Raw genomic sequence first — 144,179 nt, forward strand, 5'->3', positions numbered from 1 at the left:
TATGCTCCCGATCGGTATCCAGCCACGACTCTTGAGCCACCAAACCACCAAAGCAAGGTCCCACCACTAGCCCTCTTCCGGTCATTTGCTGCCATGATCACTTTGGAGCTTGAACCATAAAGGTAAGGGTCTCCGCGTCACCGCACAATCATCTTACTGCCGCTCCACACTAAGTCGGAGGGTCAACAAGCTTATCGGCGAGTCACCAAGACTTTATGGTGTCGGCGTACCTCTTAGTATAAGTTAGAATCACTCCTTGATCCCCTCTCAAAGTCGTAGCAATAGTTGCAACTCTTTCTAGGCCTAAGCACTAATCACTCTCTAATCTTATGCTTAATTGCCTTTGATGATCACTTTAAACACTTTGGTAGCTTTAATGTCTTCTCAATTGTATATGAGGTTCATTGGACTCCAGCAGCATACACACCCTCAAATGATTGAGTGAAGGAGTATTTATAGCCTCAAACCCGCCAATTAGCTGTTGCCCAAACGGCTTAGAAAAAATATGAACACCAGATGATCCGGTGATAATAGTAGTATTAACACTGGATCATCCGGTGAGTATAGAAGAAGAAACTAGCCATTAAAATCTACTCAGAATAATCTGTGAACACCAGATTATCCTGTGATGACTCTCTGAATACCAAACACATGCACCATCCTATGTGCATATGTTCATTTTAGAGCCCTGTGCAAATAATAGTCCGGTGTGTTCATTTTGTGAACACCGGATAATCCAGTGAGACATTAGACTCCGCTCTAAACTTTCTATAAATATTGGACTATTTTACTTTGTGAGCACCGGACTATTTGGTGTAGCACCAGATTATTTTTGTTGCGAGCGGCACCAGCAAGCAGTGATCAGCAACAGGCCTAGTCATGAACTGCTCCACACACGAGAAAATAGTGGTTCTGGACAGGGTGGAGGTGGGCAAAGGGGCATCAATTGTGGTGGACACAGACGAGGACAAGGAGAGGGTGGCCACAACAGCCTCATGCAGAGCATTGACGGCAGCCACATGACAAGACTTGGGATGGCCAACAACCATAGGCCACATGCGAGAAGGGGACGGGGGCAGCGCACTTGCATATGAGTTTAGGGTGTGTTTGGTTGGGGGAGATGCTGGATGTGAGATGACCATTCAGTTTTTTTTAGGTGTGATTGATTGCTTGTATATCATGTTGCTCCCTTGGACCTTATACGCAGGCTGAAGGGAAGCAAGCTGAGCAGATGCAAGAGTATTGAAAAGAAGAGTGTTTGATTAGTTATATCTGTCTGGACAGACTATGCTGAGTTTTGTTTGGTTGATTGAATTTGAGGTCGCACAAGTAGATGCAAGAGCTGAGATTATGATTGGTTGCTAGTATGAAGGTGATTTTGTGATACTGATAAGTGAGCCCACTTATATGAGCGGATGCAATAGCTTGCATCCGCCCAGCCAGGCTATGGAGGAAAGCTTGAATCGAGCTTCCCTCTGGGCCAGGCTACGAGCATATATTTTTATCCGTCAGGCCAGACTGTAACAATACATGCGAGCAAACAAACACGCTTTTTTCTAAGATTATACGCATCTGTGGAGCCTAGATCCATTCGTTCTGCCAACCAATCACCCCCTTAGTGTTTGGTTTGAGGAAGTTGGATAGGATGACTATCTAGAGGGAATATTTTTCTCAGATACTAGATGAGTTTATCCAACAAAAACTGCTGGACAGAGTTATTTATATTCTGAATAAGTTTTATTCTTACTAATGTGTCATATTCTGGTTGGTTAGAGTAAATATATTTTTTTGTTAGCACAATTTAAATAATATTACCTCCTAAACCGTTAATCTGATATGCGATACAATTGTACAATTGTATTAACTACAATTAAATCAACAAAATAAGATTTCACATGATTATATTTTGTTAAAAAAATTAAATATATGATAAGTGAGTTCCATAAAATTTTGGTTAACCATATCTAAATCCATTCAACCAAATAAGAAATTAAATCTTCCTATTCATACTTTCAAATAAAAAAAAATTGATGTTCCATGCAAAAAGACATAGATGACCATACCATATTTAATTTTATTCTCTGACCAAACACACAATTATGGCACAGGACGCATCTGACTCGATTTTTTGAGCCGATCTTGCTGCAGCACGTTTGGCACGCCAAAGTGAACAGTGTGACGCTATTAAATACTGCGTTTGATTCTGGACGCTGTTAAACAGATCGTCCTTACTATTTATAAAAATGTTCCATACATTTACTATTTTTCAAATTCCGAGTTACTTATTATTATGAAAAAATCCGGGTTATGCTCCGAATAATAATTTTATTTGTTAAAATATTTAGTTAAGTAATATATAATACATATCATCAAAGTACTTTAACAATATTATATGCTTATAACTATCTGTAAATACATTTTTGAAAAAATCAAAATTCAAGTTTGAATAGTAAAAGTCAAAGGCGACATAAAAAAACAAAGAGAGCAGTGATTACTCATGAGAGATTTATATAAGTGACAACACATCTCGCCAGAGGGTATCACGGACGAAAATGAGAGTCATAAGATGCAGCGATCAAATAACCTCTATATGTGGCCATACATACAGTACTTATTGTATGTTCAACCCTGTTTCGTAGGTGATCTGTATCTGTTGTGGAAAAATCCCCCAAGAAAAAGTGCATTCTTGCTATGGCTCGGATGCATCGGGGATGGAGCTTTCATTACAGTATCTGACCATCAAGCAGTTGCTCATTGCCTTTCAAGAATGGCGCTGCTATGCTTGAATCAATTCTCTTTTAGCATAACATATCATTCATGTGAGTCCTTCCAAACATATTGGTCCATTCAAGAGGTCAGTAAAGCATATATCAAAACTAGGAAACGATCCGAATTAACAAACTCTTTGGACCATTGTTAATTACCATAAGCAAACGGGTGTGTTCTGCATGCATGATGTCGTTACAAGCTCGATCTGGTTGTGAGTTGCAAGAAGGTTATTAGTTCATCTTCCCTCCCAATTCAAGTGGATTGCATTCGATTCTCTTCCTCCAAACAAGCCTTTTTAGCACATTTTTATTTCCTCCTCGGAGGCTGACGAATAGAGATCTTCGTAATGCTCATGCAGAGATCGCATGGCATCCAGCTGGCCCTTTTCTGCAGTATTGCAGTTAGCAAATGTAAAGTCCATGTTCAGCCTGCCATGCTCAAGAGTTCCCTAGCTTAGCATTTTAGACACTTAGTCCATTTTCCAAAGAGTGATTTGGGATACAAATCCTTAGAATTTCGTATAAATTCGAACTAAATCCTGAAAATTCTCGGAGCATTCGCTCTCTTCTAGCATGCTCCTGAAGACGTCTTTTTCGTAAATAAGTTATGTGAAACACAGAGGTGCCTTCGATTCTTCCAATTGACAGAGGACTGCTACAAACTGACGGTGTGCCGTCTTTTTTGGTCCCTCGTAATCGAAAGACCTTACAGTTTTACTTGAACAAGTGAATAGACATGAATCTTGACCATAAGATCTCAGTTGCATGTTATGCGCTATATCGGCTCTTATTTTCATGTATGCATATATACAAACGGTATTAGGAGAATAAAAACCATCTTAGGACACTTCCATGTTTTGAAAACGTTTATTGTTGAACAAGAAAGACTGAGGCGTAAGTTTGAATTTCTAATTGGCTTGACAAGTGAGTTAAAATAATTGGATTGACCGGTGAATTCAAGGTCTTCTTTTGAGGAAAAATGGAATGCCATCATGCTTATAAAGACAAACTTTTCTACAAGGTTTTTTTTAACATTCAGGATCTAGTGGTGTTGTAACTGTGACAATATGTAATATAATGTTTTTTTGTGATTGACAATATGTAACGTTTACAGGGATAGATCTAATCATTTATTTAGTTGTTCACATTTGCATTCCCTTCGTGGTTGATGAGCACATAGCTAGGCCTGTAAAACTTGCTGCTTTGTATTAAGAACTGAAATGCAACGCAATGCCATGATTGAAATCAAAAGTACTAGTATTGTACCACAGTAAAGGATAACAGATACCAAGTTAGAGCGTCATAGAACTCACAAACAATGAGCATATTGTAGGATCCAGAATAGTGTAGAAATCAGTGACATTTTAAAGAGGGATAAATTAGGACCTTTAAAATCTAGTTGGCTCTAAAAGTTTCATAAGATAAACCTATATCAAATTTTATCTAAATGTATTTTAGGTTTATCTAGTGTGTCTACTCTACCGCTAAAAAGAGCTCTGCAACTTATAGTTAATCCTAGCAAACTACTTAGGAAGATAAATACACAAAGGTAGGTTGCAAATTTGTAAATACAAAAATGTAAATAAGGTAGAAAGAGCAAACTCAGTATAAGAGATTTTTATCTCGTGGTATCGATGACATGATCGCCGCCCCTAGTCCATGCTAGAGCTCCACCAAAGATATGCTCCCGGTTGGCACCCGGCCACGGCTCTAGAGCCACCAAGGCAAGACCTCAAGTCGGATGAGCCACCAAGCCAAGGTCTCACCACTAGCCCTCTTTCGGTCACTTGCTATCATGATTATTTCGGAGCTTGAGCCACAAAGGCAAGAGTCTCCGCGTCCCCGTACAATCGCCTTGCTGCTGCTCCACACCAAGTCGGAGGGTCAACAAGATTGCCGGCGAGTCACCAAGACTCTATGGTGTCGGCGTACCCCTTGGTATGAGTTAGAATCACTTCTTGATCCCCTCTAAAAGTCGTAGCACCAGCTGCAACTCTCTTTAGGCCTAAGCATTAATCACTCTCTAATCTTGTTCTTAATTGCCTTGGATGATCACTTTAAACACTTTGGTAGCTTGGATATCTTCTCAATTGTCTATAAGTGAAGGGGTATTTATAGCCTCAAACCTGCTAATTAGCCGTTGCCCTAACGGTTCAGAAAAACTATGAACACCGAATGATCTAACAATAGTACTAACATAGGATCATTCGGTGAGTATAGAAGAAAAAACTAGCCATTAGAACCCACTCAGACTCATCTATGAACACCGAATTATCCTATGATGACTCATCTATGAACCTCACAGGGGTCAGCTGGTTGAGCCTCACTTGGCTAGCCTAGGACTACACATGACTGAGTGGTGGTAATATCGACGCACCTCGGAGGTCACTTTTGAGGATCTCTCGCTCGATCATGAACCTAAGCTCACACTCGGCCACCTCTTCCCGCCTGCGCTGGTCGATGAAGTGGTGAGCAAACGTAGTCGGGGGCTCTAAGAGAGCAGGTTGCCCAAATGTCTCTGGCCACACTCTATCTACAAGCATGGTAAAGAGCTCAGAGCGAGGAGGTGGTTCGATCAATTCTAGGACCCTATGACTACAACAGTGACACAAGCTCATAAGAGAAGTTGAAAGCTTCATTCATACAAGATTCAGGCCAAAATTACAATTCAAGGTTTACTCCTCTTCATCGGCTTCCTCGATGGTCTCCACCCGGAAGATGGACCCCACGTAATCTGCCAGCCCTTTGCACTCCTCTTCCAGCCTCTCTGCTCCTATGGGACATGTTGTCGCAATCTCCTCCTGGACAGTCTCGAGTTGAAGTTGAGGTCGCGGTTGCGGTAGGACTTGAGTATGTATGCCACTGTAGCCTTTGCCACATTCACCAAGTCCTCCAACGTCCTCTCTAGCAGAATGCCCCGGAGCTAGGAAAACCTCTCCATTAGGACGTGGATGGCAAAAGCCTAGCCCTCAGAAGTCCTTTCATCCTTCGGGTTGGAGGCGTCTAGCTCAACGCTCCTCAGGGGCCTCCGAATATCCTTAAAGGCTTCCTCAAGAATACTGCGGGTCTTTCATTCCTTCTCCTTAAGCTCAGCATGTTCAGCAGTGAGCACATCTTTTTTCCATTGGAGCTTGGTGTTTTCCTGTTGAAGCTAGAGTCACGCTTTCTTCTCCTCGGCCACCCGCTTCTCCAGCTCGACGCACCAGCTGTCTACCGCCTCCTACTTAGTAATCAGCTTGTGGATGGAGGTGAGGAAGCGATCGACTAGGGAGAGTAGGTCAGAGGTCAGAACGGGCTCTGTGATAAGCTCTACGCGCCCGAAAGTCACAACCAATGCTCCTGGCGTTGGAGCTGCGCCTGGCTGGGGGCCGGGAATGCCTTGTTGAGGCGCTGATGGATTAGGCACGACCAAGGCCAGAGGCGGGGTTAAGGACCTGTAGCCACCACGGGTCACAAAGTTAAGGAAGAGCTCGAGGGATCCACTTCTAACCAAAGAACTTATTGCGTCAGTGGAGGAGTGAGCACAAGTCTTGTCCTCGTAAAGCCATTGAGCTGGGAACTCAAGGCCGCCGATGAGCCACCAGAGATCGGTGTCGCATGGACGCATTTAGAACCCAAGTCTTTCACCGGTCTCTTCCCCACATGTGCGAACACTTGGCCGACGGTAGCCTGATCGCCCTCAATCTGATCGGGGCGAGGCTGATCGGAGCAAGGCTGGTTGGAGCTATGCCAGTCGAGGCAATACTATTTGGCCCTTTACTGACCGGTGCTACTCCCAGAACCACTGTCCATGGTTGATACCTGGCTCTAAGTAGTTTGGTCACCTTTGTGACCAGCCGACCGGGTTGATGGCCGACCAAAGCAGCACTAGGCAGCAGAGAGGATATGCGGCCAGCAAGATCAACTTCCCAGGCGATCTCCGTGACCTCGTCTATGATCAGGTGTAAGACATCAACCTCGGGAAGACCCTATGGCAATGCAAATCGTGAGACTCTGACCCAAGAGAAGTCTTGGAGGTGGAAATTTCGAGAAAAGGCCAAATATACTAATCTGACCTGAGCCCTCCTCGATGAAGGGAGGTCACATAGTGGTGGAGCGTCTCGCGGAGGGCCATTCTTCCTCGGGGCAGCCACCATTAGGAATTTGACCTGCTAATCGATGGCCTCTTCAGGGAGATCTGAATAAAAGAGATACCTAAGATACCACATGATTAGCAACAAGTGCCATGAAAATAGTTGTGGCATTACCTAAGGAGCTCTCCCGGGTGTCGTCCTCACTCCTGGAGTATAGGTAGGCCTGGTGTGCTCTCCTCTACAAGGGGCACAACTGACACTTGATGAAGTCACAAACGATGTCCGATCCTGATAGCCTGGCGTACGTGACTTGCTTAACCCGAGCAGTGAGGCTCAGGAGCTCTGGAGTTGCCATAGGGGCACTCCCCCAGTTTTTGGTGACTTGCGTCAGCCTGGCTGATAAGCAGATGTTGTCCAAGGAATCTTTTGTCTGGATGTAGAACCACTAGTCCCTCCAGCCTGACCATGATGACCTAAGGCTCATCTCGAGGTAGAAGCCCACGACGCCATTGCAGAATCAAAACTCGCAGCTCCCGGTGGCTGGCCCAATCTGTAACCTGGCTGTATAAATGAATCTAAAAAGATCAAGGCACGACTAGACCCCTATGAAATTCTCACACATGTGAGCAAAAATGTTGTGCATGATGATAGAATTAGGGTTAAGGTGGAGGTGGAAGATGTCGTAGAACGTGATAACGGTGGTGAAGAATTCAGATTAGGATGGTATGAGGTTGGATATGAAGAAGGAGGCGAACATAGTGATCTCCCCCTGGCAGGGAGCAGGTGCATCTTCCTCAAGACGGCAACCCGAAGATAGGAGATGGCGAGTAGAATGTTCTCGCGCATCTGTCTTATCTTCGCCGCAGTGCACTTGGACTTGGGGAAGTCAGGTTCTTTACTGAAGCATGGCGCCATTGGAATGTGGCAAAGGTTGTGGCGAGAGCACGGGCGGCGACGAAGAAGTGGGGCTCTGAGCACACGGGTTGGGGGGCTTGGAGAATGATAAAAGGTTCTGCAGAGAGCCATCGACGCCCCCATTTATAGGACAACTACAGTATTTCAACCACTGTGGGGTTCGGCTAGTTCGAAATTCAAAAAGCCACGCAGGAGAAGCAAAAATTCCCTTGGGTTCAGTGGCTATCATTGTCTCTCTCTCCCAAGTTCCCCTTTTTTTCTCCCATGATATCTCTCTATACTTTTAACCTCTCCTCAGGATGCGGTTTCTTGGGCCTACCATGAGGGAAGACTGTGTCGATGACTACTCATGGGGTGAACTCTTGTTCACCTGGGGCCCAAGTGGTGCGGCCAGGTCTGGCCACGACCATGTGGTGAACTGCACAACTAACCACATCAGCGAGGAGCTTGTGGGCTACTGTCGGTGTATAGAATAAGGGAGTCCCCTGCCAGGGGGAGTCTGCACAAGGGAATGCCAACTGGCGGTAGATATTTTTTCAAAGACCGTGGCCCTATCACGCGACTATGCAAGGCTTTCGCGACCAGCCCTCTGGTCACGGAGGTAAGCCCTACGACCAACCTCACTGGTCACATGGCAAATATTTCATCTTAACCAATCAAGTCACATTAAATGCTATCTACTCAAGTGTTTTCCTTTCCCAAGTACCCCTTCTAGCGAATGAAGTCTTGGTCGGCGCAGATGGGTAGTGTCCTATCCTGTAGCATTAAATGCTATGGGATGACGTTACAGATAGGCGTGGCGTTGCACGGCATATGGGACAACATCGTAGGTGGGCATGCGGTGTGGGGTGACGAGACAGGGTAGGCCCGTCTACCAGTGTAGGGTTTGCATACCTACCCTAGTTAGGGGTAGTTGGTTTCATCAGGGTTAGACAGGTCACATCGTTGACACGGTTTGTTTATACATACACCACTCCTACTATATAAATAGGGGAGAACTGAGCTTGTAAGAAGAGAGGAACACATCTGTAAACAGTTTTATACTATCCATATAAGAATACACATGACGTAGGGTTGTTATCCCACAGTAGACATGAACCTTGATAACCATGGTGTTCTTGAGTTCATACACACGCACACCGAACATGTCGATCACGCACCTATCATCTGGTATACCCCAGAAGTATTGTTAGGGATTAACTTTCGACAGATGGCATTCTGATGTGTCCTCTCTCCCTTTTGTACGTTGTGGCTGCACCAGGGGGAGGGAGCTCCAGCCTAAGCTAGGGAAGCTCCAACCCATGCCATGGGAGCGCCAACCTGGCAGGGCAGTACCTGACACAATTCGACGAGGGTCATTGTTGCTAGCGTCACTAACAAGCGGTGATTGACAACGGGCCTAGTCACGAGCTCCTCCATGCACGTGATGATGGCGGTTCCAGACACCATTGAGGAGGGTGGAGGTGAGCAAACGGGCTGCGATTGTGGTGGACACAGGTGAGGACAGGGAGAGGGCAGCCATGGCAGCCTCATGCAGAGCATCAACGACAGCCACATGACAGGACTTGGGATGGCTGACGACCACAGGCCACATGCGAGAAGGGGACGGGGGCGACGCTGGCTGCAGGTGAGAAAGGAATGGGACGGTGCACTTGCATACGAGTTTAGGGTGTGTTTGGTTGGGGGAGATGCTGGATATGAGATGACCATTCAGTTTTTTTTAGGTGTGATTGGTTGCTTATATATCATGTTACTTGCATGGATCGTATACGCAGGCTGAGCAGATGCAAGAGTATTGAAGAAAAGAGTGTTTGGTTGGTTGTATCTATCTGGACAGACTGAGATGAGTTTTTATTTTGTTGATTGAATTCAAGGTCGTACGAGTAGATGCAAAAGCTGAGATTATGATTGGTTCCTCGTATGAAAGTGATTTTGTGATACTGATAAGTGAGCCCACTTGCATGAGCGGATGCAATAGCTTGCATCCGCCCAGCCAGGCTGTCGAGCTTCCCTCCTGAGCCAGGCTATGAGCATACATTTGCATCTTTCGAGTTAGGCTGAAGCAGCGTATGTGGACAACCAAACACGTTTTTTTTTCTGAGATTATACGCATCTGTGGAGATTGGATCTATTCGTTTAATCAACCAATGACCCTCTTAGTGTTTGGTTTGAGGAAGTTGGATCAAATGGCTATCTAGAGGAAATATTTTTCTCAGATACTGGATGAGTTTATCCAATAAAAACTACTGGACAGAGTCATTTATATTCTGAATGAGTTTTATCCCTACTAATATATCATATTCTGGTTGGTTAGAGTACATGTATTTTTTTAGCACGATTTCAATGATATTACCTCCTAAACTGTTAATATGATATGTGATACGATTGTACCATTGTATTAATTATAATTAAATCAACAAAACAAGATCTCATATAATTATATTTTATTGAAAAACTAAATATATGACAAGTGAGTTCCATAAATTTTTAGTTAACCCTATCCAAATTCGTTCAATCAAACAAAAAATTAAATCATCCTATTCATACTTTCAAATAAAAAGTTAGATGTTCCATACAATAAAACAAAGATAACCATACCATATTTAATTTTATCCTCTAATCAAACACACAATTATGGCACAGGACGCATCTGACTCGATTTGTTGAGCCGATCTGGTTGCACCACGTTTGGCACGCCAACGTGAACAGCGTGACGCTATTAAATAATACTGCGTCTGATTCTGGACGCTGTTAAACAGATCGTCCTGACTATTTATAAAAATGTTCCATACATTTACTATTTTTCAAATTCCGGAGTTACTTATTATTATGAAAAAAATCCGGGTTATGCTCCGATTAATAATTTTATTTGTTAAAATATTTAGTTAAGTAATATATAATACATATCATCAAAGTACTTTAACAATATTATATGCTTATAACTATCTGTAAGTATATTTTTGGAAAAATCAAAATTCAAGTTTGAATAGTAAAAGTCAAAGGCGACATAAAAAAACAAAGAGAGCAGTGATTACTTATGAGAGATTTATATAAGTGACAACACATCTCACCTGAGGGTATCACAGATGAAAATGAGAAACATAAGATGCAGCGATCAAAGAACCTCTATATGTGACTATACATACAGTACATATTGTATGTTCAATCCTGTTCCGTGGGTGATCTGTATCTGTTCGTGGAAAATTCCCCCAAGAAAAAGTGCTTTCTTGATAGGGCTCGTATGCATCCGGGATGGAGCTTTCATTACAGTATCTGACCATCAAGCAGTTGCTCATTGCCTTTCAAGAATGGCGCTGCTATGCTTGAATCAATTCTCTTTTAGCATAACATATCATTCATGTCAGTCCTTCCAAACATATTGGTCCATTCAAGAGGTTAGTAAAGCATATATCAAAACTAGGAAACGATCCGAATTAACAAACTCTTTGGACCATTGTTAATTACCATAAGCAAACGAGTTTGTTCTGCATGCATGATGTCGTTACAAGCTCGATCTGGTTGTGAGTTGCAAGAAGGTTATTAGTTCATCTTCCCTCCCAATTCAAGTGGATTGCATCTGATTCTCTTCCTCCAAACAAGCCTTTTTAGCACATTTTTATTTCCTCCTCGGTGGCTGACGAAGAGAGATCTTCGTAATGCTCATGCAGAGATCGCATGGCATCCAGCTGGCCCTTTTCTGCAGTATTGCAGTTGGCAAATGTAAAGTCCATGTTCAGCCTGCCATGCTCAAGAGTTCCCTAGCTTAGCATTTTAGACACTTAGTCCATTTTCCAAAGAGTGATTTGGGATACAAATCCTTAGAATTTAGTATAAATTCGAACTAAATCCTGAAAATTCTTGGAGCATTCACTCTCTTCTAGCATGCCCCTGAAGAAGTCTTTTTCGTAAATAAGTTATGTGAAACACCAAGGGGCCTTCGATTCTTCCAATTGACAGAGGACTGCTACAAACTGACAGTGTGCCGTCTTTTTTGGTCCCTCATAATCGAAAGACCTTACAGTTTTACTTGAACAAGTGAATAGACATGAATCTTGACCATAAGATCTCAGTTGCATGTTATGCGCTATATCGGCTCTTATTTTCATGTATGCATAATATACACACGGTATTAGGAGAATAAAACCATCTTAGGACACTTCCATGTTTTGAAAACGTTTATTGTTGAACAAGAAAGACTGAGGGGTAAGTCTGAATTTCTAATTGGATTGACAAGTGAGTTAAAATAATTGGATTGACCAGTGAATTCAAGGTCTTCTTTTGAGGAAAAATGGAATGCCATCATGCTTATAAAGACAAACTTTTCTACAAGGTTTTTTTTTAACATTCAGGATCTAGTGGTGTTGTAACTGTGACAATATGTAATATAATGTTTTTTTGTGATTGACAATATGTAACGTTTACAGGGATAGATCTAATCATTTATTTAGTTGTTCACATTTGCATTCCCTTCGTGGTTGATGAGCACAATAGCTAGGCCTGTAAAACTTGCTGCTTTGTATTAAGAACTGAAATGCAACGCAATGCCATGATTGAAATCAAAAGTACTAGTATTGTACCACAGTAAAGGATAACAGATACCAAGTTAGAGCGTCATAGAACTCACAAACAATGAGCATATTGCAGGATCGATCTAGAACGGTGTAGAGATCGGTGACATTTTAAAGAGGGGTAAATTAGAATATTTAAAATCTAGTTGGCTCTAAAAGTTTCATAAGATAAACATATATCAAATTCTATCTAAATGTATTTTAGGTTTATCTAGTGTGTCTATTCTACCGCTAAAAAGAGTTCTACAACCTATAGTTAATCCTACCAAACTACTTAGGAAGATAAATACGCAAAGGTAGATTGCAAGTATGTAAATACGGAAACGTAAATAAGGTAGAGAGAGCAAACTTGGTATAAGAGATTTTATCTCGTGGTATCGATGACATGATTGCCGCCCCTAGTCCACGCTAGAGCTCCATCAAGGATATGCTCCCGGTCGGCACCCGGCCACGACTCTTGAGCCACCAAGCTACCAAGACAAGATCTCAAGTCGGATGAGCCACCAAGGCAAGGTCTCATCACTAGCCCTCTTCCGGTCAGTTGCTGCCATGATTACTTCAGAGCTTGAGTCACAAAGGCAAGAGTCTCCGCGTCCCCGCACAATCTCCTTGCTGCCGCTTCACACCAAGTTGGAGGGTTCACAAGGTTGCCGGCGAGTCACCAAGACTCCTTGGTGTCGACGTACCCCTTGGTATAAGTTAGAATCACTCCTTGATCCCCTCTAAAAGTCATAGCACCAGCTGCAACTCTCTTTAGGCCTAAGCATTAATCACTCTCTAATCTTGTACTTAATTACCTTAGATGATCACTTTAAACACTTTGTTAGCTTGGATATCTCCTCAATTGTATATGAGTTAGATGATCACTTTAAACACTTTGTTAGCTTGGATATCTCCTCAATTGTATATGAGTGAAGGGGTATTTATAGCCTCAAACCTGCCAATTAGCCGTTGCCCTAACGGCTCAGAAAAACTATAAACACCAAATGATCCGGTGATAACAATAGTACTAACACAGAATTATCCGGTGAGTATAGAAGAAGAAACTAGCCATTAGAATTCACTCAGACTCATCTGTGAACACCGGATTATCCTATGATGACTCTCTAAATACCAAACATATGCACCATCCTATGTGCATATGTCCATTTTGGAGCCCTCTGCAAATAATAGTTCAGTGTGTTCATTTTGTGAACATCGGATAATCTGGTGAGACAATAGACTCTGCTCTAAACTTTCTGTGAACATTGGACTGTTTTACTTTGTGAGCACCAGACTATTCGGTGTAGCACCAGGCTATTTTTGTTGTGAGCACCGTATTATCCATTGCGGCAAATTTTAGTATAACAATATTATGTAATTTGGTTATAGCTTTTTCTCTAAACTTCGATTTTGATGATCTTGGGCTCTATGAAAAGCTTGTGAAGAGCTCTATATGATTATACAAAAATCTATCATATTTGATCACATCAAAATTTATAGAATAAGTCCAATTCATTCATCTCTTTGTCCCGGTTTCTTTGTGTAAAATGCTCTGGTAAAACTATCCAGTGTGTATAGCTACAACACTAGAACATCAGGTGAGTTGATCTACAATCTTCAATCGCTTCAACCTTATCTGGAAGAAATGATCCAGTATAAGCATCTGGTGTGTACACTACGAGCACTGGACCATCTGGTGAGAGCAAATTCTATGGGACTTCTTCCAATTCCATCAATCTTTGTTTCGGCTGTGGTAGCTTCTTCATGTACTACATTCATGAGACCTACTAAGGTATATACTTGACAAACATGTTAGTCTGATTGACTATGTTGTCATTAATCACCAAAATTACATACATGTCCTAAGATGTTCCGCTACAATCTCCCTAAGGACATATTTGCTACAAACGACGATTAGAGAGGATGTGAATAGGCACATCACAAATTTCTTTGATGACCTCTTTCTATTTTGTCACATAACGCACCTCAAAATCAAGATCAGAAGCAAAAACTTAAGAAAGACATGCTACAACATAAGATTCTCAAACAAAACTTGGGTCTCATGGATCTAGATAAACACTAGGTTTTGTCAAAACTCATTCTACGGTTCATAGCCACAAAACGATTGCAACTAGAAAAAGAACACTTTCCTCCAAAATAAAGATCAACAGAAAAAGAAATTCTACAAGTTGATGGTCTAGAGGCAAGGGAATTCAAGACCAATTTTGAGAGTGAATTTTATGCCTCTAGTAACAAGGAAAATAACTTTATAAGGTTGAAAAATTTCAGAGAGTTTGACTCAAGCCCAAACAGAGAGTTTGACTCGGAGTTTAACCCAGAGACTCCGGGCCACTGACCAGAATCCGGAGTATCCGGGACAACCCGGAGACTCTGGGTTTAGCACTTAGGTTCTACCCGAGCACCCTACCCGGAGCCTTACCCGGAGATTTCGGTAACCCGGAGACTCTAGGTCAGCCCAGACATTCCAGGTGCAAACAATCATTAAAACTTTCCCGGTGTCCGTTAGGTGATTGTGTCTCTCATATTTGGTGTAAAAAAGTCATTTGAGCATTGCGACATCTTCAAGTCAACCTAAACGCATCTCTCTTGATAGAACAACATTCCTAAACTCAAGTTCGAAAATAAAAACAATTTAAACCTAATGAGTAACTACATGCCGCTTCTCTTTTCTTTTTGAGGGACACCAACATTGTTTAACTTCTCCAATGGGACTAAACTTGTTCATAACCCAATAAACACATTAGTCCCTTAATATTTTGTCATCAATTATCTAAAACCCACAAGGGGCCCAGATGCACTTTCAAGGGTCCGACGGCAGACGTGTGTTAGGTGTCGGATGGTCCAGCACTACTGGAATGCTAGGCACTAGAAGATACAGAGCGATCCAGACCTTCCGAGTGAAGCGGTGCCACTATTGCAACAATGTGAAGCACTGACATGGCTGGGTGATCAGCATAGTCGCCAATGAGGAAGTCCATGGAGGAGCTAGTAGGCACGACCGGTTGACTTGTGACATGATTAGCAAAAGGAAACAACGATTCACCAAAAACAACATGTTGTGATATGATGATTCATCGTGTGGAGAGGTCAAGGCAGCGATACCCCTTATGGGAGGTAGGGTAGCCTAAGAAGACACACATGATTGATCGAGGAGCGAGTTTGTGAGGGGTTGTGGAGGACAAGTTTGGATAACAAATACACCCGAACACGCGGAGATGACTATATGTGGGAGAAGTACGATAAAGTTTTTCAAAGGGAGTAAAGTGGTCTATGGCGGAGGATGGACGGCGGTTGAGGAGGTATGTCACCATACCGAGTGCCTCAGCCCAATAGGAAGATGGTATACTGGCATGCAACAAAAGTGTGAAGGTTACATTGTTAAGAGTGCGTAGAACGCATTCTGCCTTGTCATTTTGTTGCGAGGTATATCAACAAGAGAGGTGAAGAAGGATGTCGTGGTTAGAGAAGAATTGAGAGGAGGTGTTATTCACAAACTCCTTGCCATTGCCAGCTTGTATGGATTTCAAAGGAAGGCCAACTTGTGTGGTGACATAGTTGAAGAAGTTAACGATGTGCTGATGGACTTGGGATTTGTTTGTGAGAGGGTAAGTCCAACAAAAATGGGAGAAATCATCTATAATCACCAGGTAATATTGGAAACCAGAGTTGCTAACAATGAGATATGTCCATACATCGCAATGAATTAATTCAAAAGGAACTGAGGTATGTGAACCAGAATTTGTAAATGATAAGTGCACGTGCTTGTCGAGCTGGCAGGCATGGCAAATGGTATGGCCTACTTTATTACAATAAATGGAGGATGATTTATTTAAAGTGTCTAGAGCGGCGGAACCGGGATGACCGAGGCGCTAGTGCCAAATCAAGGATGAAGTGGCGAGGTTGGCTTGAGCTGCAGTGGTGGTGGCGGTCAGAAAGGAGTAGAGATTGCCCGAACTATTGCAGCGAAGAATCACGCATCTGGTTTGAAGATCCTTGACACGGAAACTGAAAGGATCAAATTCAATTCAGTAAAGATTGTCACTAGTAAATTGTTGAGTTACGAACAATTGAAGGGACAATCAGAACATTGCTCAATAAAAAGTTAGATGAAGGTGTATGAAGAACAGAATGACCATGACTAGTAACAGAGATTTGAGAACCGTTGCCAACTGTGATGGTGGACTATGGAGAGGAAGAGAGAAGGGAGAGAACTATACCGTCATGGGATGACATGTGGGATGTGGCACCTGTGTCGAGAATCTAGTTGCTGGGACCCTGGACGATGAGCTAGTTCATGGAGGCAATCAAGCCGGTCTGATCCCACGTTGGCACAGACGGCTAGGGGACATGGGACTGTGCAAATGCCATGTGAGCCTGTGGTGCCTGGGGTAGGCACCAAGGAGGCCGGGCACTGGACGCCAAGTTGTCACTGCGGGATGAATGGCCCATGGGTTGAAGCATACCCATGGTCCTGCAGGCTGAGGCGAGGGCGGGCGCGTGTGGACGTCTGGCCGCCGTTGTACTACCGGTCACAACGGTTCTCACAGAGGAGGATGGGGAGACTTGAGACACCGAACTGCAACACCCGCCCGTGCCACAGAACAACACGGGTGCTGATGTGAGGAGCGCTGTGTCAGAGATGACCTTGGACTCGTTTGCCATGCATAGTTCCTTGAGAACAAGCATAGAATGAGCTTTGGTGAAGGTCGAGAATGGTGTGTCGTTGGCGATGCTATCGACCACACTTGAGTAGCATGGGTTGAGGCCACACAACATGTTGAGGACGAGTTATGGCTCAGAGACGGCGTGTCTGATGATGCGCAAGGAGTTGGCTAGTGTCTTGAGGCATTGGCAATACTCTGAAATGGTGAGATCACCCTGCACAAAGGAATGGAACTGGTTGCTAAGGAAGATTGTGCGTGGCTCTTTGTTGTTGTTGAAGAGGCTCTCGATGGCAATCCAAAGGTTGCAGACGCACTGGTTGGGTTCCATGGTGACGTCGAGGACGTTATCATCGGCGGAGCCATAGATCCACTCGAGGACAGAGTAATCGGCTTGAACCTAGATGGGATTGGTGGGAACAACCGGTGCAGAATCGTCAATGTGGTGGAGCGGATCGAACTTGCCGTAGAGGGAGGTAAAGAAGTGATGAACCCATGGCTCCTTCAAATACGATCAATACCACAAATAATTCTCAAACCATACAAGGTCTAATTACAAGAGCACGTGCACAACAATTAGACCACAAGGTGAACTTTTTTCTCGCTATTCATACTTCCTTGGATGAATTACTACTAAATTCTTATGATATTTTATTATTTAGGAACATGAGAGAAGCATCGTAATCTTACCTTGACATCACCCCTCGAAGGTCAAGTCTACTCGGACTCGAGGTTGAGATCTAGTCGTGGTCGTGATCGAAGTTGTTGTTGTGGTCGTAGTCAAGTCTCAGGATAGCACATCAGTAAAACGAGTATAACTCTCTCATACGAAGTCTGTTTTAGGCGATCTTAGATATTCTGGAAAGCTTATGATAAGCCATTTTCAATAGATATGAGTTCGATCAAATATTTCTTATAGTTTAATCAGAGTCAAAGAAATAAGATGTTGCACCACCATGTTGGACCTAGTTGGGTCTTGTAATCGTGTCGGGGTCGGAGTCCAGGTTGTGTACACATTTTTTCATGGCTGCATAACCCTAGGTCGATATCCTCATGTCCTCCTATAAATATACAATAGCTGTCATAGTTTAGATTCGGATTTAGCTTAGATTTCTATTTTAGACAATTTCATCGTTTATCGGTTTGTTAAACTCCAACTCGAGTACTTCATTGGTAATAAGCAATATTCATATTGCATCTACCTGTTCTTGCTTATGTTCTCGATTCGTTGGTAGAAAAAGCCTTCTTAGTGAGGTCAACCATGTCTTAGCATGGATGATAATTACGAAGTAGTGGTGTAGTGGTTGCGATGGTTCTTGATCTGTTTTGATCGGAGCCTTTGGATCATCAACGTCGAAGTTCCACAAAGCGACTTATCATATTACTTACGGAAGACTGGGCATCCCCGCATCAAGAAGGAAGCCCACTTGTTGTAGTTCGAAGTGTTGAGGTTGAGGACGACCGGGAGGTGCATTTGCATGGAGATGGTCATGTAGGGGCTCGCCATGATTGGCGCGACGGCGTTGGTGGATGCGTCGAAGGAGCCGGGTGCGGACATGACGCAATGTGGGTGTTAGAGACCCACGACACGTACCAGCATGCTGGGAAGCAGGAGCGCGTCGCGTGAGACGACGGCGTTGGGCAGCGAAGAGAGTGCGCATCGTTTGAGGCGGCGACGCTGGCAACGGGAGGGAGGGAGGTCATAACAAGTAATCAAACTGATATCATGTAGAGAGATGGAAGATGGCATAAGACACCACACTCGCCGAGAGGCTAGGTGCATCTCTATTGTAGCCAAGATGACAAATAATCAAGCAACAATCATGTACAATGATTCTTAATTAGAGATCCTTAATTAGAGGAGGTAGAAAAGGAAATTTATAACTGTACAAGATATTGCTGCTAATAGTAAGGCGTTTGGCAAATTTAGCGGCTCACTTATGTGCCAAATATGCCTCGCCAATTAGGAGTAATAATGTTTGGCTTTCTCAAGCCCCTACCTTCTTGCTACAATATTTACAGTTCAATTGTAATCTTGTTGATTAATGAAGGGAAGTCGCTCTTGATCTTAAAAAAAACCCGTTGACGAAGGCTATTTTGACGAATAAATTCTCCTAAGGAAACAATCATGAATATTAAGGTTTTTTTTGTTTAAGCTTTTACAAGTTATTATTTCTCCAAAAATCTGCTTTTAGTATATGCATATCCAGACTTTGCTTCTGACTTCTTAAATTTTTATAGTATTAAGACTGTTTTTACTTCTAAAAATCATAGTAAAAAGCCAATAAAAATATATTATTTATTTCAGAGAGGCAGCGGTTAACCTAAGCCCAAACAAATATCATAGTAAAAAACCAATAAAAACATATTATTTATTTCAGCTTCTAAGAGGCAGCGGTTAACCTAAGCCCAAACAAATATGCCTAAATCACTCCCACTCTCGCAAAAATACGACGCCTAAGTGCGGCAAAAACCAGTAGACTCTGCTCGCCCAATCGCTCGAATCACCGCAACCCCTTTGCACTCATGGAATCCGATGGCGACGAGGCGCCGCCGCACGCGTGCGGCGTGGGCCACCGCGCGTCGCACTCGCTGCCGACCTCGGCGGGCGGCCGCGTCTGCCTCTCCTGCGCCGCCGCTCTCCTCTCCTCCGCCGCCTCCGCGCCGTCGCACCACGTCGCACACGCGCTCGCCACCCTCTCCCTCGCGCTCGCCGACCCGGCCTTCCTCGCGCCGCTCCGCGCGGCGCACCCGCGCCTCCTCGCGGCCCCGCTCGCCGAGGCGCTCGCGGGCGCCGCCGCCCGCCGCGACGCCGCGCTCGCCGTGCAGGCGTGCGACCTCGCGGCCGACCTCGCCGCTGCCGTGGGCGCCCCCGCCGCCTCAGAGCTCGTCGCCCGCCTCGCCCGCGTCCTCTCTTCCGGCTCCCTCGTCAAGCACCTCCACACGGTACGTGCGCCGCCCCGGCCAATCACATTTTCGTGCTACGCTTGTTGTCTCCGAAAATTCGAGCGTTAGAATTTAGAAATGGTTCTGAACGTGAGGACATTGTGAGAAGATAGGTTTTAGAAGTCTGATTCTACGCTGAGTAGGTTGGTCAAATGTCACTGCACGTAAAAGTGCTTGCCTGCATGTGGATACACATGATGGCATTTCAAGGTTGCTCAGCAAAGCTTGATGGCCTATTTTGGTTTTCTTTTTGGGCATTTTGATGTTGCTCTTGAGGTGCCTTTCTTTCTTATCCTTTTGTTTTTACTGCCTTAGACATCTTTGCAGCTTAACATCATGAAAATGTACACTTGCATGTATGCTCTAAATTACTGAACATGGATGGAACGTTTTTCGATCTAAAGTTTGTGAACTCGCCCAGTCTTAATCTGAATTTTAGAAGATGCGACGTGTGGGCGATGCCTTTTATCCTTTGTTCTCATGCAGTAGCGTTGCGCAACATGCAACTATACTTGTGACCGAAGATTGTAACTTGGAATAAGTAGGGCTAGCTTTCTAGTTGATGCAGTTCATCAGTCGAACAATTATGTTGTGGTGCTGAAGTCACCACATGTTTTAGTGGCTTCTTATTATGTCGACAGAAGATTTATTAGAGCTATTGCACTAGATATGGAAGTTGATGCTGAAGAAGAGTTATGGGAAATTGCCAGCCTTCACATAACTGACACATTCTACATTCTCTTATTTTTCGTTACTCCTGACAGGATAATCTTGTTTCCTATAATTACTTACATTGTCATGTTTCAATGCTTTGTGCAAAGGCACTGTTCAGATTATCTCAATTTCAATAATGTGTTGATTTTCTATGAATGCGATATATATATATATATATATATATATATATATATATATATATATGCTATTCGCACTGCGCACATCCCCCAGTTACAACCCGAAACACTGTGAGTTACAACTTGTTAGGTAGACTAGTTACAACTTTACGTCCAGGAATGTATAATTGCAACACGAGAAGCTAACAGTGTGAGTTACAACTTGTTATTCGCACTGCGCACATCCCCCAGTTACAACTCGAAACACTATGAGTTACAACTTGTTAGGTAGACCAGTTACAACTTCACGTCCATAAATGCATAATTGCAACACGAGAAGCTAACACTGTGAGTTACAACTTATTATTCGCATTGCGCACATCTCCCAGTTACAACCCGAAACACTGTGAGTTATAACCCAAAACACTGTGAGTTATAATCCGAAACACTGTGAGTTACAACTTGTGGGTGTGCGCAGACATGAACTACAGTGAGCATAACTGTAGAATATACATACAATATATATATATATAGGAAAATCAACATACTTGCGCTGCACCGCTGCGGTCGCCTGAGCTAGCATCTTCCCGTTGATGCCTTCCGTGAGTCAACAAATCAAGAGAGCCAATCTGTTGATGCCACGTACACATTCAAACTCACCCACCAGAGTTTATTCGAATCATTAAAATGCAATATCTCTAGGACCACAAATCTGATTTTTGATCCGTTTGAAGCATATTGTTGGAAAAAATACACTTAACAAAATGAGATCCATGAAAGCTATATTTTGATGAAGTTTTATGATCGTTATACAGTTGCAACATGGTAGACATTCAGTTGCGCTTTGTGTTATTCTACGGTTACAACTTAGGTTGTAGTTGTGATTCAGACACAATCGAGTTATAATATGCTGAACATCATAGTTACAACATTGTTCAGTATGGTAGACACTCTAGTTACAACATTGTTCAGCATTATAGACACTCTAGTTACAACATTTTCGAGTGAGTACTAATTACAATATGGTAGACACTCTAATTACAATATGGTGAACAATCTAGTTACAACATGGTGAACAATCTAGTTAAGATATGTATTGTCGAGTATGGACTAATTACAACATAGTATACACTCTAATTACAATATATTGAACAATGTAGTTATAACATTATAGTTGCGCTTTGTGTTATACTGCAATTACAACTTAGGTTGTAGTTGTGATTCGGAGACAGTCGAGTTACAACATGCTGAACAACATAGTTACAACATGGTAGACACTCTAGTTACGATGATATAGTTACAACATATTAGACACTCTAGTGACGACAATGTATTGTCGAGTGAGTACTAGTTATAACACGGTAGACACTCTAGTTACAACATGGTAGACACTCTAGTTACAACATGGTAGACACTCTAATTGCAACATGGTAATCGAGTGTGGACTAGTCATAACATGTTAGACACTCTAGTTACAACATACTGAACAATATAGCATTTCGTGACTATGAGTTCTATCAATTACGACAAGAAACGCTTCTAAGATACAATCATATCCATCACGAATTACGATTAGTTACAAGTGGGTTCTCCACAAAGTTTTCGATACTTGCGATAATTTTTTTCATAATTACGATTGTTGTTACTATATAGTTGAGATCGTTTATACTACTGAATTACAATCAGGTATTATTCACTGAAATTTCATAGAATCACGATCCTATTCGCTACAAGTTGCTACCAATTACAATGAGTATTTCTGGTTACTATCATATACAACACGAATTATTATCATTATGGTTAGGTTACCTAATAAGGTCTACTACGAGTAACGATCAATTATTATTTAGTTACAACTAATTATCACGCTTTGTTGCAATAGTTATAACTAAGAATAGTTGTGATAATCGGATAATGACTAATTTGAACGTCAGTTGTGACCTGTAACAATGCTGAGTTACGATGGTTATCACTGAAAATAACGTTAAAAATCACTGCAGTTACGATGAGATTGGTCAAACGATTACGACTAGTTTTAAACATGTCAGTTACGACAGGTTAGTAACTATTATTGATGCGATGGTAACGACAATTAGGTTGTCAAAGCTCCAAAATTACTATTCCTGCTGATTGTAATCAATTGCAACTTCCTCTGCTATTCGATTACTACCATCTTCTCTGTTATCTCTCTCAAATGGGTACGGCTCTGGGTACGCCCGAGATTTGCGGGATACATGTTGGCAATAGGTGGGAAGCTAGGTTGGTTGGTGGGCAGGGTGTCCTGGCTAGGTTGGTTGGCGCTCAAGGAGATGAACTGGCTCCATGAGTTGGCTAGGCGCAACATGAACTATAGTTGAGCCTATGCACATTACACACACACACACACACACACACACACACACACACACACACACACACACACATGAATTGAGCTACAAACTGAGAGAACAATCAATTAAGTCATGTCAATGTTATCTTCTTAGTTTGATTGTACCAAACTTATATATAGAATAATCTGTGACAGGGTTATACCACTAAATAGATTAGCAATAGTTAATAGGATGCTTAACACACCATTTGAATTAAACATACTACTCGTGGCAGGGAAAAGCTTAACCAAGCGCAGAATCATTATAATTGATTAGTGTCCCTCCGGGAGATGTGTTCAAAGGTTGCCCCAGAAGTAACACCTACAATTAGGTTTCAGGGTGTGGTTGGAGGATGATCAGCTTGCTTGCCCTGTTACAGTAATTGTGGTATTGGACTATTGCAATTTGTTCGTTTAAAGTGGCCTGCAGTCCTTTTATCTCATCATTTGACCGAGGCAGACTGGATCTATTAAAGATGTGAGGCACCGTGGTACTTCTCTTGTAACTTTTGCTGAAGTAGTGGTGACAATATTGTTGTAATTTTCTTGAACTGATTTATCTCCTCATGTCTGAATATTTCTTATATGTCAGTGCAGGTACATTGTTTGGGGCTCTTGCTAAACTCTACCAAAGATGCTGCAGCATATATAGGAGATAAGCTTTCTCTTTTCTTTAACCTTGTCAATGATCTCCGACTACCAAGGTGAAGACAACTGAATTCTGATGTTTATTTCTTACCTTCCAAACACCTCATCTGGCAGCATCCTTAACTTCCTCTATACAGCGATGAAATTCGTGGAGAGATACTCTTCGTGCTATACAAACTCTCTATATTAAATGCCACCCCGTGGGACAATGTATGTGATAATGGAGATGTGGACCTTTCAGCAATTGGAAGAAGCTTGCTTCAACTATCACTTGAAGTCCTACTCAAAACTCAAAATGATGCTGTTCGCTTGAATTGTGTTGGTTAGTATATTTCTTCTCTTTGTTTAATACAAACAATAGTGTTTTAAGAAATGGACGGATTATACTAGCTATATATTGTTGACTAAAAAAATGCAGTATTAGCAATTCATTTTCTCGAATAATTGTTAGCCTGTTCTAGTGCTATATGCAAGTTGATACTCCATCCAGAAAAAAAGATACCTGATGTTTGAACTTTCATGTTATCCAACAAACAACTCTGACTAGTAGTTTTTGTCACAATTTATACATAAAGGTTGCTAAGTTCCTTGTGCCTAATCTACACATTGTTTCGTATGAATATTCTAAATATAGAAGCCACAATTAGTCAAAGATTATAAAGTTATATGCAAGCTTCACATAGTTTGATAAACTTGAGAGTGGTGCAAAAAGACAACATGCATACATATATTGATGAATGCACCATTTCTGAAGTTATTTAAGACAGGTACAAATGAACTGAGCAAGATTCAATACTTCAGAGTTCCTTTAGTTTAAGAGTTGGTTGAGGGAGGAAAAGAATTCACAATGTTGATTGAGTACCTTCAAATTGTTTTCAGCAATGAAATTCCTTGCAGTAATAAGAAATTTAACTTCATATTATTTGCACTAATGAATTTCGGGTTTGCCTTCAGATCTCCTGTTATTCTAAAAGAAAAAGAATTTCGGGTTTGCTTTTTCTATAATTATGAAATGACTAGCTCGTTCTCCAATTGTTAGTGACGTTCCTTTTTTTGGACTTCTGCAGCATTGCTCCTTACTTTAGCAAAGAAGGGGCCCTTTGACATTTTGCTGCTTAGTGATCCGAGTTCAATCAACTGTGTAGAAGGAGAAGAGTCCACGCAGAGAGATTATATGTCCCTAAATGCTTCTCTTGTTCTATTTGCTGAGGCTATCAAAGGATCTCTGCTATCTACTGACCTAGAAGTTCAGACAGGGACATTGGATTTGATCTTTCATTTCCTGTCATCTGATGCAAATATTTGTGGTCTACTTCAAACTTTGATCGATGAAAATGTTGCTGATTATGTATTTGAGGTTCTCAGGTTATCAGGTACGAGAGGTAACCTTTTTGCAGTCATGAACTACTTTCTGAAAGCTTCTATGCATTACAAACCATGAAGATTTACCAAGTTGAACTTCTGTTATACATTCTTCAGGAAATAATGATCTACTGGTCATTTCCTCTATTCAAGTACTATCACTTTTAGCCAGGTCAGAGGAGAAATTCAAAGAAAAGCTTGCCATTGGACTTTCTACTCTGCTTCCAGTTCTTCACTATGTTGCAGAGATACCATTTCACCCTGTCCAATCTCATGTTTTACGACTTGTTTGGATTTGCATGGTCAATTGTTCTGGTATTCTCTCACTGCCCCAAGAAGAACAGATAGCCTGTACTTTGACTGCAATTTTGAGAAGAAACGGCAATGGCGAACTTGGCATGAGTTCTGAAACCTTTATTCTGGTTTGCTCAATATTAATTGAGATTCTGAAGTCACCTCATGCTCATGATATTGAGAAATTACCACCATTTATTGAAGAGGCATCAAAATACGCGATATCTTCAACAATATTGCACGAGTATGATTCTATGCTCCTCGTTCCGCATTCCCTTCTTCTTCTGAAAGAAGCACTTATATTCTGCTTTGAAGGGAGCAAAGATCATATTTCTGGCAAGAAGGATCTTGAGGATAGCATCATTGAAACTTGTGGAACAATTTTATTGCATTGGCTTGAAAGTGCTGTTGTTGATGGTAATGATGAAGAAACATTGGCAGGGATCCTTCAGATTTTCCAAATTATTTTGTCAAGGACATCTGACAATAAGCCATTCAAGTTTGCTGAGTTGCTTGCGTCATCATCATGGTTTAGCTTGTCATTTGGATTCATGGGCTTATTTCCTACTGATCATGTAAAATCAGCAGTATATCTGGTCACTTGTTCAATTGTTGACAGAGTTTTGGGTTGTAATTATGGGGAAGCAATTAGAGATGCATACATTTTTCTGCCATCAGACCCTACAGAATTGATGTATTTGCTTGGGCAATGTAGCTCAGAAGACTTCAACTTGGCATCATGCCAATGTGCTATTCTTGTTATACTGTATGCCTGTTCATTCTACAATGAAAGGTACTAATTTGCTGCTGCTTTCAATTCACCATTTATAAGAAAAGAATGTTAATATAATGATTTTTTGGACTAATCAGGCTTGCTGCTGACAACCAAATTCTGGCTTCTGTTGAGCAATATATCCTCCTCAATGGTGGGACCTTCCCTCACGAAATTAATGGTTCTGTTATGCTGACGCTTCTGGTCCATCTTTATGCCTTTGTCAGAGGCATTTCTTATCGCTGCAGCATTCCACATAGCCCAGAAGCCGAGAAAACTCTATTCCGTGTAATGACACGTAGGGAGTGGGATTTGCTTGTGATCCGAGTTCATCCAGTGGCAGTAAAATGGCTCTTTCAGAAGGAAGAACTTATGGAACCACTCGCCTTGCAGATGCTTAATTTTTGTAAAACTTTTTGTGAAGATGAAACTGTCATGCTTTCAAACAGCAGTCAGTTGTTGGACATACAAATGGTTGCAGAGCTGGTACTTTCTGGAGAAACCAGCATCTCGCTTTTGCTGGTGTCCTTACTGAACCAGATTGTAAAGGAAGGTACAGAAGATGAGGTCTTCTCAGTGGTCAATGTTATTACTGAAATCCTCATGATCTTTCCTTGTACGTCGGATCAGTTTATATCATGTGGTTTTGTCTATGCTCTCCGTGGTATATATAGCTCATCGTACCCATCAAGGATCAAAACAGTTTGTTCCTGTTTGATCTTTAGCATTTTATATTCAGCAAGAGCACTGACATTCTCTCAGGAAGATGAATGGCTTGCTCTTACTGTGAAGGTACTCTTGTTCTGCTTATATGAGTTGAAACTTGTAATTTACGACGCAGAGCTTACTTTAGTTAAATTTACGCATATACTCTTTGGCTGATTACTAATAGCTCTATAGGGTCACTATCTTACAAATGCATATCAGACAAGAAATCTTTGCTTTTTTAACTGTTGTCCTGAAACTTGTAAATACTGCTAAAAAAAGAAAGTCAAGTATAGTACAGGAGATTTAAACATAGCCTGAGTTAGGATTTCCGAATCTTAGGGATCCCACGTCCTTAACCCTTAGTCTCAGTTTGGGTCAAATCCAAATTCCAAAAAGAAAAAAATTGCTAGCAACTATATCAATTTATTTTGTTGCTAATAAGATAATTTGTCTAATTTAGAAACCACTTTTTTGCAGTTATTAGAGTTTTTCAGTTCTGGTATTGATTATGCATCTAGTGACCAAGAACACAAGATATTGATTGGGATATTGTGCCTTATTTTGCATCATTCAGCAAACAAAGTTCTTGTTGAGCCAGCAAAAGCCATAATCTTGAACAATTCTTTGGTTTCTTTGATGGATGCTATAGTACATGAGGCTTATGCGAAAGGCCCATCTTTATTTCAACACAATCAGGAGACAGCCTTTGGGGAATTCCTGATTCTTATACTTCTGTTGGTGTTTTTCTCTCTAAGAAGGTATGAAGATGGTATTTGCATGCTTCATTTTATTTACTTTGCCTATGCACTGATGGTATTCTGTTTTCTCAGTTTGAATGCCATTCTAGAGGTACGTATTGACTGGCAGGACTTCCTTCAGCATTCAAATGATGCCCAGTCTTTCTCTGTTCTTGGCATTCCATGCCATGATTTATGTTGTCTCATGCACTTCGGCCCATCTTCTATCAAACTTATTGCTTCACAATGCCTGTTGGAATTGCTCACAAGAATTTCAGATCAAAGAATCTGTCTTAATGCTGAGTTAAGATGCTCTGTGAAATATCTGAAGTCCATTATTGCAGTGATAGAGGGTTTGGTCTTCAGTGAAGACAGTAAAGTTGCTGGAAATTGTGGTGCCTGTCTCTCTGTGATTTTAGGTTGGGAGAAATTTGGAAGCCAAGAGAAGACGGCAGTCAGAGAATCTAAATGGTTTAGGCTAATAATGGAGGAATTTGCAGTTGCCTTGACTGCTCCTGGTCTGACGTCCAAATCTTTCACTAATCAGCAGAAGTTTGCAGCAAATATAGCTGTTTCATTGCTCAAACTGACCCAAGTGCCAGATTGGCTGACATCATTGTTTGATAGTCATTTGATATCTGGTATTGTTGCTAGTCTTTCTGCTCGGAATGTTACTGCAGAAATTGTCAATCTCTTCAGTGAGCTCATGGCTAAGAAATATCTTAGTCAAGAACACATTGTCATTCTACATAACTTGTTCCAGGTTAGTACCAACTCCCTTTATAATCCTACAAAGTACGGCGCATAACATCGCATAATCATTCAATCAGTTTGGCAGGATTATATCTTTTTATTAGTTTATTTTTTTAATTCACCTGATGTGGTGTGATTTAGTTTAATATTGCTAAAGACCTGTGTACAGCCTGCATTTTGTTCTTAGAAGGGAACTGATGCTGGCTTCATACTAAATCTGAAACATGTGGTTGATCAAAGAGCCGGTTCCCTCCAGGTTAACTTTGTATATCACGGTGCAGGTGTGCAGAAGACAGGTGTATGAGGGAAGTTCGAAGGCGCAATTGTCAGAGCAAATGGTTGAGAAGGTCGTAAGAAACACTGACGACGTGCTTGCATTGCTCTTTGGCCTGATGCCGAATCAGTATGCAGACTCGGGCGCAGTTCAAGGGGAGCAGCAGAAACTCCTGCGTGAGATTGATTTGTTCTTCCAGGAGTCAAGCCGGAGAGAACAGCATTAAGGTCAATGATATTCCAAGTTCCCCCCCTCGGTACTGTCTGCAGATGTTGTTAAGCGAAGTTCATGACTTCAAGCTCTATGATTCTAGGAACTAAGTCAATGATATTCCAAAAAAGGGGCCAGCAATCCCTGTTCCTGAGAAGTTGCATGTGTCTTGGTGTAGGAAAGAAATGTACATGTGAATAGCATAATATAGGATTTGTTCCATTCCACTCTGACCTGACATAACAATCATCAATCCAATTTGTAAGCCATATTCTTAGATGCATGCAATGCAAGGACAATTTCACCACAGGTGATGATCCAGGTTCACTGGCATAATTTGGAAATGCATAGTCTGGAATGAACCAGCTCAACCCGGGGCGTGGTCCGATCCTGGCTTCGCCCTGTGAGCCGATTCCATAGTGCTCTTAAATTTTCGATTCTTTATAAATAAATATATATAAATATATATATAACAGTAGGAATTGGTGATAAGGTTGCCTTTTTTTGGCAGGCTCATCAGAGCACGCACGCTTCGAAGGCCACGCGCCCCTCCTCCCCCCCCCCCCCCCCCCCCAAAACCCCATCGTTCCGTTCGTCCCTTCCCCTCCGCCTCCCGAACGAGAGGAAAGCCACAGGTCCTCCAATCGAAATGAAGCCCCAGCAAAACCCCGACCCCCCCGCGCCGCCGTGGACGAGCCCTCGCCCGGATATGCGACCGCCGTGGTCGCTCCTCAGCCCTTCCTTCTCCCGCAGAGCGTTCCCCGCCGTCTCCGAGCAACCCTGCGTACGCCCTTCGCCCCGCCCTGTGCTGATTAGTGCGCGTGTCGCTTGTACTTTTCTCCCTTCTCCCTTTCTTGGCTGAGACGCGTGTGTCCCTGACGCGATTTGGCGGTGCGTGCGCTGCATTCTGGTGTTTAGGTCACGCTCCACGAGTGGTGGCTGGCGAGGGTGGAAGGGGACGAGCGGAAGATCGCCGTCGCCGGGTTCTTTGAAAGGTGAGTGGTTCTCGACTCTCGAGAGGAAGAAAAAAAGAGGCATCGTTGTGGCTGGTATCTTTATTTCACTGGAGGTCCGAGCTTCATTGGGTGAGAATCGGTGCGAAATAGTTCCAAAAAAATAAATAAAATCCTGGGTTGAGTGATCTTGTTGTTGCGGGGCACTGAGGTTAGGAAATTGTCGACCTGGGTACACATTAAAATAGAATTTGGAAAGTTGGATACCTAGATTGAGTTGATGCCATGTACACAAGAAAGATAGGAAAATGCGAGTAATTTTTCTCGGATTTCACTTTTCATGTTTATGCTGTTTGTCGGTTCTTTTCATCCTTGTAGACTTGAAGGAGATCAACATTTCCTGTGAGTGAAGCACGGTTAAGCTTTTAGTAAATCAACCATGCTTCTCATGCATTTAAGCACACTTAAGCTCTTCCGAAGTTGCCTATTTTTCTTCTTCAAAGTGCGAGGATTTGACTTCTTTTAATAAAAGTTACCGGTTGCTCACTTCTGACAGGAACCAAACAATCCAGGCATTCTCTTCTGCACCCATCGCAAAGCGCCATGAGGCTTGTACTCTTGAAACTGAAGATGGGATTGTCGTGTTCATTCATGGTTCACTGAACACTTCGCGAATGCTTGCCAATGAATTTCCAATTGAGGTAAGCACATCTTGTTTTGTGTTTCTTGTTTCACAGACGCATCCGGTTGGTCAGTTTTTCAAGGAACTACTGTACCATAGTCCTGTTGCTGTCATGTTCCACCAACCTGTATTGTGATGCTGCTTCTGCATTTATATGGAAAGTTGACAGAAAGTTATTCTAGATTGAAGCAATATCTACTTTCTAGAAATGTTAACTTCCAGAAGTTTTGTCCAGTTGATAACTTTGCTCAAATTCAGGTCCAAAAAGATCTTCAAGTGATGCTTTTAATCTATATGAATGAATTGGCCTTCACTGCAAACCATGCATGCAGGTCTGCGAAAAATTCATAATTGGATTTCCACACTGGTGGGACAGGTGCAATGAGCGTTATCCCAGGACAACACGCTCATGCACAGGATTTCAACCAAGCTCTTCTAACACTACCAATTCACAAGTGGATTCAACTCAGTTTTACTTGGAGAAACTTCAGCTAGGGAAATTTGTTGATTCACTTGCATCTTCTTTGATGAGCAACACTCTTAACAATGCTAAAAGTTTCTCAGACAATGATGATGATGCCTTCCGAAACTCTTCCTGTTTACCAAATGGAGCACCAAGATTTGAGGAATACACTTATGATGGTGATATTTCAACAAATGAAGAGGCTTTTGCTTCAAATGATGATTGTGAAAGGTACACAAATGTGTCTATGGAGATGGATAATGTGGAAACAAACTTGATTGCAGGCATCACTTTAAGAGAAAGAAGTCATGGTGACATTGAGACTAATGTATCTTTAGCTCCCATGGTGGAATGTACTAATAATGAGGGTAACGAATGGGCAGACAATACTCCACCCATAAGTACATGTAAGAGCAGATTGTTAAGATGCTGCTCATATTTTCTCCTACAAATATTTCATTTAGTTGATGTTTCTAAGAGAGTGGATTCTCTTAATTTAGGCTGTCAAAAAACTCCAGTGGCTTCATTGAAGAGTCAAGGTTGCTGGAAAAGAGCTCGGCGCATATCATTGAATGAGAATTCAGTTCAGTCAAATGTGCAATCTCGGGAGAAGGTAAGTTCTAACTTCTAAATCCTATTCCTCAAAAAGTTTTGATGAATCAATCATTGTTTGAACTTCATTTTGTTAATGTAGTTAAACATGCTGGTACATAAAAAGTCAGGCTATGTTGGATAGCTATTTCACAAAAGTATAAAGACATAACTGTGACAAGTATAACAGTTATACTGACCCAATACTTCACTAGATCTTAAACTAACAACATTATGATATATAATCAACAACTCAACATAATGGATCATCTTTATTGAGCCACTTCAAAACTTTAGCTCAACTACTGTAATAGGATTCCATGAAAGCTTATCATAGCTTGTTTTTGGTGTGGCGTTCCCCTTCTTATGTTTCTTGATTAATCATTTACAAATGGCACAGTCTATGTAGCATTACTGCATTAGTAGGATGGAGCAGATTCAGCTAATATCTTTATTATTTAATTCTCTGGCTTCAGATTTTGTTCACTTTATGTGTACATCTTTATGTAGCAACATGTTTATCAAAGTATTAACCTCATTTAGGAATTGCTTAGATTGGTATACACCTCACATATAAGATCTCTAGAACTACCGATTATCGTCCACATAATCTAGAACCATGCAAACTAAGAGGCATCATGCACTGTTTTATATGTTCGTGACTTTGTGATGCCAGGTTCATATTTATCACATTTCAGCTTGTGATCCTAGTTATGCTACTCATTATATGCATATATAATGGAGTTAATTGCTCTGTGCCTTGGAAAGCAGCCTGTAGGCCCATCAAAGGGGCAAAGATCTGCGCATGAAAAGTTGCAGGGTGCTACTAGATCTCCAATTACCATAAGCTCAGTTCCATATGTAAGTGTACAAGTTATTTCTTATCCTTTTCGTTGTTAAAAACTTCAAAAAATCCATTGATTGCAGGCTTTACTGAATAACCTTTTGCACTTGTGATTTGCTGACGGGATAGAGATCTATAATTATTTTGCTTCCGATCAAGCTGTTACAGAAGTGTCATTATGTTTGAAGTACATATTTTGTGATTTTGTGACATTTATTGGAAGTTAAAACTTTCATTGTGATCTTATGTTGGAACTATATATCTTATCTCAGTAGCATGGGATATTTTGATATTTATATCTATACTTATTGCAATGTTCATGAATCACTTTAGGCCCACCAATCTCCGCTAACTCGTGGTAGGGCTACGTCGTTGTCAATGTCCATACCTGAATCTTTGAAACTGAGAAAAACCAGATCAGGTACGTCTTTGGTTGTTCAACTGTGCTGTTTCAAATCATATATTCATTACCACTAAAGAAATGGAAGCTCTATTTCAGGTCGTGTGATGGTACCCAGATTGGATGCCGGATGCCAACGGATTGTCTACGACTGTGTTAGTAAAAAATCTCTTTCCATGTTTTATGATCCTGTCCAAGATTACCTAATATGTGATATCTTCGACTTGACCAAATTAACTTTTCCATTCCACTAAAAGACTGAACAAAAGCACATTTACCATTGCGAAGGTGTGCAGGGAGTTATATGACTATAATAGAAATTATCTTCACAGCTACAAGTATAAAATCTGGTGATTCACTATCCTATGATAAACCCCTGTGACTTAGCTGGAAGAAGTAATGTGCACTTGTTAAGTAGAAGTGTAAAACCTTAGTTATTTAGTTAAGTTCCCTGTCCTATGATTTATTTTTCAAACTTTAGTAGGATATAGATGCATCCTTTAATTTTTTTAATCAGCAGAGGATAAGTTTGTTATTGTGATGGTATTTTTCTACGTGAGACAATCTCAAGGCAGGTTCAAAGAAGTGGTGAATTGTCAAGAACATAAGCCATGCAGCATCCAACCTGTTCTCTGAGTCTGTGCAATGTGTTTTCGCGAGCCCTTTCCTGTGCTTAGTAATTCCCATCACTCATCAGATGTCTTCTTTTTTGTAGGATGGTTCTATTTCTGGTGTCATTGGCCTAGATTCGCCACCGCCAGCCAAAGGTCTGTTCGAATCGCTTATTGTTGTATAATTGTATTCTATTGTCTTCAAGAGTTTACATTTCATATTTCTCGAGAACCGTTTTAAAGAAAATCGAGTAATGCCCTGTCAAGTTTTGATGTCATGTAACATGTGTCCTTTGCTTGCAGGAAGCGTGGTAAAGACTTATGTAAGGAGGAAGAAAAAGGATCATTGAGCATCGAGCATCTTTCGGACGTAAATCACTGCTAATCTGTGTGAAAATATAACAACTTGTTGGCAGAATCTTGTGGTCGATGTACCGTGTAATTCGTGAGAAGAAGGATGTGATGGCACACTGTATGCACATCCAGGAGTTTATTTTAATTAGCTCTCGGTAGATCCTGTGTATAAGCTATGTCTGCTGATCCTAGTCTTTGTTATGGATTGTCGAAGATTAAACATGAGTACTGGTGCCAGTGCCACCGCTTGCTGCACCTCTTACCTATGGTCGCATGGGCAGGGGCAATGCCTGCACCAGTTTGTAGCCACACCTAGGTGGCTTTGACGAACCAGCGTGGTTGCAATTTATTGGCACATCAAGGCGAAGGGGTTCAGAGGCTTGGGTGTCACACCATGGTGAGCAAGGGGAAGCAAAGCGAGAGGAGCTGATGGTGGCACAAAGCCTTGCGCTAATGTTCGTCATATAACCAAAATGTCAAAATTAGACATTGTTAAGGGTAGTTTGATACAAACTAGAAACCAAGCACGACATACAACCATATACCCTCTATCCTCGCTCATGCACCTTTCAGACATACAACCATATACCCTCTATCCTTGCTCATGCACCTTTCACTTTTGACTTCCAAGTGCCGTTCGTTCAAGGTTTTAAGGACTTGTTTGGTTTAAGGCTTTATGCTTAAACTAGTCCTAGCTACCAAGTAATCTAAAGCCCCATTTGGAGCGTATGAATTTCACAAAAGTTCTACATGAATCTCACATGAAATAGTTCAATTTTCATAGGAATTGGGAAAAATTCTCCTAAAAACCGAACGGACCCTCGCGTCGCTCACCAGGGTGACAAGGGGTGACCCATCCACCCAGCACCAATGGTTGCATCACACTGTCGGCGGTGGAGCCAAGTGGCCTCCGTCGTAGGCTTCTCCCCCTCCCTTTCTCCCTTCCCTCTCCCTCCAAATACCTCTCAGATTTGGTGGTCTTCGTCATCTTCGGCAGCTTGCTGGCCATCACACACATGCGACCTCTCCTAGGCTCGTCGCTCCAGGGGTTGTGGAGCGTGTACGTGGCGGTGGTTTGGTGTGTCATGCAGTTGCCTTGGTTGCAGACATGTTTGGTGGTTGTCGTAGTCATGGGCGGCGCACTCGCCCGTAGGCCCTAGGTTGTTGGGATCTGTGCGGTGGCACCACATTCGTCGCGAGGGCCATTGAGATCTGCGGTAGTCAATTCTCTTCTCACGGCACTTGCTCCGTTTCGGCCTCCCCATTGCCTCAGCGGTTCCTCCCATTGTCAGATTTGTCTCTTTCTCTAGATCTTGCCCGTGGGGAGCTACGCGATCAGGTGGTAGCTTCATGAGCGGCATGTGTGTGAGGAGTCGACAACCGCTTCATTTGCATGATTGGTGGGGAGTGAGGGTTCTGGGCGAAAGCCTTGTCCGGCAGAAGCCGGAGCCAGTGATGCCCTTGGGTGCCGCTCCCATTCTTAGAGGTGTCGTCATGGTGTCCTTCCCCACTATCGGGATTCTCCAAGTGGGAACCCAATTCTGGCTTTCCAGACGCGTGACAATGAAGTCATCAACGCCGTGTCCTCCTTGGAGATGTCACTTTGGAGGTTATTCCCCATGTTTGAGTGGTTGTCGGCTTAAGTCCAGTGTTGGTGTGTTCGGCGGTGACATGGCCCACATCAGGTCTAATTTAGTTAGGTAGTTGGTCATACGGTGCTCTGGATCTAGTTTAGTTAGGTGGTTTATCCGTAGTGCTTGGGGTATAGTAGTGTACCTAGTGAACCAAATACTCTAGGTAGTGATCCAAGTAGCAAAGATGGAGATGCACTTTTAGTAGATAATGATATTCTAGAGGAGAACCAAGTAATGTATGATAGAGAGAATCTTGTTATGGCAATAGGTGTCAAATTCCCTTCAATGCAAGAATTTAGGTTGGCTGTTAGGTAGTATGCCATAAATGAGGAATTTCAGTTTGCAATCGAGAAATCAGACAAGACTAGGTACAGGGTTCACTGCAAGGAAGAAGGTTACCCTTGGAAACTTGTTGGCCGCCTTATGGCAGATAAAAAATAGTTAGAGTCACAATGTTGCTTGAGGACCATACATGTGCCTCCACCAGAAGAATTAAAACTAGAATGGCCTCTAATGGGTGGGTGGCTGATAAGGCACTTAATCTTCTTAGGAAGTCTCCTAATATGGGTGCTAAAGAACTCCAAAAGGAGCTGCAGGATAGGCACAATGTCACAATTTCTTATGACAGTGTGGAGATGAAAGGAGAAGGCCATTGAATATCTATATGGGAGATGGGAAGAGAGATTTATGATGTTGTACAACTTTAAGGTTGAGGTAGAATTGAGGTCTCTGGAAGTGTTGTGGAGATTGATACTAAGATAGTTGATGGCAATGTGTATTTTAACATATTCTTTTGTGCTTTTAGGCCATGCATTGATGGATTTGTGCATGGTTGTAGACCTTATATTAGCATAGACTCTACTGCCCTGAATGGAAAGTGGAACATGCATTTAGCTGCAGCTACATGTTTAGATGGATATAATTGGATATTTCCAATTGCTTTTGGTTTCATTAGATCTGAGAATGAGGATAACTAGATATGATTCGTGTCAAATCTGAAGAAGGTCATTGGAAATCCTCCCAAATTAGCAGTGTGCACAGATGCTTGCAAGGGTCTTGAGAATGCAGTGATGTTTGTGTTTCCTCAAGTAGAGCAGAGGGAGTGTTTTAGGCATCTCATGCAATGCATTTGGGCATATGCAATTTGCAGCTAGGTCATATAGAACAGATATATTTAAGCATCATTAAATATGGAGATGCAACTATGGATGAGGTGACTTTATGATACTGACATTAAATGTGAGTACATCAATAACAATCTTGCGAAGTGTTTTAACAGTTGGGTTAAAGGAATCAAAGATATACCACCAATTGATCTAGCAAATAAGGTAAGGGAAATGATTATGGAGTTGTTTGAGAAAAGGAGAAAGATTGTACATAAACTTGGAGGGAAGGTCTTGCCTGCATATTACAATAGTTGATTGCAAGGACTAGAAGCTTAGGTCACCTGAGGGTTATTAAAACTGCAGATTGGAGTGGTGAAGATTGGGACAATGCTGCCATAGAGAGTTAGACATGTGGTCAAGACAAAGAGCTAGGAATATACCTGTCTTGAGTAGCAGTATACAGGCAAGCCACACATTCATACTTTAGCCTTTTGGGGAACTCTAAGGAATGTCAATATTAAGGATTATGTCCATGAATATTACTCAATTGCCAAGTTCATAGATGCATACCAAGGTGAGATAGAATCTTTGACTGATAAGTCCCAAAGGTCCAAAGTCCACCTTGGTTTTGAGTTAGGGGCTCCACTGACAAAGAGAACAATTGGCAGGCAAAGGAAACTAAGGATGAAAGGCTTCCTTGAAAAAGTTGGTACAAGAAAGAGGAATCTTGACAAGTGCAAGAAATGTGGACTGATGGGGCACAGACAAGCAGGATGTACATCCAATGGAATAAAAAAGGCAAGTTCATTTCAATTATGTAGTGTTTGTCATATAAGTTACAATTGAATTATGTAATATTTTTTATACATCATAGGAAATACTATTCAAGGAAGAATGCAGCCAAGGGCATTTCAACTCCAAAGAAGAGACCTAGGGTCGAGGTGTCTGGACCACTGACTAAAGGCCCAGGAGTGAGGACTAGGAGGTGAATTGTAACATTTTCTTCCAAGTTTGCATGCAGTTTTAATGCCCCTCACTAACCTCATTGCCTCTAATTTTTCAGACAACTTGCTATGCTGTTTGGTATCGACTCTCCTAACTCCAACAATTGAGCAGGGGCAGCAACTCTAGCAACACCTACAACTTCACCCAGGGAAGAACTCACAGCAAGATCACTACAAGGAGTAAGAAGATTACTCCAATTAAAATATGAACTATGTCAGTTGTAACTTTATTTGTGTCGGCTTTGAACTATGCCAGTTGGAACTTCATCAATTTGTTCTTAACTATTGAAAGGATCGGTGACATCATAGGGGGTGAATTAGGATACTTAAAACTAATTGGCTCCAAAAACTTCACAACATAAATCTATATTAATTTCTATCTAAATATGCTCTAGATTCATCTAGTGTGTCTACTCTACTGTTCTAAAAGGTTTGCAACCTATAGCCAACCCTAGCAAACTACTCTAAGAAAGTAAACATGCAAATGATTGCAAGAAGTAAATACAAAAATGTAAATATGGTAGAGGGAGAAAACTTGTCACAAGGGATTTTATCCTGTTATATCGATGGCATAAACGTCACCTCTAGTCCATATTGGAGTAGCCACCTAGGCTATAGCTCTTGAACGACACCCGATCAAGGTTCTTGAGGGCCTTAAGTAGGTTGAGCCGTCAAACCACCAAGGCAAGACCTCACCACAAGTCTCTCTTTCGATCACTTGCCACTGTCTTCACTTCGGAGCTTGAGCCACCAAGAAAAAGGTCTCTGCGTCCTCTTACTAGAGTTTTGTCATCGCTCCACATCAAGTCAGAGGGTCAACAAGCTTGATCCACCAAGATCCAAGGTGTTGACAAGTCACCAAGACTCCAAGGAATCGGCGTACCACTTGGTACAAGTTAGGATCACTCATTGATCATCTCTCTAGACAGCAACTGATGAGGACACACCCGATCTTTCAAAAGGTAATATGATAAATCGATTGGTGGAGTTTCGATGTTGATAATCCAAAGGCTCCGATCAGAACAAATCAAGAACCCTCGTAACTACTACACCACTACTCCATGGTTATCAATTGTGCCAAGACACGATTGACCTCGTCAAGAAGGTTTTTCCTTCTAGCGAATCGAGAACACAAGTAAGAACAGGTAGATGTAATTTGAATATTGCTAATTACCAATGAAGCACTCGAGTTTGGGGTTCAACAAACCGATAAACGGCGAAACTATATTAAACAGAATAATCTAAGCTAAACACAAACCTAAGCTACGACGGCTATTGTGTATATATAGGGGAATATGAGGGGATCAACCTAGGGTTGTGCAGCCGTGGAAAGAGGCGTGCACAACCTGGAATCTGACTCCAACATGATTACAAAACCCAGTAGGGTTCAAAACGGTGACGTAATACCTTATTCCTTTGATTCTGACTAAACTATAAGGAATATTTGGTTGAGCTGATATCCATTGGAAAGGGATCATCGTAAGCTTTACAGAATGTCCAAGATTGCCTAAAACGGACTTCGTATGAGAGAGTATGACCGTTTTACTGACGTGTTGTCCTGAAACTCGACTTCGACCATGACCACGACTTCGACCACAACCACGACTTCGACCATGACCACGACCACGACTAGAGCTCAGCCTTGAGTCCAAGTAGACTTGGCCTTCGAGTGATGACGTCCAGGAGGGGTTGTGATGCTTCTCCTATATTCCTAAAAATAACACAAAACTTAATAGTACCCTATTCTTTTACGAAGAAAATATAAACAATAAGGGGCGAATTCACTTTGTGTGTATCCGAGGGAGCCATGCCCTTATCACCCTCCCCTTTCTTTACAACAAACCATCCTCGGTTTGCGTATAGCATTATTTTGCCCATAAATTTCTACACAAAATAAAATACGTAAGAAACTCTCGTTATGCAATATCATAAGTTCTTTATCAAACAATTCTAATTCTCTTTGAAACGATTGTACCTGATCATCATTGGTCATAGTAAACATCATTGGTACAATGTAGTCATGTATCACTTCTTTCTCCCTTTCTTTAAAAGAAGTGATACTTTCTTGCTCCCCTTCTTTAGAAGAAGTGCCATTGTATGGTAACCTAGTAACAATTTATATCTTCTATACAAAAAAAGGTGAAGCAATGGTTATAGTGCATGGTAGCATCCAATAACACTCCCATTCCTGTGAACTGCTTAGTGGATTGCAGATAGGACTAGAAAACCTTGACATGACATTAATATTGCAATTGCAGTTCTCTAAATATTCACTTTGTGGCACAATAATAGGAGGTTTCAGATTTGAATAAATATAAACTCAATGCACCATATACTCTAATTTGTCATTGTACTTGCCAATAACATGAAAAATATTATGTGACAAGCATGGCAAGTTAAAATTAAGTTTTAATTGCTCCTCTAAACTATTCAGATCTTCTTTCTCACTAGCAATGAATTGAACATGTTTAATTTCAAAATAAGTACTCATTTGTAAAACAGAATTAACATGTTCATGCATAAGTTGTGGTTATGATATAAGTAAAGCATTACTACACAACTTTTCTTTATCACAAGGAACAACAAGCAAATCATCATGTGACAAAGGTAAATCAGCAATAGTATCCACTAATGATTGCTCTACAATAGCATGGGTAGTGGGCAATTTCAGCACATCAAAATATTCCTCACATAGTGTGAGTGTAACACCTTTTTCATTACCTTTGTTCTCTATCTCAGCTGATATAGGTGCATTAGCATTTGTACCTTGTTGTAACAAGCATGGTGCGACAACTTTCTCCTCTTTCTCCTTGCTCTTCTTCTCATTTTCCTTCTCTGGTTTGTTCGCATTTTCTGTGGGAGGAGATGTAGCAGTGGTGGTGTGGCTCTCAAGCAACTTCTTCTTCTCTTCATCCATTGCTCGGTTGATTTTCTTATTCTTCAAAAGGTTAGTGACAACAGAAGGCAAAGAGCTAGATATATCCTCAATTGAAACTAATGCATCTGTACACTTCAAGTCATCGCATGGCAGTTCATTATCATAAATTTCAGCAAGATCAGATTTAGTGGTAAACATAACACAGGCTTGCTGATTTTCAGTCGGGGAAACAGAATTAAATGATGACTTGATGGTCATGCCCTTCTCTCCCCCTTGAAGCAAAGCCGCCCTCGGCTTTGAACAAGTATGAAGCACTTATTTCCTCCTGTTCACAACAATGGTTTTGTTGTCCTTGTTCTCCTAACAATTTTCATCTACAGATCTATTGTCTTGGTTTAAGTGCTGCACTTTCTTATGTAAGTTGTCGGTGTATCAAGTAAAGGGGTACCCCAGCTAACAGGCCCCACGAAGGATGCAAACAGCCAGGAGAACATCTCCTAAAAACTCTAATCGGTCGATGAGCTACCCCGACCAGTGCAAAGCCTCCAGCGACCAATCTCGCTACACCTTCACATAAACCCACGACCAGCCCCCCTGGTCGCGGGACTGGATTGGACACTCGCCCGAACATTTCTGTTCACCAGGCACTGGCTCCGACGGATAAGGTCGTAGGCGGTGCAGGGGGCGTTGTCCCATCCTGTAGCATCAAAGGCTGCGGAGTGAGACTCTACAGGCTGGCGTAGTGCCGCATGATAGATGGGATGTTGTCAGCCATCCGGCAGGGCAAGTGGACTGAGATGGCGCAGAGAGGCAAGTGGACGGGAACGGCGCAGAGGCAAGTGGATAGGGACAACGCGGAGAGGCAAGTAGACGGGGACGGTGCAAAAGGACACTATTCTGTCCTGTCGCATTAAATGCAGCAGGAAAAGGCTCTACGGGTTAAGCAAAGACGGTGCGCAGTAGCACGATATATAACGCTGTCAGAGCAAGTTGCATGCCTGGTACTCCATAAAGATGATTTGAGTTAGACATTAGAATAAGTAGAGGCCATCTGTGTAGAGCCTGCATGTAAGTTCTCCCTCTCCCTACTATATAAAGGGATGAGGACCCCGTTGTAACCAAGTGAGATCAATTCTGGCAAACTTCTAGAACACTGTTGTAACCAAGTGAGATCAATTCAGGCAAACTGCTAGAACACCGTTGTAACCAAGTGAGATCTACTATAACACAAAACACAGGACGTAGGGTTGTTATCCTGCGGGAGACCCGAACCTGTATAACCCATGGTGTCTTCGAATCCTTCATCTACACACAGACACACTCAATCCCTGAAACGTCATTCACGCACCCACCGTCTGACATACCCTGAAATCATCGTCAAGGATTTACCCTCGACACAAGTCATGTTTAAAAGAGGGTGAAATAAATCTTTTACGTATAGTAACCTTTAAAACATCCCATGTAGTATGTTTTAATTTATCGATGCATACTCTATTCCACCAGATGATGGCAAAACCTTTGAATTCAGTAGTGGCATGCCTAACTCTATGCACTTCAGGAACTAAATGTTCATTAAATTTCTGTTCCACCGTCATCTCCCAATTTAGATATTTTTCAGCATCATAAGCACCCGTAAAAGATGGTATGTTAAACTTGACTTTAGCAAATGGATCATCATTAACACGTGCATTAAGTTGCTCAAAATTGTTACCTCTCAGACCTTGATGGTTGAAGTTCAATCGATTCCTTGGTCGTGCATTAAATACGTCGTGGTTGCGCATCTCATTATCACCGACAACCTTATGTTCATGGGCCGCAACTCGAGGATACACATGCCCTTTGTTCGGTGGGTTGACCAACCGATCAAAGTGTGTATTGAGCATTGCAATACTATCATTTAGTCATTGCAACGTAGCATTTGTTTTCACAAGCTTCCTGTCGATGGAGTTATTAATAGTTTGTCAATGATCATCCAACACCATTATGAGCTCTTCCTTCAAAACACACTCTTTCGCATCCGATATTTCTCTTGCTATGGTTAGTAGCAATCAAGAGACAACAAAAACTAGGTGGTGGAGTTTGAAGTAGAATCACTCACTCTCAAGCATCTTACCACGCTTTTGCAAGTGTTCTTACCATACACAACAGTTGGCACAACCGGTGGCTGGTTTGTGATACCTTATCGGGTGTGAGTGAGGTAGTTGCAAGGGAAGATACTATTCTGATCGAGAGAATGTGTAGCTTAGATATGCAATATTTAGTAGCAAGGAATGCCAATTAATAAAATCAGATTAGCAAAGCTGAATAAAAGTTCGCAGTACTTATTACAGTTGCTGACCCGATCACGTTCCTAGAACTAACTCAAGCAAGCCGGAAACTATAACAGACACCAGCACAATGAAACAAAAATCGCAATGCAAACTGATTCCCTTTTTTTGAATTCTCTCTCTTCTTTTTTTTTTGCACTCTTTGCTTCTTCTCTTTTTTTCTATGCTTCTTGCTTTCTTTTCTTTTCTTTTTCTTTTTTGAATGTGACACAAACTCAAAACTTTTCTACTACCTTTTCTAAGACCAGTGAGGTATGTGGGTCAAACTTTTTTTTGAGAGTAGGGGTATAAAAGTAATAAAAAGATACTCTCTCTCTGAACTCTGGCTACCTCTATTTCGGCTATGGTGGTCGGATCTGAGAAGGTGGGCGGAGTGACTGGTCGGACAATGAGTGGATGGTCGGAGTGACTGGTCGGACCCTGAGTGGTTGGTCGGAGTGACTGGTGGATGGGTGGTCAGAGTGACTAGTCGGGACCCGAGGGGTGGTCGGAGTGACTGGTCGGGACCCTGAGTGAGACACAAACTTGGCTATAGCAGACTAGGCAAGCCGAGTAACTCGACGACTAAATTAGCAAAGACTCAACGCTAGAAACTAGAACATGATGACTCGACTAACAACAAGACACCGATGATGGACTCAAACTCAACAGCGCGAAAACTGAAAACAAAATTGCGAAAGGTACAAAGTGGTTTGGACAACGAAAAACTAAGATCTAAATCTTTTTTTTGGGTAATTTTCTGGACTCTGGGTAAAGGAACTCGACGAAATAAAAGGGATAACTCAGATTACCTAACGAGCAACCGAGGCTCTGATACCAGATGATGAGGCCTCGTCCGATCTTCCGAAAGGTAATATGATAAATTGATTGGTGGAGTTTTGACATTGATGATCCAAAGGCTCCGATCAGAACAGATCAAGAATCCTAGCAACTACTACACCACTATTACGTGATTATCAACCGTGCCAAGACGCGATTGACCTCACCAAAAAGGCTTTTTCTGCAAGCGAATCGAGAACACAAGTAAAGGTAGATGCAATCTAAATATTGCTAATTACCAATGAAGCACTCGAGTTTGGGGTTCAACAAACCGATAAACCGCAAAACTGTATTAAACAGAATAATCTAAGCTAAACCCAAACCTAAGCTACGACGGCTACTGTGTATATATAGGGGGACATGAGCGGGTCAACCTAGGGTTGTGCAGCCGTGGAAAGAGGCGTGCACAACCTAGACTCGGACTCTGACACGATTACAAAACCCGGTAGGGTTCAAAACAGTGACGCAACACCTTATTCCTTTGACTTTGACTAAACTATAAGGAATATTTGGTTGAGCTGATATCCATTGGAAAGGGATCGTTGTAAGCTTTACAGAGTGTCCAAGATTGACTAAAACAGACTTCGTATGAGAGAGTATACCCGTTTTACTAACGTGCTGTCCTGGAACTCAACTTCGACCATGACCACGACTTCGACCACGATCACGACTTCGACTATGACCATGACCATGACCATGACTAAAGCTCAGCCTTGAGTCCAAGTAGACTTGGCCTTCGAGTGATGATGTCTAGGAGGACTTGTGATGGTTCTCCCGTATTCCTAAAAATAACACAAAACTTAGTAGTACTCTATTCTTTTACGAAGAAAATATAAACAATAAGGGGTGAATTCACCTTGTGTGTATCCGAGGGAGCCGTGCCCTTATCAGCAACACCTAGTAACAACTCTCTCTAGGCCTATTAGCACTAATCACTTCCTAATCATGTGCTTAATTGCCTTGGATGATCACTTTAAACACTTTGGTGGCTTGGATGTCTTCTCAAGTATCTATGAGCTTCCCTAGACTTCAGCACACTCAAATGACCGAGTGGGGGGAGGGTATTTATAGCCTCAAACCTGGCACTAGTCGTTGCTCCAACGGTCACAAAAGACAATGAACACCGAATGATCCGGTGTTAACACTAGTACAAACATCGAACCATCAATGTGTATAACAGTAGAAAACTAACCATTGGAGCCACAATCAAAACCTTTGTGAACACCGAATATTCTGATGTAACTTTCAACTCCATCACTAGACTATCCAGTGTGTAGACTTGAGCCGATCGAGCCACATCTTCTTCACTATTCATTGTCCTATGTGTAGATCTTTAGGACATCGGACCATCCGACGTGCACTTCCACACCAAACTAGCCGTTGAGACCTTTTCCTAGAAAATGCTCCGGTGTGTGTATTCTTTCTGAGCACCTAACCATCTGGTGTGTGCAAATCTTCTGCACCAAAATATTCTTTCTGGATAATGCTTCGGTGTGTATATCTTGCCGAGCACCGGACCATCCGGTGTATTCAACTCTATCTTTTGAGAATATTCTGGTGTGTACTAGGCTCAAACACCGGACCATCCAGTGTAGACCAAGGTTCAATTTACCGACCGGAGCTTGGTTACCGAGCTCCGGCGGTAACCGAAAATGCGCGATAACCGCGGTTACCGGTCAAAAATTCAAAAAAATTCAGAGAAAATTCATTTGGCAAAATTTGAATTTTGGAAAAAAAATTGCGATTTTAGCTGTTCGGTAACCGCTCGGTTTTGGTCGGTTACCGAGCGATTTTCTTGCATTTTTGAATTGGTCGGTTACCGAGCGGTTTGGGTCGGTAACCGCTCGGTTTTCTCGATTTATCGAGCGGTTTTATCGAATTTCAGCGCAATTCAACAAAAAACCCAAAAAAGGGCTCAACCTTGTAAAATCAATAACTAATTCATTTGAGCTTCAAATCAAGTGAAACAAATTTTGTTGGCTTCCTTGTAACATGATCTACATGATAAAAGTATTTATACTCATAAAAAAGTTCAAAATTTTTTGTGAGAAATTGTATTTGTTAAACCAAGTTAAATGCATAGTTTACTCTTTGCTAATCCAAAAATCATGAAACTAATTTTCTTAGTCTTCTTACATGATCCTATGTCTTTTAAAAATACATGAACTCATTAATTAGCTATTGTAACATGCATGATTGTGTAAATATGTTACGACTAGATTAATTCATAACTGACCCATCACACCTTAAAAATTAGTGAAACTACTTTCATTAGCTTATTTATACTATGATTTACGTAGAAAAAATAATAGTAGACATGAAAAAGTTAATTACAGTGTTGTTTCTTAACATATTCACTTTATGCTTGTGAACTTTGTAAAAATCATAGAGAATTTAATAAAACTCTAAATAAAGTGAAATCAATTTTAAAGATTATCTTATAATACGTTTTATACAAGAAAAATATGTGTTTGCATGTTACACTTTTCCTTAACGTGAGTTAATAACTGAGCCGCACGTTTCAATTTTTTTCATTTTTTCAAACTTTCTCCCTATAGAATATGATGCAAACGACATTATTTTTGAAAACTTTTTTCACATAAGGTCTTAGAATTGTGTCTAGTTTGTTTTAAGATTTGTTTTTGAATTTTTTGAATTTTTTTTATTTTTTCGAATTTTTTAAATTCAAATTTCGGTTACCGTTCGGTTTCTGAAACCGGACCGGATCGAGAAGGTCGGTAACCGTGATTTTTGGGCGGTTACCAACGGTTTTTTGAACCCTGGTGTAGACATCAACATTCTTCTTAGCAAAAAAAACTCCGGTGTGTACACTTCTCCTTAACATTGGACCATCCGGTGTGTTGAACTGCAGAACCACTTCATATTTAGAATGCTCCGATGTGTGCACTATACTGAACACCAGACCATCGGGTGAGGTCATTTTTTCTAGGACTTCGCTAATTTAATTAATCTTTATCCTGACTTCGGTGGCTTTGTCATGTATAGCATCTATGAGACCTACTAAAGTATATATTTGATAAACATGTTAACCTCATTGACTATATTATTATTAATCATCAAAATCACATACATACCCTAAGAGGGCCATGTTCACTACAACAATACTTTTAGAATGTCAGTTGTAATTTGTGTAGGCTCAGAATTTTCTCAGTTGGAACTTCATTTGTTTGTTATGAATTATGTTTGCAGAATGTTAGTGTGAACTATGTGAGTTGTAATTTGTGTTGGCTATGAACTATGTCAGTTTCAAGAATTATTCAGTTATATTGTGAACTTTAGTTTGTGTTAGATGTGTTTCAGCTTGTTTCAGGGCAGTAGCCCCATTTTGTTTCAAAAGTGCTATTTACCCATGTCAGTTCAAACAGCTTGTTTCAGTTCAATACAACAAACATTGACATATATATTCGCCATATTACATAATTGGCAAACATTACATTGTCTACTTAACAAACACAACACAACAAAACACAGTATCTACTTTACAAACACAACACAACAAACATAGTCTGAACAACAACTAATAACATAAGAATCAACCCAATTGCAAGCAATCTATCCAACTTCACTTCAGTTTCTCGAATTGCACATGCAATCAACGCCAACTTGGAGTTCACTTCAGCAAGAGCGTTCTTGAGGCATTCTACTTGTTGTTTCAGCTCCACAATTGACACAATGTTGCTGCTCTCCACTCCAACAATGCCCTTGCGCACAAGGTAATCACGGTAATCATCCAACCACGTGAAGAATGTGCATCCATCTTGAACCTATGAAGCACAACCACAAAATCAACACACATAAGTCAAAACCAAACCAAAAGCACACACATTTTCAAAGCATTTGAGGAAGCACTTATCAGGATTCCTATATGTCCTCGAGGTTAGCTCCAAGATCTTCCCCAAACTGCATCTTGGGCAGCCGATTAGCGGCAACCCACTGCTACTGTGTCCCCCGTTCGATCAGAGCTGACCCCAACGACATCACCGCCTTCAAGTTCACTGAGTATGAGAGGACAGAGAGAAGGGAAATAGATCGGGATGGAGTGGATGAATGCGAGTTCACTGGGAAATAGAAAGGGAAATAGAGCAAGGGTAAAACGGTCACATCATGTTGCCTAAACAGTAAGAAATGAGTCGAAATGGTAAATCTCCGAACAGAAAATGCATTCTAGTGGTATAAGATCAAAGAAAATAAATTATGTGGCAATTCTTCCAAACACCAATATAACAGTGGCAAAAATCCAATCCCTAAATTTTGCTAGCGCACATAGGCGAGCCGTGGGGTCCATCAGGCAGCGACACACGAAAACAACCTCGTAAACCCCCCGGCCGCCTGACGCCATCTGTCCCCCGCCTGCCCGCCCCACGACCGCTCCGCTGCTTTTCCTCCTCCCCCACGCCCAGCCGCGGCCACCCGCCTCGTGCACCGCTCCGATCACTCCGTCACTCGCTGACCTCGCACTCCGCCCTCGCAGCAGCAGCAGCCTCCCTCCTTCTACGCCCAACACCTCACTTCCCACTCCCAGTCGCGGCGAAGCCCCCCAACCCGTCCCGGTCCCGGCCGGAGAGGCGGCGCAGCACCCCCCCGCCCCCACGTCGGAAGCAGGTCCAAGGAGCACGCACGCGCGGCGCCGAGCGCCGCATCTGGAGGACGCTGCGTGCGTATGCCTCGTTTACTTTCGGTCTTGGCTGTTTTGCCCGGGGTTTGAGGCGGGGGTGGGGGCGGGGGATAAGGTGCAATATGATTTGTATCCTGGAGCCTGCATGTTTTTATATTCAATAACTAGATGGAACAGAAACATTTTACGAGGAGCACATAATAATGTTTGGATCCCCACAAGGGTCAAATTACAAATATCAAAATCAGGAATATTGTTTTTGACTTGTTATTTGCCATTGACATTTTTCATAATTGTTTTATAAACAGGTTCTCCTGTAATTTTCTCCAGTAACTGAATATACAAATTGCAATGCACAGTGAACTTCTAGTTTTTTTAGTAGTTGGTTCTTGAAATTATATACCAAATTAGATAGTAGCAACTTCTATGAGTATTTTTGGAACTTTTTGTGTTGATTGGTCTTTGCTGTATATCATGCATGCAGGTTCATAACTAATTCTTGATTAGATTACCATTCGGGAGTAACTGCATTAGTTTGTATGCTAAGAAAACAAGTTTGTAGATAGGATCTCAAACAAGTTCCTCTGTCACCAGTGGTCCCAACGAGTGTTCAACTCCAGCGACCTTTAGGAAGTTCCTGCTAGGCAACCTTACCAATTTGATTGGATCTTCTTTCATGGGAAACATCGTAAACACTGTTAAGAGGCTCTCAAGCAATAATGCTGGTGCTATTCCCTTCCAGAGGTGTTCAAGACTAGACGAATCTGCTTCTGCTACAAAGGGTGGTATTAATGGATGTGAGGATTTTTATGAGGTGGGTAATGAGGAAATGCAACTGACTACAAGCAGTACATCAAGATCAGGATGTCTTGGTGATATCAATTTCTTTACTCTACCTATGGGTCATACAGAACCATCTGGTAATGATGAGGCCAAGAGAAAGAGAGACACTCAGAATGAAACTTTCCACACAGATGCAAGAGAACTTGTCTTTGTTGATCATTCTGAAGAAAGTGGTTTGATTTACAGTCATACTGCTGATCATATGTTTCACAGCTTGGAAGATGGAAGTACTGGAACTCCTAGAAGCCTAACGCTTGATGTTTCTAAAGATTTTTTAAGCAAAGTATCTCCTGAAGAAAACTGTTCCAGAAAACCTGATCTATCAGACGATTTGGAAAATAGTCCAGCCATAGATACACATAAGAGCAAAAGTTGAGACTGCACAGGGTTTCTCCTGCAGATAGTTTGTTCGATCGCAATGTTTCTGGTGACTTGGTTGATGGTGTTTTTGGTTGCAAAAGCAGTCTGGAAGCTTTATTAGAGGGACTAAGACACGGGAAAAGAACACAGCATAAATCGCTGAATGATGACATGGTACCAGTTGAAGCTATAACAGTTTGTGCTACTTTAGATGTCAGAGGTTTGGAAAGTACCCCTAAGGCTTCATTGAAGGGATGAGGAAAACGGAAAAGAACTACTACTAAAGCATCAAATCAGATGTTGGTGCCAAAAGAAAATATTGGAACTTTAGTTCCTTCAGATGTGATTTGTCTGGAAATTGTGAGTTTTAAACTCTGCACCTAAAAGGCACAATATTCCACTATTGTTTCAACTCAATCTTCTGAAATTCTTACAACCGGTAAAATGACGTGAACAGAGCGCTATGTTCCTCTCCTTTTTATTTTAAGGTTAGGGTTGAGCTATGTGACCTTAATTACATGGCATCTTAAATTATTTTTGTGATGTTCATTTGCTTAAATGAATGGTGCTTTTTCGTAAAAACGCCATAGCACAGAGGTAAAATATTTGAGAACTAACAAGAACATGCCATCGTAACAACTACCAAAAAAATAATTGCCAGATGTTACAAACAGCCCATCCCAAGCTCAATCATCAGATTTTGCCTTTAGGGCTGGCTGGCTGGCCCACTTCAACCTGCTTTTTTTTCTGCCTGGCCTAAGAGTGTCAAGGTGAACCTGGCATTGTGAAGGTTGATAACATTTCTTGATGTTTAGTTAGCACCTTCTAATGTTAATCACATTCGACATTTTGTATTTTATGCATACTATACATGAGGCTACTTAGGATTATCCACACTCGCAGTTCATAGCTCATCGAAGGATCAAATTCTTCGAGTAAGTTGTTGCAGGGTACTCCTAGATATTATCAAATAATCAACAGTCCAACTTCATATGTTAGTGCAGAAACTTTAATCATCCTTTATTCATTCTGTCATGGTTTTTTTCTCATTATCAGGAGTAGCCCAAGTGGCTTTTGGCTTGTTCATGACTTCTGATGTTTGTCATGTATGCAGTATGCTTCTTGAAATGGATTCAGTATAGATAGATAATCAGCTACATTGCACCATATGATATTCAGTACTTAAAGTGACTTGGTATTTCATGAAATGTGCTCGTATATGAACTATGGATTTATACTGAATTTGATCCATTAACCAGAAAAACAGCCTACAAGTCCATTGGTGGAGCAAAGTTGCAGAGATAAAATTTTGCAATGTAGTCCTAGATCAAGAATGACCAAAACTCCTCTTTCATATGTAAGTATAGAAAATATATATTATCCCTTTGGTATGAAAAAGGCTCTATTGAGTAATTGATTTTGAGTCCTGCTTGCACATTTGTTAATTGTTTATCTGTGATGGAAGAGTGCACCAATAACAGATTGGCCGGCATGCCTTCTTCAATCATCCTATAGCTTGTCATTTAGGAAGAAAGTTTCTAAGCTGTTCAAAAGTGAGTTCTTTATGTTTTTGCTGAAACTGGCATGCCTATGTGCTATTCCAAAACAAAACTGGGCAGGAATTTCAAGTTAAACTTGATTCTATTAGGAAGTGATGTTAAGCCAGTTTCATTTAGTTATTTGTTTTCATATAACCATATTTGATTTGCTATTTCTAATTTGGGGGCAGACTTGATTATATTAGAAACAGACATTACAACAGTTTTAGTTAATCCCTGTTTTGATCTAACCATAACGATTTGATATGCATGATCTTTCTTTTGGAATGTTTAAGGTGCATCAATTTCCACTTACTCGCAGTAAGGCTAAGAAATTGTCTATTTCCACACCTGTTCCTCTCAAAATGAAACAAAGCAGATCAGATGAAGTGTTTTGCCTTTGAACTTCTGCTTCTGCAAAGCTCAAAACATTTTCCTGTTTTGACCCAAGCAAGGGAAATTCTTTTCAGGTAGGCTGATAGTTCCGCTGCTGGATCCAGGAAGCCAAAACATTATCTATGGCCCGGTTAGTGACACAATTACTGTCCATTTCTGTCATCAGACAATGATGCCCAGGATTAGCACATGAGTGATATGTGATTGCTAAAATTAGTGAAGTTTTATATTGGTTGTATGCCTCATTAAACTTAGTTTTGCTGTAAATCCAAAAAATTGTGTGGCTTTTACTCGTGCTAACTATGGTATGCTAAATTATACTAGCAGCCACGAGCCATCATTGTTTATGTGATTGATACTCCAAATCTAGCGCCGGCACAGCAGCTTACTGATCATTGTTCACCACCAGTGTTGCTACTGTCCTGCCGATAGTCCTGGTTGAAGTACTCAATGTTGTATGGGACGGTGTTCACATGCTAAAAGTCTTAGAAGGCCTTCAGAAGAACATTCTACGTTTCCTATGGTGGTTAAGAATTTGGACTAGGCTCTTGATTTGGATTTGCTTCTTCTGTACTGTTTGGTGCCAGTACTCAGTTAATGGAATAATCAAATAGTTCACCCCAAAATATAGGATTTAAGTCAAAATTTGAACCTTCAAAGTTCTAACCTTTTTTTTCAGAAAAAACTGCTATCTTATTATGTCTTCATTAAAAATAAAGTTATTTTTAGTGCCCACTGTCATTTTTTTTTTAAAAAAATCACCTTGGGATATATATTTCTTGAAACAACCTCGAGTGAAGAATCAAAATCTGGGCCTAACCAAGACTCTACTTGAAATAGTATATAGGTGAGTGGCGTACAAATTTCATATGGAAGCCTTTTGATTTCGAGTTTTTTTTTTAGCTCAAGACAAGTTATTGATTTGCTCACAAATTTGAAAACCAAGTTGTTGGTGCCCACGGTTATTTTTTCTCAAAAAGGTAAGTCACTTTTGGGTTTATATTTCTTGAAACAACCTCGAGTACAGAATCGAAGTCGGCCTAATCAAGACTTTCCTTGAAATAGTATATAGGTGCGTACAAAGTTCATATGGAAGCCTTTTATTTTTGAGTTATTTTTTAGCTCAATACAAATTATATAGGCATTCTCATAATTCTGAACCACACTGCTTGATCCCTTTGCACGAGTTATGCTTGATGCAGCGTATTGTTCTTGCGAGCGAGATAAGCTTTTAGCAAGTTCAGGCATACCTTGAACTTTTATCGCGGCTGGTATATTTCTCACTGAATCCATATCACAGGATGGTTGCATCTGCGGGATAACCAACTCGGGAGTGCGAGGTCCTCTAGGTTTGTTCAGATATCTCGTATTCTCATGTCCGTACTCCAAGCCCTCGTTTTCAGTATTTGATGCCATATATACTCGTCCTGCAGGGAGCAACTTGGAGCCTCCTTCTAAGAGGAGGAAAAGGTCTTGGCGTTTGTCACCAGACCACTACAGATTGCTCACATTCTAGCAGAGGATTTGATGAAATGCTGCTGCTTGGATGCTTGTAATTATCTAACTAACTGCAGTAGATGGATCATATGTATGTAATGTTGTCTGGCATTTTGCTGGTGTCACTACTCACTAGCTGGGTTCAAAATTCGTTGGAGGTCCGAAATGTGTCGCGTCCCTCAGCGATTTCGTGGTTTTTGCAAAATTCGGTGAGAATTAAGCCAAATTCACTTGGTCAAACTGGTTTGACTGTGGCAAAAACAGCCGATTCGGTCGAGTGAAAACCGATCGAATTCTACCAAAACTGAATGCATTTTTTGTATTTTGTTTGTGGTAAAAAACCGTTAGATTTCCTAGGAAAATTATTTGAATTTTATCAGTTTTATTGAATTTTTAGTATAGTTTAAGAAAAACCATAAAATAGCTTAACCTTGTAAAATTGATAATTAATTCATTTGAGTTTTAAATTAAGTGAAATAAATTTTGTTGGTTTCTTTATAACATGATCTATATGATAAAAGTTGTATATTTTCTATTAGAATAATTATTTACTAAATATAGTTAAATGAATAGTTAATTATTTGCTAATACAAAAATTATAAAACCATTTTTTTAGTCTACTTACATGATCCTCTATCTTTTAAAAATATAGAAATCATGAAATAGCTATTATAATATGCAAGATTGAGTAAATGTGTTGTAACTAGATTAATTTGTAACTAATCAATCACACCACCAAAATTAGTGAAACTACTTTTATTAGTTTACTTAAACAATGCTTTGTGTAGAAAAAATAATGGTATATATGAAAAAGCTAATTACAATATTTTTCTTAACATGTTCACTTTATGCTTGTGAACTTTGTAAAAATTATGAAGACATTAATAAAACTCTAAATGAAGTGAAACTAATGTGGGCAATGGTGACATCATAAGAGGAGAGAGGGTGAATTAGGATACTTAAAAATTATTCGGCTTTAAAAACTTCACAAGGTATATTTATCTTAATTTCTATCTATATGTGCTCTAGGTTTATCTAGTGTATCTACTCAACCGCTCAAAATGATTGCAACCTACTCTAGTAAGATAAATTACAAATATGTAAATGAGAAAAGGTAAATAAGGTAGAGAGACAAACTCGGCACAAATAATTTTTATACCGTGGTATCGATGGCATGAATATCACCCCTAGTCCACATTAGAGCTCTACAAAAGATATGCTCCCGGTCGGCACGACTTTTCCGATCACGGCTCTTGAACTATTAAGTCACCAAGACAAAGTCTCAAGAATGATGAGCCACCAAGCCACCAAAGTAAGGTCTCACAACTAGTCTCTCTTCCGATCATTTGCCTCCGTGATCACTTCGGAGCTTGAGCCACTAAGGCAAGGGTCTCCGTGTCTTCGTAGACGTGTCTTACCGTCGCTTCACACCAAAGTCGGAGGGTCAACAAGCTTGAGCCACCAAGGCCTAAGATGCCAGCGAGTCAGCAAGACTCCAAGACACCGACGTACCACTCAGTACAATCTAGGATCACTCTTTGACCCCTTCTTCAAGCTGCAGTACCTAGCTACAACTCACTTTAGGCCTATAAACACTAAACACTTCTCTAATCTTGTGTTTAATCATCTTGGATAATCACTTTAAGCATTTTGGTAGTTTGGATGTCCTCTCAAGTGTGTATGAGCTTCCTCTAGACTCCAGAAGCATGCAACATATTTAAATGACTGAATGAAGGGATATTTATAGCCTCAAACCCGTCAACTAGCCGTTTTCCCAAAAGGTCAGAAAAGCTGTTAATACTGAATGATCCGGTGAGAACAGTAGTACTAACATCAGATCATCCGGTGAGTACAAACTCAGAAACTAGCCGTTGGAATTCCACTCACTACCTCTTTGAACACCGGACATTCCGATGTGCATTCAGATCCATCACCGGACATTTCGGTGAGTTATCTTGAGCTAGACCGCACCACTTCTTCTCTGTGTAAAATACCCAGGTGCATTGATCTTCAGAGCATCGGACCGTCCGATGGGTTGTTCTTCATTCTTTAACATTTGCAGTCGCCTTTGTAAGAAATGCTCTGGTGCTATAATCCGGTGAGCATAAACTAAGCATCAGTCCTTCCGGTGGGTTGATCTTCAGTTTTTGCACTTACATTCTTCTCTGCAAGAAATGCTCCGGTACTATCTAGTGTAGATCACCGAACTATCCGGTGAGGTCCTAAATCTTCTCCCCTTTGTCAGAAATACTTCGATGAGTTCAACATACAGAGTACTGAACTTTCCGGTGAGGCTAACAGTCTCTAAACACAAAGCTCCAGTGAGTGCAAACTTCTACGCAACAAACTATCCGATGAGGTCAATTCTCCTAGGACTTCTCCAATTCAATCAAACTTTGTCCCGACTATGGTGGCTTCTTGATGTATTGTATCTATGAGACCTACTAATATTTATTCTTGACAAACATGTTAGTCCTAATGACTATATTATCATTAATCACCAAAATCACAATTATGGCCTAATAGGGCTATTTTCGCTACAATCTCTCACATTTTGGTAATTGTTGACAACACAACCAAAACAAGTGGCAAATAATAAATGATACTAATTGTAAAGAGTATAAAGCCTTACCACATTGGTTGGATGCATATTCTTACCATTTAGTCCCCCTATATTATGGCTCTCCTTTTCTCCATTGCTACTATCTTTCTTGATCAACCCATGCAAGAGTTTCTCCCCCTTTGTCAACCTAGGTGCCTCATATTGCTTCTTATATCTTCTTCTTCTCTCCCTTTGTCAACTTCAGCATTCCTAGACATCTTGTATCTTGCTTCTTACTTTGGTTATCAGACTTCTCCCCATTTGTTAACAATATCAAAAAGGGTTGTAAACATATGTTGAACTCGAGGAATAGCGTTAGAGCACATGGGAGAGGGCTTCATAAATCATAATCCATATGAAATGATACCAATTGTAAAGGTAGGATGCATTGATATCAATTGAAAGAGACAAATAAGGATCATAATTCACGAAGATCACATGATATAATCTAAACTCCCACTTTATGTGTGCATACATATAATAAAACCACTTGTGAATACCACTTATAGGAATGTAGCAATATATGCACATCTAGACAATAAGTACATGTATGAAGTTTAAGTCATATCATGCACTGAAGTAGCTTAAATATAGAAATAAATTTACAATGATACCAATTGAAGTCTTTAAGCATTGCATACCTCTAGTGACGTGTTGATTTTTTCACGAGACTACAAAAGATACATCTAGCAACACATGTTAGTCTCAAAATCATAACCTATAGGATATACTCCTCCTAAATTTGTGCATACATAGTGTTGAATACTTGCGAGACATATACACTTGTTATTAATAACACTGGAAAGGGTACCTATGGATTGGTTCATGGCACATAAAAGATACCAATTGTGAAACTATTATTATGAAAAGAACCTACAGCTAATAAACCATGTAGGTTGCTCATAAGAAAGAGAGAAACAAAAGTAATCTACCATATGAAAACCTACACTAGGTATTGCAATAAATTAAAATAAGCACATACAATCCTAGACAAGGAAAATGAGCTACAACAATTGAAAGATTTTGCATCTAGCTCTATCGGTGTAAAGAACAGTGGGGTCCCCTCGCAGGTGGACCCATGTTGGTAAAATATCAGCAGGTGATGTATACCACGTTTGTCCGGAACCGTGGTTACCTCGCGCGACTAGTCAGCGACCGCGTGACCAGCCAATGACCACGCAACCAGGCTCTCCGACTAAGCTCCATGACCAGTCACCAGGTCGCAGGAGCAAACCCCGTGACCAGTCTCCTTTGGTCGCGGGGCAGGTATGTGTCTAAACAGTCTAATCATAGCAAATATTTTTTCACTCGAGTATTTCCCTTCCCCAGGTCCTCTTTCTAGTCAACCAAGGTGTGACCGGTGCAGAGCTACCATGTCCCGTCCCGTAGCATTAAACACTACGGGATGGCCTGACAGGCATGTCAAGAGGTTTTTTTGCAGGTGCGTAGGCGGCGCGTGGGGACGGGACAGGGCAGTCCAGGCGACCGGGATGACGCAGGCAGTGGAGCGATGGGACAGGCTCTATAGCGCCGTAGAGCAAGTGGGATACGTTTCCTCTTAGTAATGATGGTCCTAGGTGGGAAGCTCTAGCTAGGCCTAGGTCTATGTCTTGACTCACGTGGAGTACCAGGCTTGTAAAAAAGGAGGAGGAAGGCGAAGAAGGCTTGTAACCAATTGAGACCACAAGAAAATAATACACAGGATGTACGGTTATTACCCTAAGGAGGGCCTGAACCTAGATAATCCTCGGTGTTTTTGAGTTGCACATACACAAACAAATTCAGGAGACACTCCCCGAACAAAGATCACGCACCCGTCGTCCGATACGCCCCGGAATCATTGTCAGGGATTTTTCCCCAACAAGCACCATTAACTTTTTACCTTTGATAGGGATTTGGGTATATGATGATCATGATCTTCATCAAAACGTCCAATCTTATACACTTGGCTTCTTTGCTTGAACCTTCACTTCATTTTATGAGCCAAGTCTCCAAATCCTATAGCCAACTCGGGCTTCAAGTCTTCTTTGAAACCCAAACTGATTGGGGCCCCTTCATGTTGGTGATGACTTCCTTAGGCACACAAATGGGTTGGTTTCACTCCTAATTCTTTCTTCCAACCATATTTGTAACCACCTTACCATTGTTTTTCTTCTTGAGCTTATAGTGGTTGCTCTTGATCTTATTCTTGTAGTTTGTCTTGGTGTAAATGTTGGAGGTCTTATTGGAGAGGTTCATTGCTTTCTTTTTCTTCTTGATCTCTTTCATTACTTGCTTGCATTAGAAGGATTTGTAGTCTTCTTGATGACATTTGAAGCATGTCACGGTAGACTTCTCTGCAAGCTTCTTCACCATAGTAGCATGATTATCTTGAGGAGGTTGGACATTATTCTTGCCCTTTAATTTTGCTAAGTCCTTCTTTAGATTTTCCACTTCTTACTTGAGCTCATCATTTTCTTGTGCAATAAGTTCATTAGATGGTTCTATAAAAATATTCTCGATACATATCTCATTGCAAAGGGGTGAGCTAGATTAATAAATTAAATCATCACAAAAAGTGCAAACATCTACCTTAGGATTGAAACTAAATAGAGAGGTAGATTGCTACAAAGAGACCTTAGTTTGAGATTTAATGCACTCAAATTTAGCCATAAGCTCATCATACTCATTGTTTAGCAAATTGAATTTTTCAATAATTGCTTATAATTAGAAACAAAGGTAGTATGAATGTCATTAAGTGCATTAAATTTCTTAAGCTTTTTTTATTGTTTCTTAAGGGATCTTTGTTACTCATTGATCAAATGAGGAGGGAGAATCTTCATCAGATTCATCATCACTTATATCGTTACCCATACCTTTGGCCATAAGATACTTGTGAGATGGCTTGCATATCGACTTGCGTGATGATGACCTTGAGGAAGAGCTCTTCTTGGAGGGGAGGATAGTGAAGCTTTCATCACTTGAGCTTGAATCTTCATCTTCACTCACCCCTCTTCCCATCTTGCAAATGATTTGGCTCTTCCCCTTGTCTCCCTCTTGTTCTTGACTTTCTTCTCCTTCTTGATATGATCAATTGTGTTAACCAAATCTTTAATGGAGATAGGATGATCAATTTTGGCATTGATCATCTTCATATTCTTTTCTATCTTTGAGAAGAGTTTGGCCATCTTGAGATCAATTTCATCATCACTTGATGTGCTTTGATCATCCTCTTCAATGCTCTCTTCATCTTGATCACCATCATCTTCATTTGAGCTTGACTCTTGTTCTTGCTTTCTCATCTTCGCCTTCATATGTGAGCATTGAGCTTTCTTGCTTGTGATGGAAAGATTCTTAGCGTTGGATGAGGTAGGAGCTTCCACCTCCATATTCATTGTCATCTCATGGGCGGTGATCTTGCCGAGCACTTGACTTGGAATCATCTTTTTGATGTCATTGTTGTCGGAGATGATGGGGACTATCAACTTGTACTTTGGAAGAAGAGCTTGAAGTATTCTTCTTACCACTTGATCATTGTCAATTGGCGTCAAACCTAGCCTATTGATCTAATTGACAAAAATATTCAAACGTGAGTACATGTCATTAGCACTTTCATGGGAAAATTGTTTGATGCTATTAAACTTAGTAACAAGCACATGATTTTTCTTATTGCGCACATCTTTTGTGTCTTCATGTATTTCAATGAGACTAGTCCAAATATCATGTGCATTGGTGAGATAATAAACACAATTAAATGCATCAACATTTAAAGATGATAAAATGATACTCTTCGTCAATGCATCTAATTGCCTCTCCTTATTGTTGATGCGAGATCTCATTCCTTCCTTGGTGACTCTCAAAGTATCTAGACCCTTGACTTGCAAATAACAAGATATTAGAATTTTCCAATGAGAAAAATTTGTGCTATCGAAAAGTGGAGCACTATAGGTATCCATCATAACCCTAGACGTCATAACTCTAGGATGTTAAGCCTATCAAGAGCACGAGGCTTTGATACAAATTGTAGAGAACAATAACGTCCTAAGAGAGGGTGGTGAATTAGGACACTTAGAAACTATTCGGCTGCAAAAACTTCACAAGATAAACATATCTCAATTTTTATCTAAATGTGCTCTAGATTTATCTAGTGTGTCTACTCTACTGCTCAAGAGGATTGCAACCTACTCTAGCAAGGTAAATTGCAAGTATATAAATGCGGAAACATAAATAAGGTAAAGAGACAAACTCGGCATAAGGAATTTTTATCCTGTGGTATCGATGGCATGAATATCATCCTAGTCCATGTTGGAGCTCCACAAAGGATATGCTCCCGATCGGCACGACTCTTCTAGTCACGTCTCTTGAGTTACCAAGTCACAAAGATAAGCTCTCAAGTACGATGAGCCACCAAGACACCAAGGAAAAGTCTCACCATTAGCCTCTCTTCCGGTCACTTGCCGCCATAATCACTTTGGAGCTTGAGCCACCAAGGCAATGGTCTCCGTGTCTTCGTACATTTGTCTTGCTGCCGCTCCACACCAAGTTTGAGGGTCAACAAGTGAAAGTGCATCTAGGCCCCCTAAGTGGGTTTTGGCTTATTGATGACAAAATGATTAAGGGACTAATAAGTTTATTGAAGCTATGAACATGTTTTAGTCTCATTGGTGAAGTTATACGACATTGACGTCCCTCAAAAAGAAAAAAGAAGAGGTTTGTAGTACTCAATAGGATTTAATTTGATTTTATCTTTGAAATTGAGTCTAGAAAAGCCGTACTATCAAGAGGGATGCAATTGTTAGTTTTGATGGTGTCTCAATGCTCAAAGTAACCTATTAGAACCAAATGTTGAGAGACACATTCACCCACGGACACCGGGAAATAGGCAAAGTGTTCTAAGTCCGAAGTCTCCGGTGTTTACCGGATACTCCGGTACTCAATGTTTTAGGCCGGAGTCTCCGAGTGAGACTCTGCCAGAGAGTCTTGGTTCCGATTTAATTTTAATTGTCCGGAGTCTCCGGTGTTCACCGGATACTCTGGTGCTTGGTGAATTTTGGTCGTAGTCTCCGAGAAAGTCTCCGGCAGAGAGCCTTGGTTAGAATTTATTTTAAAATGACTGGAGTCTCCAGTGTTCACCGGATACTCCAGTAGTTGGAGTTTTCGACCGGAGTCTCCGAGTGAGACTCTGCCAGAGAGTCTCGGTTAGCATTTATTTTTAATTGTCCAGAGTCTCCGGTTTTCACCGGATACTCCGGTACCTGGAGATGCCAGAGAGTCCGACAAGTCTCCGGGCCTTTTCTTTGTGGCGACTAAGTGCCACCCAGAGTGTCCGGTGTTCACCGGATACTCTGGGCAGTTCAACAAAACTGTAACGGCTAGTTCTGACACTGTTCTGAGTCCGTTTTGGAATTATGGCTGGAGACTCCAGTGTTCACCGGATACTCCAGGTTAGATCAACTAGAACAGTAACGACTAGTTTTTGAGGGACAGCTATATATACCTCCACACCTCTTTGCATTGAATGCTTGCTGTTGCTGCTGAGCTACTCTTTGACAAAGCCTCCTAAGAGCATTCAAGAGCCCCTCCAAACCTCTCTAGTGATTAGATTGCTCCAAAATTGAGAGATTGAGTTTGGAAGAGTGATTTGAGTTGTTGAGCTAAAATCCAACCTTTGAGCATTGAGTTCGTCGTCAAGCATTCACTTGTGATCTTTTTCTCTTGGAGCCTCGTGCTCCTAGACGGCAAGGCATCGCTCGTAGAGCACCCAAGAGTTGTGGAGTGCAATGAAAAGTTTGTAATCACCGTCGATTTGAGTAAGAAAACCTAGCTTGATCTTTGTGGTCGCTAGGAGAGGAAGGGTTGAAAAAGATCCAGCTCTTTGTGAGCTCCTGAACAGAGACGTAGGCGCTTCTTAGTGAGGTGGCCAAACTTCGGGATAAATTCTTGTCTCCTTATTTTTGTGCAAGCTTTACTAATCGTTGTAGTTTTGGAATTTTTCCCAAATTCTATTATTTGTGAGTATCTTACTGTAGGGTATTGTTGTTTAAGTATTTTACTCCTAGTAGAACTTGTGGTATCTCTTAGATTCTAGTAAACTTGCTTAGTTTCATTTCGATTTCAAAATCCTGTATAACCCGGATAATCCGGACAAGACCGGATAGTCCGGTTACCCGGAGTATCCGACCTTCACTGGAGTATCCGGGTTCTGTTAATCCGCTGCTGAGTTTTAAATTTCAGAAACGCCTATTCACCCCCTCTAGGCGACTTTAAGTACATTCAATTTGTATCATAGCCTAACCTCCTACAAGGCTTCACTACTTGGAGGAATTTGAGATGTCAACATCCGGAAGCCCGAAGAGTCTAAAAGATGACCCATCGAAGAACGACGAAGGTAATTGTAAGGGAAAGGGAAGTGAAATACCTTTCAATTATGATTGTTTAAATTCTTCTAGCAATTACATCTCCGTACCATCCGGGCGTGCACTATTCTTTGATGGTACACATTATGCCGCTTGGAGGCTCAAAATGAAAATACATCTAATATCTCTTCATTCAAGTATTTGGAAGATTGTTTGCATAGGTTGTGACTTGCCGGATGAAGATCGAGAGCTCACTTCCAATGAAGAGCAAAATATGCATCGCAATGCTTAAGCTACAAGTGTTTTGCTTAGTGCCTTGAGTCCAGAGGAGTTCAACAAAGTAGATGGGCTTGAGGAGGCTAAGAAAATTTGGGACACTCTCCAAGTTACACATGAAGGCACTACAAGCATAAGAGAGTCCAAGATAGAGTTACTACAGGGCAAGCTAGGAAGATTCGTCATGGAAGACCATGAAACTCCCCAAGACATGTATGATAGGATGATGGTGCTTGTAAACAAGCTAAGAGGGCTTGGGAGTGAAGACATTGATGATCACAAAGTGGTGAAAAGATTGCTTAGAGCTTTTGCTCCTATAAATCCCACTTTGGTGGCACTTCTTCGAGAAAGAAGAGATTACAAAAGGCTCACACCGAGTGATATGCTCGGGAGGATACTTGCCCATGAGCTCATGGAGGAAGAGGCCAATGAAGTGAAGATTCATCCCAATCAAAGCTCAACCTCCAAGAACAAGGAGGTTGCATTCAAGGCAAGTAAAAGCAAACAAATTCAAGAATCAAGCTCAAGTGAAGAAGAGAGCTCCGAAGATGAAGAGATGGCCTTGTTTGTGAAGAGATTCAAGAAATTTATGAGGAAGAGTGGCTATTCCAAATACAAGAGCGATATACCAAAGAAGAGAACATCTAGGAGGGCATGCTATGAATGTGACGAAATTGGCCATTTCATAGCCGCTTGTCCCAACAAGAAGAAGGAAAAAGACAAGGATGAAAATAAGAACAAGCCATTCAAGAAGGACAAGTACAAGACTCACAAGAAGAAATATTCGGGTCAAGCACACATTGGAGAGGAGTGGAATTTAAATTCCGACTCTGACTCCAATGATGAAGGGATTGCCACCATCGCCATCCGTGAGCCTACACCAAGAAAATCACTCTTAATGAGTGATGATGATGATGACTCCCCCAAGTGCTTCATGGCTAAAGGCTGCAAGGTAAAATCTCAATCCAAGCTCCTAGATAGTGATAGTGATTATGATAGTGATTGTGATAGTTTGTTTAAAGGTTTAAGCAAAAATGTCATGTTTAAGATAAAAGAGCTAATGGATATAATACATAGTCATGAGGAGACCCTTGAGAGACAAGAGGACTTGCTCATCCTTCAAAAGGAGAGAAACTTCGTGGAGTGCAGCTCCACCTTTGATAAAAGATGACCCAAAACAACAAAAAGATCACTCAGCACGTGGTGTTGACAAACTTCGTGGAGTGCACCTCAACAGCTTTAGTCTTGTCTGTTCTTTGTAACCCATGTACATTCTTCTTCTGGATGAAGAAGAGAGGATTATACTTGTTTAGGTTTGGCTAAAGAAGAGAGGATTGGACTTGTTCATGAGAAAATCGGAATGTTTATGTATAGTTTATTTCTATCTCTCTTTCATTTTGATAACGAATTTATGTCTTCCTATACCTAATCCTTGAATGGAAACCCTGTTGTATAGTAAGAATTGAGAAGCATGCGCTGCTCAAATGTTGGCGTTAATAAGTTGATGTGTTAAGGACAATTTCCAAATGGTTTTCAATAGGGGTGCGGGAGCCAGCAAGGAGGAGTCTGGCGGCGGAGTGGTATGCTTGGCATGAGCACACGGAGGGGCCTGATGAGGAAGTTGCAGGAGTGTTCCTTACGGGCGTGTGGCCCCACCGCTTATCCAATGGTAGCTTCAACTTGAAAGGACAATGATATTACATACAGTAGGGTGAATAGACGTTCTTACAAAAATTCGTTCTTTTTTATCGTTGTCTAAACTTACAGTGGAAAATAAAGTAACGGATTTTTCACAAATAAAAATTCTAAATATGCTAGGCTTAACTAGTGAGCAATCACTTTGAATAAGTGTGAAAGTTACAATTCTTGGGTGACAAAAAATATTCAATTCTAGCAAAAGATATGCAAGAAAACTCTAATTAAAAAACCATAAAAATACTGTTCACCAGAGTATTCGGGTCAACCCGAATTATCCAGGTTGAGAGTAGATTGTACAGTATCCGGAGTCTCCGGTTAAATCTGGAACCTCCGGTTTTTGTACAAAATGTGCTCAAACTGAAATTAAACTACGGCTAAAGAGTTATAGCTCAAACCAAATGAAGTCGTGTGTTCAAAGCGATAATTCTAAGTAGATCCACGGGGGACCTACAATCAAATACACACGAACAAGTAGATCGAGCAAAATACATAAATATTGAGCAAGAACACGAGAACAACAAACTGAAGTGGAGACACAAAGATTTGTTTCCTGAAGTTTGGATTCACCACCATGAATCCTATGTCTCCGTTGAGTAAGCTCCAATGAGCCAGATCTCTCTCAACCGCTTTTCTCGATCCACTAACTTTATCTCTTCCCTTGCGGATGCGAGATAGACCTTCATAAACTTTCCCGCGGCTCACCACAAGCGCGGGAGCTCGCCGGGCAACGCCTAGCCGTCTATGAGGCTTCACCTCCAAGAGTAACAAATGCTTCACGAACTTCTTGCCGATGAACTCAAGTGCTCAAGATGGGATTTACGCTCACTTACACTCAATCTTCTAATCTCTCAACCCAACTCACTTCTCTTTTCAAATCACACACTAAAATAGAGTGGGAGGGAGTTCTTTTTGGCTTTGGCTTTGAGTATTTCGTGGGGAGAACCAGTAGCAACCAAAGGAGGGGTGAGGGGGTATAAATACCTAACCCCCAAAACTAGCCATTACAGTACTTTTTTTTATACCGATTTGGAGTCTCTGGGTCAACCCGGAGTCTCCGGGTAAACTAAAAAGGTCCAAACCAAGATCCCAACTTGGAACCTCACCTGGAGCATCCGGAACCCGGAGTATCCGTGTCAACTTAGAGTATCCGGGTAAACCAAAATGGCTCTAATAGACCACTCGGTTTGGAACCTCACCCGGAGATTCCGGACAATCCAGAGTATCTGGGTCAACCTGGAATGTCCGAGTTCAGCACAGCTGACTCTCTGAAAACGGCGATAACTTTTGATCATGAAGTGCGATTTCGACGATTTTGAACTCTACGGAAAGCTTATTGAGAGGGCTACACACCCCAACTAAATTCATAACCTCAAACATATTGTATCAAACTAGGAGCACTCCGAAACCAAATTCAGACACTTTCACACTTTCCACATCGAAATCCTTAACCTAACTCTCACTTTGGATTGGTTAGAAAACTCTTGAGCACTGAGATACGACAATTAGTTCTATTTTACATCACTCTTAATAGTGCGGTATACCTATATTCAATTTCAAAGATAAAACTCGTTTGAACCAATTTGAGCATTTGACTACTTTCAAGTACCGCTTCTTTCCTTCTAACTTAGAGGGTTACCAACTTTTATATTATCATCACTCCATCTCTTCTTGATTCTTCATGTGATTGATGTGAATCACCAGTAGCTTCACTTGACCTCACACGGTATAGGTGCAAAGCCTTCACTCTCTCTTCACCACCGCATTGATCCTTCAATGCCAAGTCATTTACTTACCCTTCACCACCGGATGGTTCATCGCAATCGAGTCTTACTTGCCCTTCACCGTCTTGCAATAGAAAATCACTATGTATTCGACATCTTCAATAAGTTCACTTTATCATATATAGAGTCCAATCTTGTTCTTCACTCTTGGCATATAAAATATCTTAACTTAACTTATGCCTTCTTATGGATCCTAACTCCAACTCATTCTTAAGCACAAAGCATATGGGTTAGTCTATAAGACTTAATTGACAATTTCAAACCTTTAGTTACTTGATCTCCATAAGTAACTTAGCATTCATGATTCAAGCTACTTCTTTAAGCTTTCCCTTATTCTTATGAGCATCACTAAGATCTCAATGATTTTGATGCAATTCTTTGAATTCATAGCATTTCTCAATGAATCCATGTTTCATTACTTATTCATCTCCTATGGAATAACCTAATAACAATTCTTAACATAATTATTAATCCATAGATATTGTCATTGACTTATCCAAGCATCACTCAGAGCACATTCATCTTGATGCATATCCCTTCTCCATGCATCACCTATGGAACAACCTACTAATAATTCTCACCACCATTGTTAGTCCATAGGTATTGTCATTAATTACCAAAACTATACAAAAGGGCTAGATACACTTTCACAACTACATGCCTGCTCCGTGCTGCAATCCTTTCTCGGTGAAGAAGAACAATCCATCTCGCTAGCTGGTTCACTGACCACCTAGAAGATCGCGAGCAGCCCCTGCACGAGGGATTGATTTCACGTGATCTGACTCTCCCGTTTGCGAGCCATGTTGTTCAGCCGAACTTGCTTCAGTGGGCCAGTTTGCTTCAACCGTTTAATGAGCGCCGCACTATTGCTTGGATGACGGATGGAGCGGTGACTACATTCCTGTGATTTCATGGGGGTAAAGTCAGCCGATTCACTAGGGGTGTGTTTGATTCACAGTATCAGAGTCGATGAGATCACCATTTTCAAGATTTTAGACTTATCCTAGTGTTTGGCTGATGAATCCAGAGTAAATAGGGTCATCTAACATGTAAAGAATATTCCTCCTAATGCTACGAGCTCAACCCCGAAAAATAGCCAGATGAGGCCGCTGCTTCCCGCTGCCCATCCCGTGACTCTTACCCCTCGTGTTCCTATCACCTCTTGCTACTCGTCAGTCGTCACCCACCTCCTCGCATCCTGTGTCTCTGAAGTAGTCGTGCCACCGACCGCCTCCCTCTTCGGCCTGCGCCACATAAAAAGGGGGAGCTGGCACCTCATGGGCTAAGATTCTCGTGTGGTTTAGCCTACTCCACACAACCAAAACCATAACATGATCACAAGGGTGCAAGAGCGAGGTGAAGGCCGCTGCCGGACTTCTCCGATCATCTTCGTGAAGCTCTCCATCACGCTGATCACACCTACAACCACTATGTCACGTTAGCGACAACATCACCGACGATCTACACGGCTCCGATTCTCATCACCAAGCACGGCCATGCCTACTTCACCAATTCACATCTCGGATCACTAATGGTGTCTCCAAACGCGGGTACACATTCATGCTTCCACAATTACGGGTGCTTGATCAAGAGCTAGGCCATCATGTTGATTAGCTAAGGTTTAGGCCCAACAATCGGTATTTGGGCCGCTCTAGTCTCTGATCAAGTCCTTTTAGACCTAATTAGATCAAGTTCATGTTCGGATGACGCCTTTTGATGATCAATTAGTCATGTATGATCAAGTTTAAGTTTAATTAATGTGTATTAGGCTCAGGTCACAATAATTAGGCTCATATTAATCAAGGCTTAGCATTGTTGTTGTCAATTAAGCATGATTAGGCCCTAATTGCTTCTGTTTAAGGATGAATTGATGTGGATTAGCCTAATTAGCATTAGTTTAGACTAAAATGCTCATGAATAAGGAGTTTTAAGGCTCAGATTAGATGTATTTTATTCATATATGTGTGTGTTCTTGTATGGTTTTGCGCTCAGTTTGGAGAGTTTGAACTCGGGTAAGCATGATAGAAGGAGAAATCCCAAATTCCCCCCAAAAGCTGAAATCCTTGAAACCCTAAATCCCCTTTTGGCCCCAAATCCCTAACCCAAGGAACTCAACCAAACATATGCGGGATTTGATGTTTATGTACCTTTTTTGTGCACTATTGTCACTGCCGGAGCCGCCGTGTTCTTCCTCTCTGATGGGATCCCCTTCTTGTTTGCTTTCATTATTGCGTGTGTGGCCCTATCCATCCTTGTGTGCTTCCGGTGGACAAAACTACATCTTCCTCGCGTGCTCGTCAACATCTTCACTGGAGCCCCCCTCTTCCGCCGTGCGCGTCAGGCACTGCCGCAGACCCACCGATAGCGTCGCGCGTGAACTTGGCCGCACTCGTGCACCGACGGGTAGACCTTTGGCAACGCCTCTATAGATTCCCTCCGCCTCTCCTTTTCTCTCCCTCTCGCCGGCGGCGTTGTGTCACCGGATCTCTCTCGCATGGTCACCGCTCTCTGGTGCATAGTGAAGTCAGAAAGGGAAAGGGGGAAATGAATTAGGTTTAGGGTTATGAGGGCACCGTGATTTTGTTCTGAGCAAAATCATCAGCTGACCGTTCCATCGTGATGGACGGTTAGGATGCATCATGGGTGCACACGGGCCTCTAGGTCAAGCTAGGCCGAGTGATCCTATTGTGCCATTTTCTTTAAGTTTGGGCTTTTACATTTTCTAAGGACTTATCCAGTGAATTTTTAATGTTTAACCACTTATGCTTTGGATCATGGCCCAAAATTAATGATGATTAATGCACAAAATAATGATTAATTCTCTGGACTAATTGGAACCAACGAAAAGATTTTTTTCGGAGAATTTTACAATCAATTTATGTAGGTTCATAATTACTTTTTAGCCAAAGTTGACTATAATTATGCGTCATTTTATGCCCAATGGTGATGTGGATAAGAGTTTTAATTCTTTGCATGATTTTGATCATACCAATATAGGGTTGTTTTTGTGCAAATTATTTTCTTATGATAAATTTCTAATCTGACCCAATTTTTCTCTCCAGCTCTTAATGCTTCATCTGTTGCCGCCATAATTGACGACATAGAACAACTTACAGGGAATAACTTTCACGCTTGGAAAGCTAAGGTAACTGTTGTCCTTGGAGTTTTGGACCATGCCTATGCAGTTAGGGTTGACGCTCTCACTGCTCTTGCCATTCGCGTGGAGAATTACGATGAACTAAAGAAAACTTATAACGCACTTTGTAAGAAGTGAGAGCGGTCCAACCGCATATCACTAATGATTATGAGGAACTCGATCTCAGAAGCTATTAGGGGAGCAATCCTAACCTTAGGAAAGCTATGATGTACTTGGCATCCGTGGAGGAGAAATTCAAAGGCACCTCCAAGGTTTATGCCAGTACATTAATTCAGAAGCTCCTCAACACTAAGTACAATTATTGGTCTGGTAGCATAAGAGAATACATCATGATGATGACAGACATGGCCGCCAAACTCAAGAGCATGAAAATAGAAATTTCTGATGGTTTCCTTTTCCATTTCATTATGATCTCTCTCCTTCCTGAATTTTCTCCCTTTAAGATTAACTACAATACTTAGAAGGAGTGACTTGATCGCGATGTGTGTCCAAGAGGAAGAGAGGCTGAGGGCTGAAAAGAAAGATTTTGTTAATCACGTTAGCAACCCCCCCCCCCCCCAAAAGGAAATTCCAAGGATATTTCAACTCTAAGAAGAAATTGCATTTCATCGCTAAGTAGAACAAGACATCACAGAGGGTGCCCAAGGAAATCCCTTGTGCACGTTACCAACTTCTTACAGGGATTCCTTATCGTGAGAATGTTAGAAAAGGGGGAGTGAAGTCTTAGAGTGGCTAATGAGAGGGAAGTTGAAGTTGAAGTTGTCGGATCTCTTTCATTAGTTCTTGATAGTATCTTCACTCTTAAATTGAATAATATAGTTTATGTTCCTACCATGAGGAATCTCATTTCAGTTTCGGTGTTAGATGATGATGGGTTTCAATGTAATTTTGGAGATAATAAGTGCATTTTTAAGTTTAATTCAAATATTATTGGTCTTGTCATCTGACAAGACAAACTTTATATGTTTCCTCTTAATGAATCATCTGTGTTTATGAATATCTGTGATGTAAGCTATAAGAGAAAGAGAAGTACAATTAATGAGATTTCTTCGAAACTGTGGCATTGTCATTTAGACCACATTTCGAGGAGGAGCATGGAGCGTCTCATTAAGGAAGAGATTTTCCAACCCTTAGACTTTTCTAACTCTGATCACTGCATAGATTATATTAAAGGAAAATACGTTAAGCAAATAAAAAAAGGAGCCACTCAAAGCACATGATTATTAAAATTAATTCACAGAGATATATGTGGTTATTTTCCTGTAACATCGGTGGATGGTTTTGATTCTTCATTACCTTTACTGATGATTTCTCTCATTACAACTATATCTACCCCATTAAAGATCTATCTGAGTCTCTTAAAAAATTCAAGATTTTTAAGATTGAAGTAGAAAATCAGCACAACCTAAAGATTAAAGTAGTAGGATCATATCGCGGGGGAGAGTATTATGGGAGATATGCCCTTTACAGGCAAATCTCTATTCCCTTTGCTAGATTCCTTCAGAAAAATAGCATAGTAGTCTAATATTCTACACCTGATGAACCTCAACATAATGGAGTAGCTGAGTGATGCAACCACATGCTTATGGACATGGTGCGAAGTATGCTTAGCTATTCTAGTTTACCAGTTAGATTGTGGATGAAGGCACTTAAGACAGCCACGTACATTCTCAATCGGGTTCCCAGTAAATCAGTTCCAAAAATATCTTACAAATTATGGACTAAGAGAAAGCCCTCTTTGAAGTATTTACGTATGTGGGGTTGTGCAGCTGAAGCTAAAGTTTTTAATCCACATATTGAAAAATTAGATCCTAAGACAGTTAGTTGTCACTTTATTGGGTATCTCGAGAGATCAAAAGGGTATCGATTTTACTGTCTAGACAGGATCATTAAGTTTGTAGAAACAAAATACATTGTATTTCTTGAGAATGGGGATCTAGAGCCCAAGAAAATTGATCTCGAGAAAAAGCAGGTTTATGTTCCTGCACCGTTGATCCAAGAGCCCTACATGATTGTGCCTCAGAAACTAACGTCAGTGCACCCCCTATTGAGATCTCTAAAATTCCTAATGCTACACCTAACGATAAGCCTTAGCAGTCCCCTGCAGTACCCAGTCTTGGCCCTGCAGTGCCTAATGGACCGATAAGGAGATCACAGCATGACAAGAGATCTGTCATCTCGAATGATTACGTTGTCTATATGAATAAAGATATTAATGATATAAGAAAGGAAGAAGATCCCAACTCGTATAAAGAGGTCATGATAAGTGAGCATTCACCTGAGTGGTTTAATGCCATGAAGGACGAATTAAAGTTTATAAGCGATAATGATGTGTGGGACCTAGTAGAAATCCCTAACGGAGCCAAAACAGTAGGGGTGAAGGATCCTGGTGAAGCTACTTACATTCTTGGCATTGAGATTCACTGAGATCGGTCCAAAGGAGTATTAGGTTTCTCTCAAAATGCATAGGTTGACAGAGTACTGAAGAAATATAATATGCATAAATGTTATGCCACGCCTTCTCCTATTATTAAGGGTGATATGTTTGGGATATCTTAATGTTTAAGGAACCAATATGAAGTTGATCAGATGAAGTCAGTTCCTTATGCTTCAGCTATCGGAAGCATTATGTATGCTCAAGTATGTACACGTCCTGACTTAGCTTTTGTGACTGGGATACTTGGTAGATATTAGTTAAATTCAGGATTGGACCATTGAAAAGCTGTTAAGAAAGTCCTTCGCTATTTGCAAGGCACTAAGAATTACATGCTCATATTTAGAAAATCTGATAATCTCAAAGTTGTTGGTTATTCGGATGCAGACTTTGCAGGGTGTGTGGGTACTAAGAATTACATGCTCATATTTAGAAAATCTGATAATCTCAAGTTATATCTTCACTCTTGTTGGAGTTGCTATCTCATAGAAAAGCTCCAAATAGACACATATGGCATCGTCAACGATGCAAACTGAGTTTGTAGCATATTATGAGGCTACCGGGCAGGCTGTATGGCTAAAGAATTTTATTCCGAGATTAAGAGTGGTAGACAACATTTTAAAGCCACTTACGCTGTATTGCGATAATCAACTCACAATTTTCTATATAAGTAACAACAAGTCGAGTGGTGCTACCAAACAGATCGATATTAAGTATCATGTTATGAAAGATATAATTCAGATCAAAGAATAAGTCTCAAGCATATAAATAGTAAGTCAATGCTTGTAAATCCGCTCACTAAAGGCTTACCTCCTCATATTTTCTCGATCATGTTGCCTGCATGGGGTTATTAGAAAGCCTATGATTATGGATTAAGAGGACCATTAAGTATAACAAATTTTCATTTCGAGATGGAATGATATACTATAGGTATTTGAGTTTTAGCAGTATTTCATTAGCCGTTGTAACACTTTGTCTTGGTGGGCTATTCTATTAAAAGTGGATTTATGATGCTAGCGTTACGATCAAGGGGAAGAATATTAGATTAATTTTGACTCTAACGACCACATATGCTAACTAACTGCTAAGTCCAAGGGGGTCACGTCGTCCCCATCCCGCGCTTTGATCAGAAGCGTAACCAACCATTGGTTACGGTCCCGTCTCGCCCTACACCACATAAAAAGAGGGAGCCGACACCTCACAGGCTAAGATTCTCGTGAGGAGCCTATCCCACACAACCCAAATCCTAACACGATCACAAGGGTGCAGTAGTGAGACGAAGGTCGTCGCCAGACTTCTCCGATCATCTTCGTGAAGCTCTGCATCACGCCAGTCACACCTACGACCGCTACGTCACTCCGATGACAACATTACCGACGATTTGCATGGCTCCGATTCTCATCACCAAGCACAGCCACACCTACTTCATCAATCCACATCTCAGATTACTAATGGTTCTTCGGACACAGGTACACATTCATGTTTTCGCAATTATAGGTGTTTGATATAGAGCTAGACTATCGTATTGATTAGCTACGGTTTAGACCCAATAAGATCTTGTGATTGAAGCAATCATTGAGTCCGAAGACGTCAACAAGCTGTTCGTAGACCTGTATTAGATCACGAAGCCCTCCGCAATTCTTGCGTCGAATGCTAGCTCCATCAAGGTTCACGTTACCGATCGCCGGTCGGTAACCGAGCTCTAGCGGTTACTGAAAATTCGTGATAACCATGATAACCGCTCGAAATTTGAATAAAATTAGGACAAAATTCGTTTGATAAAATTTAAAATTTGGGAAAAAATTCGTGAATTTAGCCTCTCGATAACCGGTCGAATTGGACCGGTTACCGAGCGATTTTCTCGATTTATCGAGCGGTTTTCTCGAATTTTCCACATTATCGGTAACCGCTCAATTTTGTCGGTAACCGCTCAGTTTTCTCGATTTATCGAGCGGGTTTCTCGATTTTCAGTGAAGTTCAACAACAAATCCAAAAATTATCTCAATCTTGTAAAATCAATAATTAATTCATCTGAGCTTCAAATCAAGTGAAACAAATTTTGTTGGTTTCCTTGTGACATAATCTGCATGATAAAAGTATTTATACTCATAAAAAAGTTCAAAATTTTCTGTGAGAAATTGTATTTGTTAAACCAAGTTAAATGCATAGTTTACTCTTTGCTAATCCAAAAATCATGAAACTAATTTTGTTAGTCTTCTTACATGATCCTATGTCTTTTAAAAATACATGAACTCATGACTTAGTTATTGTAACATGCATGATTGTGTAAATGTGTTGTAACTAGATTAATTTATAACTGACCCATCACACCTCAAAAATTAGTGAAACCACTTTTATTAGCTTATTTATACTATGATTTACGTAGGAAAAATAATAGTAGACATGAAAAAGTTAATTACATTGTTGTTTCTTAACATATTCACTTTATGCTTGTGAACTTTGTAAAAATCATAGAAAAATTAATAAAACTCTAAATAAAATGAAATCAATTTTACAGATTCTCTTAAAATACGTTTTACACAAGAAAAATATGTATTTGCATGTTACATTTTTCCTTAATATGAGTTAATATGTTACGCTTTAATTTTTTTTCTTTTTTTCAAACTTCCTCCCTATAGAATATGATGTAAACGATATTATTTTTGAAAAGTTTTTTCCCAAAAGGTCTTAGAATTGTGTCTATTTTTTTTAAGATGCTTTTTTTTTAAAAAAAATTATTCTTTTTTATTTTTTTCGAATTTTTTGAATTTAAATTCGGTTACCGTTCAATTTCTGAAACCGGACCGAACCGAGAAGATCGGTGACCGTGATTTTTGGACGGTTACCGTCGCATTTGTGAACCGTGCTTAGGTGACACGCTCGTGGGCCTGTCGGGGCTGCCGGAGCCGTTGATGCCGGAACGAAGGTGTCACCGGTAGTACTTTTGATTGGTTTTTGATGCCTTTCGATCATTGTATTATCAGAGGTGTAAATGTGTAATTCTTAAGTTCTTTGGGTTTTTTTTGGCGAAGAGTAATTCTTTAGTTCCTTGATCATGAAATCAGGTAGTTTGCAAAAATTTGCATGTCCTAATTCTTTAGTTCTTTCGTTTTCTCATTTCGTTTTTATATGTGAAAATTCTATCAATTACACATTCGGAAAATCTGGTTATATACCATCGAAAGACTAGTAGCTGTTCATTATGTTATTCACCCTTCCAAGGATCAACCAGGAATTGGCAACTGGAAACTGGGAAGGATTCACACAGCGCACAGGTACATAACTGAAGCCTGAACTGCTATTCTGAACAGCACTGAAAGTTCGTTAAGCTATAACGTGATCCTCGGCATTAGGAGTCAATGCAGAGGATTTACAATCCTCTACATTAAGAGGATCTTGACCATTTGATCCGTGATAAACGCTCTGGATCAATTACTATAGTAACCATTGCACTAGCTTAAGATGTGTTTGGTAGAGTTTTTCTGATCCAAATTCTCTTTAGGAAGTAATTCTCTAAGATAAGTAATTTTGTGATTGAAAATTATTCTCTAATAATTTTTTGAATAAACTATGTGAAAAAATGATTCTCTAGTGATTTCAGATAATCACTCATAGAAAAATACTCTGAAAACTAAAAACTGTCATTTGATAAAATTCCCACTAATTTGAATTTGAAAGCTGGTTTATGAGCTCTGCCAAATAAATCTTTATTGTAGTCTTTTAGGTTACTAGTGCAACATGAGCGTCCCAATTTTACTAGCTCAGGCGATGAAACAAACCTCCTGCATTGACTTATTGTGGTCAGATGCAAGCCCAACACAATCTGATTGCAATTGAATGGCATGTACAAGAGAAAAATTTCAGCACTCACTGCAAGGCCAACAGCTCCTACACCAAATGAACTTGATTTGAATAGGGGTATGTTCACCACTTATTATTAAAGAGATCATCACAACAACTCATCGTATCTTAATCTAATAACTAAATAAAAAACTAAATAGTATGTTCACTATTATCCCTCCAATTAAAAAAAATAGACCATCAATCCAACCAACCAATAGAAAATAAAATCATCATATCTGAAAACCATAAATGAGCATATCCTAGCCAAATTTGCTTGGGCTGCACAGATCTCAATGCGGTCTTAATGGTTATTTAGACGCACCGGTGTATAAAAAAAAAACCCAAAACTCTCTTTTGGAATCCCCCTTCTCTGTTTCGAACTCCCCTAAAAGGGGAACGGCTGCCAGCCGGCGACAACTACCACGCCGTCTTTCCTCCGCCTAGTCGCTGCCGACGTCGGCGCAGGCGCCACCTCCTCCTCGCCGCCCTCGTCCTCTCATCTTCTTGCTCCGCCCCTCCGACGACTACATCCCGCTGGGCCACCGCTCGCGTAAATGGCGCACCATCCACCGCCGAGGGCCGCCGGCGAAGCGCCCCGGACCCCGCTGGAGCAGCGCTCCGCCCCCTGCGTCACCTACGTGCAGAAATGCGTAGGCCCCTTGACCCCTTCTCTCTCTCGCTCGCTCTTCTAAACCCTAATCCCTGCCCTTTCTTCTTTGCGCGCTGTGCGGTCCGGTGGGCTCACGTATTACCTTGTGGCATCGCTCAGGTCGTGCTTGTGGACTGGTGGCTGGAGAGGGTGGAGGGCGAGGATGGCAAGATCCGCGTCGCCGGGTTCACTGACACGGCTCAGACGAGGCATTTCCTTCTCCCATTTCCCCCTTTCTTGATTTCTTTAGCCTTACATCCTTTTCGAAAAATGTGATCTTTTTCTTGCCCCCACTCTGCGAAGTTCAATGTATTGGCAAAAAGGAAAAACAATTTTGCTTGCTGCTTCATGATTGGTCTCAAGCTGCCGTTGCCCATTCTGCAAACAGGCAAGGCGCGTCTTCCTCAAAGGGAAACAAGAGAAGAGCAGTTCGAGTGTTCAAGTCTGCCGCCATTTCGAGGCGGTATGATTACTTTACAATTGAGACCGCAGATGGTAACCTGATAAAGATCGGGCGTCTCTTGAACATTCCCCAAACACGGGATAATGGATTTCCTCAGGAGGTAATTGCCTTTTTTTCCCCCTTCTATGGATCGGTCTTCAGCGAAAGGTGTTTTGGAAAAAAAGATGCTATGTTGACAAACCAATGAACTACTACTATGATCTGTTCAACTATCCTGTGCAACAGTTCACTAGATTATTTTTTCCTGTAAAGCAAGGAAAATTGTTCCAATTTTGCATCGTATAAATAGCTTCACTTGATCCATCTTGCTTGTTCCCGCTAATTTAATTTCCTGGAGGTACCTTAACAGATGGCCTATCAAATGTATCATCTATCACGTTGAATTTATGCAGGTATGTGAATGCTTCGAGTTGGGCTTTCCAGTTGAATGGGAGAAGCTTGCTAATCCAAACATGGAGCAGATGAATGGACAAGCAGGATCGCCATCGAAATCTACTGCTAATGCACCAAGTAGTTCAGTTGAATGTTGTATGGAGAAGTTGTTGTGTGGCAGCATTATCAATTCAATAGGATACACTTTTGCGGAGAGTGATTTCAACTCATCCAGAATGTCTACCAGCAATACAGATGGACATCTTATCCAAAGGCTTTCAAATTTATCGAATGGTAATACAGGTAACAGAGATAGTTTAATGGGCAAAATGGCTGCTTCCAAGGGATTAGGCGATGGCAGAATGGATATTTGTACGAGTGTTACATCCTCTGACTTAAAAGAACGTGGAACTCCCAAACGCGGCAAAGCTTCAGTGGATCTGGGGACAGCAAATGCATTAGAAGTATCAAGTCAAGGGATGACTCCACAGTTTGGGGCTGTTCGAGGTTCAGAAGATAATACAGTCAGGAGATTACGGAGTGGCAAAGTCTTTGGAGTGCCAAGTAGTGCTCCAGCGAATAGGGGCTACATGGAGAAAAGAATGAAGCACGAAGCATCCAACGGAAAGATGGTATCAAATGAAGGGGTCACAACCACTGCAGATCTGACTTCTCATGGAAATGTAGGTTCTATTAACTAAGTTAATCTAATTCAAATTATTTAAGATAAAATTAAGAGCCTTTGATACTCACGACGACCTTGTATTGCTTTACTCTAGTGATGCCATGTGTAGCATTCTACTTGTATTATCTATATTATATGCACATTGACCACCCATTGTTGCATTCAAGGGATGAAAAGTTGTTATCAACATAACTATAGATAAAACATGCATTATTTTTGTCGGTGTAATAGGTAAAGTGGTGCCCCATCCGGCAGGACTCACGCTGTCGGGACAGTCCACCCGCTGGTTTACGCGGCTCGCTTAGCCACCGTGATTTCCGCGACGTAATCCAAGGCCAGAGCCACCCAGAAATAGGAGGACCGCGTTCGACGAGAGTAGAAAATGGGCAAGTGGCCCTGTCAGTCGCCTTCCCCTCGTAGGGAGACGTCGGACTCCTCCATCCTCTCGCCAGGGCCACGAGACTGTCGGCTCTCTCCCTGGTCGTGTCAAGCTGCCCATCGGTGAGCGGCTCCCTGTTACGGGACGAGGTGTAACGTTTTGCCCGGTTGCGAGAGGTGCGCTGGCTGGACAAGTTTGGATCGGTTCTAGTCAAAAAATATGACGGCTTGATCAACCCGGAAGAGTTCCTGTAGATCTACACTACCATGGTTCAAGTCGCAGACGACGACGAGAAGGTCATGGTGAACTACTTCCCGATCGTCATGATCGGTTCGTCTTGGTCAAAGCTCATGAACCTTCCTCGCGGGTTAGTTTATTTATAGAAATATTTATGCGACCAGTTTGTGGTCGAGTTCGTGGTCATCGCGTTTCAGAGAAGGGTCAGAGACCAGAAGATGGTCGAAAAGCTGGCCACTAAGGAGGTGCGCACAGGCGGCTGAGGCCCGAGAGTGTCAGACCAGCGCGCTCTTCCAAAGGACTAGCTGGAAAGAGAAGAACAAGCGCAAGAAGGGCAGAGGCTACTACTCGATCTACCGTATCGATGCACACGACCTGACCAAATGCAAGGTTGTGTGAGGCATCATCGACAAAGAGCTTGGGGGCCGCAAACCCGGGCGCAACGACGATGGTGAAGACAGGGCTAACCCTAACCAATCGGCTTTGGGTTTCCAGTAGGTCGAGCACATGGTCCACTATATCTTTAGGGGTCCTGCGATGTATTCCTCAAATAGGGAATACAAATCGGTGATCCGCGAGGTATGCGCAAGCATGTCGGGTCCGAGTCTGCGACTAAAGTGGTTGGAGATACTCCTCACCTTCAGCCAGACGGACCACTTCGTATGCGTCAAGCGCCCTGGATGTTACACCATCGTGATCAAGCCCACAATGCACAATATCCGTATAGGGCACCTGTGGTCGATGGAGGGAGCTTCATCAACCTCCTCTTCATCGACGCGCTAGATGCTCTGCAAATCCTAAGGAGTGCGTTGAAACCATCTTCCTTCTTCGGGATCACCCCTAGCTCTTCGGTCAAGCCATTGGGGTAGATCTAGTTACCTGTTACTTTCGGTTCGCCGAACAACTTCAGGTCCAAGAGGATCCTGTTCGACATAATGGACTTTGGGATCGCTTACAACACGATCCTAGGACGACCAGCGTTGGCCCAGTTCATAGCCATCACCCACTATGTATACCAGGCAATCAAGATCTCTTGTTCCAAGGGAGCCATCATCATTTTGGGCAACCAAAAGACAGCCCTGCACTGCGACAAGGAGCCTCTACATGGTCGAGCTAACTTCCGGGTTGCAGCCCTGGAATGTCGGGCCCAGTAGGTAGTATGTCTAAACGATGTCGACTCATCCAGAACGGTTCAAATCGGGACCGGCCTGAACCTAAAATAGGAAATTGCGCTTTTCACTTTCCTCCAGACAAACACGGATATCTTTGAGTCTGTCTGATATGCAAGGAGTCCCCAGGGACGTGATTAAGCACAAGTTATCAGTGCCATCCGACGCGTGACCAGTAAAGCAAAAGACACGTCAGTTTGCACCCGACCAAAAGTAAGCACTTCGTGGGGAGATTGACAAGCTCCTAGAAGTAGGCTTCATCCAAGAGGTGTAGTACTAGAGTGGCTGGCTAACCCCGTCATGGTCCGAAAACCCGATGGTAAGTGGATGATGTACATCGACTTCATCGACCTCAACAAGGTGTGCCTGAAAAATCTCTTCCCTCTGTCCCGGATCGACCAGTTTGTTGACTCAACCGTCGGTAGCGATCTGCTAAGTTTCTTAAATGCCCGTTCAGGATACCATTAGATTAGCATGTATATGGTAGATGAGGAGAAAACTGCTTTTATAATGCCCTTCAGGGTCTTTTGCTATGTAAAAATGCCTTTTCGTCTAAAAAACGTCGGTGCCACTTCCCAACGATGCATTCTACTCATCCTTCGATCACAACTCAGTAGAAATGTTGAGGCGTATGTTGATGATGTGGTCATAAAGAGTAGGACCAGGAATAATCTGGTCGTGGACCTTCAGGAAATGTTCGACAACTTTTCGAACTACCGCATGAAGCTGAACTAGAGAAATGCACGTTCGGAGTCCTATTAGGGAAGTTGCTCGGTTTTCTCGTATCCAGTTGGGAATAGAAGCAAACCCTAACAAAATCAGAGCCATTGACCAGATGAAATCCCTGACCAGGTTAAAGAAAGTCGAAAAACTGACACGGTGTGTGGCGGCTTTGAGCAGGTTCATCTCGTTTTTCAAGCTCTTGAAGAAAAGTGGGTGCTTCCTGTAGACGCCAGAAGCGGAGGCGGCATTCAAGATCACAAAAGGTACCTCTCTTATCCTTCTGTACTAATCGCTCCTCGACTTGACGAGGCTCCTACTTTATGTTGCTACCCCATAGGTTACGAGTGCGGTCCTGGTTGTCGAGCGTGAAGGTGTTCAGCGATCAGTTTACTACGTCAGTGAAGTCCTACACGATATGAAAGCTCGGTATCCATAGGCACAGAAGTTGTTGTACGCTATGCTGATGGACTCTCATAAGCTCATACACTACTTTTGAGCCCACAAAATTAAGTAGTCTCACTCCTGATCAGGGAAATTCTCCACAACAGGGATGCACAAGAGAAACAGCGAAGTGGGCAGTAGAGATTGGGGAGTTCGATATTCAATTTGTCCTCCGAACGGCCTTCAAGTCCCAGGCGCTGGTCGATTTTGTGGCTAAGTGGTCGTCCTTTGAGCCCGAGTAGGAACAACGACCAGAGGCGGAAGAGTATTGGACTATACACTTCGTCGGGTCGTTCAAGCTGAAAGGAGCGGAGGCTAGGTGGTCTTGACCTCACCAACCGGTGACACCCTCAGGTACGTAGTTTGATTATATTTTCCTGCCACTAACAATATTGCAGAATATGAGGACCTCTTGTCCGGAATGAGAGCATCCTCCACACTTGGTATAAAACGCCTGCTAGTGAAAGGGGGTATTATACCGGTGGCTTCAAGGGGTATTCATGTTTGGCATATGCCAGCTCTGACCGAAATCTTTGGAGACGACTCTGTATTACAATTTGGTGGAGGAACTTTAGGACACTCTTGGGGAATGCACCTGGTGCAGTAGCTAATCGGGTGGCTCTAGAAGCCTGTGTACAAGCTCGTAACGAAGGGTGCGATCTTGCTCACTATTGGTCGTAAAGCAAGTGCATAATGAGTTTCAATGCTCTGACCTGACAATGGTGGCGTACCTCGTTGAAGTGAGAAGCTGGAGCGACGCTTTATTGGTTTTGAGGTCAAGCATGTCCTGCGCAGGGACAACTTCCTCGACGATGAATTGTCCCGTCTAGCTTTTTCCTGTGATCCTGTCCCGACTAGAGTCTTTGAAGAAAGACTCATAGGACCATCCACTGCAGTCTCGGGCTAAAGTGAAGGGGATGCTTCGCTTGAAAATAGAGCACCTGAGGTAACACCTTTGGAGGCAACGCCTCCTTTGGTGTAGTCCTTTATGTGGTCGCCTAGCTTGATCCGGGTACGACCTGGTTAGATCAAATCTGGGCATACCTTCATAATTGAGCGATCCCTGACAATGTTGCATCAACAGAAAAGGTCATGCGACAAAACTGTATATACTCTCTAGTAAAGGGACGCCTCTACCACAGGAAAAGGGGAGCGTCCTGCTCTTTGAAATCCACGGAGGCATATATAGTAGCCATGCTTCATACTGCATTCTGGTCGAAAAAGTGTTCCGATAAGGATTTTATTGGCTGGCCCTCTAGGATGCTTGCGAGCTGGTGAAACGGTGTGCATGTCAGTACCATGGTCGACAGATCAACCTACCAACCCAAGTACTGTAAACTACACCACTTTTCTGCTCTTTCGCTGTTTGGGAGCTCGATATTGTGAAACCGTTCCCCAAGGCCACTGGTGGTTTTGAATTCCTGTTTGTGGCAGTCGATAAATTCACTAAGTTGATTGAAGTCGAGCCAGTCAAGAAGATCATCGCCGCGGCAGCGATCAATATGGGGTTGGTGATGCGGTTTGGTATTAAAAATCGCATAATTACGGATAACGAGACTCAGTTTGTCACTGTCGCTTTTAAAGACTATTATGAAGAGATTGGGATCAAAGTATGCTACGCGTCGGTGGCACATCTCCAAAGTAGTAGGCAGGTCGAAATGACAAATGAGATGATACTACAATGAGTCAAAACCCTAAGTCTTTGATCGGCTACAGAGCTATTCGAGACGTGTGGATGAACTCCCCACAGTACTCTACTCGTTGTGAACGACCCCCAACATAGCCACGGTCAAAACTTTGTTCTTCCTGATCTTTGGTGCTGAAGCAATATTCCCCTCCGAGATCTCCCTCCAATCTCCTCGAGTAACCAGCTACTCGGACGACGATCAGGTGGCTCGACGGGAGGACGACATAAAGTTGATCGAAGAGTTCTGCGACCGCGCTCTGATTCGAGCAACCTGGTACTAGCAAAGCCTCAGGCGCTACCATGACCGCCGAGTGCGGGAGCGAACCCTGGTTATAGGTGACCTCGTCCTAATAAAAATCCAAAATAAGGCAGGCTCGCGTCGTGCATTTGCCTCAGCCTTGCCGTATTGCACTTGGACTTGGGAAAAATGGGCTCGCTGCCGGTGCGTGCCATCGGATGTTTGCATCGGTGGCAAGAACGGTGGTCGAGATGAAGCACTATGGGGGGTAGAAGCTTGGAGATGAAGGACTCTATGTGCGGAAGTTTGGGGGCTAAGGGAGGCAGTTGAAAGGTTCGTGAAGGACCTCAGCGCTCCAATTTAAAGGGTCGCCGCGGTATCTCAATTGTTGCGGGATCCGATCCGTTCAAATTTCGAAAAGCCACGCTTAGGGAATCGAATTTCCCTCGACTCTAGCGTCGTTTCGTTTTCTCCCTCCCATGTTCTCTCTCTATCTATCTAGACATTTAACCTCTCATTGGGATGTGATTTCCTAAGTCGACCACTAAGGTCACTCCTAATGTCTTGTTTTTTATGTGATGTCTAAGAGGAGAGATAGAGTAAGAAATTGATGTTAGCTCTCTCATCTTTAAATTGCTTGCCACATCATCTTTTTTCTTAGATGCACATCTAATTAATGTCTAAGAAATCAGCATTGGGAGTGGCATAAGGCGGGCCTCGTCGGCGACCACTCCCCAGGGCGGACATGTGGTCACCTGGGTCCCAAGTGGCGCGATCAAACCCGACCACGACCACACGTCGCACAGCAACCACGACCACTCAACCCACCACATCCACGATGAAGCTTGTGGGCTACTGTCGGTGTAATAAGTAAGGGAGTGCCCCACCTGGTGGGTCCCACACTGTCATGTGTCAACCAGCGGGCGAATACCCTCAAGACCATGGTCTCACCTTACGACCAGTCCCCTAGTCGAGGACGAAACCCTGCGACTAGCCCCTGCTGGTCGCAGGGTAGGTATTCATCTAACCTGCTAAATTACATTTAATGTCACCCACTCAAGTGTTTTCTTTCCCCCATGCACTCTCTTTCGGCGAGCAAGATCGTGGGTAGGTGTGGTGGCGTGATGACTCGTACCGTAGCATTAAAGTATTTAATGTTATGGGATGGTCTCGCAGACTAGCGTGATGGTGTTCCTACTTTAATGCTACGGGACGGCCTCGTAGACGAGCGTGACGACGTTCGGTGATGGGACGGGGCATGCAGGACGACCAGAGCAGGGCGTCCGTGCCTATTCTTTATCATGGTGAGTTAGGAGTAGTTAGCTTCATCAGGTGTAGATCTGCAACAAAGTTTGGCACGGTTTGTTTGTATATGCACATTTTCTCATGTTATATAAAGGGTTGCCCGGCTTGTAGAGTAGAGAGAAAAACATTATGTAACAAGTTTATCTAATCTATAAAAAAATATACATAACGTGTGGTTATTATCCCATGTGAGGTCTAAACCTGAATAAAATCTTTGTGTTCTTGAGTTCATTAGATTCAACCCCCAGAAACGTTGATCAACGCATCCATCGATCGGTATATCCGAATTCATTGTCAGAGATTATCCTCCTACAATTTTAGATCGCGTACTCACCGTTCAACTTCGTTTCCATTGTGATTGTAATAGTTGACACACAATAGTAGAGTGGCATAATGGTATGCCCGCTCCAATTGCGTTTACATTGTATTGAATACCTCCTGACATATGAAGCTTTGATGGTATCCCTTACTGAAATGTTGTCTAGCAATCATGTGACTTGTTGAATCCTTGAAGGGCTTTTACCTTGTGGAGTCCATTTGATAAATCTCATGAGATGTCACTAATTGTAGGGTTGCTCAGTTGCCGGGATTGTTGCTGAAGAAATCACATGATTCATGTAGGAAAGGTCAGTTTGATAATTTGCACAAGTTTCCACTTGCTTTTTGACAATCAGCATCTTGTTGCCATTACATCATAGGGATCTGTATCAGTTCAGTGGTTTAGGAGTTAAATGCTATCTTTATTTCTTATATACCGTTTTGAACCAAGAGAAAAGGCTACATATAAACCTTTGGGGAAAAAACATCACTTATTCGTTCTGGGAAAAAAAAAACTGTTGACAGGAAGAGAAAGGCCAGCAAAGACGGGAAGAGGAAGGCAAACAAACAGAAGAGCCGCAAGAAACGAGTCCAAAAAAACTGTTCTGGAACTGGGTGTGAAACTCACGATAAGGTTGTTGTATCTAGATTTTGTAAGTAAGTTGCTAGCTAATTTGTGTAGATGTATCGTACCATGTGCTATATGTGTTGTATTGCATGTTCCAGCGTTAGCTTCCACACATTGGCAGATGGTGCCGCTACTTTCGGTATCTCTTAATACCTCTTTACTATCCCGTAATATATAAGTCCCAGCTATTTCTAGTACTGAACCATTTTGTTATCTCTTGGTACTGAGCCACTGGTTTCTGTATCTCTCGCCTCTTACTACCCCTTAATATAACTCCCAACTATTTCTAGTATTGAAACACTTTCAAGAAATACAAGGGCCGAAAAATAGAGCTTCTCATGCGAGTAGTGATGTCAGCAAATGCTATCGTTATATTCCATCTGTGACTGAGTTTTGATGCACAAAGGTTGCTTTCGTACCATAGGCAGCGTTGCAATTTGCCATGAAGTGGGTCGGGACCATTCTTCACTTGTCATTGTCACAGTCCAGTGATATTTTGGCAACCTAAAACTTTTTACAGTCGGTACATCGGCAGTTTTCTCGAAATTTTACCAAGCACCGCATCAAAAGTTTATTCAGGTCCACATGTAGACACTGCACTATTATTAGTGCTGTAAAATTTGCAATGTACAGGTAAAACATTATTCAAAACTAGCAAAATCGATTTCTCAGATGATATCATCAGCGATTGTGCTGCTGCCAAGTTCCTTTCCTTGGTGGCATTCTGTTTCCAGTATGGCCCTACTGACCAGCTGAAACCACTCGAACGGCCAAGACGGAGGCATGACCAGGGCTCTGAAGACCCTTTTGTATACTTGCACCAGCTATTACACTCAATTAACAAAAGTTTCGTGCCCACAATTCCTAATTTCTTACCCTCGTCAACTATTACAAATACATCCACAGATCAAAAGAATGTGCCCATAATCCCTAATTTCTTACCCTCATAAAAAACCTGCTTTAACAAGTTTTTAGTCTGTCGAAAAGACATCTGGCTCACTGGCTACAATGGACTCGGTTTCACGGTACAGGCATTTTCTCAGCAGGTGGAAGTGCTTTGGCAATGTCTTTCTCAGACAGCACCATAGAAACATATCCTCGTGTCCCCTCCTAGAACCTTTTGACCTAGGTAGCCCTTGTACAAATCCCAGAATTCATTGCTGCGTGATAATTAACACAAAAAGATTAGAAAGAGATAAAATTGATGTGGGTTTCAGCTAAAAAAACTTATAGATGTGGGTTCGTAAGAATTTCTGGGAGCTGAATGCTGTTGTGTAGATTAGTACCTGACTTGTGGTAGCGTAAACAAGGTAAACAACTTCGCATCTCTCTGAATGTCAAGTACCACTAGTTTCAAGCGTGACAAAGACAAAGCTTCCATGTCAATTAATTTCTTGATCCTGCACAGGAAAAGAACTATAAGGTTCAACAGAAAGAAGCAAAATTACTATAGGGAGCATGCCACTTTTGTTGCTACTAGACAAACAAAGATGGTAATATATTAAATTACTCTGTGTATATCCTAGAACAGAAGACAACCTTTTTCTCCACTAGGCTATTTATAGTGAGGATTACATAAACCTTACTACGGAGTTCACTGTAGTAAACATCCAAACAATCTAGGATCTCTTAAACATAAAGAGAAGTAACAATTACAAGTCTCAGTGGAACATGCTACACAATGAATATGCATTTGTTTTAGACATAGACAATTCATCTAGCTAGAGGAGAAATGCTTAATTTTTCATGTTTCAGTTTTTGTAAGAAGATTGTGATCTTGTGTTGCCAAGATTCGAGCAGTCAATAAACAGCAAAATGCATAAGCTTCTGCCAAGTAGAAAAGGGAAGTTATGCCAATGAAAAGCTGAAGCTGTTGTCTGAGCCTTGAAAGGCTTTCTTCTTGATGCAATTACAGTAAAGCAGTAAAGCTTGTTTGGCAGAATCTATAACAAGACAGCGACAAATATGTTCATGAAGTTCGAAGGAATTGAATACAAACTTTCAACAAGCATAACGGGATAAGGCAAAAAGATGGAATGGGCCAAGTGGAATGGCGATCTCAAGGCTAATAGTGGCAAATGGAGGCAAAACCAGTGACCCCCCCCCCCCCTTTTCTTCTGCAAAATACCACTATTCTTGTTGGTTTCCATAGAATTCTAATATTTAGGAGGGGCTGATAATAAAGGGTTTTTTAATCCTGGACCAAACTATGGTTGTGGACCTAGAAAACAGACGATAGTTCAATCCAAGCTTAGAAAACAGACGATAGCAAATTGCACGGGCAAGCCAGATCACATTTGCTGTCAGCCTGTCAACCACAACTATATGACATGCAAGACAGACTGATGCAATGCTTCTGTGCAGAGGAGAGCGCAGGCGAAAGGAATAAGACTTAAGAGTATTCACAGTCAGTGCAGAGGCAAGCACAGGCAAAAGGATAAGACTTAAGTGTAGTCACAGTCAAGCTTGGCAAGTGCCAGGTGATGATAAATATGTCGACCAGCTGTCATTATTATTTTGGTTGGAGGGCAGAACACCACTAATCTAGTTTCATTCAGTTGCTTAGTCTCAACTCTAAAATAGCAAATTAAACCAGGTTCAGTCATAATGTTTTAACCACAACATGCTCAAGTCAGCCATTGCTTCAAAGACAAATTACAATGTTCCATGAAATATCATAGTTTCTTAAAGCTGAGCTAAGTAGAAAAGGTGAAACAAATAGCAGTTTCCCTTAGTGCACATTGCAAAAATGTTTTGAGAACAGGGAAGTACTTGTGTTTGCAACCCAACAATCTAGTAGTTGTCCTTTATGTGTGAACAAGATGCTACAAGCATCCCTTATTAAAAAATCAAACTTTGGATCTACAACTCAAAATAGGTCTTGCACTCACAATCTAAATAAGCTCCATTTGTATGTGGATTAAACACAATGACAAAATAATAAAATAGATGAAAGCTTGAACAGTCATGATTGCATACCTGCTTGGTGTACCACAAGCAATATTAACTCAAGGATTAACCATCGCCACCTGCATGGAAAAAATAGAATCGAGAAAAGTAAAGCAAAAACAATAGGAAGCTAAAGAACAATTGGACTACTGGTTGCATAAAACAGCAAACAGTCCGATAATCGGATTTATCATTTCGTATTGCCCAAAACTGTTACATGGAAAAAGCACTCCAAGGGGTTTCAGTGAAATGCTGGATCCAGAGAAAATGAAGTGCAAGGTAATACAAAAAAAACTGCCTGGTTTGCAACAAAATGTGATGAACTATGATTGATGTTTGTGTTTTTATCCATAACAGAGTGATGTCTGCAGATAGTCAGCAGTCAGTAGAAAAATAGTTTTTTGGCTAAAAGCCTAAAACTATGTTTTTTATCTATCAATACAGAATTGTGAAGGTTAGACAAAGAACTTCTAGTATAATTGCCGAAGCTACATTATAGTCAAACATTCTACACAAGACATATTTACTGTAACACGGTTGAGGGGCAAAATTAGCAATTCAGAAATTGCAATTATAACACGGAGAGTGGATTCCCTGTGATTTTGGGTAACACACTAGTAAATCAAGCATAAAGTGCACTAATACTAAGCCCAACAAACTTCCCACTGATGAGAAAATACAGACCTGCTCCTCCACCTTCAAGTGTTTAGTGAAGAGCTTTACTGGGCGGGCATTCTTTTAGCAAACATCTTCAAGCCCCTACAAACCAAATGCTGTTATTAACAAAACAATACCCTAGTTCGTTATTGAAAATCTGAATATAGAAATGAAAGAAGAAGCTCCTGTTAACTCTCTACAGTAATTCGAAACGGTCACGACGAAAAATGCTGTTTTTCCGCTTCAACAACTACCTAAGAAGCTCCAGCGATCTCAGAGCAGCCGAGCTGATAACCAGGAGCGCTGAACTGCCCACGCCAATCGCCCCCTCGATGAGCTTCCCCTCGCAGAGCTCTTCCATCCACGACGCGCCGAACGCCCCCTTCACATGGTCACCGAAGCTCTCCACGTCCTGGCTGGCTCCCTCCGGGAGCTGCACCATGGATCCCTCTGCACACAGAACACAAGCAGAGCAGGCCTTGGTGTGCCGTCTTCAAAGTCACATACCTGAGTAGGAGTCGAGCTCGAGGGGGGAGAGGCGCATCTTGGCGGCGCGCTCGAAGCTGCGGAGGAGGAACTTGAGCTGCCGCGCCGGCGGCATTGCGGCCGAAAGGAAGACCCCTCCCGAGGCGGGCTCATCTCCGGTGGCAGCGGTCTGGTCCGGCTCGGCGGGTTTCTTGGCGTGCGGGGTGGGTGGCTGCGGCTTCTTCTCCTTATGCTCATGCTTCTTCTTCTTGGCCTTCGCCGGCGCTGACTTAAGAATCAGGGCTTTCTTGGCGAGGGCTTTCGAAGGCCCGTGCGGCTTCTTGCGCTTGCGTCCGGCGGCCGCGGCTGTCGGCGCCGGCGCCATTTTTTATGGAAATCCTCTGATTTCAGAGCGGTGAGGTGAACAGTAAAATACGGGCTGGCTTAAAAGTGGCATCAAATATTGTAGCGACGAAATTGTAGCAATTCCGTGGATTTGCTATTCCGTTTTTACTGCTTATGTTAAACTGTAGTATTAATCTGATCTATCCAACTACGACCTAACGGTCCACATCGATTTAAAATCATTGGCTTCACCAGTTGGTTAAGTCAAGAATCTCTTTCTGCCATTTTTAGGTTTAGGTTTGATGCAGTTGCTAAGTTTTAGCTTCGGCGCTTGTGCGTTTTTTTTTATTTTTAAATAAAAAATTGCAAATATACATGATTATTTAGAAAAATTGCAAAATTAGATTCATGTTGTCCTCTAACAAGTGATAGGTTGATATGGCCTGTCGGCGTGGACAGGCCATGCAACCTGTGCCCGCTGGAAGGATTGATTCAAAGGTTAGGTTTTAGAATTGGTGCTGATGATTCGGAGGCCGTCGATTTGATTCGCAAAGTTAATTGTTTATGATGAACAAAAAATTCGCTATACACGATTGTAAATTTTACAATACAAGTGGTATTGTATGGACCGGAGATCCAGAGAGGTGCTACCTAGAGCAACAAATATATCCTCCTCTCCCTTCACTGACCTTCTTGCATGCTATATTGTTTGCTTTATGATAAGCTCATCAAGAGTTTTTTTTACAAATTATTAAACTTTCACTACTGATTTTGACCACACAATCTCTTGAAAAGGTTCATTAGATTTTTGTTCTTGAACTATCTGAAAAAGTTAGCCCCTAAATACCTCATGCACCACATGCTCTACAAATTTTGCCAGATGATCCCATTATGCGGTCAGCCAAACCATACTGTAGGTCCATGATTAACTTCAGAATTCCTGCATGACGATCATGGATGATGCAAACAGTCGGTTGATCCCCACAACTAATATCCTAACACGATGCAAGAATCAATACCAGTTGTCTGCATTCTCACTCTCCACAAAGACGAATGCCACTAGAAGTACTTGGTTGTTTCCATCAACTCCAATTACAATCAGTATCTGATTCCTGTACTTGCCGGTAAGGAAGCTCCCGTCAATGCAAAGGGCTAGGACGATAATGTTAGAAATGTTGAATACATGCTCTGAAGGTAAAGCATGCGTGTTTTAGAACTTTCTTATCATATTCCTTCACCGACAGGTAGTGATCAATATCATAGTAAATCTCTAAGTTCTTCTTAGCAATGGTGCGAAGCAGACGTGGGAGTTTATCGTACGATGTTTTGTATGTCCTAAACCTCATCTCAATTGACTTCCTTTCACCCTAAAAGGCTTATCGTAACTAATGGTGTATCATTACCTCTCCTTAATTGCTTTAATTATAGATCTGAGTTTAAAGTTTAGGTTGTCCATAATCTGAGCATGCACAATAATGGACGTCTTCTAATATTCAACCCACTTTCCCTTAAAGTTGTTTACCTGCTACAGGATTGAAAGGATAATAATGTCGCCTAGAGGAGGTGAATAGGTGTATTTCTAAAAATTCGTCCCTTTTTTACTGTTGGCTCAAACTTGCAGTGGAAAATAAACTAACGAATTTTTCACAAGTGAAAATCCTAAATATAATAGGCTCAACTAGTGTACAATCACCCTAAATAAGTGTGAAAGTTATAATCCTATGGTGAAAATTATTCAATTATAGCGAAAGATATGCAAGAAAATATTAATTGAAAAATCCTGAAAATACAGTTCACCGGAGTATCCGGGTCAACCTGGAGTATCCAGGTTGAGAGCAGAATGTATAGTATCCAGAGTCTCCGGGTTAAATTTGGAACCTCCGAGTTCTGTACAGAATGTGCTCAAAACTGAAATTAAAGTACGGCTAAAGAGTTCTAGCTCAAACCAAATGAAGTTGTGTGCTCCAAGTGATAATTCCAAGTAAATCCATGAAAAACCTACAATAAATTTCACACGAACAAGTAGATCAAACAATATGCACAAATATTGGGTAAGAACTCAAAAATAAACAAACCAAAGTAGAGACACAAAGATTTGTTTCCCGAAATTCGGATTCACCACCATGAATCCTACATCTCCGTTGAGAAACATCCAAGGAGCCGGGTCTCTTTCAACTATTTTTCTCGATCCACTAGCTTTATCTCTTTTCTTGTGGAGGCGAGATAGACCTTTACAAACTTTCTCGTGGCTCACCACAAGCACGGGAGCTCGCTGGGCAATGCCTAGCTGTCTAAGAGGCTTCACCTCCAAAAGTAACAAATGTTTCATGAACTTCTTACCGATAAACTCAAGTGCTCAAGATGAGATTTATGCTCACTTGCACTCAATCTTCTAATGCATTTTCATTGTACCTAAACTTATTTAAGTACAATTTAGTCTCCAAACTCATTGGGTCCGAAGAGATTAGAAAAACTCACCACATAGAGTAAGCTCTTCCATAAAATTGTGCATATTGATATGATAAGGAAATAATAACAATTAAAGTTTATACTAATAGATAGATACCAATTGAAAATATATACCGAATGAAGGTATATACTAATTAAAATCAAATGAAAGTTCTATGCACCTTTCATACAATAAAAGTACTTGAGAGAGGCTTACTCTAAATGTAGGATCAAAGGAAGCAAACATACTATAGATTTTAACATTTAGATCAAACAAGCATGCTCGTCATTTTTAAGATTAGATAAAGATATAATTTAGACAAAAATAGCATATATGACTTGAAGATACTAAATGAAGAACATATATCAAAAAATTGTCCAAATTACATTTAAGACCAACAGATCAATAAATGATCATTCACAAAGTTCAACAAATGAAAAAAGTGAAAATTGAGCATATAAAGACATGAATAAATTCCAAACATACTCAAAAACTTATCTCAAACGAGTACATTGAACATGATACAAACATTGAGACAACAAGCTTCTATGAACTCCAAGAGGAAAGTTTCCTTGAAGAAACTAATATTTCTAACATAGAAGTTAGATGAAATCCTTCACAAAGAAAGAAGTCACAAAGAAGCAAAAATTAAAACAAAGATAATCAACAAGGATTACTACCTATTCTAAGATAATAATGGTATATAGAGATTTCATAAGGGTAATTTTAACAAGGCATGGATCAGCTTTCTTTCAAGAAGCATGAGAAGAAGTATTTTAGAAATTAAACACCATGCTTCAAACACATTCTTTACAAAGTCAATTATTACAAGTAAACACATAAAAATCATAGTTGATTTGATCCGAATGAGAAATAATTCAAATTAAAATCTTGAGATTAAAAAAATCACTAGAGAAGTACCAAGAATCTCAAGTTTCAATTTAAGATCAAATCTGGATTAATTAATGGATTCTTGCAAAATTGAGCTTTATATGATCTTGACATGCCACATAAAAACTAGATAAGCAATGATATCAATTCTAAGTGGTATTGCTCAAATATTCATACTTTATGAGTATTTAAGATGCACAAAGTATAATACTCTCTCATAATATGATAATTCATTAATATCTCCAAAAGAGCCAAACTAGAATTCAATAAGATGACTAAGATCAAATAAGGCTCTAAAACCACAATCAACATATGAATGTGCAATGCATTCTACACATACTAGTTATATGACTTACACATACTAGTTAACAAGGAAAGCTAGATGCAATAGAAACAAATTCATAGCACACTTAGTAAGCAATCAAGACACGTATGGATATGAAATATAGACATAACAAGATTGCAATAAAAGGTCTACACATGCTAGGATGAACATAAGCTCTAAAACAAGTAGATACAAAACCTACACATACAAAGAGCTATGAACTTTCATAATCCAGATTTTCCGGATACAACCTGGAACTTCTGGGTTCTGAAACACTCAGATATTCTGACCTAGTCCGGAGTATCTGAGTTCTGGAACATTTCAGGAAATGTGTATTTAACATATAGAATATGAATTTAAGGCATTATGATAGAATGTTACCTTCATAGAATGGCATTGGATAGATAGTAAATATAATTTTATATTATTTGGCTCTTTGATCAATTAGATAAATCTTCAAATAATTTAGCCAAGTCTCCAATGTCAACTCTCTTTAGCATCATTGAGGATGTTCATTTTACCAAGAGACTAAACGCAAACTTCATTTGAAGAAATATTAATCTCAAAGCACAAAATATAGGATGAGCTCCCTATATATATGTGCATCCAAATACTTGAATTACTTGAAACATGCACTTAATTCATTCAAGAGTTTAGGGGAATTTACCCTATATTTTGAGTTAAGGCACGAAAGAAATTTATAATAAAAATGCTTATGTCAAGAATGAACTTACAACCATGAGATTATGTAGATTAAGTTCATCTTCCATAGTCATCACCAAGTTCAAATACTCCAGTATTTCTTTTACCTTATATAGCTCATAAAGACACAAAAGGTAAAATTCACAAGAGATTGTAACTTGAGATTTTAGCAATTACCATCCCTTTTCAAATATCTTTTTGAACATCATTGATGAAGTGGTCTCTTGGACACTTGATGAGCTTTTGACGAAGCACTTGAGGTGGAGGTCCAATTTTAACTTCTTTCTTCATCTCAATATACCTCCAACCTTCTGCAGATTTCGGAACTTCTGAATTTAGCCCGGAATGTTCGGTTTACAAAGACCGGAACTTCCAAATTCAATCCGAAATATCCGGATTATCCAAAAAGCTAAGATGCTTAGGGTTTTCATGAGTCTTGATATTTTTCTTGATGATCACCACCAAGTATTCATTACGTGCATCATTCATAAGACTTTGCTCTAGAGAGCATTATTAAATACATCACTTTATAAGAATGTAGACATTTAAGCAAAAACTACCTAGCCAACTTTAAGTGTTCACAATCAAAAAAGATTGTAAACGACTCACACTTACACAAGGTTAAGGAGGCTAGATATTTTAAAGTGGGTACTTGTTACCGAGATGTCATTGGTTCTTGATGTTGGATCAATAATCTTCATACTTGGTGCCATTTCCACAAAAGATGAGAAATATAGCCTGAAATGAGACTTGACATGAGATTTGCAATAAAATTCTTCTCAAGTAAGCCAAGTCTTCAATGCATCCCAAATACCTACTTATCACATTAATCACTTTATGGTACCCAAACCATGTTGGGTCCTTTAAGATTAGTCACGAAAGACTTAGGCACCCAAATGGCTTTTGCATTAGCATAAGGTGAACTAATCACCTTAGCAACACAAGTGCCGCTCTTAGCCTTATTAAGTAAATATTGATCATGATAGGAAAAGTTAGGCTTAGGAATGTTACTCTTGGGACAATTCTTACCAATATATCCCATAGCCCGACAAGTGTAGCAAATGCGGTGCATGTCCTTGCAAGATGCCTTCTCATCTTGCTTCTTGCTTGCTTCCTTACCGATGAGCCTCTTCCTTAATGACATAAGGCCTTCATTCTTCATGTAGGGGTATGATGTAATTTCGTGTCACTTCTCATCGCATCCATAGCACTTCCTCTTGCTTCTTCTTGTTTTCTTCTTTAGAAGTGTTGTCTTGTCATCAACTTTGCTAGGATAACTTGAATCAAAGTGTCCCAAATTGGTGCACTCGAAGCACTTGATGTGAGCAAACTTCGTTTTATTTTATTTTTTCTTGTTCCTCTTCCTTTCTTCTTTCTTAAAAGGGCAGTCTCTTACATGGTGACCCTCCTTCTTGCACTCAAAGCAAGTGACGAGAGCCTTGTTCTTCCTTTGTTCTTGCCCCTTGACCTTGACATTGTTGGACTTTGCTTCAAGTCCATGATCCTTGTGCTTCTTATTTTTACCTACATGATTCAAGTCACATGTAGTGCTTGGAAAAATGTTTGCTTGAGAACAACAAGGGTTAGCACAAGGCAATTTAATATGAATTAGTGAGCATGTGAACTTGTACATGTAAGGTTGGTAGGATTTTACCATTGTTACCATAACCTTATGAGCTTTTTTTAGCATGGCATGTGAGTCCACAAGATTTTCATGAGAGCACATAAGCTCATCATGATTTTCTTGTAAAGCCACATGTTTGCTAGTGAGATCTTCAAGTTGAGCCTTTAGCTCAACATTTTCTTTCTCTAAAGATGCTATGCAAGAAATAGAGTTAGAAGCACAAGCAAAATTAATAGGAGAAATAGTGGATTTATCTTTAGATAAAATATTGCAATTAGGACATGATTTTTCTAAATCACTAGAGGCATAACATCTAATTTATCAGTCAAAGAAATATGCTTAACTTTAAGATCCACATAAAGATTAGATAAAGAATTATGAGATTCTTGAAGTTTTTCATATTTCACATTTAAGACCTTAAGCTCTTCAATTTTCTTAATGAGAAATTCCTCTGGTCTCTCAAGGCTTTCCTCATGGTCTTGTATTATGTGAATGAGTTTGATCATTTAAGACATATCCTTTTTGCTCAAAAGATCAAACCCGAGCTCATCACTATCACTAGCACTAGAACTAGCATTAGTATTATTAATCTCACTTACCGATTTCTTTTTACCTTTTGCCATAAGGCACAATAGAGAATCAGTGTGAGGGGATGAGCACCTTGGAGAAGTGGATGCTTCACTTCCAAGTTGAGGACAATCATGCTATAATGTCCATGTTGGTGATAAATGTAGCAAGCTTGACTTGTTCTTGATCTTCTCCTAGATGAAGTTTTCTTGTTGATATTTGTTGTAGCTTCTCTACCTAAGCTTTGTCTCCTATAGACTTCTATTTCCTTCAAAGTGTTAGTCTCACAAGTACTAGTGGAAATAGATGCATCGCTATGAGAACAAGTAACCATATCATCAAGATGAATAGCTATTTTTGCACTAGATGATATGCAAGAGTTGACAACACAAGTAGATATAGAAGTTTTATCGTAAGTGTTGTTAAAGTCCAAAGGAGTAATTGGACAATTGCTAACCTCACTCACCATATTATTACCTTACTCGGATTTGTCGATTGGCGAGACGGTTTGCGCGGCAAGACCACTTTGGTCGATGGAGTGAATCATTTGAGGCTCTTCATGATGTGTTGATGAAGTTGAGCGATCCTTAAATGATGTCTCCAAAAGAAGTTCTCTTCATCACATTTAGACTTATCATATCTTTCTTTGAGAGTAGTCCAAATGAGATGAGCGTCCTCAGGCGGCATGATCGATTTAACAACATCTATGCTCATAGCATCAAATAAGACATTAGTAGTTCAAGCATTGAGATGTATGCATTTCTCTTCCTCTTCAGTGATAGAAAAATATCAATAGAAGGATAAGGAAGGATAAATACTTATATCTACAACTCGCTCTATATGAGGACCCATGGTCCTAAAAATATCAAGCATACGAGTACTCCAATCAAAATAATTAAAATCATCTAATAAAAGTGACTCTACGTGCACTAATCCGCTAGTCGACATATTTACTCTCTAGACAGTAAAGCCCAAAAAGAGAGACTTGGCTCTGATACCAATTCAAAGGACAATGATATCGCATGTAGGAGATGAATAGTCATTTTTTCCAAAAATTCGTCCCCTTTTTACTGTTGGTCTAAACTTGCAGTGGAAAATAAACTAATAGATTTTTCACAAGTAAAAATCCTAAATATGCTAGGCTCAACTAGTACACAATCACTCTAAATAAGTGTAAAAGTTACAATCCTAGAGTGGCAAAAATTATTCAATTCTAGTAAAAGATATGCAAGAAAATATTAATTGAAAAATCCTGAAAATACTGTTCACCGGAGTATCCGGGTCAACCCGGAGTATCTAGGTTAAGAACAGATTGTACAGTATCCGGAGTCTTCAGGTTAAATTCGGAACCCTCAGCCCTTAGCAGTTGCCTGGCTCCGGAGGTAATCCGTCCGGAGCCTGGCGACGGCATGTTGGAGGCGTAGTCGAATGCTAGTTGGGAGAGGTAGTCCTCGATAGCCTCGGCTCTTAGCCATTGCCCGGTCCTGGAGATAATCCGTCAGGAGCCTGGCGACGGCATATCCCCGACTCAGTTGTCGTTACTGGATATAGTACCATTGGTAGTAGGGTTGGTAGTGATGGTGCAGGGTTAATGAGTCGGGGATTTGTCTAGGAGTTTGCCCCAGGCCTCAGAACCCTGCGTCGTCCTTCGCTGACTCCTTCTGCGACTAGGTATCTTTCTTGCCTTCCGAGGTATTTCTCCCGGAAGGTCATGAGGGTGCGGCAGTCGTTGGTGTTGTGGCCGCGCCCTAATCCGTGCAGAATGCACCCGTGTGCCTCCGGGGGCACTGGAGCTTAGAGTTGCCATTAGGGTCGCTGTTGAAGGCGGTATGTCTCGGAGCCTGTAGTTTCCCCAGGTTCTCCTTCCCCTTTGGGAGACCGTCAAGGTTGTCCGATGAACCGGCTTTTGGAGCCGAAGTGGTTCTGACTATTCCTCCTCGAACGAGGTGGGCTTGGGTTCCCTGCGCGCGGTTGGCATTACGAGGGCAGCGTCGGAGGTGCTGGCGGGGTCAGCGCACCCCGGAGCCCTGCGTCTCCTTGGAACCCTCTTTCGCATGAGGGGTCAAGGAGGACGCTGGGTGGACAGACTTTCTAAAGATATTGGCTCGCTCGGGGTATCCCAGGTGTTGTCGAAGGGGATACTTTGGGACCAAGATCAGACGGGAACACTCTTGGGTTAGACCGTCCAGAACCACTAGAAGGCGGCCTGCTTGGTTGTGGCTTCGGCCGCATCCTCTCCTGAGGCGGCGAGGTCTTCGTTGTGCAGAGGCTGGAAGGCCTCAACGCCATCTGGAGTTCTTGTACCGATCCAGAGTTCTGGGTTAGCCAAGGTCGGAGGAACACCGTCCCACACGACAGTGGGGCTGGAGCATGCATACGGTGTGCATGGCTGAGACAGCCATGCATATGGTTGCATGCTTACAATGGTGGGTATGGCGGTTTTGGCTAGCACTTTGATGGTTTTTCTGGTGGATTCCTACCTCTCTTAGCACTTCTGTGTTCGAGTTCCCACGGACGGCGCGTTGTTGGAGCAAGAGTTTGTCTTGCCATAGCAAGTACAGCGAGAGTTTCTTCTAAGGAGGAGACTTAAGCTTGGAGACAAAATTTAAGAGGAAGGAACACCACGAATGTATTGATGGTATACAAAATGGATCTATCAGGAAGGAGTATCACAGTGTGACTTGGTATTTTTTTCACCTCTGTGTCTTTCTGTCGTCTAGCTCGTCCCTTAGTCCAGGCGACCATGACCCCCTATTTATAGGGCCGTGCGTAGCTTGGCGTATAAGTTATCACAATGTACAAATATCTAGGATCTAACTGAATTACTGAGTCTTAGCTCGGATAATTACTTTCTACCCTACCTAGGAGATAAATATCCACCGTGATAATTATCTTGGTGCCTGCCCCCTAAAGTGCAGCGAGCCAATCGCCAATTGCGGCCCGGCGCAGCTCCATCAGGGGTGTCAGGATAGCCTCCATTACGCTGGGGTGTCAGAGCGGCGTCCACAGCCTAGCCGTTTAATGCCGATCACTTCCTTGGAGGCAAAGTATGACCGGTGCTCCCCTTCCGGCAGATCTTTCCTAAGACCTGCTGCTGACTCACCCTGTAGCCTCCGGGAGGCCGGCCCGAGCAGCTGGAGACAGGGGCCATGGGAAGCATGGCTTCGGGAAGTGAAGGCTTTGGGAGGCATGACTCCGGAAGGCCGGGGCTTCGGGAGGTCGAGGCTTCGGGGGACCGAGGCTTCGGGAGACCGAGGTCTCGGGGGGCCGGGCTTTGGGAGGCTGAGCCTTCGGGAGGTCGGGCCGGTTAAACCAAGGGAAGGCTTCGCAGGTACGAAGAGGTACCGCGAAGGAGCCCGATGACTTCAGAGGTCGAGCCTTTAGCTGAGGGTTCAGAGATCAAGGTTTCAGAAGGACATGTATAGTAATCTTTAACTATTATTCTTATATTGGTTTATTTTTTCCTAACAGTAGCCTCGTCGAATTCGGCAAGGAGGTAGAAATCGACACCTCCAACCTCAGTTCTACCAAAGCCTGAGAGTCGCAACCTTCCTGTCACAATCTTGTGTAACGCATCTTTAGATCTTGTTTTTAGGTAAATAAACATTTTAGATCTTCACCTTTGGCTCTACCGCTCCTGCATTTTGGTTAAGCACGCACCCCTGTGTGCTTCAGATGATCGCTCAGCGCATGTAGTCACGCAATGGTTTTCCTCTGCTCTCCTTCCTCGTTTCCATAAAATTCAAGTCAACCTAGCGCCTACCATAAGAAAAATATGTAAAATAACCCGTGACATATTTGGAACCGCAAAGCAAGTTCATAGGCATACGATGCTATTGAGCTATTCACTCAGCCCCATTGATCATGGCTGTACGATGAGTTCCCCGGGAGAAAAAGTTGGTACACACCTTCGTGGTAGAGTTCCAACAGTTAACTTGCTTTGGCCCGAACACGCCCCCTGTGGGCTGTGGCTCTGTTGTGTCTAGACCTACACGGTTCGAGTTTGATCTAACTGCAACACCGTGACCGCCAAGCACAACCGATCTTACCGCTTGAACACGGAAATTCCACTAGTGTACGTGGACGTATGAATTATCATGATTATTTATCTGTGTTGAGATTTATGTTAGATAGGTGAAAAATATCATAACGTAGATTTATGTTGAGTAGGTGAAAAAAAATGATGATGTAAATGAGAGAATCAATAAATAGATGAGCATTAGATTGAAGGGATGGACGGTCGAGATACCATTAGAGAGCATCTAAAAAACTCTTTAAAACTCATTCTCTATATACCCTATATAGAGAGCCTTTCCTAAAATATTTTTTTTCATAAAATCTTTCCCTCTCCGGCAGATGCTTAATTTATGACTTCCTATATTCTAAAATTGGTCTATGTAGACAAACTTCCAACAGCTTGCACTCGTATCCTTGCGTTTGTCCCTGCCGCCCTTCCTCTCTCCCTTCCAACACCGCCCCTCTACTCCCCTCCGCTTCCCAGCGCCTCGTCTCCTAGTCTCCCAACCTCGAATATTCCACCCCAGACCACCAAACGCACACACCTGCGCACACATCACTATCACCATCCCTTCACGGTCATGTGAGAGAGGATCAGAATGATGAGACCTTGGACCCCACCCAGAACACGTGACACGTACGTACTTCCATGAACACACCGCCCTGTCTCCCAGCATTGCCTTTGTCGTCCTAAACAGTTCGCAGGAAGAAGGAGGAAAAATCGATCTATTTTACGATGAGTTGTTGTAGCTTTCTCATACAAGAGGTCTTGGATTCGTTATCATCGGATGATGACGATGCATTCATTATTGCTGCAGTACATGTAGCACAAAATCAATATTAGCTTGAATGAATCGCACCATGGTGAATCTGTCCTTGAGCATCAAGAAGTTCATCGGAACAGAGAAACATGGTATTTTGAGACTGTATCAAGAATACTTTTCAGATGATTCTACTTTGTTTAGGCGTAGGTTTGTAATTAGTACATATATTTTTATTTATTTTTATTGTAGATCGTAATATGTATGGCTCATTCTTATCATACTCGCGTAGATTTAGAATAAGGCGTTCTCTGTTTGTACGTATAATACATGCTGTAGAAGAACATGACGACTACTTTGTGCAAAAAAATGTAACCGGTAAATTTGGGTTAAGTTATTTGCAAAAGATTACCGCATCATTTCGTATGCTAACTTATATAAGTAACAGCGGATGCTACAGACGATTATATTCGTAGCGGAGAAAGTTACCTATAGTCTATTATTGAAGTATTTGGAGATAAATATTTTAGAACAATATGCAGGACATAACAGAACCACCCTGAACAGACGTCCTGTCATTGAAAGTCTTCTGGAACATATTCGGATTCTGGTATGGAAACTGCAGCAGTATCTCAAGAGCTGGCATAAGGATTTTAAGAATGATCTCGAGATAACCCCTTTTTAATTACTTGGTATTTGTTTCCATTTGATACAACTAAAAAGAAACAGGTTATAATTGCAATTTAAGCGAAAATACAAGTTTTAGTCTGATCTGCATGCAAAAGATGAGTAATTGCAAGTCGATCTTGTGTTTTCTGTATATCCAAGAAAAGGGCAATGGCTTAACGAAAACTGTATTTGTCTATGAACTATAGAGCATCTCTCTGAAAAATACCAGATATTGGCTGTACTGTTTCTGTTATCTTTTTTAAACCAATTGTCTGCTGTTTTCATTGAGTTGCAAAATACGATTTTTTTCAATCTTCCAAAACAGTGTGCATTCTAGATTACTAAGGTATGTGTCCATCATGATTTTTTCAGTATTAAACTGAATAAATTAAGAAATCAGTTTCTGTTCTTGCAGGGTGGCTCCAATACTATTCTACGATTACCTGCCAAAGATGGTTAACACTCATGTTGAGTATCACAAGATATTTGCTAGGGACTTTTAAGTCTACTCTGCTGGAGTGAAGCCATTTCGAAAGTCCAAAACCTAACCAATTCGGCTATTCAATCTTTGAGTCACCGAGTTTTTGATTTTACCTTTGATGAAGTGATGGGTCGGGTAGGATCGATATAGTCGGGGGTGTCGATGATGTGTGGCGGGACCGGCAGAGTATTACCTTATAGCGGCGGAGTCAACCTTGGAGCGGGAGGAGTAGGAGGGGGCGACCGGTGGAGATCACCACCACCAATGAGGTCGTGGGTTGGGCGGTGTTGTTGTAGTTAAGGGTCTTTGCAGTCGGGGGTGTCGATGGCATGCTACGGATGGGTGGGGTGGTGATCGCTGGCGAAGTGCGTGGTGGGAGGGCGGGGGTCGCCGCTTGGTCCCGAGTTGGTGTGGGAAAAAAAGGAGTGGGAAGACGCGTCCTGTGCGGAAACGAGAGATAGGTTAAAAACGAAATTTGCTCGGTAGATTTAATGGGTGTGTTTAAGGAAAAGGATAAAAATAAGGATCTATTTAGGAAGCTGTTGAGGGATAATTTTTAATTAAAAATTTCTAAATCTATCTATAGAGGCAGAATAGGGTGTAGATGCTCCGAGTGCGCTAGGGAGTTGCATTTCCGTTAGCGCTCGTCCGCCGCCTCTAACCCAAATCCAAACCCGAGCCGCACTCCGCCCCCTCGCCCGCTCCTCTCGGCCCCACCCCCCACCTCACCGCCGCCGCCGCCGCCGCCGTCCACGCCGCACAACCCACCCCACCCCACCTCCGCCTGATATAGTCCTAGACAACTTGAAGCCTTGAACCCCCCTCCCCCGAAACCACAGTACCTGTGTGACCCTCCCCGCTAGCCACACCCACCGCCGCGGCGACGGAACCCTAGAACCCAGGCGCGGGGTGCGAGCGCCTCGCCAGAGCGGGCCCGTCCGAGGGCTCGCGTAGAGGAACCGGGAGAACGCGCCGTGCCCTCTACGGAGGAGAACCAGCGGAGGCGGGTGAGCAAGGGGGAGGGGTGGCAAGATGAGGATCATGATAAAGGGAGGCGTGTGGAAGAACACGGAGGACGAGATCCTCAAGGCGGCCGTCATGAAGTACGGCAAGAACCAGTGGGCGCGCATCTCGTCGCTGCTCGTCCGCAAGTCCGCCAAGCAGTGCAAGGCGCGGTGGTACGAGTGGCTCGACCCATCCATCAAGAAGGTACTGACAATTGGCCCCGCTGCTTGCAGCCCCGTGTATTTGCTATTGAAATTTTACATGGATGTAGAACATGTCCTTCAAATAGTTTTTTTTGGGTTGAAAACAACGCATGTACACCACTGTTACTCATTTGCGATAGTTATTGCATTTTCACTGGATATGTCCTTCATCTGTACTGCATCGATGAAACTATCTGTTGCGTTTTCGAATCATACACTACATTGCAAATGCAGATGCGGGAACAACTGACGCAAACCAATGAATTTCCTTTGTCTGGTTCTTGCTATATTGTCAATGTAGTTTGGTGCAAACCAAATAAATCGAACTGAAATCATTGCAGTGCATGTGGTTTATAACTAAACTCAATTGAATTGAGTAATCAAAATAACCCCAAATCATTTCATATTATGCTTCCTTTGATTGCTTATCTGCTTGATTATGGTACGGGCTTGTCTTGCTTGCAGATGTTTTGTCACGGTGACAATGATTTTGCCATTTTCGTTAACTCTACTAACTCTTTTCTGTTGATTACAGACTGAATGGACAAGGGAAGAGGATGAGAAGCTACTCCATCTTGCTAAACTCATGCCTACTCAATGGAGGACAATTGCACCCATTGTAGGTCGAACACCATCTCAGTGCCTTGAGCGTTATGAGAAACTTCTTGATGCTGCCTGTGCGAAGGATGAGAATTATGAACCTAATGATGACCCTAGGAAGTTGCGACCTGGTGAAATTGATCCAAACCCTGAGTCTAAACCTGCTCGTCCTGATCCTGTTGATATGGATGAAGACGAAAAGGAGATGCTCTCTGAGGCAAGAGCTCGATTAGCTAACACCAGGGGTAAAAAGGCAAAACGAAAAGCAAGAGAGAAACAACTTGAAGAGGCTAGGCGGCTTGCTTCACTGCAAAAAAGGAGAGAGCTGAAGGCGGCTGGCATTGATACACGGCAGAGGAAGAGAAAGAGAAAGGGGATTGATTATAATGCTGAGATTGCTTTTGAAAAGAGACCACCTCCAGGCTTTTATGATACAGTTGGTGAGGACAAGCCACCTGAGCATGTGCAGTTTCCGACTACTATTGAGGAGCTTGAAGGGAAGAGAAGAGTGGATGTAGAGGCACAATTGAGGAAGCAAGACATAGCCAGGAACAAGATTCTGCAGCGGCAGGATGCCCCTGCTGCAATAATGCAAGCCAATAAACTCAATGACCCAGAAGCTGTCACAAAGAGGTCCAAACTAATGCTTCCACCACCACAAATTTCTGATCATGAGTTGGAGGAGATAGCAAAGATGGGTAGTGCCAGTGACCCTGCTCTAGCTGAGGAGCTTGAGGAAGGAAATACTGCCACAAGAACTTTGTTATCCAGCTATTCCCAGACTCCAAGGCTTGGTATGACACCATTGCGAACTCCACAGCGAACTCCAGCTGGGAAAGGTGATGCTATTATGATGGAGGCAGAAAATCTTGCACGTCTAAGGGAATCACAAACACCACTTTTGGGAGGGGATAATCCAGATCTTCATCCATCGGATTTCTCTGGTGTTACACCACGTAAGAAGGAGATACAGACTCCAAATCCGATGGCAACACCCTTGGCAAGCCCTGGTCCTGGTGCTACCCCACGGATTGGTATGACACCCTCCAGAGATGGGAATTCCTTTGGTTTAACTCCAAAAGCTACACCCTTTCGGGATGAGCTCCGCATAAATGAAGAGGTGGAAATGCAGGACAGTGCTAAGCTTGAGCTTCGTAGGCAAGCTGAACTAAGAAAAAGCCTGCGATCTGGTTTTGCTTCTATTCCACAGCCTAAGAATGAGTACCAGATAGTTATGCCACCTATCACAGAGGATGAGAAGGAAGAAGCTGAAGAGAAAATTGAAGAGGATATGTCAGACAGGCTAGCACGAGAGAGGGCTGAGGAACAAGCAAGGCAGGAGGCATTGCTTAGAAAGAGATCCAAAGTGTTGCAGAGAAGTTTGCCTAGACCACCTGCTGCTTCAGTAGATGTTCTCCGGCAGTCTCTGATTAAAGGTGGTGAGAGCAGAAGTGGAAGTACCTTTGTGCCTCCAACATCACTTGAACTGGCTGATGATCTAATAAATGAGGAGCTCCTTAGGCTTCTTGAGCATGATAATGCTAAATATCCCCTTGATGAAAAAACTCAAAAAGAGAAAAAGAAAGGGAACAAGCGGCAGGCAAATGGGGCAGCTTTTGTTCCTGAAATTGAAGATTTTGATGAGGGTGAACTAAAAGAGGTACATTTCCTTTTCTTACTATTGTAATGGAATTTGATGATAATCTTATTGACATTTTCCTGATAACTTGTACAGTTATACTTCGATTTTTCTAGTACACCTTATGTATAAGTTCGTGCTAACATAATAATATGATATATGTTACTCATAGAATCGTTTTAGAGCAGAATCATTCCTGTACAAGTCACTATCTTCCTACTCTTGATTGTCAAGGTTTCGTAATCTATTCCTTAGTATTGATTAATGAATATTTTTCTGGAGATGGGGTGGCTGGAAAATAACCTGAATTTATACTGGTAGCTGCGTATATAGTAGGAATATTACTATGTTGTTTCATGATTCAAGAAGAATTTGCTTTTAAATACTTAATATTTTGATCTGAATAGAAAGTATTGAGTGCAAAAGAGCCACAGGGGTGATAATTAGAAGGGAAATATGGAGTTTTAGTGAGCACTATAATGATCTGGTTATGTACCGTTTGGCTTGACTTGGTCACTGACTAGAATCTATGGATGACCATTATTTTTGGGATAATTTTTTGAACCATAGGGATTGTTAGGATAGAGTCTCTTAGTGCCTTGTTTAGACCTTTGTTAACGCAGTATTTTATCAGAAATTCGGCATGCAACAATCTGGGAATATTCTCAATGATCCAATATTGTTTCTGTAGAAGACCCAATATTGTTTGAGAACATAGAGAAGATGGGAATATTCTCAATGATCCAAGGCCATCTGGCTTGCACAATCTGCATGCACAATGTAGTGATGAGAAAATTCTTCTAGTTTTTATTGAAAGGCCCTGCATGTATAAGTTTGCTTGAGAAATTATCTCTCCGGGTGAAACAAATTATCTCTCCGGGTGAAACGTTTAATATTTTTTTAAACATGAAATATGAATTAGAGAGATTTTCCAGAGTGGCATTGTACAGTTCAGACAATTGTTTTTTTCTGGAGTGTAGATCAAAAAATCATATATGTTCATATTTTCATCAGAAAGTGACTAGATGTGCAAGTTGGTATTATTATGTTGTGCACTTTACCTTACACACCATAGATGAAACTACATTTTTTCTTAAAAAGATACAGACAAGTTTGACTCCACATTTTGTTTTGCATGAAAACTCATACATGCATATTATGAGTAGTTCTCAAAGCACAGAACTTGACATTTTAGTAAGTATATAGACAGATAAAGTCATGTAATACAGTGTGCACATTAATCTACTTGCCGTAGCAGTCATCGTATCTTGTTTGTTGAGTGGGAAGGGAACATAATTTCTCACTGTTTAGCATATCATGGTGGAATGAACTATGTTATGGGTGTTTGGGTTAAACTTTAAACATACTCTAGAGTCTTTTTTTTTTGCCTCGACAATGGGGCCTAAATGGCTAATATTGCTTAGTGAAACTCCTATACTAAACTTAACATTATTTGTGAAGATGCCTTGATTTTATCTATTTACCTTCGGGTCTGTTTCTTTAATTGATTATTGTCCTAATAGTATCACCTGCTTAATTTAGTCATGTAATGATGTAAAAACCGTTCATCTGATCACATTTTTTTGTTTGTTTGCAGGCTAGTTCTATGGTTGAAGAGGAAATTCAACATCTCCGTGTGGCCATGGGGCATGAAAACGAATCTTTTGAGGATTTTGTGAAAGCACATGATGCATGCCAAGAGGACCTTATGTATTTTCCTTTGAACAATAGCTATGGTCTTGCCAGTGTTGCTGGAAAAGCTGATAAGATCACCGCTTTGCAAAATGAGTTTGAAATTGTGAAGAAGAGAATGGATGACGAAGCTAAGAAGGCTTCTCGGCTTGAGCAGAAAATCAAACTTCTGACACAAGGGTACCAGGTAAGCTGAGATCATGCATCATCTTCTTTGGAGTATATCTATATTTAACTGGAACCTTTCTGTTTGGATATGTCACACGGCAGTGCTGAGTTAAGTGCAGAGGAGAACATATCTTTAGTGATTTGACTCATCAGTTTGCATGCCTCCTAAAATATGCGTGTTCTTCTTTCCACTAGATACTGGATTTGTTTTATTGAAACAATTGTACCAAATACAGGCAACATCTTATGTCTCTCTTTTTGTAATGCTGATGCTTTGACTCTCACTTATTGTTTGACCTTTTTAGGTACGGGCCGGAAAACTGTGGTCTCAGGTTCAAGAAACATTCAAGCAGATGGACACTGCTACGACAGAACTTGAATGTTTCCAAGAGCTCCAGAAACAGGAACAAATGGCTGCTTCCTACCGTGTCAAAAATTTGACCGAAGAAGTGAATAAACAGAAAGCATTAGAACGGACACTCCAAAGCCGCTATGGTGGTTTGTTGTCTACTTACCATAGGATCCAAGAACAGCTTGAGGAGCACAAGAGTCAACTTAAGATGAAGGAGGCAGTAGAAGCAGAAAATCTTGCTCAAGAGGGGGTTGCAGCACAAAATCGTGCTGCTGAGGAAGAAAATGAAATGAGCTGTAATGCTGAAGAGGAAAAAGGACAGATGGCAAGTGCTACTTTTGAAGAACCTGCAGGAAGCAAGCAAATCAGTGAGGATCAGATGGATGTGGACAGCAGTAATGTAGATGGGGAATTCGTAGGTCCTATTTCCCCAGCACCAGATACTCAACGGGACAATTGCGAGGCTTCTGTTCAAGAGAACTCTTCTGATGCTCAGAGTTGTGATAACGCTACTACTAATGGTGTAGCTCGTGATGGGATTGATGCGTCCAAATTAGAAAGTCAGGATAATTCTGATGGCAGCATGCCTATGGATGCTGGTAATCAGGAGGATGGCAAGAATAAACTCCCAACTGTTTGTGCCGGTGAAGGACATACAGCTGTATCTTCGGATCACGCTGTCACAAATGAGAATGACATGGTTCCTGAGTAAATATCATTTCTTGTACTTCGTGTGCAGCGGGAGGTGGCATAGCTAAAAATGTTTCAAAGAACAAGTGGCTGGGTCAAGCCACAACTGAACGTTCAAGGATGTAGAACTGTGAGTTTTCCCCGTGCATGTTATGCCCATTATTGCTGGGTGGGCTTTATGGACATTAGATTCCTGTACTATGTTGATTTTGTCAATTTCCTTTGGGTGCTTTCTAGGCGAGGAACACGCACCATTAAACATCTTGCTGAACATGTTGCTTTTGTACTGTTGGATATTGATCGTACATGGAAAATGCTTGAATGGTGGAACTGATCCAATATGGTGGTGTATAGCGCAATGGATTTTGCTTTTGGGCGCTCTTTACCTGTTCTTGATTGTGATATTTTGATTGTTCTTGAGGTGATGGAAGATTTGCGTACCGTGTTGATTGGGTGATCAATCCGTTCGGTTTTCTTCAGCTCAGTTGCGAGTTAATGCACTCTCTGGCTGTTGTCGATTGTTCCCTGATGCCAGATTTCGGTGCTGATTTCTGGCAATTGCATCTCATGCGCCCCTCTTATTCCGCTAGAAGCTTTCTCATTGTTTTTAGATCTTCCCTTCAAGATTTTGATCCATGACGTGACCAAGCAGTAACAGGGATTTTTTTATTCAGATAGCCAGAGCTTGATTTTGAGAACGTGGTGTGGCCATAGTCTGCCGGGATTTGTTGAAGCTCGGACTGAGGGTATACTTTGATGTTATACGTTTTCCTACTCACAAAGCGCAGTTCTCAATTTTGTACACAGGTCTCCGACCAAACGACATTGGTCATGAATAGAACATCAAATGTGCCAAGGAGCAAGGACATCTTCATACGGCTAAGTGAATATGCACCACTCTAGCACGCTCTGAATTATGTCTAAGGGTTTGGAATGCTGAATTTAGATCGATATACCAAATTGTCTGAAAGCTAGCTAACTCATAGTACTGATACGAGTTGCCTCCAAACAGAATTTTAGTACCAAAAGAAAGGAACTAATTAAGCAAAATTCTTTATGCTCCAAAGGCTACGGTTTGCATGTTTGAAATGACCAAGAACCGACAGTTCCAACAAGAAAAAAAACCTTTACAACTAGCCCTGCATCTTCACAATGCCTATACACTGAAACGGGAAAATAGCTATATATGTATTATGATATACTCCCCTATACACCAAATGAACACCCTCTCCTTTAACTGCATCTTTGTTGCCCGCAACTAACAAGAGCTATGCCTGTTGTGCATGGTCCTTTTCATCTTCTCAAGGATCGCGGCAGCCTTCCTCCTCGCTCTTGAAGTCCCATTCCGCACGAGCAAAGCCAGTGAACCATTGATGCACTCATCTGCATCGACCTCCTTCAGCTTTGTCCGGTTGTACGTGCAGATTGAGAAAAGAACTACCACTGCGTTCTCTTTGTTGCGGCTGCACTCGCTATCCTTTATTGCACGGAGCATGCAAGCAGTACCGTCAAACTCGGTGATGATCTCCACCATCTCATGGTTGCTTGATAGCAAAGCAAGTATAGCCAAAGACTCATCGACAAGTAACTGTTCATCGATGGCTCTCATTGCCACATCAATGATCCCATTTCTTGTAGCTCTTGATTTGTTCTCATGGAGCATACACAGACTGAAAATTGCTGATGCTGCATCTTTCTTTGCAATGATATTGCCTTGGTCAAGAAGATCAACCAAAGGTCCCATCGCCCCTAACTCACCAATTTTCTCCTTGTTGGAGTCGAGCGCTGACAGAGTGAAGATAGCAGCTGCAGAGTTGCTGCGGCTCCCCATGTCTCCCGATTTTAGTGCCCATATCAGAAATGGGATTGCTTCTGAGTCATCTCCAATAATCTTCTTATTGCTGTCATGAATTGAAAAATTGAGAATTATAGTCACCATGTCCTCCAGTACCTCTGGATCATTTTGTAATCCTTGGGTGGATCGGGCTAAGATCATTTTTGAGATGGAATTGGGCCTCTCTCCTAAAACAGCTCTGAAGTTGCTGTCACGCTTAGTAAGCAGCCGAAGATCCTTGATTGTTTGCTTCCTTTCAACAATTTTTGGTGAGCAAGAGATTTTCTTGAATATTTCATCAAATGTTTTTTGCTCACTGTTGATAACTTGGTTTTCCTCTTGATTCTCAATTGGTGGCAGAGTGAACCTGTTCTCTATGCACCACTGTGATATCATGCTTTGGACAAGATTGTTGGGAATGAGATTGGTGTTTAAAAGCACTTGCCGAGTCTGCGGGCACATATGGTTTCCTGCACTGAACCACTCCTCAATGAATTGACGATCATAGGTCTGCATGGAAAGAACGATAATGTCAACAGATCATCTTCATTCAGCTAAAACACAGAAAGTTCGCATGCAGAGTCACAATCTAATGAGGTGATCATGTAACCTAAATCAGCAATTCGCAACCATCAACAAGAATGTTTTATCCTAATTGTTCAAAACATTGCCAAGCTATATGGTAATTTTGTCATCATATATGTGAATCCATTGTCTTGTACCAGATTTCCAACGAACACTGTAATCATATCACAACTATAATATTTCACTCGATACTCATAAAACCTAATTCATGCCAAAAGAAAAAAACAAGACAGCAATGCATAACTATAGAAATGTGACTGATAGAATGATGGATATCCATAAGTCTAGTATTAACACACAAGCCAATACTAGTAGATCATTGTAGTACAATCATGAAATGGAATTGGAATATTTTGAATCTTCAGAGATGCATGTTATGTAAACGTTAGGATGCCATCATGCAAATGAAGCCAAAAGCTGAACTGTAACATCAGATGCTATTGATGTACAGTATTTTGTTATCAGTTCCATAATATTTTGGAGTTAACTTTTTTTTTTTGAAGGACTCCAGTAGGGGAATTCCTTACTGCAAGAAGCTTAAATTTTGGAGTTAACTTCAGATTCAAGTATTACACAATATACTTAGTGGTTCAGGATAAGTCGTCTTTAGTAAAAAAAATAAAAATACATACACATATTCGTATTTAGTTGAATATTTTTAAATTTATAAAGTGTACTAACAAACTCTGACATATATCAATATTCAAAGATACTTTATAGATAGTGCAAAGTAAAAGAAGTAATGGTTTTTGGACTTTATGAAGTACTGGTGATAAACAATTTTTGCTTATGAGAATGTAAGATTTCGAAATCTTACTTGTGAAGCATAGAAACCATGCTACATAGTGAATGCAGGGCAGGCATGAGATTCTACTCCCAGTAATGCTTACCAAACAAGTATTGTGTGAAAACAAAGATTGAGTTCAACAACCATTCAATTCATGCCTTACACGTAAGAAATCTAACCGATTCCAGCATTTTTAATTATAGGTATTGAAGGCTCAGATCTGAATCTATAACTTCTAAACCTTTTGAGGCAAACATGCACAAGAGCAAAAAAAAAAGAAAAAAAGAAAAAAGAAAAAAAGAAACAAAGAAAAAAAGGAGTTCCTCAATTCACAAGCTCTAAACAATCAAATGAAGCTAAGCTCAAATCGTACAGTCAATTGCCAACGCCCCTGATGAGATCTGAATCTTTATGATGCAAACATGCAGAAGAGCAAAAAGAGGTTATTTGCAGTTCCTATCACAAGCTCCAAGCATGCAAATAAAGCTAATCAGAAATCGTAGTCAATTGCGGATAAGAACTACTCCAAATCCAAGCAGATCTGCCACTGATCACAGATTAAATACTAGCTAAAATTATCCATTTTATTGTATCAACAAACAGAAGCAAATACACAGAAAGTTCTCGCGCAGATTCACAACAATCTAATGAGGTGATCATGTTAAACCTAAACCAACAATTCACATCCATTGACAACAGCATTTTATTCTAGTACATTGTTTCAGATATTGTCAAGCTATATGGCTATTTTGTGATAATATCTGTGAAATCAATGTTTTCTTCCTGATTTCTAACAAACACAGTGACCATATCCACACAGTGACCATATCCCAACTACAATATTTTACTTGATCCTAATAAAATCCAATTCATGCCACAAAAAACATGACAACAATGTGTAACTGTAGAAATGTAGAATGATAAATATCTGTAAGTCTAGTATTAGCACACAAGCCAATACTGGTATAGTACTATAGTACAAGCATGAAATGGAATAAGTTGAATCTTCAGACATGGATAAGATGCCGATGTTAGAAGGCCATCATGCAAAAAACGAAGCAAAAAGCTGAACTGTAACTTCAGATGCCATCAATGCATGGCATTTTGAACCAGTTCCATAATATTTTTGAGTTAATTTCACATTCAAGTATTACACAATATACTTAGTGGTTCAAGACAAGACGCCCCTCTATTAAAAAGATGCCACTTATACACTCATATTTAGTCAAAAAAAATTCAAACCTTAATCATTTATATATTTACAAGTACATTGAGATGTTCCAAAAAACTTTTGCAGGCACAAATATGTCATAACTAGTACTTTCATAATGTGAAAAGTTTAAAAGTGTACTAACAAACTCTGGCATATATCAATGATCAAAGATAAAGAGGTAATGGTTTTTTGGACCTTATGGAGTACTGATGATATGCATTATTTACTTATGAAAATTTAAGATTTTAAAACTTACTTGTGAAGCACAAAAACCATGCTACCTAGTAAATGCACGGTAGGCATGAGATAGTACTCCCAGTAGTGCTTACCATTTACCAAACAAGTATTAAGTGGAAACAAGGATTGACTTCAACAACCATTAAATTCACATGCTTCACACGTAAGAACTCTAACCAATTCCCGTATTTGCTAATTATAGGTATAGAAGGATCAAATCTGAATCTATAACTTATGAATCTTTTATGAGGTAAACATGCACAAGAGCAGGAAAACATCATTTGCAGCTCAATTCACAAGCTTCAAGCACACAAATGAAGCTAACCTGAAATCGTATAGTCAATTGCGGATCATAATTACTCCAAATCCAAACAGATGTATCACAGATTAAATACTAGGTAAAAGCCTAAAACTACCCATTTTGTTGTAACAAGAGACAATAGTAAATATACAAGAACCAAATCTCTAAATGTACCAAATGTGACACTAGAAGTTGCTCAATTCAGATACTCCAAGCATGGTACTACCTACAGATAATTATTTCTCCAAACCCAAGCAGAGCCGTGGCTAATCATGTATTAACTATAGCTAAAACTAACCAATTTTCTGCAACCACATAGAGTAGCAAGTACATACGAGGACTCTTACTATTTGGAAACCTGAATAATGTACCATATCTTTGTACTGATCGGAGCAGTAATAACCAATTTTCCTGTACTACCTCGCGGGAAAAGTGCATCAATTCGACAAAGTACAACCCACGCACACAAATCCTAAGAATCGAACAGTGCGTAATCTTTCATACTTTCACCAATTGTGATGCATTCGGATGAGCCGAGATACTAAACAAGAACAGCAGTTGACCACAACTATGCCCAAGAATTGGATGTGTAACACCCGTTGAGTGATTGACAAAGATGGCCAACGAAATCAGTAGCAGCAATTAGCTACATTGGTGCCCAAGAAACAAACTGAACTAGAAAAAGACAAGAACAAAAGATTTTTCACAGCAGTGGCGCATCCAAATTGACCAAGAACGTACCAAACCCAGCAAAGAAGGTTCCTCGCTCCTCACCTGCCCAGACGCGACGACCACGGGGTCCCTCATGATCCTGGACGAGATCGGGCACAGGAAATACTCCGGCACCGGCACTTCCTCCGCCGCCCGCTCTTCCCCGCCGGGGCCGCCAACGTCCTTCCTCCCGCCGAGCCCGAGCTCCGCCTCCCTCAGCGCCGCGAGAGCCGCGGCCGCCTCATCGAACGAGCCCGCGCCGGCCCCGCCCGCGGCCACAGCAACCAGCGACCGCCGGAGCCACCTCCGCAGCGCCGCCGCGTCCACCTCCGCCGGCGCCGGCTTCGCCATTCCGGGGGAAGCGAGGGATTGTCTGCGCCGCGCTGCGAGCAACACGGGCTTTATTTTTTTATTAAATTGAATTAATTAATGGGAGACGGCTTTTCGGTGGGGTTCGCGGCCACCTTGGCTCGGTCTCTTCATCACTTGGATGACTATCGAATACGATAGTCAGATACGGATACTACATTACTACTCATTTACCAATTTTTATTCTATTCATGAATATATCTACTAACGAATAAAGATTGGAGGTTAAATCTATCACTCGTGGGTACTTGTCACATACAGATATATCTATTTATCTCTAAGACGGGGATGTGAGTGACGGCACGGCGAGACGAGGTGAGAGGCAGGACGACACGGCAACAAGATGGGGTGGTGTGAGGTGGGGTGAGGCTAGGTGACATGATGGCAAGGGGCAGTGGCATGGGGTGACACGATGACGGCGCGAAGCGAGGCGGGGTGGAGGCGTGGGGTAACAGAGTGGTGGCGTGACGAGGGGTGGCAATGCAAGGCGAGGCGATACGACAGTGAAAGGCGGCAGGGTGAGGCACTAGGTGGTGGCGGTGTGGGGCGCGGGGTGGTGACATAGGGTGACACAGGCGAGAGCGGGGGCAGCGGGGGATCTGCTAGGGGCGGTGGTGGAGATGGGGAATTAGGGAGTGTGTATTTATATGGTGTGGGTGGAAGGTTAGAGTTTAGAAGAATATATCTACATATCATAGATACGGGTAAACAAGTGTCACAGATATGGATATATCTTATCTATATCCATACTCGTATACTTGTAGGATAGTGTTTTTGCCTGTAAACATACCCGCAGGTACCAAATACTACCTATACCCAGTCCTATTAAAATATTTACTCGCGGATAAATGGGTAATCGAGTAAGATTGCCATTCCTACTCATCACTACTATGAAGTGTGAAGCGTTTGTTACCGACTAAAAGAGTGATCAATAACAATCAATGACAATTGTGCTTTTTTTTGAAAAAGTGATATATTCCTAATGAATATGCATCCATTCATATTGTATATATTCATCATAAATAAATAAAAGAAATAACGAATTTATTTCTGGAGTTGAATCTCTATCTTCACTTCTATATTCTAACATGTTTATCAGTCACTTGGCTCAACAACCGCTAATCAGCCACACAGAAGCAACACAAATAACAACAACGGTAAGCATCACCATGGATTCGTCCACTCCAATAGACAATCGACATGCAATTGGGGAAGTAGTTACCTCGATGATGGCTCTAGAGAACGTGATCCTCTGGCTCCTACCTCCTCGGCCTTGCACTGGCCAGTGACATCATTGTCATCGATCACCCCATGCACCAGCCATATACAACGCCTCCAGTGATGACGACAGTCGACCCTCCTCGCCATCATCGCCCATGGGGCAACCTCAACCGTGAACTTCTTTAAGACGACGGCAGGCAACTCACCTCTTCGGCTGGCGCACCTCTGTGCATCATCTGCTCTTCGTTGGGTGACATCGGGGCTGGGGTGGCCAATCGAGAGAAGACGGTTGCCTGCCAGGCGTTAGAGGCTAGCGCCAACCTGGCACGAACCCCGCCTCTCCAAGGAGGTGGCGCCAGTTGGCCAACTGAACCACTTCAAGGTGGCCGTCTAGATCCAGCATGCACCCAGCCTCTCCAAGGCAGCGGCGGCCGGCCAGATCCGGCATGCATGCCACCTCTCCAAGGCGGTGGTGATGGCGACGTTTTTTTGTGTGGGGATGGACTAGCGTGCCTCTTTCACGCCGCCTTCAGGAAGCGCACTGGCGTCGCCTCGACCCGACTGGCGGTGGCAACCCCAACGGCAGCTGCCCTCAGGCAGTGGAGGCCAGCGCTTTCCTGGCGGTGTGCGCCCTCAAGGCGACACAATAAAAGACGTCGTGCGTCATGGCGAGCGGTTATGGCCCTCAGCTGGTAGCACCGATAGTCGCTCAGCCTTATGCCGGTGACAGTGCCCTAAGCGGCGGTAGCACAATGCAGATGGCGGCAGCCGGCAGCGGCAGCGGTGGCTACGCGTCTCACCCCAAACCCTAGCCTGATTTGGGCCTCGGCACCATTTTACACAAAACCCTCTGGATTTTCAATAATTGTAGTGCTGATATTAACAATTTAATAACAGTCCTATATTATTTATGTTGTCCTCAAACATTACATAAATTATGTTATATTTTATTTACCCTATGTAAATATGCACCAGCTCCTCGGGTCATTAGGAATTGTATAGTGATGTGTACTACTGCATTATACATGTATTACCTCAATAATACTATGTTATTTAATATATTTGCAGTTTATTACAATCTTTAGTTGCTTTATTGCAATTATTTATTTACTTTTATGCATTTCTTAGTTATTATACTTCATATTAACTTAAATAATTTACAGAAAATTATGCAAAATTCTTATTGGTGATTACCTTCTTTCATATTGGCAAAAACACAAGGTGGTGGAGTGTATAACATTGGCTACGATTGTAGTGTTACCCGCCTTAATTAGACGGAGTCTATGTTCACAGCAGCGAATTTCTCGCCTACTACTACATATTGACATGGTGATTACCTTCAAAGTTTTTACCCAATATTTAATAGTACAAAGCCTATGTCTTCAGCAACGACTATATGTCACCCACTTTCTTAGAATTGGAGTCTAAGACATTAGAAATGAATTTTGTCGCATGTATTGTATTGAAGGTCTACACCTATGGTCATTTAAGAATCATCTTTTTTAAAATTTTATACAATTACAACATGTCCATGCTATTTAATCTACTGTCACAGTAAATTAATTGAATACATGATCATTTCATGTAGGACATTGCTCATATTTTCAACAAAGAGTTTAATGAACTTGCGTGTACACTAGTCTATATATATCAAGAAAATATTGGAAAAATTCAATATGGATAAATCATATCCATCAAAAACACCTATGGTCCTTCAATCTCTTGATATAGATAAAGATCCATTCAGACCTCAGGATGATGATGAAGAGATATTGGGATATAAAGTTCCATACCTCAGTATTATTAGAGCCTAATGTATCTTGAAAATTGCATGGGAGTAGAGGATGAGGAAAAAGCTACTTTTATTACTCATTTTGGTGTGTTTTGCTATGTAAAGATGCCTTTTGGTTTGAAGAACAGTGGAGCTACTTATCAACAGTGTATTCAAAACTGTCTACAACCCTAGGTCGAGCGCAATATAAAAGCTTATGTCGATGATATCGTAGTCAAGTCTAAAATTGAAAGTGTATTGATTGCCAATCTCAAGGAAACATTCAGCAACATTAGGAAGTATCGCATGATGCTCAACCTTGAGAAGTGCACGTTCAGCGTTCCGTCCGGCAAGCTTCTCGATTTTCTAGTGTCAAGTGGAGGCATTGAGTCCAATCCGAGTAAAATTGAGGCCCTTGACCAGATGCGGTCACCTCGAACACTGAAAGATTCATCTCCAGGATGGGTGAGTGAGGGATGCCTTTCTTCAAATTGCTAAAGAAACAAGACTGGTTCGAGTGGACGAAAGAAGCGGAGAAGGCTTTCCAAGACTTGAAAAGGTATTTAACGTCTCTGTTAATTATAACCACACCTAACAAAAAAGAGGATCACTTTTTATACATTTCAGCTACCCCATAAGTTGTAAGCACAGTCCTGATGGTCGAGCAGGAATGTCCCAATAAGAAGGCCAAAATCCAAAAGCTTGTTTACTACGTGAGCGAAGTCCCACACGATGCTAAGCTACGATACCCAAAAGTGCAGAAGTTGCTCTGTGCAGTCCTGATGACTTCAGGGAAGCTACGACATTATTTTCAAGCGCACAAGGTCACAGTCATGGCGATGTATCCGCTGAAGGATGTTATAGGCAATAGGGAGGCTATCGGACGAATCGCGCAATGGGCGGTCTATCTCAACGAGTTCGACGTAATCTACGCACGGTGTACAAGCATTAAGATGGGAGCACTAGCAAGATTCGCCGAATGGACAAATGTTGAAGAGGCAAAACCGAACATGGTCAAGGACCATTAGACGCTCTTATTTGATGGATCGCTCATGCTTCAAGGTTCGGGGGCTCGCATTGTACTCAAATCTCAGATAGGCGACGAACTCATGTACGTCATTCAATTAGATTTTAAAGCTTCCAATAATATTGCAGAATACGAAGGACTGGTAAATGGGCTCCACATGGCTGCGTCACTCAGAATAAAATGACTTCTCATGAAATGGGAATCACAGCTAGTCATAAACCATGTGTAAAAGGAGTATCGGTGCTCCTTTTACAACTTGTGGGGTAGCTGAAATCATGCTTTTGCATCATCACTCCTCCTGAGGTGCAAAAGCATAACCAAAAGTTCAAAGGGCTATAAGTCATGCACATCAGGTGGAGTGATAACTCTGGTGCAAACGAACTTGCTAGACTTGTTTCTTCTCGAGTATCAGTGCCCATGGGAGTCTTCATTGAGAAACTCCTCAAACCATCTATTCCGATCGTTCAACATATAGATGCTACCCAACTCAACCAGCATCCTGATCAGGTTAGTGAGGCAGAAATCGTAGACATGGAAGATGCACTACTCGAACACAAGCCGACTTGGATGACTCCATTCTGAGCCTATCTCGAAGGTCAAGAAATCCCTAACGATGATGCGTCTATAGAGAAAATTGCACGTAAGTCTAAGCTATACGCTTTAGTAGATGATAAGCTCTACCGAAAGGGGAGTAACGGAATGTGAATGAAGTGCATCACTCAGGAAGTGGGCAATAAAATATTGCTCGATATCCATAGAGGCACGTGTGGTAATCATGCGTCTTATCACACCTTGGTCGGGAAGGCTTACCGCCAAGGATTCTATTGGCCGACTGTCCTGTCCGAGCTAGTCAAAAAGTGTGAAAGCTTACAATTTTTCAGAAGGCAGACCACTCGACTAGCCTAAGCTCTGCAAATAATTCCTCTTTCTTGGCCTTTCTCTGTCTAGGGCTTGGATATCCTAGGACTATTCCCAAGAGCCCAAGACGGTTATAAGTTCCTATTTGTGGCTATCGACACATCCACTAAGTGGATTGAGGCCGAACCAGTAGGAAAAATCACCGCAGAAGTGGCCAAGAAGTTCATGAGAATTACTCAATATGACATTCTGCATCATGTAATTATAGATAACGGTAGCCAGTTCAAAAGTGGGACCTTTATTTGCCTTATGCGAAGAATTTGGCATTAAAACTTGTTTCGCTTCAGTAGCTCACCCTCAGAGCAACGGTTAGGTGGAACGTGTAAATGGTATAGTCTTGCAGGGTATTAAGACTCGGTTCTTTGATAGGTTGAAAGCCTACTCGAAATGCTAGGCGAAAGAACTTCCCTTGGTACTATGGGCCGTTCACACCTCGACTAGCAAGGCCACCGGTGAAACTCTTTTCTTCTTAGTCTATGAAGCAGAAGCAATGCTCCTAACCAAGTTGAAGTATGGATCGCCTTGAGTGGAAAGTTACTCGAAAGAAGGGCATGAGCAATTACAAGCGAACAATATCAATTTACTCGCTGAGTATCAAGACCGAGCATCAATACGAGTGGCTAAGTATCAGCAGACATTGCGTACATATCACAGTCGAAAGATCCAGTCTAGGAAGCTCACTACTAGTGACCTTGTTCTATGAAAGGTGTAGAAATAGGCCCGACGCTATAAGTTATCACCTCAGTGGGAAGATCCCTACATAGTAGTCGAAGTTACTCGACCTGGATCAGTTTGACTATCTACTCCAAATGGTGAGGTACTCGAGAACTCATGGCATATCGACCAACTCCGACAGCTTCATTCATAGATATGGTAAATCAAAGGTAATTTGATTACATTTGATTAGACTAATTATTCGATTACATACCTTTTGTTTTCCTTCCATCCTACGTGGATAGTGCAAAGTTGACAGAAAGGATCAGCCTAGCTCTTGCAAACAGGGAAGGGCCTAAGGACCTACTTTCCCTCAAACAAATTGAGGAACCTCTTCTATTCCTCCTTGGGGCGGCAGTGGATTGCCCTGGTAACTGACCACCGACAAGTGTAAGGGCCAGGGAGAGTGGCTGAGGCGAAGACCCTGTCCACGCTGGAGCTACTAATCGGCGCCAACAATGACGAAGGACCCTCCGTAGGATGCGGAGGCGATCTGACGGTTGTCAACGGAGATGACGATCATGATTTCTTCACCACCGGAGGCTTAGGGGCTCCATCACCTCATCGGTGACTTGGTCGATGATCTTGTCAAGATCACCACCATCTTTATCCCCCACCTGCACAGAACAGAAGGAGATGGGGATGAAGAATAAATGGCCTCGCATCCCTCCTATTTATTGTCGTGGGAACGAGTCGTACTGTAGAAACAGGACCATCAAGATCTGATAGCATTTTTTAGGATGCCTTGGTCGCATGACGTTCACAGGCTGATGAGTTGGGCAGAAGTCAAGACGTCACCTAAATATTATGACGCATCCAATATCGGCACAGAGGGATGCTACGTCATTATGAAACATCAAATCAGGAGTTGCGATGAAAACGAGCATGAACGGGAGTGGATTTTTAATGTTCACCTACCTGGTAGTTTGAATTCACTCGATGACTATGACATAATTACAGCTATGTAATTGGGGGCTGGCTCTTGTGAGCATACAGTCGAAAGTAATGTGTTGATGCTTACACTCTACTCTCTGTCTTGATTATCACATCAAACAGAGAGTCGGGGGCCACAACATATATTTTTGATGCTTCCGCTTCACTCTCTATTTTGATTATCACGTCAATCCAAGAGCCGGAGGCTGCATTTCATAATATGAGCGCCTATGCTCCACTTTCCTCTCTATTTAGTCATTGAGCAATGAGTCAGGGGCCACATCGAGTTTATCTCTGATGCTACAGCTCAACTCTCTGTCTTGATTACCACATCAAATAGAGATTCAGGGGCTACATCATATACTTTCGATGCTACGGGTTTATTCTCCATTTGGTTCAGTCATTGAGCAGAAAGTTCGGGGGCTACATCACACATTTTTTTATGGTGCAGGTATGTTCTTTCTTACTCTCCAATCAAGAAATCTTCTCCTCGACTAGAGAGTTGGGGGCTACATAATAATACTATATTTCGTACACATATTTTTTGCATAAATTTATCTGGCTATGCTTTGACCACATTGGATAGAACCAATGGAGGCATATGTTGGGTCGATGACGGACAACTACACCTCATAAGGTATAATAGCACAAGGGATTGTCAGACATCTCACGCCTAATGGCCGACAAGGTTTTGGAGTTCTAGTCGGCCCCATATGTGTTCTCTATCGAGTTCACATTCACATGATGGTTAATTACGCAAGTCAGTGAAAGTTTGCAAAAAAAAAAAAAACATTGTGTTATCTCCTTTTCTAGTTCTGCACTGGTATGTTTTATTTCTCCCTACTCTTGGTTGCCTCGAGTGTTAATTCAAAAACCAATGCATCTAATACTATGTCTAGTTGAGCTTTCAGTTGTCAATAGATATAAAGTCAATCGGTTTCGAGGACGGTCATAACATGTACTAATTAGTTTTGCATCTATTTATGTTGTTGGGGAGAAACATCCCAGCCCACAGACATCACTAAGGAGATGCCATAAAGGGGAGGATAGGAGAGTGGGCTCGGCCTGAAGAGAGAAAAGGGAGGTGGGCCCAGGGAGAAGAAAAGGTGATTTTCTTTTAGAAAACATTTTCAACTTCTCCAAAACTCAAACGGCATGCCTCGAGACTTTCAAAAATTCTTTTTCACACAATAAAACCCTAATGCGCCTATACTCAGCATGAATGCAACACAAAAAAAATATAACCTAGGGCAAAATTCAATTTATTTTTAGAAAATAGGTTTTAACCTATGCTGTTGATTTAAACCCTAATTAAATTCTAGCAAAATTTTAGGGAATTAGAAAATTAAAAACCAGGGTGTTATAAACCTACCCCCTTAAAATGAATCTCACCCTCGAGATTCAGAAGGATTGGAGAAGAACTGTAGAAACTCGACTTTCAGATCCGCTTCTCTTTCCCATGTCGCTTCTTCTTCGGAATGGTGCCTCCTCTGCACCTTGCACATACGGATCCATTTGTTTCTGGTGACTCATTCTGACGTCTCTAGAATCTTGACATGATGTTCCATGTAGGTGAGATCCTCTCCAACTTAGATTTCTTCTAGGGTCATTTGCTCTTCAGGAACTCATAAGCATTTTTTCAACTGTGAGATGTGGAAAACATCATGAACATCTGCTAGCTGAGGCGGTAGCTCCAATTGATACGCTACTTCTCCTCATTTTTCGACACTTTAAAAGGGCCTATAAACATGGGTGCAAGTTTTCCTTTGACTTCAAATCTATGAAAACATCTGATCGGCAAAACTCGCAGATATACGAAGTCACCTGTTTCAAAAGTCAACTCACGACGTCGATGATCAGCATAACTCTTTTGTCGTGTTTGAGCTATTCTCAAATTTTCTCTGATCTGTTGTACTTGCCTTTCTGCTTCTCTCAGAATTTCTGGGCCAAACACTTGACTTTCTCCAGTCTCATTCCAGTACAATGGTGTCCTACATTTTCTTCCATACAATACTTCAAACGGCAGCATCTTCAAACTAGCCTGATAACTATTGTTGTAGGAGAACTCTGCATAGGAAAGATTTTTGTCCCAACTAGTCTTGTTTTTCAAGGCACAAGCTCTCAACATATCTTCCAAATTTTGATTTACCCTCTCAATCTGACCATCGATCTGCAGATGATATGCTGAACTGAAGTTTAACCGGGTATCCATTGACTCATGTAGCTTTTGCCAAAACCTGAAGGTAAACTGGCTTCCTCTATCAGACACTATCCTCTTGGGTACTACATGCAAACACACAACTCAGCGAGTCTAGGTCCTGTGTATGTGGTCTTGACTGGGATTAAATGAGCAACCTTTGTCAAACGATCCACTATAACCCAAATAGAATCATATCTAGAATCATATCCAGATTGAGTTCGGGGCAATCCAACGATAAAATCCATACTAATTTCCTCTCATTTCCACTCTGGTATCTTCAAAGGTTGAAGCAATCCAACGGGTCTCTAATGTTTAGCTTTGCCTCTCTGACATATATCACATATTGCTACATACTCGGTAATTTCTCTCTTGATACCATACCACCAATATCGGTCCTTAAGGTCTTGATACATCTTGGTGCTTCTGAGATGAATAGAATATGCAGACTCATGCGCTTCTTGAAATATAGTTTCCTTGATAGATTTTATATCCGGAACACAGATTTGTTTCTCAAACCACACTATTTTGTTCTCATCCTTGGTAAAACCTGGGGCTTTACCCTCCTTAATCCGTTGCTTGGTTTCCAAAATATTCTCATCCTCGAGTTGCCCTTTACGAATTTCTTGTTCCAAAGTATAATCAACTACCATTACCACAACTTCAGCGTTATTTACTAATCTAAGATTGAGCTTTTCAAACTCTTTGCATAACTCGGGTCGTCTACCTTGCACGGTCATTAGACTAAGATGAGCCTTTCTGCTCAAAGCATTGGCAACTACATTTGCCTTTCCGGGATGATAGTTAATTCCCAAGTCATAATCCTTGATAAGCTCTAACCATCTACGCTGCCTGAGGTTGAGATCTGGCTGAGTGAAAATATACTTCAAACTCTTATAATCTGAGTAGATCTCACATCTCTTTCCAATCAAGTAGTGCCTCCAAATCTTGAGTGCATGAACTACGGCGGCTAACTCCAAATCATGTGTCGGGTAGTGTTCCTCATGCTTCCTCAATTGCCTTGATGTAAGTCTACAACATGGCCTTCTTGCATAATAACACATCCTAATCCTTCGCAAGAGGTGTCACAATATATGGAGAATGGCTTCTGTGTATCTGGCATAACCATTATTGGCGTAGATGTTAATCTTTTCTTCAACTCTTCAAAACTTGCCTCACAAGGAGGGGTCCATTTAAATGTTTTACCCTTCTCAAGTAACTGGGTGATAGGCTTTGCAATCTTGGAGAAACCTTCTATGAAATGATGGTAGTAACTAGCTAATTCAAGGAAACTATGGATCTCAGAGACATTCTGGGGAGACTTCCATTTCAAAACGTCCTCTACCTTACTTGGATCAACTGCTATTCCTCCGACGGAGATGACATGATCGAGGAAAGAAACTTGGTCTAGCCAAAACTCACATTTGCTCAGCTTAGCATACAACTGATTGTCCCTAAGTCCCTATAGAACCAATCTCAGATGGTCTACGTGTTTCTCTTCATCCTTTGAGAAAACTAGGATGTCATCTATAAGGACTACCACAAACTTATCCAAATACTCCATGAATACCTTGTTCATCAAATACATGAAGTAGGTAGGGGCATTGGTCAATCCGAAAGACATGACCGTATACTCATACAATCCATAATGGGTGACAAAAGCGGTCTTAGGAATGTCGGATGCTCGAATCTTCAACTGATGATAACCTTAGCGAAGATCGATCTTGGAGAATACACACGCAGCTCTAAGCTTATCAAACAAGTCATCGATCTTGGGAAGAGGGCATTTATTCTTGATGGTCACCTCATTCAAGGCTCGATAATCTATACATATCCTTTGGGTACCATCCTTGGGTACGAATATTACTGGTGCACCCTATGGGGACGAACTAGGTCGGATATAACCTTTTTCTAATAACTCTTGAAATTATTCCTTAAGTTTCGCTAGCTAATTAGCAGCCATTCTATATGACCTTTTAGATATAGGAGTCGTACCAGGTACTAGTTCTATAACAAACTCGATGTCACGGTCAGGTGGCATACCTGGCAAATCTCCTAGAAAAACATCTGGATATTTGCAAATAACTGGAATGCTCTCGATTGGGGTTCCATCAGCTTGATTGATTATTCCTCTGATAGCTGGTGGTACTTCTGCAACGTATTCCACTTCATCTCCTTCTTTAGAAGTCAGGCAAATAGCTTTTCTCACACAGTCAATAATTCCATTGAATTTGCCTAACCAATCCATTCTTAGAATGACATTTATCCCTTCTGATTCCAAAATGATAAGGTTTGCCAGAAATTCTACCCCCCCTTATTTTAATACTAAGGTTAGGGCATACATGTCTTGCTTTCATTTCTCCACCTAGGGAGCTAACAACCATTCTATGCTTCATGAGAGTTATAGGTAGAGTGTATCTTGCCACATACTTGGTTGATATAAATGAATGTGATGCTCCAGAATCAAATAATACTGTAGCGGGGTTGAAGTTGATGAGAAACATACCGATCACGACATCAGTTGCATCTTGAGCTTCATCAACTACCACCTGGTTCACACGGCCTCTAGCAACATTCTACTTCGCTTGATTCTGGGGTTGACTCCCATTGCGGTTCTGTTGCTGGTTTGAACCTTGGGCCGGTGGTTGACTTTGATGCTTCTGAAGACATTGATAGGCAAAGTGTCCTTCTACTCCACAATGGAAACAAGGTTTTCCTTTGGTTGAAACTTGAGTGTTGTTACCGGCAGTGTTGTTCCTTTGAGAGGTCTAATTTGAAGTGCGGGGCGCCTAAAAGTTGGAGCGCGGGTACTGTCCCTCATTCCTAGATGAGTTCTGATTTGTAGACTATGTTCATAGATCCTGACTGAGATGAGTAATAACGGAGCCTGGTGTTGCTGTTCGACTGACCTGGGCGGTCCATCTTATGCTTGCACTCGGTCCTGTTTCTCTTGTGCTCCAAGATGATGGCACGATCTACAAGGGCTTGAAAATTCTTGAAATCATGAGAAGCCAGAGAATAATGCAGTCCATCATTCAGACCTTCTAAGAAACATTCTTTCTTCTCGTCAGTATCCACATCTTCTGGTGCGTACCGGGACAACTGAGTGAATTTTGTGACATACTCACTCACAGTCATTCCTCCTTGCTTGAGTGATAGGAATTCCTTTCTTTTCATTTTGATTGCTCCTTGGGGAACATGATGAGCACGGAAAGTAATCTTGAACTCCTGCCAGTTGATGCTATCAGGTTCTTCATGAGCAACGACATAGGCATCCCACTAGTCTGCGACAGGTCCCATCAGCTGGTGTGAAGTGAACAAAACCTTCTCCCTGGTGTTGCACTGAGCGACTGAAAGTTTCTTCTCGATGACCTTGAGCCAGTCATCAGCGTCCATAGGTTCAATAGCATAGGAGAAGGTAGGTGGCTTAGTCCTTTGAAACTCTCCGAGCTTGTCACGGGGTTGCTGTGGTGGCGAGGTGATTCTGTTGCATTTGGGCCATTGTGTGGGCCATTCCTTGAAGAATTTGGGTTTGCACTGCTACAAACTACTTGAGGGAAGGCTGTGGCAGTGGAGGGGAATTGTCATTGCCTTGTCCATCACAAGCATTGCCATTAGCATTGGCACGGTTCCTTAGGTTCGCCATCTGACATAGGTGCAGGAAGATGAGGAAACAAGGAAATAGATAGAATAATAGAAGAAAGAACGGACATAAAAAGGACAGAGATAGACTCCCAAACTAACTAATATATTATTATAAGGATGCATCCATGAAGAAGCTCTTCACAATACATCACCTACTCAAACAAAGATCCAAATGATTACAAAGCACACCACCAACTCAACTCCCTAACACGCTATTCTAACGCCTCAAAATATCTAAAAGGGGTAACCTCCTAAACGAACTCATAACTCTGCCAAAATCTTAGGGTGCTGGTGCTGGAGGACGACAACCTGAAGACGGTGTGGGGAGCACAAAATCTCTTCCTCAGACTCAGAGTCAGAAGAAGAAGTCTACCAACAATTCGGGTGATGACTCTTCTTGTTGCGTAGCTCACTCTGCGCCTGAGCTAGCTTGCCTCTGACATATTGCAACTCCTCAGCGGTACGATCCAACTCATGACTCAACTCCAAAGCTAGGGCGGTCTGCTCTCCAAGCCTGGTAGTGCCTTCTGCGATGACGGGTGTAGCGGTAATGTCGATGTAGCCACTGATATGCTGAGGGTAATGGTTGAACTGAGTGAAAATCAGGTCATCGCTGTGGCGGTGACAAAGGACCAGAAGGGCTTGGCGTGCAACGTCACGACTTCCAGCCTCGAAGTAGCTCTCGGTGAGATGGCGTAATGGATGACTTGTCACTTCGTAGGCTCCATGCTCTGGTAGCGAGCCGTAGATCACCACTTCAACTTTCCACTCAGGAGGAGCATCGGCATACTCAGTCTTTACTCATGCATACTCAGGTGCCTTCTTGGATCCCATATTGTGAAGTATCTCCCAAATCTTGGCGGGGAACCATCCTGCGCGGCATCCATCGGAGTGGTAGACACGGCTCAAACGCTGAACACGGGGCAGCTACGGTCTTACAAAAGCCATAGCACGGGTCAGGGTCAACGGTGGAGCAGGGAGACGATCACCAGTGCTCATGCATGTAGTTTGACGGGTTCAGGCCATCTATAACATTTTGAAAAGGACATGGAGAGTCAGCAATAGGGTTTAAATAGAACAAGCTAAGAAAAGCACAAAAAAGCCAAGGAAGAGTTTTTCGAAAATAGTTTTCTTAACAAAAAATAATCCTTAAGACTCGATCATTCTAACTAGGCTCGCATCCTACGATCAACACGGCTCTGATACCACCTGTGTCACACCCGGTTTTATAAAGGGACAAAACCAGATGCAAACCACATGTATGCCAGGAACAAGTTTCATACATGCAGCGACTTTATCAATGTATCACACACAGTGCCATTATTACAATGTTTAACTTAAACAAAATAGATAGACCTCAAAGTCTTTAACTAAAGCACACAAACTAAACACAGGGAAGCTCCCATCTTCCACAGGCAATTGATTGGGGGATCCACCAGCCTAGCAATCTTCGTATTCATCAATGTAGAAGTCTGGATCTCCTTCAATGTCTCCATTATCTGAGCATTGGTTTGATGCACATTTGGATGGAAATAGCAAGCGTGAGTACATATCGTACTCCACAAGTGTGGAAAATAAATGACATGCAAGCTTGATTAAAGAAATAGGCTATAACAGGTAAATTTGTATAAATGCCAACTATGCTATCGTAAAAAGAGTTATAAAAGTATTCTATTTAACTATGCAAACCATCACTAAAGTTCCAACCCTGAGAAACATCTCCACATGTTTCCCAAGTACCTAAATTCCACATCAGGTTCCCAAACCAACCAACTTGATACCCATCATAGGTAACCAAGAACTATCCACTGGCATTTACCCTTCACAGGTAACCAACCAAAACAACTAAACCAATCCAACTAATCATGTGAGGATCCAAGTCTCTCATGACCGTGAGCATGGCTGATATACCATATTGTACACTCTGCAGAGGTTGTCCAGCTTTCTCTACGAGTCGTGATTTCCTTGTTGCCGTGTTGCACAAACACTTAACACATGCCAATGGTGTGTCATTCGGAGATCACTGCAAGGCTGTTACAAAGCATCCTCCCAACAAGAATAAGCCCGCTAAGGTTTCACTGCTGTCAAAGTGGAGTCACACCACCAAGAGGCCACCTCATGCGGCTTGTAGCTCTGGAAAGAATCACTCTTCCCTTCCACTACACCACCAGTGGCTCATTCTATGATGATGATCCGCTAATTGCTAAGCCTGGCCATACCCATATAAGCCTCGTGGATGGACGATAATTCTTGGGTTGTCACTCCACGAACTGGTCATTAGGACATCGAGCAAACACTACCACCCACCAAAGTGTTTCACACACTTTTGCCTCACGCACCATCATCAACTAACCTTCTGCTAGATATCCCTAAGTTCCATGTTTCCACACAAGTTACCATAATTCCCAACTCATCATTGCATAGTTCATTAAGCATTTTTAACAGATAACCCATCCATACCCTTGTGCAAAGCTAAGCATAAACAACCCATAAACCACTACTGACAGCTAGGCGACAAGGAATATATGGAACATGGTACTATAAGTAAATCAGATTCAAAATTAATAGCATGCATGTTTGAAATAAAAAACACATTCAAAAACTGGGATCAAAATGTACAAGGACACTTGCCTCCTCTAACTTGCTGCTCAAACTCTTCAAAGGCTTGGTCCTGGAGATTCTCGAACTGCTCTTCGTCTGCTCTCGGAACACACCAAAAAAGCACACACAAAACTAGTTAAGAACAATACACCAAAAAATAGCTAACATATATAAAAAGGGTACTAGATAGTACACGCTGCTACGAACGCGAGAGCGTAAAAATCGCCTAAATTGGAGCTCAAACGAGAAAGTTATGCTAAAACAAGTTTAGGGTTAAATCTGAAAAAGAAAATGACCTATTTTTAATTAAATAGAAAGTTTAGGGGCCTTTTTGTGTAAATAGAGGGACCTATTTGTAATTATGGAAAGTTTAGGGGCTAAGATGTAAAAAGGTAGGGGCTTTTTGGTAAATTTAGAAAAGTTCAGGGGCTTATTTGCATAATTGGCTTATTTCCAGAATTAAAACAAATAGAAGCTGAGTGTATAAAGGCTTTGCTGATGTGGTGTGACTCATGGGCAAATATTGCTGATGTGGTCGGCTGATGACATGGCTCTAGTGGTTGACTGGATTAAAGTGGCCACGTGTCATCATGTGGTTGGCTCGGCGAAGGGGTATGCAAGATCTAATCGTGGCCTTCCATCTCGGATCTGACGGCTCAGAGATGGGGGAGGAGATTAACCGGCCGGCGGCAGGGAGAAAGCGGTGGCGGGAGGGGAACCATGGCGGCGGACTCACCGGAGAGAGGTGGAGATCTCGTCGTCATGCACTTATGACGACGGCGAGCAGTGCAAAAGACTCGAGAGAGTGAGGGGTTTCCATTTGGTGGCTTAACTCGGGCGGCGTGGTCTGGGAAGGTAGTCAACGGTGAGAGGGGCGGCGACGGCGCACAGGTCTTCGTTGACGGCGGTGTTCCGGCGGCGTAGAGGCGACATACAGTGGCCGAATCGACTCCTCGTAGGCACACAGTCCCGGGGATGTGCTCAGATGCAGCAAAAGGCGGTGAGCTTGGCCGAGCGGTAACAATGACGGCGGTGGAGGATCGGTGTGGGGCGAAGACAGATGAAACGGGGACGGGGGGATGCACTTATATAGGCGGGGGAACGCGTAGGGTGGTCGGATTTGGTTGGGTTGGTTGGGATTCGGGCTCGGAGAGGCGGCACACGGCGTCGGGTTTGTCTTGGAGTCGGTCGGCACAGTGTGAGGAAGGAGACGACGCATGCGGGCATCTCGCGAGGGAGAAAGCGGCTTCGGCCAGAGGCGTCAACAGGGCGGGCGGCAGTAGCGGCTCGCTGGGCCTAGCCTTCAGCCGGCCCAGGCAGAAGAAAAGGTTGAGAGGGGGAAGGGGAGGAGAGGAGAGTGGGCTCGGCTCGAAGAGAGAAAAGGGAGGTGGGCCGCCGAAAAATGGGGAAAAAAAGAAAAGAAAAGGGTAGGGGAAAGAATTCGGCCCAGGGACAAGAAAAGGTGATTTTCATTTAGAAAACATTTTCAACTTCTCCAAAACTCAAATGGCATGCCTCGAGGCTAGGGCAAAAAAAAAAGAAAATAGGTTTTAACTTATTCTGTTGATTTAAACCCTAATTAAATTATAGCAAAATTTTAAGGAATTAGAAAATTAAAAACCAGGGTGTTACACGTCGTCAGGCTTCAGATGGCCTTGCCTCTGGAGACTCACCACGATTAAGGGCCGAGGGGGTCATGGACTGCCTCCCTTGGCCTAGCCGTCGGTGTCACCTTCGGCAACCGCCACCGGGCTCTGGATGGCCCTGCCTCAGGAGCCTCACCACGGTCAGCGTCACCTCCGGGAACCGCCGTCGGGCTCTGGATGGCCCTGTCTTTGGAGTCTCGCTGTGGTTTAGGTCCGAGGGGGTCGCAAACTGATTCCCTTGGCCTAGCCATCGACGTCACATCCGACAATCGTCGCTGGTCTCCAGATGGTCCTACCTGCGGAATTTCACCGCGGTTAAGATCCAATGGGGTCAGATTGCTTCCCTCAGCCTAGCCATCGGCGTCACCTCCAGTAACCACCGCCGGGCTTCAGATGGCCCTGCCTTCGGAGCCTCGCCACGGTTAAGGGTCGAGGGGGTTGCAAACTGCCTCCCCCTTCCTAGCCATAGGCATCACCTCTGGCAACCACCGTTGGGCTCCGGATGGTCCTACTTTCGGAGCCTCATCGTGGTTATGGGTCAAGGGGGTCGCAGACCGCATCCCTCGGCCTAGCCGTCAGAGTCACCTCCAGCAATCGACATCAGGCTCCGGATAGCCCTGCCTCCGGAGCCTCGCCATGATCAACGTCACCTCTTGCAACTATCGCCAGGTTCCAGATGGCCCTGCCTCCAGAGCCTCACCGTGGTTAAGGGTCGAGGGGGTCACGAACTACCTCCCTCAGCCTAGCCATCGACGTCACCTCCAACAATTGTTGCCAGGCTCTAGATTGCCCTGCCTCCAAAGCCTCACCTCGGTCGGTGTCACCTCCGGCAACCACCACAAGGCTCCGGATGACCCTGTCTCCAGAGCCTCACCACGATCGGTGTCACCTCCGGCAATTGCCATCGAGCTCTGAATGGCCCTGCCTCTGGAGCCTCACAGCGGTTAAGGGCTGAGGGGGTCACGGGCTACCTCCCTCAGCCTAGTCATCGGCATCACCTCTAGCATTCACCGTTGGGCTTCGGATGGCCCCGCCTCCAGAGCCTCACTGTGGTCGGTGTCACCTCTCGCAACCGCTGCCAAGCTCCGGATGGCCCTGCCTTTGGAGCCTCGCTGCGGTCAACGTCACCTCCGGCAACCGCCACCAGACTCCTTTTGGCCCTGCCTCCGAAGCCTCGCCGCGATTAGCATCACCTCTGGTAACCACCGCTAGGCTCCTTTTGGCCTTGCCTCCAGAGCCTTGGCATAGTTAACGGCCGAGGGGGTTGTGGATTGCCTCCCTCAGTCTAGTCGTCTATGTCACATCTGGCAACCGCTGCCGAGTTCCGAATGGCCCTACCTCCGGAGCCTTGCCGCAGACGGTGTCACCTCCGGCAACCGCCACCGGGCTCCGGATGGCCCTACCTCTGGAGCCTCGCATTTTCTCCTAATTTCATATTTCATAATTTCTTTAGAAAAATATATAATCCAAATGTTGATACAATTCGCAGTTAAGGGCCAAGGAGATCATGAATTGCCTCCCTAGGCCGCAACTGCCACCTAGCTCTGAATGAATTGCATTGAGTTGAAAATCCGAAACAAACTTGGAAAGAAGTTTGTACCAGCATCAGACAGAAGAATGTTCATATTATGCTGGAACCTAGGGGCAGCCAAGGCTGAGGGGGTCACCAACTGCCTCCCTCGGCCTTAATCATCGGCTTCGCCTCTGTCCACTGCCACTTGGCTCCAAGATACCTCGCCTCTATCAAAGAACTTGTCTCATGACCCCACAATCGGCTACATGCTCCGCCGCCAGGAATGACTAGGTACCAAAAGCGTCGTGTCCTCCGCCAAAAAGCGTCAGGATGGGTGAGGTGTGGAGGCTTGGGTGCACACAAAAACATGAAAGGCTACATGTTTGGAGGATCACCATGCATTTCGACCAAGGGAAATCAATATGCGGCTATAAGGATTCAGTCATATTTATAAATTTTACATCCAAAAGATGCTTACATACCATCTCGAGTTCCTAGTATCCGGACTACTCAGGCCAAGAAAAAAAGAGCACTGACAAAGATGGGGAAGAAAACTACAAGCCTTAACGGTGGCACATGAAGCGGCGTATGCGCTTCATCTGTGGCCTACCGCTATGGAAGCTGATGTAGTAGCTGGCCCCGAGCTGTCATAGGATGAGGACAAAGAAGAAGAGGACTCCACGGCCTTCTCTCCCTCCTCCTTCGACTTCCTATTTCCTGCCTCAACTGCCTTCTTCTTTGCTTCCACATTCTCCTCCTCCTCGATCTCTTTCTCCAAGAGATCCCAGTCGACCTCCTCCTCATCGTCAGAAATATCGATAATCCTGATCGGAGTGACTGACTGAACGGAAGATCAAGACAGAGTTGAGGGGGGCAAATCTCTCTACAAGGATGGAAGCACGAGGCTCGCAGGCTCCAACCTTGCAAGCATTGGCTCCAACCTTGCAAGCATGCTCGCGGGGCCGCTCGCCACTAGAGGCACCACAACAAGTGGTTCTGGTGCTGGCACCAGAGGTGGCCCCACCCCTTCTGAGCTAGTCAAAACCATCGACATCTTTGGTGTTGAGGAAGAGGATGCCATGATCAAGCAAAAGAAGAATCACTCCCTTACACAATGGTGAAGGATCAACTGGGTAGACCCAAGCTTTTATAGTCGGGTGACTTGTTTGCGCACACCAAAGGAAGAAAGTGGAACCGCAACGGGTGTTGCCCCGTGGCCTTCCCAATTACTGAACTAGGGGGTTGTGGCTGCACCCCGGTTAAATCCACGCATACGTGGCAACTCCTTGCGGCGGCACCCTAGTTTTTTGCATACACATCCCATCACATTTATTGCTTGAACTCCTTTTAGTGCATGCAAGGGTAGTTGGAGCAAGACCCCAGGGAAACTGACACACTGCCCCATCAAATGCATTGCTGTCATCGTGCATCATTAAGTACTTGTGCCAAAAAATGAGGAGAATATCTTTCCTCTGCACACGATCTCCATCATGATGGTTTGAGAGGCAAAAAGACTGGCCATTAGAGGAGCCGAGGGCCTTGCTCATTGCCTCCATCAAAACCACAGCGACCCTTGGCTCCAACATCGGCTACACCTCTAGCCTTCACATAGGCTCCGGAGCACGTTGCCTCCGTTAGAACTTCGGCAGTCCTCAGCTCCAACATCGGCTACGCTTCCGTCCTCCGCATAGGCCCTGGAGCTCGTGGCCTCTGTCAGAACCACAGTGGCACTTGGTCCAACATTGACTACACCTCCGGCCTATGCATAGGCTCTGAAGCATGTTGCCTCCATTAGAACTGTGGTGGCCCTCCGCTCCAACATTGGCTACACCTCTGGCCTCCGCATAGGCTTCAGAGCATGTTGCCTCCGTCAGAACCGTGGTAGCCCTCAGCTCCAACATTGGCTATGCCTCCAGTCTCCACATAGGCCCCGAAGCATGTGGCCACCATCAGAACCTCGATGGCCCTTGGCTCCAACATCGTCATCGAGCCTCACCGTGGCAAGCCATCGAAGGGGTCATAGACTCCCCCTTCATCGCCTCTGCCAAACACGTCACCCTAAGGGTCAAATGACGATCACGCCTTGGACCACCACCGTCTGGTTTTGGACTACACCGTCCATCAAGCTTCATCATCGCCGCTTGCGGTTGTCATGGAAAGGCTCTTCAAAGGCAAGAAGTTATGTTAGGATATCCTAACTATGAGGCTGGGCTGGAGCTAGTTCCTTCTACATCCGCTCACCCCTCCGCACCTCAAGGCTAGCAGATGAGGGAGTACTATTGAGGGAAACATCCCAGGCCACATACATCACTAAGTAGACATCGTAAAGAGCTCATCTGGAGCCCTCAGCCTCCAAACTCCCTAAAGTGGCTAGAAGTTCCCGGAGGCTGTGGACCCCTTCGACCACCACCTCTCGAAATAGGACAAGTAGCTAGCCTCCGGGGGAATATCTGCAAAAGGAGAACACCAACTACAATTGGCCTGATGCAAAGTGACTGGCAGTTAATGTCGGTGCAAGTGGTGGCTGCCCTAACATTCCTATGCAAGTGGAGGCCACTCTGGCACCCAGGACAGTGCGGCGCCACACTTTACGACCGGCCAAACCCCACTCTTTGGGCTAGTTTACACTACTCTATTTTCCATGGTAGATAATATCTTTGGGTAGGTATAAAAGTATTCTACCTAGACCCATGCTATGTAATTCAACCGGTCTAGATCTCTGTGATATAATGATAACCTATGTCACTATCTCTATAAGGGGCATACTTGTATACTTACACCCGATATATGGCACTATAAATACAAACCCATGGCCATCAGGCCCGGGGACCAACCTTTTGGTGATAAACACATGGGTATTCCTTCCCCTTCACGTCTTCTCCAAGTTTGAGTCTCCTCTCTAGAAGAGGCTCTTGCCGCACTTATCTGTGGAAGACTTTTTCTTTCACCAACATATGCTAACACCATTTCATCAATAAGGAAACAATGCCATAGCATATTAGATAGGCAAAATAGCAGTAATGTTATAGGCACCCCAAGCTGTGGATCAAGAATTCAAATGTTTCATGTAAAAAACAACATAAAATCAGCTAGAGGGACTGCTCTCACATTCATCGTCAGGTAGGCTGAGCCCTAAAGACTCAATGAAGGTAGGAATTAGACTCTCGATGTTTTGCATGATACTTGATGCCTCCACTATTAGACATCCGAACCCCTCTGTCACTACTGATGAATCGAGGTCGGGGTTGTAGCTCTTAAGGAAACAAAGCATTATCTTGGCACTGATGGAGGCTGATTGGTTCATGCGGTCGGGGGTCTATTCTCTTAGCTCTTGGAGTGTTGTAATCGTAGCGTCTTGATTGACAGCTGCAATGTCTCGATCACATTCTGCCTTCTTCAAAGCATCCATGGTGTCATGCTCAGTAGCTATAGTGTCTCGTTCAGCGGCCATGATGTTCCATTCAGTGGTCAATGCACTCCAGTCAGCTTTCGCCTGCTTCAAGTCACCTCTGAGTTGTTCCGTATATTTATCCTTGTTTTTGATGGTCTTCATTTGTCCATCAATAAGAGTGTCTTTGTCCCTTAAGATGGATTCCAGAACTAGGAAAGCGAACAAAAAGCAATCATCAATAATTGCCAAATGTTCAAATCACATACTAATGATCGGCGAGTAGACTAACCGTCAATTCTTTCCAGGATAGTAGCAAGCAGTGCATCCTTTTAGATTTGGCAATTGTTGTGGTCGACTTGCAAATATAGAGCCTTAGCAGTAGCCAACTGGGCACTTGCAGCCTTGAGGATATCCTTGAGCACCACCCAAGGATCAATAGTTGGCGGACTCGCTAGAGCCTCAGGTGCACCGAGTTTTGAGCTTGGTTCAGGAGCACCCGCTGAAGATTTCTCTGCTCGAGGAGGCGAAGGCTATGCAACGATGGAATCCAAAACCACTTGGCTGGCTGAACCGCCTGCCGTCTGTTCCTTTGATTTTTCCAGACTCAGCAACATGAAATCGACAGGGTTAGGAAGGGAAAGGAAGCCTGCAAGCCAATATAAGCATTCGAATCAAACATTTTAGCAGTTGGTATGCGTGAGATGATGTTTGACTTTTGCTTCTTGATAGTAACCTTCTTCTTCATCATATTGGCTGGTGGGTTCGGTTGTGTTGAAGGGTTGACCTGGGGGTCAGACGAAGCCAATGCATCCATTGCCTGCAAAAAGCCAACCCATAATGATTTATCATCATTATGGACTTATCGAGTAAATACTTAGAAGAATGACCAATGTGGGGGAGGTAACTCGAGTTACTTTTCTTATCGAGTCATCAAACATGTCGGTTGCTTGAGGGGGTGATCGAGTAGGAGATCCAATGATCTCCTATAAGAAATGCCACCCAATCAGACTAGGTGTTAGTGGGTAAGTGCTCGATAGCTAGAGTAATAACTAAATAATCACCTGACAACTTGATGTCAGTACCAGTTGGCTCTTTCTTCGAGTATGATTGAGGGGTAATGGATCATATAGCAAAGGCAATCTCTTGGATCAAAGAGACCTTTCAGCTTTTTGATCGGTCAGAGTTTTCCCCTTGGCCTTAGATTTTTGGGCAACACAGCTGGTTGCGCAGCGGGGGTCTTGCTTATCACTGGTGCCAGAGGAGGAAGTGTCATCAAGATCAAGGACCTCGGTTGTGAGGATCTGCTCTTGACTACGATAACAGAAGTGGCAAATTTCCATATAAATCTTACCTCCGATCATGTCCTTGGCGCTATCCTTGTCTCCAGAATACTCCCAGGTAAAGCAATCCCACACTTTCAAAGGACTTGACCTCTGACTAATGAAGTCTTTGGCCACGTGCCACTCGGTTATGCTACTTTGCCTGAGTTCACCAATCTTAGTGACGTAGTAGGCGGTGTTGTTGGATTCGTAGTGTTTCTTTGACCAGGATGGATTTTGTAGGGGAAGAGGCCTCTATAGACTAAGGGGGAGTGGACTGGGTCAGGGTTCGAGACATAAAACTACTGTTTTTCCAATACTTTTGCCAGGAGGAGATTAAAACGACTGGGATATAGGAGTTTTTCATTTCAGGTTACAGTTGGAAGCCACAACCTTTGACACTCTTGTTCTCATTGTTCCTCTTTAGATGGTAGAAATACTGGAATAAATTCAAACTCAGCTCAATACCAAGAAAAGCTTCTGACATATGGACAAAAACACTCAACATAGTGACCGAGTTCGAATTCAGATGGTGCAACTCAATTTGGTAGAAGTTGAGTATGGAAAGGAGGAACTTAGAAGGGGGAACATTGAATCCGCAGCAGAAAAATGATTCAAAGATCACAACCTCATGGTCAAACTGACAAGAAGGGAATTCCTCACCTGATGACGGCCTCCAATTTGCTAGCATGTGAGGAGGAACTATTCCTTCAGCTTCAAGCTCCTTTGGCCTTGATTCTTGCATTAATGAAATTGCCCAGCAGTCAGGAGCCTCATCTCATCCAACTACTCAGGTGATGCATCGACGGTCTTTGCGTCGGACTTCTTCTCTAGCGATGTAGGAGTGGTGTTCTTAGTAAGGAAATCGGGATCTATGGATATAAGTTTTCTTTGTGGTGGCGCAAGCTTGGGCAGAGAAAGATGGGGGCTTGTGCGAGAAGGCTGCCAACAAGAGCGAGGAGATATTGCTATTGTTCAGGTTTGTATGGGTAAATATTCCGAGCTAAACGTCTCTGTGGTAACCACTCCCATCTCTACAGTGCCTTGATCGGCGAGAAAGACGGGATGATGGTGTTGTGCAAATCTTTGCACTCTCATCTGCATGCATTAAATGCTCCTATACCCAACGTTTCAAATTTTAGAATTTTCTTTTAACTCTATCCAGAGTCGGGTGTTGATAAGTTGAGTCTTAAGCCTTTCTGAGTCTTGAGTGTGGACAAAGGCAGGGCGTTCGACCCAATTATGTTCCCACTCGATGTTTGAAATAGGACTTGCCCTGCTCGATTCTTTCGACTACAACCTTTATCCACCTTACTTGACTTAGCCCAGTCTTGGCGGTACTCGAGTGGGCACTTGTGGAAACCCTCCATATCGACCAGAGTTAGTGGGCTATTGTCAAATATATAACTATAGGGTATATACGCATAAGGAGTACTTCATATTCGAACAAGGTACACTGTACCTGCATTCAGCTACTCCGAATATTGCTAAACTGAATCTGCGGATCATGATACACCCAAACATCTAGAAGGCATATACTAGGAAGGCCTCGAACGGTTACCTGACTCAAGTACGACTAGTATCCAGGTTGGATTCATCTGCTTTGCCTTGGCCGACAAGTTGAAGGACTCCCTATCAACTACAGCTGGAACCAAGGCACTATCTCGGCCCCATATAAGGTGGGGACTTAGATCCCCGGAGAATAAAATAGGAGGCTAATCTAGTGCATCTCAAGGCAAGCGACACAAAGACTTAGAAATTGGGAGACTCGGCGACTTCAATCCTAGATTAGCCTAGATCCAATTTACTTGATTGTAATAGGTTTAGCCACATTTCTTATACCTGAGATACCAATATACAACAACATCTACACAGGATGTAGGGTATTTCTTCAACCGGAGGCTCGAACCTACCTACATCGCGTGTCTTGTTTCGTACTTGATCCCTGATCTCGAAGGTACCCCCTGTTCAATTTATGGATATATTGTCAGAAATAAATCTTTGACAAATATGCCAACCTCAACAATATGCCTATGCTTCCTCTCAGTAGTAACATTATGATGATGGGTATGTGGACAAGAAATATGGTGAGAAGTACCAGTTTGTGTGAGGATAGAATGCAATTTATGATATTCACCTCCCTAGTCAGATTGAACACAAACAATTTTCTTATCAAGAATTCTCTCAACATGACTTTGAAACTGAATGAAAATCTTTGCTACATCAAATTTCTTTTTCAGGAGGTAAAGCCAAGTGAATTTACTAAAGTCATCTATAAAAATCACTTATACTTGTACCCTCCTACAGACCTATGAGTATGGCCCCATACATCTGAGTGTACAATTTCTAAAGGAAATGAGGACACATTATTGGACTGACTGAAAGGAACCTGGCAACTTTTAGCTAATTGACATGCATCACAAACAGAAGCATGTTTATTGGTTCTGGAACAAGGAAGACTATTGAGTTGAATGACTTGTTGGACAATTGGTGACGAAGGCTGGTCCAATCTGCAATGCCATTGATCTTGAGTCATGGTGGTGCTTGTGAGAGCTGTTCTGGACATGGTGCTGCAATTGGGCGATAGAGAGTAGAGGACACCTTCACATTGCCCTTGAAGGAGGATCTTTTTTTGGCTTGATCCTTGATGACATAATGGTTGGGATGAAATTCAAAGATATTATTGTTAGTACTAAAGCAATGAACTGACAATAGATTTTAGTGGTTTTTGGAACATGTAAGACATTGCTCGATGAATCTTAAAGTAACTAACATTGGAAATGACCATACCTACTCCATTGGCAGTGTGAACTTGGTCTTTGCCATTGTACCTTTCATGCATTGTTAGCTAATCAAGGTTGTTGGTGATGTGATTGGTAGCCCAGTGTTCGTATACCAGTTTGGATCAACATCATACACTGGCACGGTCACTGCACTCCCTGCAATGCACTTTTCATCGCGTCTGTCTTCTAGATGATATGAATGATCAAACTGGTACCAACATTTGTAGGCAGAGTGGCTAGCTTTATCACAAAGTTGACACACGATCTTGACGCTACCATTGTTATTGGAGTTGTTGTTCTGGCGATCATGTCCTTCAGTATTGTGTCCATGTCCTCGTCCCTGACGATCACCTCTTCCTCTGGTGTGTGTGACAGAGTTAACAGAGGAGCCCATTGGTGTGCTGGAGTTGTGTTACAACCTCATCTCAAAGGTAAGCAGATGAGTGTAGATGTCATCGAGGCAAAGAGGATCAAATCGAGACGTTAGTGATGTCACAATTAGGTCATAGTCAGTGTCAAGCCCGATGAAGAGGTAGGAGAGGGTCTTGTCATCGCACAGTGGCTGACTGGTAACAGCAAGGGCATCCACGAGTCCTTTCACATTGTGAAAGTAATCAAACATTGTGAGGTCTTTCTTATGGATTAATGCCAATTGCCAATGAATTTGCATGATATTCACACTGGATTGGGACGTGAACATGCGTTCCAGGGCCGCCCAGACCTCATGCGACGTGGAAAGGAACAAAACCTGGGACAAGATTTCATGAGATAATGATGAAAGTAGTGTACTGAGAACAACTTGATCTTGGAGAATCCAAGCCTGATAGGCAGGATTTGGCCTAAGCACGGTCCTGATGTCATCACCCGTGCCTTTAGTCACGGAGACCACCCTCACCGGAATGCTGTCATATCCATCGATGAGGCCAAGAAGTTGCTGGCTCGTTAGGAATGGAAGGACCTGAGCCTCCCAGAGAAGATGATTGTCTCGGGTGAGCTTGACAGTAAGCAATTGGCCGAATGGGGGTGTTGGGAGGATTCTAGCGGAAGCTGAATTCATGGTGGAGGTTCCTGAATTGGAGCTGTCGCTAGACATTATTGAGTATAGGAAGGAATGGCTCAGGTACCATGTGAGAGTTCAGAGAATTCAGAGGAAGAATGGAAAAATCCCACATACAATTGTGGTGGTGGCTCATCATTATATAGGAATGCCGGACATCTATAGTGACATGCTGATAATAGTAAACTTAACAATGTTATGTATAGCCAAAGGAAGGGGTGCATCCCAAACAAAATCCATTAAGGTCACCCCAATCAATTTTCTAGTGAGCTTTATTTATAGTGTAGTCACAAGATATACTCCCATTAGTTAGTACTACGATAATTCTAGAGGTACATTTAACCATACACATTGTATAGTACATATAACCATACACATCTACATGTTTATATATCTTGAGCCAGAATAATTTAACCATGGCTCAAAGAGGCGGACTAACAAAAAGGACCTTAGTTGTCTTTATTTTTTCTTCTTGTAGAAAACCTTATTTGTTGACTGAGATGGTTAGGAGCTTGGTTTACACTTCACCCTATTCCTACCCATTGCTCACATTACTTGCCCCCTACCTTGCAGACTTCATTACATTAAAGTAGCTAGGAACGTGCATTTATCAATGTCATATTGTCCAAGAATGTTGCACGGCTATGGTGTTCTAACGACAATTTACATTATGCATGTTGTGCTTGTCTTGCGCCACAATTACTGGCTATTTTCATGATTAATGCCTTATTATGCCACTTGGTGAATAATCCTAACCCTATTTGCATGTATATGTGTACTTCGTGAAGTCCATTCCCAGAAATCAGACCAAAATGACGCTCGTAGGGCCTTTCTGAAGAATAGAGATAAAATCGGAGAAATCTAGCTGTGAAAATTCAGATGCAGGAATTGAGATACTCTATTACCCACCCCCACCCCCACATACACACAGTTTTTCATCACAAAAAAATTAATACCATCCATAACACCTATTGATAGAAATTCACTCTATGCCATCCCTGCACGGGACGAGCCTACATATGCATAACACCCATAAGTGTCACTTTATGTTAGAGACGATATATTTGGAATACTTAGCCTTACATACGCTGGCATTGACCTATCCCAGCTATTCATGTGGAACTTATTCCACTACACTACTATGCTTCTGCCACCACTAGTATGATGGGGTGTTACATGGCAAATCCTAGATGATAAATAGGTTCTAACAAAAGCTGAAAAAAAGTATGTGTAGCTCTATTTGGTTGAGTTATCTTCTTTGATCGTAACATTGTTACATTTAAATCATTTTTAAGAACCTGATTATTCAGGAACCATAGACTTATTGTCCATGCTTTCTATCTTGCTCAATATTATATCCGTTGATCAGATTACTATTACCAATATACACATTTAATGTGCTTTGGGTTGACTAGTTATTTAATTGATAGTTTAAGGTAGTAGATATGATAGTGATGGAAATATACCAGGTGAAGAGCTATATCAACATCATAAGAATGAAGTGTGCCGTAGGTTTGTTGGGGTGTGGGGGGGGGGGTGGCGGGGAGGGGGAGGTGTGCAGAAAAGAAGCTTTTGTGTTTCTGTTTCAGATTTAACGTACTGTTATTAATATTGGGTCATCGTAAGTCATGCTTTCATGTGCCTTTTCGCTTTTTTGATCATAGAAGCAAAATTCATGAAGTATTCGTTCAACAATAACACTTTAATTTTGTGGCTTTTAAAAAATAATAAACATACATTTCATTAGTAGAAAAGAAAATATAAACAAGTGAAACAAATAACATTTTGTAGATGATGATGAGTAGTATAGAACTACCGTATCTGAATATCCCAGGATTTTTCGTTATTCTCGGTGTTTATCTCTATCCCTAGGAAGAAAATCACTAGATGTATGGAAACTGCCCGCAGATATCCAGGATATCTCGTAAGCAGGGAAGTTTATCTCCAAGGTTAAGAAGGAAGGATTCCAGAGGCCGTACGACGACCCCCTATATATACGAACCCAGGGGACCCTACGGAGGACAAATCGATATAAGTTATTAGAGACCATTACAAATCATTCAAGCCGGCAGAAGCTCTACATCCTTGAGCCCTCTGTATCTTAGATCTGTATTAGTATCTCTCCCTGGCTACACGCAAGGGAGCCATCCGACTAGGTTTAGATCCATCTAGGCTAGCCACGCACCCCCTTGTAACAGTCATAGAGAATAATACAAGACCAACAGGACGCAAGGCTATTATACTAATAGAGGCCTCAACCTATATAAAAACCATGTGTGTGTTCTTCAATTCGTCTACTCAAAGCATCCCCTACTAATTCTACAAGTTTGTAAGATCAGCAGTTCATGAATCCTCGACACATGGCGCCGTCCATGGGGATCATGACACAAGGTATTGAATTTTCTACACACCGAGGATCAGCTTTTCAGATGAGGGGTTCTATGACAATTTCACCCCCTCGACCAATGACGAACCGGTGATCAATCAAGTGGACCTCAACGAAGATCAAATTGGCGACAACTCCAGCAATGAGGTAAGTCACTTTATGGATCAATGCGCCAAGCACTACAGCATAAAGTTTGAACTGCTTGGTCACCAAGACGATCACGAGAGCAACGTTCACCACAAGTCGGGATCCTCCCCTATGGCTTCCGACAACATGGATTCTAGAGAAAGCTATCTAGAGAACACCCCCGAGAAGTTTTCGCCGTTGGAGATGGGGATGCCAGTCTAGACAATCATGATGACAACAATCCCGCAGACACGCGGGTTCCCATCACTCCAGCAGCGAGAAGTGATGGTCAGGTTCCACTATTTACACCCCCTAGATCTAAAACCCTAACGGAGCATGGGATCTAATGTCTCTTGATCATTAGTAGGGGCCTCAACGCTATAGATCTGCAATGGCGCAAAGGCTCCTCCTCTTACAGGAGGCCCTCGCGCGACCATCTACTGTAGATTTGATGACCCCCGCCGATAAGGGTGTCAAGACCGGTTTAAGGAACAAGTCAATCTCATCTATGTGCTGAGACCAGGAATCGATCTCAACACATAGTGACTTTATAAATGATAATCATTACAATATCCATACATTAACCGAATAAATTATCTTACAAAAGTGACCTTCGAGGGCCAAGATCCAAATAAAACTCAACTATGAAGCTATGTAGACTCTAATTATTTCACGACATCTCCACATGCATTATTGACGTAGAATGCATCTTAGAATGATCCATCCTCAACAAATTCCTCGATACATTCTCCAACTGAGTGTTTGGTGATAGCAAGAGCAAGCACTTGTTGTACTCAGCAAGTTGTGAAGGAAATATATGCATATGACGGTTTAACAACGATATGGCAATATGGCTCTTTTGCATAAATAACATTTAAGTAAAAACATTTGAAAAGTAAAGATAATTAAGTAAATAATTGTAAATAACCAACCACTTTAAGATTCCAACCATCTTGACTTAACCACTTTCCAGCACCTCAACAAAAGATTCTCACCATCAAGGTTGAACAACTATCAAAACCACCTCAACCACAGTTCCCAACACCGTGATTGACAAAAACTCGACTATGGTTCCCACCACCATAGTTAACCAACCAACCAAACTATGAAGTTCTAATAATGGTAGGTTTTCCATGCCCACTCATAACTATGAGTACGACTGATTAACAAGTTTTACATTCTACAGAGGTCGTACACTTTACCTACAAGACGTTTCATCCTATTTTGTCGAGCATCTATTGGCTGACAGAAAAATCTTACACACTTCTGAGGTGTGCACTAAGAATCCACTACAAAAGCCTTTATAATGCCCCTCTTAGCACGTGCATACCCACTAAGGTTTCACCACCGCGTGAATACACCTCAACAACGGAAGACCCCTCTTTTGCCAATGGAAC

The 144,179-nt window shown here is 42.2% G+C and overlaps 6 protein-coding genes, 1 non-coding gene and 2 pseudogenes across 11 annotated transcripts; 5 read left to right on the forward strand and 4 right to left on the reverse strand.

Annotated features, from left to right (window-relative positions):
* Nucleotides 1-19,468: 19,468 nt before the first annotated feature.
* LOC133889180 (protein PUTATIVE RECOMBINATION INITIATION DEFECT 1) lies at nt 19,469-29,199 on the forward strand. Of its 2 annotated transcripts, none has more exons than XM_062329653.1 (9): nt 19,469-19,934; nt 23,730-23,836; nt 23,918-24,102; nt 24,848-25,162; nt 25,260-26,229; nt 26,307-27,000; nt 27,394-27,674; nt 27,747-28,416; nt 28,688-29,199. In XM_062329653.1, exons 1-9 carry the CDS (start codon nt 19,515-19,517, stop codon nt 28,904-28,906), a joined length of 3,861 nt encoding a protein of 1,286 aa, XP_062185637.1. In that variant the 5' UTR covers nt 19,469-19,514; the 3' UTR covers nt 28,907-29,199. The 2 variants fall into 2 exon arrangements, with proteins under 2 accessions (XP_062185637.1, XP_062185638.1); XM_062329654.1 differs by having other exon boundaries at nt 24,848-25,153.
* Nucleotides 29,200-29,447: 248 nt separating this feature from the next.
* LOC133888524 (uncharacterized) lies at nt 29,448-34,013 on the forward strand. Of its 4 annotated transcripts, none has more exons than XM_062328801.1 (11): nt 29,448-29,674; nt 29,809-29,885; nt 30,400-30,544; nt 30,858-31,167; nt 31,273-31,395; nt 31,489-31,601; nt 32,351-32,440; nt 32,757-32,844; nt 32,923-32,978; nt 33,539-33,590; nt 33,738-34,013. In XM_062328801.1, exons 1-11 carry the CDS (start codon nt 29,540-29,542, stop codon nt 33,782-33,784), a joined length of 1,236 nt encoding a protein of 411 aa, XP_062184785.1. In that variant the 5' UTR covers nt 29,448-29,539; the 3' UTR covers nt 33,785-34,013. The 4 variants fall into 4 exon arrangements, with proteins under 4 accessions (XP_062184785.1, XP_062184786.1, XP_062184782.1 ...); XM_062328802.1 differs by having other exon boundaries at nt 31,273-31,389; XM_062328798.1 differs by having other exon boundaries at nt 30,858-31,395.
* A 13,662-nt stretch (nt 34,014-47,675) lies between these two features.
* LOC133888525 (uncharacterized) lies at nt 47,676-49,755 on the forward strand (annotated as a pseudogene).
* A 25,545-nt stretch (nt 49,756-75,300) lies between these two features.
* LOC133888464 (uncharacterized) lies at nt 75,301-84,448 on the forward strand. The gene is made up of 6 exons (XM_062328723.1): nt 75,301-75,602; nt 75,722-75,810; nt 75,990-76,164; nt 76,457-77,119; nt 83,871-83,926; nt 84,144-84,448. Exons 1-5 carry the CDS (start codon nt 75,507-75,509, stop codon nt 83,910-83,912), a joined length of 1,065 nt encoding a protein of 354 aa, XP_062184707.1. The 5' UTR covers nt 75,301-75,506; the 3' UTR covers nt 83,913-83,926; nt 84,144-84,448.
* Nucleotides 84,449-84,834: 386 nt separating this feature from the next.
* On the reverse strand, nt 84,835-88,294 carry LOC133888465 (uncharacterized; annotated as a pseudogene).
* LOC133888466 (uncharacterized) lies at nt 87,961-88,778 on the reverse strand. The gene has a single exon (XM_062328724.1). It carries the CDS (start codon nt 88,700-88,702, stop codon nt 88,352-88,354), a length of 351 nt encoding a protein of 116 aa, XP_062184708.1. The 5' UTR covers nt 88,703-88,778; the 3' UTR covers nt 87,961-88,351.
* Nucleotides 88,779-101,752: 12,974 nt separating this feature from the next.
* Nucleotides 101,753-107,836, forward strand: LOC133889247 (cell division cycle 5-like protein). The gene is made up of 4 exons (XM_062329743.1): nt 101,753-102,357; nt 102,892-104,616; nt 106,193-106,474; nt 106,761-107,836. Exons 1-4 carry the CDS (start codon nt 102,181-102,183, stop codon nt 107,517-107,519), a joined length of 2,943 nt encoding a protein of 980 aa, XP_062185727.1. The 5' UTR covers nt 101,753-102,180; the 3' UTR covers nt 107,520-107,836.
* A 694-nt stretch (nt 107,837-108,530) lies between these two features.
* LOC133889248 (U-box domain-containing protein 9-like) lies at nt 108,531-113,591 on the reverse strand. The gene is made up of 2 exons (XM_062329744.1): nt 113,229-113,591; nt 108,531-109,841 (listed from the first exon to the last, which is right to left on the reverse strand). The coding sequence occupies exons 1-2, from the start codon at nt 113,514-113,516 to the stop codon at nt 108,756-108,758; spliced, it is 1,374 nt and encodes a 457-aa protein (XP_062185728.1). The 5' UTR covers nt 113,517-113,591; the 3' UTR covers nt 108,531-108,755.
* Nucleotides 113,592-139,636: 26,045 nt separating this feature from the next.
* On the reverse strand, nt 139,637-139,775 carry LOC133889882 (small nucleolar RNA Z247). The gene has a single exon (XR_009903962.1). It is a non-coding gene; the product is annotated as a small nucleolar RNA Z247 (small nucleolar RNA).
* Nucleotides 139,776-144,179: the final 4,404 nt, after the last annotated feature.

The sequence above is a fragment of the Phragmites australis genome, chromosome 13 (assembly GCF_958298935.1).
Source record: "Phragmites australis chromosome 13, lpPhrAust1.1, whole genome shotgun sequence".
NCBI lineage: Eukaryota > Viridiplantae > Streptophyta > Magnoliopsida > Poales > Poaceae > Phragmites > Phragmites australis.

Coding starts and splice junctions, on each gene's coding strand:
- LOC133889180 (XM_062329653.1), top strand. CDS start 19,515: ATGGAATCCGATGGCGACGAGGCGCCGCCGCACGCGTGCGGCGTGGGC. Junction 19,935..23,729: donor TCGTCAAGCACCTCCACACG/GTACGTGCGCCG, acceptor ATGTCAGTGCAG/GTACATTGTTTGGGGCTCTT. Junction 28,417..28,687: donor TTCTACATAACTTGTTCCAG/GTTAGTACCAAC, acceptor ATCACGGTGCAG/GTGTGCAGAAGACAGGTGTA.
- LOC133888524 (XM_062328798.1), top strand. CDS start 29,540: ATGAAGCCCCAGCAAAACCCCGACCCCCCCGCGCCGCCGTGGACGAGC. Junction 29,675..29,808: donor CCGTCTCCGAGCAACCCTGC/GTACGCCCTTCG, acceptor TCTGGTGTTTAG/GTCACGCTCCACGAGTGGTG. Junction 33,591..33,737: donor TTCGCCACCGCCAGCCAAAG/GTCTGTTCGAAT, acceptor CTTTGCTTGCAG/GAAGCGTGGTAAAGACTTAT.
- LOC133888464 (XM_062328723.1), top strand. CDS start 75,507: ATGGCGCACCATCCACCGCCGAGGGCCGCCGGCGAAGCGCCCCGGACC. Junction 76,165..76,456: donor ATAATGGATTTCCTCAGGAG/GTAATTGCCTTT, acceptor GAATTTATGCAG/GTATGTGAATGCTTCGAGTT. Junction 77,120..83,870: donor ATCTGACTTCTCATGGAAAT/GTAGGTTCTATT, acceptor CACTAATTGTAG/GGTTGCTCAGTTGCCGGGAT.
- LOC133888466 (XM_062328724.1), bottom strand. CDS start 88,702: ATGGCGCCGGCGCCGACAGCCGCGGCCGCCGGACGCAAGCGCAAGAAG.
- LOC133889247 (XM_062329743.1), top strand. CDS start 102,181: ATGAGGATCATGATAAAGGGAGGCGTGTGGAAGAACACGGAGGACGAG. Junction 102,358..102,891: donor TCGACCCATCCATCAAGAAG/GTACTGACAATT, acceptor TGTTGATTACAG/ACTGAATGGACAAGGGAAGA. Junction 106,475..106,760: donor TTCTGACACAAGGGTACCAG/GTAAGCTGAGAT, acceptor TGACCTTTTTAG/GTACGGGCCGGAAAACTGTG.
- LOC133889248 (XM_062329744.1), bottom strand. CDS start 113,516: ATGGCGAAGCCGGCGCCGGCGGAGGTGGACGCGGCGGCGCTGCGGAGG. Junction 109,842..113,228: donor TGGTCGTCGCGTCTGGGCAG/GTGAGGAGCGAG, acceptor CTTTCCATGCAG/ACCTATGATCGTCAATTCAT.